Source organism: Astatotilapia calliptera, chromosome 22, assembly GCF_900246225.1.
Source record: "Astatotilapia calliptera chromosome 22, fAstCal1.2, whole genome shotgun sequence".
Classification (NCBI taxonomy): domain Eukaryota; kingdom Metazoa; phylum Chordata; class Actinopteri; order Cichliformes; family Cichlidae; genus Astatotilapia; species Astatotilapia calliptera.
In genome coordinates this window covers 3,154,060-3,275,955 of record NC_039322.1, presented here as the reverse complement: position 1 = coordinate 3,275,955, position 121,896 = coordinate 3,154,060, and the positions used below count along the sequence as shown (strand labels likewise).

The following is a 121,896-nucleotide window of genomic DNA, read 5'->3' as shown; positions in this document are numbered from 1 at the left end:
CTTATTGCATGTTGACATGTTCAGGATGACCTGCTGAGCTCAATCTGAGCAGACGGGGGGAAAAATTTTATTTAAGTGAACTGAAGCTATTTACCAGATTAAAACAGTTTTTTACATTTTCTAAAACATGTATTAAATCAAGAGGATTTATGAAGAAAACCAGTTTTAAATGATTAAAAACAGCCTGGGCAGCAATACATGTGACTAAACAGACTCAATCAACTTGTCAACCAACACATGTATTTGATCAGATATGACATCGGTCAGCACAGACCCAGAAAGCAGAGCGATTTCCTGTGATGATAACGGAGCCAGCTCTGTTGTGAACTCGTGATAGAGCCAACAGTGAAAACGTTTGTGTCTGACATGATGAGTTAAAAAAGAAGAACAAAAACGCAATATGACCCTTTAAAAAAACCTTTTATGAAGTACTAGTTTCAAGGATTCTATACTAATCAAATATTATTCTAAAAAAATATAAATGCAAAGGAAAAATGCTTTAACTTGTTTTAACTGCTCATAAGTCACATTTAGGTTTCTTTAAAAGCATTTGAAAAGGACAGTAAACCACAAAATAAAATACACTTTTTCCACATTTATTTATTTTGTCTTTTTACTTCTTGCATCATTTATTTCCCTGATTTCTTCAGTCAGTGTTAAACCACAACTCCTCACAGCTCAGTACCTGCAGACATCTTTGTTTTATCATTTCAAGTAAATTCTGTCTGAAACTTTATTTGTTAAAGACCTAAAGTATCAGTTAGTGCAGTTAGGTGAGACACATAAAGTCAAACACATGAAGCAGCCTGGGCTGACCGATCCCCTGATTCTCTAAGTTCACCTCAGTTTAGCAGCAAATAAAGAATTTAAAAGGAAACTTTACATGGATCACATGCCTCAGTGGATTTCCAGTTTTTAATCTTAATTATCTAAAGTTTCCTTATTTATTGAAGTCAGGAAAATAAAGAATGGAGTGAAAAACATCTTTTCTTAAAGGTATTTAGTAGTTTAAATATTCAACATGTGGTTTGTTTTATGAATGCAAACCTCCTCTGGTTTAACTGGATCAGTCAGCCCAGTTTGCAGAAACAAGGTGATACACGGTGCAGATCTAAAGGGCAGGGTGTTTTCCATCGATCCTGCTGTAGTAGTTGTGCATTTGTTATGCACGTGCGTTGATGATGTCGACAAACTCTGGCTTCAGAGAGGCCCCGCCCACCAGGAAGCCATCCACATCGCCCTGAGACGCCAGCTCTCTGCAGTTTGCTCCTGTGACCGAACCTGGAGAGAGTGGCAAAATTAAACCGACCTGTGACGTCTGCAGAGGTTGTACATGTTAATAACACCATTATTTCATGTATATGAAATTGTTGCACCATCATTGAACCTAACACAATCCTACTGTAAAGTTTGCTTTAGTTATGCTCACTGACCTCCGTAGATGATGCGTACAGAGTCGGCCACATCATCGGAGACATTTGCTCTGAGCCACGCCCTCAGCTTCTCGTGGACCTCCTGAGCCTGCATGCATTGATTAAAATGAGACCTATGCATAAATGAATGCTCCAAACCTCAATGAATTGAAGCGATGCACAATAACATGAGAGACTGATGAAGTCATACAGAAAATACTTCATACCCTGTGTAAACTCTCTTTTTCACATGTGACTGCAAAACTAAAAAGACTAGAAAAAAATGAGTTTGTGTTCATGAACAGAATCATTAAACAGTCACATCTTCAAAATCAACTCCCAGGATTCATTTCCACGGAGCACAGACTTAAATCATATAACAATTATGTTACGTGTGCAGCCGATTTGCCCGTGTGTGCAGTTATGTAAAACTAGATATTAAAACATGACAAAGATAAAAATTGGAAATAGGGCTAAACATCCCACTGGACTGGATGTAATGTGAGAAGTTATGATTATTTATGTGCTCACTTATGGGCCTTGTAGTTATGTGGCTGCGGTATTACCTGCTCAGGTGTAGCTGTCTTTCCTGTGCCGATGGCCCAAACAGGTTCATATGCCAGCACGACATTCCCCCAGTCTTTTACATTCTCTGCAACCAAACATCATTCAGGCATAAACATCGATAAGTAACGGTGTGATCGCAGACCCGCATCTACAATCCATTCTCAAGGTGCTTTATCAGCTGCCACCTGCAGCCAGTCATTTGGGCTGCAGCAATATCATGTTAAAGACCTGCAAAGTCTGTATAAAGAATATGGAAGGATAATGGTGGAAAAGACAACAGTTTATCAGCCGAGAGGCCACATTTCACATACATCACGATGCCATAAAACAGGATTATGCCTGACCTCTACCTTAATAATTAACATGGTTATCATTTCTTCAAAAACAAATCTGTCTGGTGTGTTTCTTCTTTAAAAGGTTTTCCTACCTTTCAGAAAGAATAAGCAAACCTTAGTATGCAAACTCAAAAGGTCCTTTCTGATCAGGCAACATCCTAAAAGCAGACCACGGCTGCAAGCTGCCATCAGTTCTCCACCTTTGTTGGCTTTAAAGCTGCAAAGCCTGCTTTAACAGAGGCAGCTGTGTCTGTTGAAGGCAGAGACCACTGACCTATTTACATTTTAAATCAGTACGTGGCCTACTTTCAGTACAGAAGCAGAATACAGGAGGCCAAGATGGAACCAGGGAAAAGATCATCAATCAGGTCTTGTAAAGCCTCAGTGCAGACAGAACAAATCCAGAAGCAAAAGGAACTCGTTTTTCTATCTTTATGCACAGAATAAAAACAGAGTAGAATCCAGCAGTTCACTTTTATGTTTCTGTAACAGTTTTTTTGTCATTATTCATAATCAGAGAAACATTTGAACCATTAAATAACCAAACTTTTGATCTAAAGAACATAATAGTACAAAAAAGGTGTAAATACATCCGATTTATTTCAAACTGCTCGTTTTCCTTCAAAATATTATGTAATGAATCTCGTTATTAGTTATTACAACTTTGTTTAAATGAAATATTTGAGTAAATAACTAATTATTTTAATTTTACATATATATGTAGAAAAAGTACAAACATAATAGCGCAACAATAATCATGAATAATAATAATAATAATAAAGTAATAAAACATTAGAATAAGAAACTTGAGAAATGAATGACTTATTTTTTTTCCTGTAAAGGTAAAAACAAAGTTTTAGCCATAAAAAAAGATGCAAAAATAATATAAAGCAGAAAAGCTAAAATAAAACTAAAAAAAAAAAAAAACAGATCATGAAAGCCTACAATAAAAAAAACAAAACAAAGAAAAAATGTTAATATTTCTCTTGTATTTACCTGCAATGACCTGCGTCTGAGCATAGACGACTTCTTCGGTGGTTCCTGCCTCTCGCTCCTCCAGCTTCTCACCAATGCAGGCGATCACACCCAGATCGTTCTCCAGAGCATGAGCCACCTGAAACGGCAACAAAGTCAGAGTCTACCTGCACGAACAAGCTGCCATCACTGTGGTGGCATCAGATGAACATATGAACCTGTTTTATGCTGATACAAAATTCTGTTGTGCAAACTCTTACAAAGAAATGTGCCCTTGAAATCCAGATAATTGGAAAGTTCTGTGATTCTCACCTTCTGGCCAATCAGCTCGTCACTTTCCCCAAACACATGACGGCGCTCCGAGTGTCCCAGGATCACCCAGTCTGCCCCGCAGTCCCTGATCATGGCTGGGCTGGAGGGAGAGGAAACATGTAGGACAGCCCATGTCAACTCTACGTATATTGACGTGAAAAAATTTAATGCAATTTGGCTCTTGAAGTTCCTTTTTTGTTAGGGATGGTTTGTTTTTTGTTGAGTACAATGTTAAAATAAGTTCTTTAAAGAGCAAAAAATGATTTAATATGAAGGCAATGTGAGCAGAGAGTCCAAACATGTTGAAGGATTAGCTGTGTTAGTTCAGTGAAAGAGTTAACACTAGCAGTCAAAAATAAAGAACAAATTATTTCCTTTCATATGTGCAAAATGTGCACAAACTTGCTGACGTCAACAATTTAATTTGTTTTCCAGTGAGTGTCTCATAGAGCAACTAGTTTAAATTATGCTCAGCAAGCAAAACAAAAAGGTGGAGGAAGGAGAAAAATCAGGAGCAAGAACAGGACTTTGTATGTGAGAGAGAGACTTTAAAAGCTGCTCCACTGGAACTGATTGTTGAATAAGAAACTCTATTAATGAGTGTGTTTGTTATGCAGTGATCCATCCCGTCAGTTTGTGAGGACCTGTGGCTGATGGGATTCTCTCTTTTGCCCCATGTTTATGGACATTACAGCTGTCTTTCTTGATGTTATGAGTCTATAGCACAAGCTTAAATAATAACCTCTGGATGTGGTCGCTGTCCGTGGTGCTGATCAAAAACTGTAATGGTTCTATTGATATTATCTTTACACAAATTTTGTGTGTGTGTGTTTGTGTATGTGTAAGAGAGACAGCAAATGGGAGATGCTGTGTTTGCACCTGTACAACATAACAGAAATAATATCCGCCCCAAGGCCGATCACAGAGTGGGTATGCCTGTGAGCACAGCATTATATATAAAGTATTTGAGTTAGGAGAGATACCTGATCTCTCCAGTAAATGCTCCCTTGGCCACCTTGTAGCAGTTCTGTGCTGCGACGGAGATCCTGGGATCCAGATTGGATCGGGCAAAGTCCAGGTAGATGGAGGGAGCGGCACAAACCACCTCTGAAATCAGACAGAATGACTGGTGTTTGCTGTGATGATTGTCTGAGTTTTACTTTTATTCATTAGTTAAACCAGTGTAAAAGCTCTAAGAGCATTATTGTTGATGTAAATGCTTCTTTGCTCTGATCGTTTTCAACTGTTATACCTGAATAAATGAAGGGAAAACCTGAATTCTGCATTTACAAACACCTACTGCATTTGAAACAATCCGGAGACCCTGAGAGGCAGTTAAATGAACATAGAGCTAAACTGTGATTCTGGCTGGAGACTGAAATGATTTCATCTAACTGAAGATTACGATTGCTTTCATCACCAACCGCCTCCAGCAGCCTGCCTCATTTTAAAGACATTAAGAAACAGTCATGAAGACACTGTAAGAGAAAATAAATTAATGCAGAGCTGCTTAAATATAGCAAAGAGAATCGGTTACTTTGGTCAATAATTATTTAACACAGAGAAACTGTGTGTTTTAATCATCGTTTCATGCATATGTATCTGTTCTGTTCTGGACTGCGTGAAAGCAAAAGAAAAGAATTCATTTTTAAAAAGTGCTTTATCTCAATTGTCTGGTTTTAAAAACTCCTTGAATAAAATTTGAGTAGTTGCACACTCCTATGTACAAGCCCTTATCATAAGCATATGTTGTTGTTCAGTGATGCAGCAGGCTTGTTCTTCAGTAATTGAGCCTACATGAGCATGAATGAGTGTGTGAAGACAGGCTAAAGACTTTGTTTTTGCAACAAAAAAACAACAACAACAAAAAACATCAGTGTGTAAAAAGTAAATAAACTGCTGGATCACACAGTTTTATGTCAGAGTACAGCATATTAGTACAAAAAAATCCTTGATTCAAAGATTTGGTGTTCAGTATTTGGTTCTTTGTCTACTTTAAGTCAGGCGCTCTAAAACGACCAAACTGAAAACACAAATGAGCCTCAAAAATGTCTGACTGGTGGAGGGAACCCAAGCTGTGAACTGTGTGAAGACACAGGGACTGTTCACAGACTCAGTGGACTAACATCAGCTGTCAAGCACAGCAATAAAAACCATGATTTAGGTTCCATTTGATGGGGAAAAGTACGAAGAGGCAGAAAATTAATTCCTCAAAGTGAAGTGAGAGAATGAGGCCTTCATGTGACGCCTCCTGATCACGTGACTTTCAATGTCACTGTGTCACCTGTGAAGCATCAGCAGCATCCCCCCCCTCCTCCTCTGTCAGCCCCTCCCACGTCACCAATCACAATCGCTTTTATTGATCCCCTCTAACCGCCACACACAGTCAGTCAGCGGTCCCGGCAATAATCTGGGGCTGTTACCGGTCTCGTCGTGCAGGCTGGCGGTGTTCAGGGTGCTGATGAGCTCTCCAAGACTCTCTTTGTTCCCGTTCATCTTCCAGTTTCCACCCACGAAGAACTTGCGAAGCGCCATGGCCGGCGAATATTAGCTGGTAGCCGGTGAGGAGAGGAGCTGGAGGTCGATCTGGAGTCCGGCCGGTGTGCAGGTCAGGTGATGCCAGAAATATCAGCTCCAAACACCGGCAAAACGTCCTTCTTCTTCTGCGTGGGATTATGAAGGCAGTCGCAGAGCTTCACGGGACGTTACCTCCACCTGCTGTACAGAAGTTGTCCTTCCCACCATGGATGCAAAAGTATAAAGTACACGTACATTCACGGGGTATTCTCATGGAAACCGCTCAGAAATGTTAAGATTTTGCATTAAGCTTCTCGTGGCATTTTTTGTTCGTTGTTTCTGTTCTCTGGTTGTCTCTACTTTCAGTTTTATTTTTTCCAATAAAAAGAGACAAAAGACACAAAGTCAAACATGAGTGTTGACAATATAACAATTTTATTGTTATTTATATTTTCAGTAATATTGTTATTGTGAATCACTTTGGGCATGATGATCATGTAAAATAAACCGTTTACACAGGATTTAAATGGATGGAACTTGGAATAATCAGACCTCCTTTAAAGTTATCAATATTTTACTTTGGTCAGTAATATTTAATTGATTCAGTTCACAGTAATTATAATACCTTGAAAATATATTTTCCAAATTTACAATCATAATATGTAAAAATTGGATGTTTTTATTGTGAAAATCATGCCAAAAATACCATAAAATCACAAGCAAGTCATTACTGTAACATTATATTCTGTCTAAATTATACATTTTGCTAAATTGTACCTTTATGTACCAAACTTTTGACTATTCAGAAAACTCGTACCTTACATGACGTTTATGTTTGTTAAATAACTTAAATCCATCCATTCTCTTCTGCTTGTCCAATTCAGGGAGAGGCGGGATACACCCCGGACAGGTCGCCAGTCTGTGGCAGGGCTAACACATAGAGACAGACAACCATTCACACTCACATTCCCACCTATGGGCAATTTAGAATGACCAGTTAGCCTAATCCCACTAATAGTCTTTGATCTATGGGAGGAAGTCAGAGTACTCAGAGAGTTCCCACACAAACTTCACACTGAAAGACCCTGGCCTGATGGCGAGTTGAACTCAGGACCTTCTTAGTAATGTGAGCAGTGGTCTTTTTGTGAGCTTTTTAAACTTTTTGAATGATATATATATTTTTTAATTTAGCTTCTCTTCATTGATTTTCTGAAAGAGAATGGAGGTTTTCTGGAACAACTTCAATGACGCCCAAAGTGCATAGAGAAGAACAAGGGTCTGAAGCTCCAGCAACACTTATAGTATAAAGAACAGCTTTATTATTTGACCAAGGCTGTTTCGGCCTGTGGCCTTCATCATGGTCATCCATCCATCAGGTCGTTGTCTTCATTGGTTGACTGTACATTTTAGAATTTACTTTAAAGTTTTAGTTTTTCCTTTTAGGGTCCTTGTTAGGTTTATATTGTTGATTGTCATTTATGCTTAGAAATATTTAACCATATATGCTTAGAGGTGTATAATCGATTGTGTAGTGATAGGATGTGTGATCCTTAATAGTCTGCAAAGGCTTTGTGTGCATTCCAGAGTGTTCTGGCATTCACACCCACATCCTGGGAGCATGGGAGAGGTCGTACCTTCTCTTATTGTTTTATGGTAGGATAAACGTATATGTCAGTTTTAGTCTAAGTGCCTTTTGTTTAGATGAACTGCTGGACTTCCAGACCAGCAGGTTTAGGGAAGTCTTTATGGGGTCACACACTGACCCCCCCCCCCCACACACACACACACACTTACACAACGCACAGGCAAGGTACTCTTTGTGTGTATGTATACATCGTATGCTAATGCACCTATGCATATTCATGTAACCTCAATAAAAGAGCAGTGTTACGGGGGAGCAGATGAGAGCAACTGGGGTCAAGCGAAGGGACGGCGTTTGTTCACTTCTCTCCCGTGCATGAGAAACATAAAGAACTTTGCCTACTCGTGTCTTGCTTTGCTGTGTAATTAAATTGTCCTTAACGTTCCAGCGAATAGGTTTATGCTACAAACCTATCAGTCCTACATGGTCAAACTCCCTCGGTATGTCTGTCACCGTGAGGAACCTCATTGAGCTTACAGGTCATCAGGTCAAAAGTCGCCGTTGGCTTCACTGTCAAAGTTGAGAAATTGTCTTTGTGCTGTAGAGACTCCACTGACTCTTTTACAAGCTTGTAATTAATTTGATGTTTTATGTTATGAATCTACTTGTGTTTTTCTTGTGTTTTTGTGAAGCACTTTGCAGTTTTTATCAGTGAAAAGTTCTGTTTAAATCAGTGTTACATACTTTAACTTATTTTCTGATTCCAGTACATGTGATGCAGAACATCAGCACTTTGTCTGGAGACAATTCAAACCTCCTCGTTCACTGTAGAGCTTCATTTCTGCACCAGCATCTCTGTGTCTACCCTGCTGCTGTTTGCAGGTATGACTCACATTACTGAGGTGTGCTGACCTCTAATGAGATTCCGCTCCAGGCATTTTTGCCCTCTGATGATGAGAGCAACAGCTGCAGGGACCAGTCTAGATTCTGGAGGACTGTATGTGCATGTTAATGTAAGAAATTAAAACTAACCCTCATAACTAAAGGTCAGATCTTGTCATTGAAACACAAAGACTCTGACATAGTCTTAATGCAGAATTCTATGTTTATTAGAAAGATTTCCAACAGAAATCTTGTATTTTTTTGTACAGAGGAACTGCTCAAGTTTAAAAGTACAATAAAATGCAGCTGAAGCCAGAGGAGTAAAGAAAGCTTACAGGAGTGTTTTACAGCCACTCTCACAGCCAGGTTCCACCTTCAAACCATCATCCACGAGCCCATCAGTGTTTTTTTTACCTGTGAAGTGGGGAAAGCAGCCATCTTGGATCAAAGTCAGCTGGTGGTAATATGGGACCCGAGAAAGCAGCTCAACCATACAAATACACACTCAGAATATGTGCAGCCAAAAAAGCAAACAGATCAGATACAACAAAGAGACTCTGTACATAGACATTTCTAATGTGTTAATCTATAAAATATAAATAAATATACATGTCAGTCTTTTTCTTCTAGATGATTGCAGTGCTCTTTTAAAAGGTCAAAGACCTCGAAGACAATAAAAATAAATCTGTAGCTCTATCTTCATGTTTTCATTATTTACTGTTCTTTATTCAGTTATTTTCAGAAAATCTAGAGATTTTTATCATTTTCAATAAGAGCTTATTTTCCGCTCCGTTTTGATTAATAATCTATTTTTTTTAAGATTTACTTTTTTCAGCAAATAAATCCACAGTAAAGCTTTCTTGTACATGCAGTGGGATGCATTGTGCATTGTTTAACTGATGCCATTTGCACAATATGACTCATTCGCAACCTTTTAAAATTTGCATACATGTATGAGGAAGAAGCAGAGCGGGAAAAAGAAAGAGAGGAAGGTCAAATATCTGCACCAAATCTCCAGCCTCACTTCTCTGCCACTATTTTCCTCTCCTCTCATCCTGCTCCGTTTCTTCTTCGTCTCCTGGCGTTATTCTCTGCAGGGACGCCTCAGTTCCACAGTTTGAGGAAGCTGTCCCAGGATCCTGTGCAGACGCCCATACCGTCATCAGGGACGCCGGTGCAGCTCACCCTGTTGTCATGACCGGAGAGCACGCCTGGTGTTGTACAACAAGATAAAAGACATGAAAGAGTGCAGAAGGAGTGAAGGAAAAGTAAGAGGTCATGGTTGTAAGCAATGGAGATGAGTGAATAAAAGTAATTATGACAGAGAAATTAAAAGGAGAGTAAAGAAAAGGAAAAAAGATGCTCAGAAGGCACAAGATGAGTCAATGAAAAACAAAAAGAGTGGAAAGTACAAACAGAGGAGAAAGTGTGGAACAAAAATAAGACATCACAAGAACAAAGTATATGAGGAAAGCAAAGAAGAGCAAATGGCCAAAAAACATCAGGGAGGGGAAAAAATCATATGAAAGTGACGAAAGAAAAAGAAGAAATTCAAGGAGAGGACATGGAAAAGAAAAGAGTGGGAAGCAGACAAGAAAAGAGGGGAAGTAAAGGAAAAAGATGAGCGAGTGAAGCACATAAAGGAAGGAGAATTAAAGACGAGAAGAAAGAACATTGGGGAAAAAAGGGAATAACATGAAGTGACTGTAGAAAGTAGAGTGGAGTGTAAGCAAACAGCAAAATGGAACAACATGTCAGAACAACACCAAAAATAGAAAAATAGAAAAAGAATGGCAGAGAAGAAAGGGAACAAGGAGAAAGAGCAAAGGGAAAATGGTGGAAATGATTAATTAAAGGAAAGGAAAAGAAAAAAGAGGGGAAAACAGCATCGGGAAGAGAGGAAGCAAGGGAAGGAAAAAAATGACGGCAAGGAAAGAGAGTAAATGAAAACATTTAGGAGACGAATTGGAAACAGCAAAGGAAATAAATGTATTTTCTTTTTTAAGAAATAAAATATTCATTTTTGAAAAAAAATTAATGAACTGTTCCGTTGGAAGCAAAGAGATCATAAAAATAGTGCATCAGCACCATCTACAGGTGACATGTGGAAGAGCACCAACGTTAATGAAAACGTCACTCCCTATGCTCCCTTTTAAAAGTCTATAAATTAAGATATCCATCCATCCACAAGATATACATATTTAAATTTAAGTAATTTTGAATAAACTCTGCTCACCGACTTTCTCTCCCTTCAGTGAGTCCCAGATGTGGCAGTTGAAGTCATCGTAACCTGCAAAGATAAGGCGGCCTGAGCTGGAGAGAGCCAGAGATGTGACCCCGGCGTTCAGGCTGGTGTCCTGGTAGCAAATCACCTCCTGGTCGGCGCGCAGGTCGTACATCTTGCATTGGCAGTCATCGGAGCCTGTGATGATGGCATTACCACTTTGGAAGAACTACAAGTGGGACGAGAAGAAGCATTTGAGTTTTAAACCAAGAGGAAATAGTTTTGCTAAGGCAGCCTTCAGACCACAACTGTCCCCCTATAGACTAGAAATAGTGTGATTTGTGTGTGTGTGTCGTGAGTTTCTGGGATATCCTCACAGAAATGGCGTTAATGTCGCTGGTGTGTCCGGAGAAAGTCTGCTTGCAGGCGCCTTCCCTCAGATCCCACAGCTTGGCCAGAGAGTCACAGGCTCCAGAGATGAAGGTGTTCATGTCGGGGGAGAGAGCCAGCGACATGCAGTCCCCAATGTGGTTGGTGAAGTTGACCTTCTGCTTGCCGGTCTCCAGGTCCCACAGACAGCTGAAGATGAGAGGAAGAAGACAGAGACACAAATCAGAGGTTTTTAGACCAGACGGCGTTCTGATTAACTGTCTCAGGTCTTTTTAGCTTACCTCAAATCTAATTTCTTGATGACAGCTCTAAGTTCGTTTGTATCTTTGTTAATATGAATGAACAAATAACATTAATTTATTTGTTAATTCATATTTTCAAGCAATGATCTGAGATTAATGTTATCTCCATCTTAACTGTTTAGAGACATCTGCCTGATAAAATACACGGCATGCACACAGGTAGCTACGGTGGCCGAGCCCTGTAGGACACCGTGTGCACATGTCCATTTTTCTCTGAACCATACAACATGTTCTAGTCAATAAACACACTGCGAGAGTTTCATGGGATCATAATGAAGTGACAACTACAGTCGTTTTCTTATAGACTTTTATAAAATATGACTTATTTTTAATTTAATTTAACTTAATTTAATTTATATAGCACCAAATCACAACAGTCACCTCGAGGTGCTTTGTAGCGTAAGGCAAAGACCCTACAATAATGCAGAGAAAGCCCCAACAATTAGACGACACCCTATGTACAAACACTTGGCAACAGTGGGAAGGAAAAACAGGACAAAACCAGGCTACGTGAGGGCCAGCAATTTGCAGCGACTGGCTCCGCCCCCCACTGGTCATTAGAAAGAGTGCAGGTTTAAGGCACTTCCCCTTTACATTTTAGAAATATTGCCTATAGTATGTGGTAATATGAAGACACCATAGAGCACATGATTGGTGAACAAGTGTCATGGTTTTTTTTAATACCTTCAGGCTAATGGGAGAATGCACAGCCTTGATACTGATTTAAAAGCTGCTCTTTTTCCCTTGTTCACTACTTTAGGTGGGTTGATAGAAATGACTGACATCAAACACTAAGAAACACAAACTTTAAACTCACCAGGTGGTGTCACCGGAGGCTGTCAAGATCTCACTATCGCTAAGGAAACGGCAGCAAGACAGGTAACCTGGGCGAGAGAGAGTTTTGCGAGCGTCTCAGGTTGGCTGTGCATGCATTCATTGGTTTTGATGCTGTGAAGTAAGTTGAAGGCATTTAAAGGAAGCTCCCTCCTCACCTGTGTGTGCGTCCAGCTCTCTGAGGGTTTTGGGGCTGGCCGCCTTGATGTTGTAAACTGTGCAGATGTTGTCCAGACCACCGCTGGCCACCAGGTTACCAGAAGGGGCGAAGGCGACACTCATCACCCAAGCAGACTTCAGTGGAACAGCAACCAACTGGGAAGAGGGAATTCAGTTTAAACAACCAGGAGGTTGCAGCTCTGCGGTTTAACAAGCATGGACAGCGTTTGAAGGCTGGAGAGACGATGTTCCTGTTGGCTGTCTGTGCTTCCACTCAGGTCTAAAGGCCTGCGAGGAACCACTGCAACAGCAACAACAAGCTTATCGTGACACTATTAATCTTTGTTTACTGCTTTAGAAATAGGTTCACTGAGTCACCGCAGGAAAGCAGATGAACAGTCAAAGTAGAGTCAAAACACACAAAATGCTAAATGTAAATGAAGAGATTTTCACAAATGTTTGTGAAGATTCATCACAACAGACCAGTTGTTTCTGGACTCCTGTAAAGCACTGACCCTCAAACAGGGGTGCTTTGAAGGGTGCTCAGAAATGAATTTAAACTGTGAAGCTTGCTCATCCATTGGCTAATTAGCTCACTGCTGAAATCTGCTCACTGGGTAATCTAATTATGTTGGGATGTACTAAATAAATACTGAGCTCCAAGCTCAGATTGAACATTTTCTCCTTGTTCTTCTCTTCTTTTGTTTTTAACACTTGTTCTCAGTTTCTGTTATTATCCATTTGTGTTAGTCATTGTTGATATATCTAAAAGAACATGAACTAAAAACTACTAACTTACTAAATGAAATTAGCAGTTGATGACTGATTGTTTCATTGAGTAAATATGCAGTTTTTGTCTTATTTTGCAGGTTGTGTGTGGTTCGTTTTACTTGGTCTATTATATATTGCACTCCACAAATAACATGCCTGCACATTCAGATTAATTATGACATATCCCATGCAGTCCTACCTTGTTCCCTGTGAAACAGTCCCAGATGAGCAGCTTTCCATCCTGTGATGCACTGACCATCTGCCTGTGAGAGAAAGGAAGTGTCACTGTGTTTGAAGAGCACTTCAATCTTCATTAAATTAAAGATTTAAAAAACATCTCAGTGAGATAATGTCTCACTAATGATGAATATTTCTGTGGCTGTTAGAAAAGAGATGTCGTGTAGCAGTAACTATTGTGCCTTTTAAATTCACATGGATTGACTGTATGCTGGAGTTTATCTCGTTTCTGCATCTAAAGTTTGTTCACATGCGAAATAGTTTGGCTGTTATCACAACTAATGTTTGCATCCTGCAAATTCTGATGTCAAAGTCACAAACATATTAAAAACACACACACATTAATATGGATAAAAATCAGCAGTTTATAATCTTCAAGACACACATTCATTTTCATTACAGCACATACAAATAAATCAGGTAATTTCAGTATTTCTTTAATATTACAAGTGTTTTCTTCAAACTGTCAAACAGGCGATGTTATATTTACATATTACGTTTTTTAAGCATTAAATAGAGGTTTTTAAAAAGTAAAGGGATGAAACGAGTATTCATATACAACCTATTGTTGAATTTGATTACAGAGCTGCTCTTTTCTTACACAAACGTGCCACCCTTTCATCCTCACCTGGAGTCAGCTGACCAGTGCATGGCATAGATTTTAGCCAGGTGACCCTTGAGTGTCTTCCTGAGCTTTAGCTGGACCCGACCCACTGAGGCCACCCCTGATGCTGCTGCAGACATGCTGCCGTCATTCACAGCTTTGCGGGCCGCCTATTGGTCACACAGAGAATTACAGGTTTGGAAAAAGAAAAACTGTGTAGTCGGTGTTTTTCCTCACTCCTTTCCTCTGTGATGGCATCACAGCAATTCTAGCATTAGGAAAAAGGAAGGAGGTCCACTAAGTCCTCCACTAAGGCGAATTAACCTCCACAAATTATAAAGGAAAAACTAAGAGTAAGTAAGATCTGCAATCAAAAGAAACCTCTTCACAAGGGTAATATAAGCACCATGGGTCCATCCTCTATAATTATTAGTTTTTACCTGTCTAGTGAAACATGTTTAAATAAATATGATTATTAAGGCCATCCTGAACATTTTCCTGTTGTTTTGAACTTACAGTGACTCAGACAGACAGATATGTATGTATATACACATGTGTCTATGTGTTAACAGACCTCTCTGCATTGAATCATATCTGTTATTAACCTCTGTCTCTCTTCCACAGCATGTCTTTATCCTGTCTTCCTTCTCTCATCCCAATCAGTCGTAGCAGATGGCCCCGCCCCTCCCTGAGCTGAGTTTCTTCCTGTTAAAAGGAAGTTTTTCCTTCCCACTGTTGCCAAAGTGCTGCTCATAGGGGGTCAAATGGTTGTTGGGTTTTTCTCTGTATCTACTGTACAATATAAAGCGCCTCGAGGCGACTGCTGTTGTGATTTGGCGCTATATAAATAAAACTGAATTGAATTGAATATCAAAAGATTACATGCATATCTGTCACGTGACGGATGGAGAAAGACTGATTACTTGAGGTTAGTGTTAAATAAATACAATAACATTAATATACACGCTAGATAATATGAAAAATATGGTGTCACGGGGGTGAAATCAGGATTGTTTTTATGGTGTTGAAGATAAAAACAACTGGAACTTCCTCCCACAAGAAACGCTCACCTCAATCTGTGCACGGAGGCCATCACACTCCTTTTTCAGTGCATCCATTTCAGCCTTCTCAGCTGCCATGGCGAGAGTTGTTTGTTGATGTTACTGATGAAAAACCAAGCGACACTGAGAGGAATAGGAAATGGGGAAAAACACAAAAAAAATATAATTATTTACTTGGAAAATGTTCTGAAGTCCACGTGTGGACTAGACATATTTGCACAGACAGCAATGTTTGGATGTTTGTTGCAGCTCATTGTGAAAGATGTTAATGCTGTTAGTGGAATGACTCCCAGCCAAACGTATCCTCACGTTTGACCCTGCTGTGAAATAAAGTAGGTACCACTCAGTGACCCTGATTCCTGAACTGGAACGCTTCGATTCTTGTTGCACCACCAAGTCTACAGAAACAATTAGACACTCAGGTGTCAGCTGTCCCTGAACAAAGAGAGGAAGGGAACCGTTTAGAAGTATTAAAGAAGACGGCACAGAATCAACAATGGGTAAAAGAGGACAAGAGGAATGAAGGATAGATGTGTAGGACTTAGGAAAGAAGGAAGCAATTACATTACTCTAAAGGTCTAAAGGGCACTTAGTACATTTATTTTTGCGTGATTTAGAGGATAAAATACACGTCTTTAGTTTTTACTGACTCCTTTTATTCTTTATGGTTTTAAAGAGTTGGATCAGTGTTGAATCTTCCTTGTAAGGAATTTATGGTTGCCTTAACTTCAGTGTCCATTTTGACCTCACCAACACCCTTCCAGTGTAAAACTTTAAACCCTCAGGTTACATCATGTTACATCACCAACATCAAGGTCAAACAGCTAAAAGTTAACGGTCAGAAGCTGAAAAAACAAACAACAATAAAAGAAAAGCTGTTATTTCCAATCAGTGTCATCGTTTTTCTTGGTTTGTTCTTTTACTTTGAAACTTAGTGTTTACAATAAGTGTTCGGCTAATACTCTGTAACAGGATGCTGATGACTGACTAACTGAACACCGATTAACTGTGTGCACGTTTCTGCACATCATCAAACTATCGAGCTAAAAGCCTGAACCCCCATGAGTGAGGTAAAAATTACTGCTAATGCAAAACACAGAGATTCCAGTGAGGAATATTAAAACTTCCAGAGTTGTGCTACAGTTTTAACCTTGCCTGACTTGTTAGTCACAAACCATAAGTAGAGCTTGCACAGTAGTCACACAGGAACATGCAGGAGCTTTTACAGAAGACGGAGACATGATTAAGAATAAACGTCCACTGATTAGTACAAGTGATCGGTTGCATCAGTCTATGTGCAGGTAGCAGCTGCACATAGACTATGGAAGGTCGAGGATATGGTGGGGGCAGAGGTTAGGGGAGTTTGGGATGGGTTTCTACAGGACTTTAAATCCCTGCAGGAGAGCTTAAGAGAAGCTTTAGCGGTCAAATCTCCTGTCATCTGATTGCTGACTGCTCTTTACCCTGAGATCAGAGTGAGAGGGAGGGACTGCGGCGTGGACAATAGAAGAAATGGAGCTTCTGTTAGAGTCAAGACCAAAAACTGCTCCTCCTCTACTGTCCTGTTTATTCATTTGAGGTGCACTTATTGTTCAACATGTGAATGAAACACATGCGGCCATTTTCCAGAGCTTAAAGCCAGTGAAAATCTGAAACCTTATTACACCACTCTCCACCACTATAAGGACAACTTAACACCCCAACCTCCTGTCAGTGTGTTATTCTTGCACGCACACTTTAATGTGCAGACTGGAGGAGTCATGAGTTGACTCATTACACTCATGGATTGAGCCATCTGATTAGCAGACCACCTGCTACCACCAAAGATTTCCACAAACAAAGTGAGCTGGATGAGGTTTAGCTCTTTGTGACCGACCAGGCTGCAGCTTACTGCTGCTCCACCTGAAGCTCCAATCCTCTTTGGCAGAGTTGCTACAATCCAAAGATCACCTTCAGAGGGTTTAAGGATGCAGTGACAAGTTATTCTGTTGTTTGAAAGAAATTGATGACTTAACTCAAGTTGCATTGGTCAAATATCCTGAATTTGATCAAATCATGTGTCAGAAAATACAGAAAATCCCCAAAGTTGCTGATCACTTTTTGCTTTGGTAGCACAGCACTGCAAAAGTTCACTTCCTGTTCTTCCAAATAATAAAAAGCAGAACTCCACTTTTCTTCTTCAAACGGTGACAAAGAAAGATGATGAGTCCCCACAGCTGACTCAAAGCAGCTCCAACTGTTCCCCAGCAGCATTCCTTAACTTTAAACTGTCACAAAGAAGCACCAGAAATGCTGAAACTCACCTTTTCTCTTTTTCTGCACCTGTGCAGATCCCGATCGCAGACACCTGTGTTCCCCCTTTGAGCCGTTTCAGCTTCCACAGCTCTACAGGGTGCACAACCTGCTCGCTGGCTCCTCTGATGCTCTCCCACCGGCTGACTGCTAGTGGCTGTACTAGTGAAAAAGTCTGAGCCTTCCTCCACGGTGACGAACAGATGAGGATTGGAGGGGATGAAGGAGATAAGTGATGAAGGGATAAGGCTCAATGATGGAAATAGGGAAGGAGAGAGAGAGGAAAAAGGAAAGGGAGCGTGGCGAGAGGAGGTAGGTAAAGCAATTGAAGGGAGAAAATCAGGTTATGAGGTCAAAAGATGAGAAGAGGTGAAGAAATCCAAGAACAAGACAAGAAGAGGAAGGGAACAGATGTCATAGCACAAGAGTAAACTAAAGGAAAGAAAGACAAACACAGAGATTTGTCTAAAGCAGGAAGATGGGAACTCTTCAGAGCACAAAGTTGGTTCCACGAACAGAGCAGTGGTTTCTTCTTGTGTTTAATTTATCCTATTAAAGGTTCAACAAAATATAAGGCAACGCCAGTTAAAAATGTTCATTTTAATTTCCACAGCTGTTTGTTCTTTTTTAACCCATCCACAAAGTAGTTTTATTAATTGGTGCATTGGTACATATGCTTTGAATGCCCTGTGGTTGCAGAGAGGTGACATTGGTGCCTTGATTCCTGACATTGCACTGCATGTTTTTGGATGCGGGCGCAGGAATGGAGAGATGGACTGAGGCGGAGGTTTACAGGAGGGGTGAATTGGTTTGTCGGAGCTAATGAGCTGAGCCCAGTTAATCAGGGTCTAATAGGATATCCGGGGACGGGCAATCTCATTAGGGAATTAGAGCAGGTCAGGCTGAACGCGCGTCACACCTGACACACAGCAAAGGCACGGACGGAAAGTGGATCAAGAGTCAAAGGTTTTGTCTCAAAATTTAAAACTTTGATGCTGCATTTTTATTTCAAGACTGGAAGAGATTCAAGTTCCTTATAAAGATTCAATTCTTCAAATCAAGCAGTCTTTCTCCTTTACTATATGGGAAAAAATAAAATAAAATCAGCAGTAGACAGACGTGCAGGAGAGCAGGACATTAGATCTGTTTGGATGCAGACACTGAGAGAGAACATGGGAGAGGTTTTGGGTCGTGTCCTGCAGAGCAGGTACTCGTCTTCCACGTGAGCTGATCTTGGCTCCGCCCTCTTAGCATCTTTTAATTAGACTTGCAGCTTCAGGGCAAAGTTCCATGATTTTTATCCAAGAAAACTGGGGATAGAAAACTTCCTTTAGATCAGTCCCCTCATTCAATCCAGAAGAAGGTCAGAGGTCAGAGTGAGCACACGGGCTGTGCCCACGTTGGGATGCTAACATAGTCAACTAGTGCATCACCTGTAAACTGTATGAATGCAGTGCACAGATGCAGACAGCTGTGACACTGACACATGCAAATATAAAACAAGAACTAATCTCTTACTTCTTGTCCAGTTACAGCACAACGAGCCACATTATTTGTCAGATAATTAAAAACCCTCCAACAGCACTGATGCCACAAATGAGTGATTTGCTCTGCAAACAGCCAGGGTTAAAACTATCCTCAACAATTAAAATGTATAACTTTGTCTACAGACACCAAAACGTTTTGTTTATTTCTGCTACGGGGAGGCGTTGTATTCTGTAGTTTGTTTTTATGGTTTGTCTTGACTTGAAATAAGCCACTAAACTACTTATTTACCACATATGTTTTATTATCACGGGGCTTGATGTTCTGCAAATGAGTACTTCAATTATTCACTTTCCAAACTGACTTTTCCCTTGAAGTGATTTCATGTGAAATATTTTAAGCTTACGCCTGTTTTTATAAAACATTTAACAAGCATGTGTGTTGACAGACGGTCATTTGCACAGCAAACAGTGACTGAAGTTTGATCCTGTCATGACACTTTTAAGCTCAGCTGTTTCTTACTGACAGCGTTCCAGTGTCTGCTGAACATGTTTAAACACTTGGAAACTGTTTACAACTCTGCTCTGCAAATGTAGTCCAGTTACTTCACTCCAAGTTGCAACTCACATCCTATTGGTTAAATATCCAGGTAATCCATCCTCTATGGTCATAGGTGCGTGCTGAAATCAACAATGACGTTCGACGGCCTCCTCTAATGAGGACTTCTAGCTTAAGCTTCACCTCGGGCGGTGTCCTGTTTTAAGCAGTTGATGCAACAGGTTTAGGATCTGGTCTGATGATGTCACACAGCAACATCAGTGTTATGCAGCAGTGCTTGTTTTTTCTTAACAAGTCAAACAAAGTTTTAATGGCCTTTGTGAACCAACTATCAACACTAGGTGTCCTTAAGAAAGACAGGAAAGCCTTTCAGGAACAATATAATCAAGTATATTATATGCAATATGAAGAATACACTCGGCACTTAAGAAAATGTTTTTGTAAACTTTTTCAGATCTCTTTTAAATCCATTTAGACGTGACGCCTGAGACAAATCTACAGGGATGTGCTCACAGCTGGAGGTGAATTTGTAAATTGATTTGTAAATCTCCTTTTGTTCTTTCTCTGCCTGTGTAGAAAATAAAGTGTCAGTGTCTGATTTTTAATTCTCAGTTCTGAAGCCTGAATGTCATCACACTGACCATCTTATTTTGAGTCAAAACTACAAAATAATGCAGGGCTCAGTTATCAGATGACATCAACATAGACGGTGCAGGTGCATTGCACAGAAACCTGCTAATTAGTGCAACATAACATAAAAATAACATTAAAATGAAATCTACAAATACAATAATCCATAAAAAATCCATAATATCTGTGAGCTCCTGAAGGCACCAACACCAGGGGTCCAGTCTAGTGAGTGGAAATAGGCCACACCCCCTAATAATGCAAACTTCCACACTCAATGAGTGAGTTATTAAAGAGGTAAATATAAAAAGTACAGTTGTTATGAATGGTGTGAGTAGTCATAGAGATGAAACAGACTGTAAATATGTTGATTCATGCCGCTGAGTGTCGTGCAGTGAACTTGTGCTGAAAATGTGTGTGGTGTTTGAAATTATACAACTTGTATATTTTTTTATATTAAATATTATCTAACTGAAATCTGTTCCCTTCATTATAAAGCAAACCACGAGCTAGAATAAAACCCCACCAAAAACACCTCTTGTTAATCTGTCATGTGATCTGTTTATGCTCCAACATACTCGCCACATTGTGACCTCAAAACGAGCTCTCAGCTGTAAAGTGGACGACAGCCATGACGCACCGTTACCTACTTATATAACCTTACTTCCTGAAAAATAAAAAATCTGACTTATACTAACTTATACTAATACGTTCATAAACAGAAAAATTATGACTGTCATAGTGTTCAGTTTGGATGACTGTAGATGCTATTTGAGCTCTTTGTATAATAATTTTCATCAGTGATCTCTTGAAATCTTCCTGGTGTGATTTGCTGGTTGAACATTATTATAACAGTGTCAGTAAGGAGTCAGCGTGTTCCTCCAACCCAAGCTAATGAACCATGACAGAAAAGGGCTAATTGACTTCCTGAAAACTCCATGTGGTAACAAGCTCAGGAGCTGGAGTACAAGCGCAGGGCTCAGCAAACACTCTTCATTCAGGGCCACTTTAACAGGAAGCAGACGAGATGAGGGAATGTGGGTCTTTCAGCTCGGATGGACCCACTGGATGGAATGAGGCGTTTGAGGCTTGTTTTTTGTACATGTAAATAATAATGATAATAATAATAATAATAATAAAAGAGCTGATATAGTGAAGAAGAAGTGAAATAAAAATGAATTAGAATAGATAACTAGATTTCTTTTTCATCATGATCTTATATATCTAAATTATATTTATACTCATTTTGTTGACCAGATAGAAAATAATAAATCACAATGAATTACTTTTCCCTCAGGGAACAACTCTAAAACTGATTTAATCTAAAAACACAATTTAAAACATTCAAACTGTTTTTAATTTCAGCAACTTTACAGGAAATTATTTCCTAGCAGGAAGAAATTACACACATAAGTTATTTTAAGTGACTTATTTTAATTTATTGTAATTTTAGTCCACAGACCCTTCTGTTGTTAACATCTTGACAGGCTGATTGTGGTAGCAGCGCCACCTGCAGGGCAACAACAGCAGTGCAGGGAGGAGACGTTACAAACAAGCCATCATGTTTCATGAAGAGAACAGATAGATTCATCGTTAACAGACTGCTCATGTCTGCTGCTGGATAGGTGCACATTTTGTATTCACATGGCAGATATGAGTGACAGCAACAGCTTACACCCATGGAGAAAATACAGTCGTTATTTACGCCACGGGACAACAAACATTTTTAGTTCTCAAAGCACATCTTCAAAGAGGGGAATGTTACACATGTGGCTACATCACGTATAGATCAAACATGACGTGTATTTTATGTACAGTATATACACACAGACATCTGACACATAACATATCTGATTCCAAATATAAAACAGACATTTAAAAGCATTTATCTTGATTCAACTTGAATCCCTGATTTAAGTCTGAAAGTGAATCATATAAAAATATATAAAAATATTTCTGCAGTTTAAGGCACAGAAACACTGAATAGAAGCCAGCGACAGGTCCAGAGGAGGGCGGCTGTTATTCCTGTTAATGCCACTGAGCACAGAGAGCCCAGTGTACGCTACTCCACTATGCTTTGAATAAAACACATTTTTTTAACTTCATACAGTTTCTTTAGTTTTTGTTATTATTTACTGCAGATGTTAAAATAAAAGTCCAGGGATTTTTAATGCTGTGATGTTATAAAGCTTACATTTAGAGTGAGATACATGCAACTAATCAATAATCAGCAATTTTTTTATGTATATAGTTCTACATAATGATTGTTTTAATTTAAGTATAAATGAATGCTGAAGGTTTTGTATTATTACCAAAGTAGAGTTATAATGTTTTAGTTTCTCGCACCACTTTTCAAAACCTAAACCAAAACCAAAACTATTTCATACATGATTAAGCTTTTGCAGAGACCCAGTTTCCTTGTGTTACCGTCTGTATGAGGGCACAGAGATACGCACGAGTCTGAAAGATCAGGGCCTCATCTGGACATGAACCTGGTTGTCAGTCCCTACTGCAGTCCTGACTGCTACACGGTACTTCACGGTACTTGACAGCACTGTAAATGTATTTTGACACTCCATCTCTGTTGCGTTCATGCTTGTGGACAGAGCAAACTATCCACACACACGTCACAAATAATGAGCAGTGAGCACAAATGGCACATGTTAATTAAATGCAAAAAGGTAAATAAGTGTTGATGACCTGACTACACTGTGACAGATAACCCAAGCAGCCAGTACAAAATACTAACTGGTTTTCTTAGTGTGGTATGGCAGTACTCGCGCCGGGGCCCATCTCTTTCTCACAGATGAAGGGTAAGTACATGCTGCAGGGGGCGTCGTACCAGCTCCGGATCGCCACGCGCTCCATCACACGTGTTTTCACGATGTAGCCGCAGTCTTCATCGATGTGGTTGTTGGGCTCACCCTCCTCCCAGAAACTACAGTACGGAGAGAGAAAGGGAGCGAAACACATCGACATGTATAAAAACCTTTAACATACATTCATGTTCACCCTGGATCTGACGGTTCACGTTAAACATGTCAAGAAGAAGAGCTAGGGCAGTTTTATTCCTATAGTGCAGTGTACTTTACAAAACCACCACTTCTAACGATAATCCTAAGATTATTTTTCAAACTGGACAGTTTGCTTTCAGCATCCACTGACAGCTTCTGCTCATCTCTTAGATTTGAGCAACTTTGGTCTAAATTCATGTTTAGTCTATTTTTATGGCTGGTTACATTTTCCTCCCTCCTATTTTTGTTTCCCTGAACATGATCATCACACACGTGGAATTAAAATGCCACATTTTGAAGCTGGAGGTATCATCGTGCTGCTTACCCCAGAGATTATAGTTTGAGTCCTTCAGGAAACTTTTTTTTCTTCATGGGCTCATAATTGTAATATTGTTAATTAAAAAGAAAGAAAGACTTGTTGGACCCTTTGTCCTGGTGTAGCAGAGCAGCTGTGTTGAATCAAGGACACATCTAAGACCTGCAGGACACCGGCCCCTGAGACCTGGAGTTGGACACCTCTGCTTTAGACAATTTTAAGTATAATGGTTGAATCTAACAATTGTTACTTCATCAGCTTAAATGCCTCCATCTAGATGAAATTCCACAGACACAGCAATCATATTTAAACATATCTAAGCTCTTATAGTTTTTTAACTAAAATTAACTTTCATTTTCAAGGTCAGCGGCAAATAAAAGTCTATGTACAAAATATCCTGTCAAATCGAATGAAAACCACCTACAAGTTTGCTTTGCACTCAAATAGACTGGAAGTTATATTTCTAGCAGTGGCTTCCTCTTATGATGTCTCTGGTGGTACCCAAGGGTATAACAGTGTGCAACATAGTTTATCGCTAGAATTGAACCACAATACTGCAGACTACACAGTTTAAGTTGCAACATTTATCGAAATAATGTATTTTATATTTTTGTCCATCTCAGAGAGTGATGTCATGATACTGAATGATGATATATCATTTATCATGAGCTGTTAGAATTTTAAACTCCCTGCTGCTCCTGTTATGCTCACTCAGCATAATCTGAGCTAGATGTCGAAATACCACAAAGAAAACTTTGACGACATCGTAACCATGAACGGATGAAACTGACAAAAGGATACGTGCAAGCAGGAATCGTGTGGTGACTTAAACGTGGCATCAGCTAAAAGGACCACCAAACCGCAGCACATGAAAATTGACTGCATTCTACATTAAACTGGCTATTAGGTTTAATTAATCCTCAACTGAAGATGCTGAAAGACTGTTCCAGATCTTTACTGTTCACATTAATCACTGGGTTTAGTAAAAACAATTAAAGATCACGTCCGTATGCAAACATAACTGCTTCTGCTTTTTTATAACCCTGTTTTCTTGGGTGCAAAGAATGCGAGTACCTGCTGAAGATAGTTACGCTTCAAAGTTGTGCTTCCTGTAACTACATTTAGCGCTATCTCTAGCAATTAAAAGGCGTGCTCTTTTGAGATCAGCTGACTGACTTGGCCATTGTAGAACGTCCCATTTCTTAGCCTCGAGAAGCTCTTGGGTCACTTTTGGCACATGCTTTGGGTCCTTTGTCTGAACCTGAGCAGAGACTGCAGCCCTGTACACTTTCATCCTACTATCAGCAGTCACGCCTCAATAATTACTAGAATTTGGTTCCAGTGGCAGCCATCTGTGGTCATGCAATAATGCTACTTCCACCATGTTTGACAGATGATGTGACATCATGAGTCGTTTCTCTTCTTATCCATACTGTTGTCCTTAAATCTTTCTGGTGCAAGCTCATCTTGGTTTCATCTGTCCAAAGATGTTTGTCCTTCTTCGCTTGCATGTCTGCACTTTAATTTAATTCAAAAAAATTTTATTCATACACCACCAAATCTCAATAACAGTTGTCTCGATGTGCTAATTGTTCAATCAATTGTTTTATTTTTAAACACTGTGGTAGTGTATAGTCATACTATACTACTAAAAGTGTGTCTTTGTGCAACAGAGTGTGGACCTAACTGCAGATTATTTTTCTTTGCATCTGTACTGAAATACAGTCTGGACAGTTTAAGGCAGAAACAATAAAACAAAACGTCAAATTATACAAAAATATCTTACATGAGTCAAAACGTCTACAGAAATAAAACCTAAAAAAATTTACCCTAAAGAGGAAGAAAAGGACAAAACAGGAATGTCAACAGATTTGTCATCTACAAATAGAGGAAGAGAAATCAGGTGGCTCTTAGAAAATCTGTTGAGTTTGCACAAGTTGGGAAAATGTTACAGTGAGTCTGTGATGTGAAGCAGAAGTAACATCCAGAGCAAATGAAGCAACTCAGAGATATAATGAAACATTTTGCAATAACCAGGAGATGAAGAAAACCACACTTTGCATTTTCATGAAAAACAACCTTTGCTGCAAATCGGGCAGCCCTGACCTGCTCTCCCTCCAGCTGTTATCTGACATGTGGCGCTGCAGCACAACATTTAACTCTTTAGTGAGTCTGTCGCGCTTTTTGTTTCTCTATTGAACATCTTTACTTTCAATAAGCCAAAGGAACTCAGTCTAGAAAAGGGTCATGTCTAGTGACTTTGAGCACGAAGGCAAGACGAGGACAGCAGCAGTGCGTCACAGTGTGTCCAGTGTTCAGTGCATGCAGCGTTAGACTTGACCACTGGGATGTTGCTGGTCAGACTGGTAACCTCTGTCATATCAATGATAGAAATGATTCTGTCATTGTGCCCTTTAGTTTTCTTCTGTGGTCTTTCTGTGTTGCTGAGCCGACCACTACATTCATTCTTTTTAAGAATGTACCAGATTGTTGATTTGGCCACTCAGTCGTCAAATTAATCTTCAGTCTCTGAAATGTTAATGCTTTCGTTAAACCCTTAAAACTGAAACTGAAAGGCTGCATTTCCTGAAGTGTGATAAAACGAATCAAGTGAATATAAATTTGGTAAAAAGCAAAACATGAAGAAAAATCAAAGACAGAAAAGTTCTTAAGATTCCACCTGAATAGGGCCAAATTTTCACACTGATTCATGCAATAGTTTAGGGTTCATAAGACCACAAATTGCTAACTCTGAATATCATTTTGTCCATGTCCCTGTTTTTATCTGCTGCCTGCACCAAATTTCTTCATTTGTCTTTTAGTTTAAATAAGCTTGGGAGCCACCACTGTGCAGAGTAAAAATCATGCGTGTGTTAAAGGTCAGTGTTCAGCTGCATGTTTGTTTTTTAAGTACACACTGTCTATTTACTCTACAAGATAATCAGTCACTCTTTACAAACAAAGAGCTCCAGGTTTTTCTCCTATTGAAGTCGACATACAGAAAACTAGACGCATATTTCAGAGCATCAGTGTCAAATAAATCTGTTGGCCTTGAATGATTGAATACCAGTTGTTCTTAGACTGCGGGGGCAGAGACAATAATAATAATAACAATAATAATAATAATAATAATAATAATAATATATGTAAGTATAACCTTTTGTTAATGATTAATTAGTCACTAATTAATCATAAATCAGCATTCAAAATCAATCAATCACAAGTGAGGTTACAGGTAAAATCATATTTGGATTTAACCTATAATGTGATATTTAGACTCCCCACATCCTAAATGGTGCCAATACAAACAAAGACAGTGAGTTTTAAAGATAAAAGATATAAAAGTTTTATCTGAAGATGAGTTCAGAAGTCCTGATATAAGTAGCCTGATATTCAGAAGCCTTATACGGTGTATCATTGCCTTTAGGAGGTCAGAGGTGTGGCATGATATTTTAAATCTTTATATGGGATTGTGCGTATGTTGGCAATACACACGGCACTTGTAAGAATTATAGTTTCTAAGTTAGAAGACTTCTTTTTAATTTTTGACCGATGGATCATTGAGTTAACCTCTTGAAGACACGCCTGCAAAGTTTTATCAGAATGCATTCAAATCTTTTACACACTGTTGTGTTTATTGTCGCTATAGTTGCGTTATTGTCCAAAGCAGGACCAAAAAAAAGAAACTGAACCAAAGGAAAAATGAATCTGCCGAACTGCTTTGCAATATTGCCCAATAAGTGAAGCAACTCATTTGGCACCAAACTTGTTTTGCATTCACTGTTCTGTTAGGACATTGCATCGTGTTGTAAGGCAATGCTAACATGACCACGTGTTAAGTTTTAGTCCTGAACAGGTTGGGAAGAAGGTAAGCAGAGAAACAAACGACCTACCCTCCGATCAGCGGAGTGCCGTCGACCCATTTCCACTCATCTTCTGTTTTTTCATCAGTTATTCCAAACCAGTAGGAGTTCCAGTGTCCTCTGGGAAGAAGATTCCAAAGAAATGTCTGAAAGGAAACATACAGAGGAAGCATTCACATTCAAGAAAGCATTAATTAGTAATGACTTTATACAGTAAAGGGTGTTTATAGAGTCAGCTCTTTCCTTGCTCTGTTTACAGGAACTTTACATAAGAAAATTCCACAAAAGCCCAAATGAGGCAGAAGTAATGTTTTCTTGTTGTCAAAGAAAAAAAGCCAGAAATCAGTGTATCCCTCCTTGGCACCACATGCATACAGCATGACTGCATCTTTAGTGGAAAACACAATGAAATTTATCAAACTGTACCTGCTCCTCAGGTGTGTGGATGATGGCCAGGTGAGCGCCTTTGCTCTCACAGAATGACTTGCTCTCTGGCCAATCCCGCGAGTTCCTGGAGATTAAGTAACAGCTGTTGTTAAAGAGGTGCCAGTCGTTGGGGCAGACGATAGGAGCCGACGTCACCACAGCAGGAGCTGATGAGACAAGAAAGAAGGAAATTGGTGCAACCAAAGATATTTACTTAACGGCTGGTAAATAGCTGATTCACTATGCTTGTTAGATGGGTTACAAAAAATGTAATCTTAAATTAAATCAGACTAAAGTCTTATTGAAAGGATCCAGGCTGTATTTGACAGCTCATAGAGGAGACGATTCATTCTTGTGGCTTCACAAAGATGCATGAATGAAAACGATAAAGAAAAATGAGGAGTCTACCTTTAGTAGCCATCTTTGCAGCGAACTTGGCCTGCAGCTCGTCCTTCTCTTTCTGCAGCTGTTGTTTCTCCTGCTGCAGCTTGGCGATGGACGCTGTCAGAGCTGACACATTTGCCTCCTGCGTCTGCTTCCCTAAGGATGCCTCACCACCACCCTGAGGTTTGTTTTTATCTGTTAGCAGTATGACAGTAAGTTACATACAGTACTGTATGCTGAAGGATTACAATATACTGCCAAAAGTATTTGCTCATCTTCCTTTACACATGTATGAACTTGAGTGACATACCATTCTTAATCCATAGAGTTTAATATAACATGGGCCCAGAAAGCTTTCCACAAGGTTTAGGAGTGTTTATGGGAATTTTTGACCATTTTTCCAGAAGCACGTTTGTGAACTGAAGTTGGAGGCTTGGCTCCAGTGTCAGTGACTGACCATCCGTAAATGAATTAGAGACCCCGCTCTTACTCGTTGCAAAGTGTTCTATCGTGTTGAGGTCAAGACTCTCTGCAGGCCATTCATGTCTCATTCATGTCTCATTCATGTCTCATTCATGTCTCATTCATGACTTTGTGGACCTTGTTTTGTGTTTAGTGTGCAGTGATGTTGGAACAGGAAGGAGCCATGGCCAAGCTGCTCCCCCAAAGTTGGGAGCATGTAATTGTCCTTAATGTTTTGGTATGCTGAAACATTAAGAGTTCACTTCACTGGAACTAAGGGGCCCGGCCAAATTCCTGAGAAACAACCCCACACCATAATCCCCACTGCTCTCAAATCCCAAACCCGAAATCTGTAGCTTCTGACTCTGCACCTCAGCATCCACTGATCGTGGCTGTAATCCACAATCACTTTCACTTTGTTGTAATAACACTAACAGCTGACTGTGAAATATTTAGTAGTGAATAAATTTCACAGCTGGACTTGTTGGTTCGGATCTGATCACAGTTTTAAGTCAGATTAATTTTCAGATCAGCAAAAAAAGAAAAGAAGACAAGAAAAATTTAACTCGTCATTTATTTATCTATGTATTTTTTTGGCCATTAAAAAACATTCAACTCAAGACTCATAAAAAACAAATTAAGGTGCAATATAGGGCAGTACGGGGCTTTGTATCTACCACTCTGCTGTGATATAATCAGCAGTAATTGTCACATAGCTTTATGTTGCCCTGCAGGTCCACCCATCTGTAGTTGGGCAACAGAAGATGCCTGGGACAGTTCAGCCATAACTTTGGACTTTTCCTACACATACATGCTCGGAACGATGTTGTCACTGAAGTGGACGCACGACAGGATTATGGTAGCGTGGCTCAAGCATGTTCATCATATGTTTAAACCCCTTGTTTTGCACAACGGAATACGTCCTTATGTCTGTAGCTAAACACCCCAAAAGCTTTTCTAATAGCTTTCACGGATCAACAGTGAGTCATTGCACCACTAATGCATCCTATGGTACGATGGAGGAGCTCCTGAGAGCGACCCATTCTTTCACAAATGTTGGCCAAGGAAGTGATCCAAATGATTCAATAGTTTGGATGGCTGAGTGAATACTTATACACCATATAGTGAATTTTCAGCCAACATACTGGAAAAATACCTGTTTGTGAGGCTGTACTACCAGCAATGCTAACATGGTTACAATGACATTATTAGCTTGGCGGTATAACGGATTCCATGTTCACCATGTAGAGTCTCAGCACGCTAGAATGTTGTGATTAGAAATAAAAACTCTTCCTGGAGTTATTTCTTTCACAGGAACTTAACAAAACACAATTTTGACCTGATGATTCCAGTAACTTAAAAATCAGTCGACCAAATCAGCCATGAGTCTGCATTCTTCCCACTGGCCAGCAGGGGATGACTCCTCCAGTTTCCAAAAATAAATTGGATGCATAAAAATCTAGAATAAAAAGCTACGTCTTTTTTGGTCTGTGACTTCAGAGCACAAACTCTACAATTTATGGTTTTAACCACGAGTTTCTACATGTGGTCAGAGGTTTACAAACACTCATCACAGGCATTCATTTTTTCATCGAATTTCTTTGAATGGTTGTTTTTCCAGTGATTGTACAACATACATCTTTAACGACTTAAAAAACAAGAATTGCGTGCAAAGGTTTTTCAGTATAGTTGTGTACTCACATTGTGCAGTGACAGCTATGATGGCGATCACGAGGACGGCGCACAGCGTTGCCAGGCAGATGGTGGCGAGGCGGTACAGCCTGGGACCACTGGGCCTGGGGAACATTTGCATCACAGGATGACCTGCAGGTGATGGGAAGAGAAAGACGGTTTATTAAAACCCTGCTTTAGCACAATTTAGAGAAGTTATTTTCACATATATGGATGATAGTTTCAGTTGATTCTGCAAGATTTAAAATAATCTTTAAACAGGAATTTATAGTAAGAACCTTTAAGAAAAAAAATATTTTTTTGTTCTGCAACACTGACAACAGTGACCTTTTTTTTAACCTGACATATAAAAGTATTCACACTTTTTGATGACTAAGTAGTGCGTGCAGTGGAGCGCTTTGTCCACAGAGGACTCTGCTCAGACTTGTAAATGTCAAACATGCTGGAACGCAATCCCGGCGATGCATTTGACATTTTTAATTATCTAACAAAGCATGATGCAGGTAGGAATTTATTATTTGTTTTTGAGTAAGTGAAAGACTTACAACTAATGTATATTCATCTATCTGAAAATTATAAATGTTAGTAAATAATAGATTTTAAACGTTCTACTTCATTATTTATCAAAGATCACTTTTATATTAAAAATAAAAGCATTATGTCACCAGACAAAAAACACCATGTCCATAATATAAAAACACAAAAGCAAACAAAACCATCACAAAGGGCCTTAATATGCACACAAAAACATGAAAGCAAGCTATTCTAGTAGTTACCAAAAACCAAACTACAAGGAACACGTTACAAGAATAAAAGCTCATCTGAAAAAAGGAAATCCACAAACTGAATTGAAAACAAACAAATAAACATGAGAGCTTTGATTGGGCCCTTTGACACACAGTCTGCTAGTGACTGAGCTTAGCCTGCTGCTGCCATGGCTGCATTTTGAACTCATAATCAGTTTCTGCATGTTATTTTAATTAATTAAATTAATAAATAAAACTATATTTTGACTTCACAGTTTTAGTCTTTTATTCTTATTGCAGACTGACTCCAGTGTGTATAAAAGTTGGATTTAGTATCTAAAAGCTCAGGGCTGGTTCAAAGAAAACCACTAATGTTCCCACGGAAGGAGGAAGGAGGAGGCTCCGAGTATAAAACCCTATACTTGAGTACGTAAACCTTAAAGATTGAATTCACGTTTACACCATCATGTCTGTCTGTTATGTAACACAGAGTTTGGGACTTTGTAAAGCACTTTGATAATATATCTAAAAAATTTTCTGTTGATAAATGTTTTTTTCCTTTATCTTTTTATTATCCTTGTAACATATATGTAAACAATTACCAGTGAAAGCCTGCAGAACTATGAAAATTAAATGACTGATACGAGAAAAACAGCACTTTCATGTGAGAAGCTGCAAAGTGAATCCTGAAGATAAACATGTACAAAAGTTAAGGTAACAAATCTCAGTTTGACATTTTGCTGTCTCCATAGTGATAACACACCGTGTCTACAGGACAAAGTCAGTTATTTTAAAGCAAAGATAAACGAAACCGTCTGCATTCCTCCACAGAGGCACATCTGCAGGGTTAAAGTTTAACTGCTTACCACGGTGTTCCACATCTGGCCTGTGGGGTAAGTCGTCATGACAGGACTCGTCGTCTATTAGTTGGGAGTACATCCCCTCACAGTTCAGGGAGCTCCCGGTGGTCGACATTTCACCGCTGGAAGACAAATAGAAGAAAACTAATGTTCTTGGTGGAGGGTGACGCTCTGAGTCAAAGCTCCACCACAGCTGTGATTATAAACAGCTGGGGTTAAACCAATGACTGTAGAAATGACTGTTTTCTACAATCATCGGGGGTTTCCGGTTATAACTTTCAAAATAAGACTTTTCGGTAACTCGAGTGATTACGTGCTATGAAAATCCTTAAAAAGACGACAAAGAGACATCCAAACCCCCACAAAACAAAAAAATAACAATTATTATAACTACAAAAACCAAAAACCACAGAGGAACTAAAAAAAACCCTGCCCAAATAACCAGCAAACAGACTGATAATAAAGCAACAATATGTACACAAAGGCTACGTTCACACCGCAGGTCTTAATGCTCAATTCCGATCTTTTGATCAAATCCGATTTTTTTGTCTGCTCGTTCACACTACAAATAAAATGCGACAACAAACGCGCTCTAGTGTGAACGCTCAAAGCGGCCCGCATGCGCAAAAGAAGATGTCACACACAACGCGCTTTGTTTAGACCCAGAGCAAACAATATTGTTTGACTGATGGCCCTAAAGACTTCACGTTTCCCAGTTTTTGCTTTAAGTTATTTTGTTATTTACATAATAATGTAGATAACCTAATAATGATCCTTATTGCTGTTTTAGAGAAGAGCGATGCTTCAAGTTTGCGTGGTAATTTTGGGTGTTTTGTGCTGGCTACGTTCACACTGCAGGCGAAAGCGCATCTATGACAGTGTGAACGGCACAAATCCGATATTTTCAAATCCGATCTGGGTCACTTTCGTATGTGGTACTGAATCCGATACATATCCGATGTTTTAGAAAGCGACTGCTGTTTGAACGGTCATGTCGCATTAAATCCGTCTTTTACGTCACTGACACAAGACAGACGCCAATTATCAGCGCCGGGGAAGCGCCTGGCCATCCGGTGAAACTGCTGGGAAGACAACGTTGGAGAAACGTTAACATTTTATTTGTACTGCATAACCTGCAGATTCTGACAGAAATCTGCAATGGCCAGTCAGAGGTTAAACTCGACCTCAAAAACATGTAAACAAACAATTAAGTCCATGAAACAAGAAGTGAAATAACTGAGAAAGACTAAAAAACAAATGTTCTTTAAATGAACCAAATAAACACTCTAAAGTCAAGAATAGAGTCACGACTACATTGCAGGACATTTGAGTGTCACCCACCCGGTTGTTCACCAAACCCTATTATGGTCTTCACACTCTTATTTTATAGCATTAAATTTGCTGACTTTTCTTAAAGTGGCCTAAAATACAGACTCAAAAAGGGCATCTGGTATAAATCCAAACCAAATGTGCTGGAAGCTAAGACGACCTTTCAAAATAGTCTTTTGTCTTCACAATACTGTTTTATAAAAAAAGAAAAAGAAAAAAGGAGCACATCTATATATATTTTCAAACTAAAAGAACCAAAAACATTTTGAATTCAAAGCCTAAACTTCACTTTTTTATTTAAAACGAAACATATTTGTCTTCCCGTGTTCCCATAGTTTACATTTTCTCTGGTGTAAAAATAATATAATTCTAACAATATTTGAGGATTTTTTTTAAGGAACCATTTGCATGGCGGATTTTTACGTGACAGAGGGGGAGAGAAAGAGAGCCAGAGGCAACAATCAGAGACAACATCATCACATTAGAAAGGTATAGTAATCATCCACAACTATTTTCAGTTGCGGATGATAAAGGATTCATAAAGTTTATCCATGTAGTGAATCCTATGTATACAATTCCAAGCAGGAAAACACTCTCCCAAATAATCATCCTAGGCCCATATGACAGAGAATGTGCATCCTCTTTTTGTTTTGCATATTTTAATTTATATTTTATTTTGTTGTGGTTTGCATTGTTTTGTGTTGTTTCACTTTAAATTTCTTTAAAAGGAAAAAGCTGAAAATTCAAATAGTTAAAAGTTGAAATATAAATAGTTGTTTTTATATTTTATAATTTATTTATAACATTTTATGTGGAGTGAATAAATAAAGCATATTCACGTGGCCCCTAAAACACAATAGAAGTGCTCCAGGATCTTAGTGGCTACAAGCCAGGAAGTATAACAGGATTTGGTGTGTGGTAGTAACAGGTAAATGAACATATTTTTAAATTTATTTGAATATATATGAGTGTTTGTGTATAAAAATGCAAACAATACACATATGCTTTCAATTGTGTCATGTAAGTAATCTAGGTAGCTCTGTACGTGCTTTGGAGTTTGTACTTGTTTCGGAGTTTGTATGTGCTTTGTCTCTAGGGGCCACCGTATATATTTTTGTAGAAACATTTATAAATAAAACCACTTTTGTTTACATTAGTAATTCCTTTTGTGCATAATTTTATATTGTTGTTGATAATAAATTAATTAAAGTGACAAAACAACCCGAAGAGCTGGTTGGGAGCTGAAAGAGCTGGTTCTCTTGTGTCAGAAGCATGTGGTGACGCGGGAAGAGTTTGGCTGCAGACGAATGGCAGAGTTTTCTGTTACAAATTTTACCTTTATGATTTATTTCCCTTGGAGATTTTTTTCTTGATCTTTTTCCACAATTTGAATCTATCAACATACATATTTACTCCTTATAGGATGACTGCAACTAAAATACCCTTAATTAAATTCGTTTAGTCTGTAATTTGATGACTTTTCCAAAAAGTGGCCCAAAATACACATGACAAAAATGTTTACAATTTTACATGGGTGCACAGACCTTTGTACACTGAGGCTGTTCCTGGTCTAGTTGGACTTGTATCAATAGAGATGGACTTTAGATCCACTGGTGTGGGTCAGATAAAACAGTGTGGTGATTATAGGGATTCTTGAGACTGTGAACTAACTGGAAACTGTCTGTATATTTTATGGAACAATGTTAATGTTCAAAGCTGACCTTGACACTGTCACAAGAACTGTCACAAGAACAGAGACAGAAACCTGCTGGTCTTTGAAGGATCATGGTGGAATCTCCAAACAATGCGATAGTAAAACAGCACAGGGGTGATCATATCTGATGCACATAAAGGATAGTGACCATGTGAAGATGAAGGAGAGGGTGCCTTGGCACAGACATGAAGCCTGACATGTGGTGGCATGGTGGACTGACAGCATGAAGCTTCCTGGTTCCTTTATAGGTGGAGTTTGCAAATGTACCACGTTACATTTCTCTTGCTTCCTCCCACAGTGCAAAGACATACACGTTAGGTTAATTTAATTCTAGAAAGGATGTGGATGTGAGGTAGATAAAGTGCTTTAGGTGCATAGGGTAAAGTCCTGTATTAATTTATCGCCTGTAAAAAATATAAAGTGTGACTTTGAGTGGTCAGTAAGAATAAAACATAAAAGTGAGTTTATTATATTACAGGTGGCAAAGGCCCAGCTCTAAACAGCACGGACAGATCCAGTCCTTAAATGCAACGCAGTAGTTTTAGAATAGAACAGAATTGAACTTTATTGTCATTGCACATGTCACAAGTACAAGGCAACAAAATGCAGTTTGCATCCATCCAGAAGTGCTTTAGCCATAATATAGATATATTACAAAATATATATTAGCAATAATATAGATATACAGCTATATTACATAACAGTATGTTATGGGTATGTTATAATGTAAACGGTATGAAGGTATGTTATGAATATGCTATAACTATAAGTATGTACAGGCTGTAGTGGGTGTACAAGCTATGTACAGGCTATGAACAGGATATAAGTAGGAAAACTACAGAGAAATATGAACTACACAAGTTATAAACAGTTGTAGAATGGTATATCGTATTGTTTTGCAGAAGCACTTCATTGAAACACAATTCTAATGCACTTTTACTTAAGTATTTGTACATTTTACTGTGTTATGCTTTGTTCTATATACTAATATATGAACCTGTCTCCATAGCCATGACCACACCCAGGTCATGGCTGCGTGTGTCAAAGTCATCTGGTCTTTCAGGTGATAGAGTTAACTGAGAGGAAGACAGCTGAGTATGGGAAGTTTGCAGGGGACCGTCTAAGCAGGAGCAGCTATTGCTACCCCACTGAGGTCCTGCTAAGGTTTTGCCGGGCAGACACTTCACACTTCAAGCTGTTATGATTCAGGGGACTGCACAATAAGAAGTCCCCTAAATCAGGCGCATCAATATTGCAAAGAGGGCATCAAGTCTGCTGTGGATTAAAAGAGGCAACCCATGGATCACATAAGCTACCAAGACATGAGTTAAATATTCATCACTCAGGCTGGGGCATCTATGGCTTTATTTCCCATCAAATTGCAGCCACATTGAAAAAATTCTCTAATCATGTGTGAAGATATTACTGGACCAGAAGATGTCACCATTACACAGTTTACTCAACTTTCAAACCACCAAGTTTCTAATATGAGGCACTGCATGATATCAGGAGCTAGCCCAGATTGTAGCATCAGCACTCTTGGTGGTCAGACGTCATGACCTGCTGTGGTTATTTGAAGGTGATGAGATGACCTGCCACATCTGTTTGAGGTGATGTCACAGCCTGTGGAGCAGAGGTATAATGCCCTGTTTAGTTTTATCTCCATTGTACGGCTAAAAAAGGCAGCAAGTTTAAGCAGGTAACACTTTTTTAAAAATGTATTTTATTTTTGTTTAATTTTCTTTGACTTATTAAAAAGTTTAATAGTATCTTATGTTAGATTTTTCTAATCTAGACATGTACAAAATCATCCATCAATATATTTATGATACCATATGGTCAGTTTTCAAATGTATTAAATTAAAAAAAGCTAATACACACAAAAAAAGTATAAAATAAAGAGGGTCTAACTTGCATCATAGAGCAGAAAACTTATTTATTCATAGATAAAATGGTCAAATCTGAGTAGACAATCACAAATGAATGGGAAAATTACTATGCACAGCTGTAAGCACTGAAAGAATATCAATCAATATGTACCAGCGAGATTAAGTGACAGTCTTTTTAATAAAATGCATTAAAAAATTACACATGCAAAAGTTTCTGGTTTGCAGAAAACAAATAAAAATTACATTTTCAACCACTCTTTGATATGGTGTACTGATTAGCTATTAAATCATTACCTCTAGCATCACTTTTAAACTCTATTAGACAATTTAAAATAAAATCTTGAAATTGGAAATTTCTAAACATCTCCTTCCATAATACATTTGAATAATAAGTGTTCTTGTCATGTTTGTACAACACATGATGGCGCTGTTTACTCACAGAAGAAAGATTTCTGCATTGAAACGAACTGAGTTGTTATAGTGATGGAGACTGTGCCATAAATAAGCAGTAGTTTTGTGCAGTATTTGTCACTATTATTTATATACAACAGTTATCTTTTCTTTACAAGAGGTTAAGAAAATATTAAACAGTAACAAATCAACACACAGTGTAAAGATATCTGACTTTCAGTGTTTGAAACAGTCCAGGCTCAAATATCAATTTCAAAAGACCAAAAAGTGTAATGCTTCATTTTGTTAACAGTTACAAGGTCACTGTTCATTTATTCTTAAATGAAGCTTTCTGAGATTCATTCTCTGATATTTTATAATCATTTAGTGGGAAAATTTCCTGATTCATTTTTTTGCTTCTGTTTGCTTCAAATCCCACGAGAGTCAAACAAAAGCATAAATCAGAGGCCACAATATTCAGATTCTATAGAAAACATGGAAACTGTAGAGTATTTACACTAAACATGTTCATTGGTTCCCTTCAATAAAAATCAATCAGTTCATCAAATAAAATCTGTTGATTGACTCGATTTGATTGACAGGACAGTTGATTAGAGGTGCTGAGTTTTCACCACCATCATTGAGACAGGGACTGAAGTATGGGTGGAGTTTCTGAATGAAGGAGCAGCTAGTAAAGGAGTAGATAAGAGCTGCAGTATCCACATCATAAAAAGAGACCAGACCCTCCTCATAATCCACAAACACCCCCACCTTCTCAGGACCAGACTGAAGACAGAGACGGACTGAAGGGCTAGCAAAAGCTCTGTACTCATTTCTATTCCTCAAGCCTAAACTCCAGAAACCATCCTGAGGAGTCAGCGTGACTTTTCCCTTCCTGTTGACCAACTCGCTGGCCACTCCTAAATCCCAGGCAGTCTTTCCTTTAACCTGAACCTCGAAATAAAATCTGCCTGATGATAAACTCTGCTTTCCTAAAACATTAGGACATGGAGAGAATCTCTGTGGGGTGTCTGGAAGATTCTTCCTCACATCACCACAATGCACCTGTTTTCCATCATCAGATAGGATGAGTCTCGAACTTGCTGTATCAGGATCAAGAGTCACATCCACTGCATACTGCTGGACCCTCTCCAGCTCAGCCTCAAGCAGCTTCTTCTTCATGCATTTCCTGAGTTTCTCCTCCAGCTGAGCCACAGCTCTAACCACAGTTCCCTCATATGAAGGTGGATGAACTCTGATCTCTGTCCAGTCCTTTGTGGGTAGAACAGTTTTCAGGGATGAGAAGCTTTGGAGGACGTGTAGGTGGTCTTCAGAGTGTGAGAGCTGCTCCATCTGAGAGCTTGTCTTCTTCAGCTCAGAGATTTCTTGTTCCAGATCCTTGATGAAACCTTCAGCCTGTTTCTCTGTTGTCTTCTGTTTGCCTTCGATCTCCTTCATGAGCTTCTTCATTCCTCTCTCAGCAGACTCCTGCAGAGCAGTGAACACCTGAAAACCTTCTGCTTTCTCTCTGTCTGCAGAATCTTTACTCATCTTTACTGACTTTTTGATCTCCTGAATCTTCAGTTGTCTCTTCTGGATCATCAGCTGAATTTCAGCCTCTGTCTTCCACAGCTCTGCCTTCTTTCCCTCATATTCTTCTCTCAGAGGAACAAACTCATGAGTCTTGTGTTTGAAAACAGAGCAGAGCGTGCAGACACATGTCTGGTCAGTCTTACAGAACAGCTCCAGAGGTTTATCGTGCTTCATACACATCCTGCCTTCCAGGTTCTCCAAGGGCTCTACCAGATGATGTCTTCTCAGACGTGAAGCTGTCAGATGAGGCTCCAGGTGCGCCTCACAATAGGAGGTCAGACACACCATGCAGGACTTCAGGGCCTTCAGTTTGCTTCCAGTGCAGACGTCACAGGGAACCTCTCCTGGTACGGCGGCTTGTTGCTCTGAGCTGGCAGACAAACTCTGCAGCAGATCATTCCTGCAGATTCTTTCTAAAACCTTCCTGGTCACCTCCACAGCTCCAGGAAGAGTGTAGGTGTGCACCATCAGGTCCACGGTGTCCCGTCTTTTTGCCGTCTGCAGTCCGCTCTTTTTGATAGTTGGTCGACTGGCAAGGACTTCTCCCTGCTGCAGGCGCCACTTAAAGCCTTCAAACTCATCGTCTGTTAAATCTTCCAGGGTGTTTAGGAGCTCCTCTGGTCTCATTATGGCTTTCTGATGAAGTCAGAAGAATATTTTAGCAAATATACATTTGGGAATATCTCCCGTACACGTTAACAACAAGTATACTTTTTTCCTTTTTTCTATGGGTCTTTTACATCGAATGAATTAAATTGTGTAATTTAAACTCTTTACTCAAAATGTGTTTGATGAAAAGCAAGGCAAGAAATGAAACCAAACTTCTTCCTGGTGAGTCACTTTTTCTGGCAGAGACACAAAGGTTGATGATTCAAATCCTGTGTTTTCATGACCTCACTGAGATCAACAAATGCAAATAGCTGCATATCCCCTGATGATGCTTGCAGATATACTTGAGTTTTGATTTGTTCTGTCCCTGTGTCACGGTCCCGGGTTTGGATCCACAGTTTTCAATTACAAACTTTAAATTCTTGTCTTTATTTAACATTCTGGTTCTCAGTCTCATTGTTCATTAATCTTTGAGTATTTGTTTCAGTGTTTGGCTGCTTTCAGCAGGTTCAACTTTTATTTTGTAGTGTCTTGTTGTTTCCTTATTCTTCTGTGTGTCCGGTCTGTCAGTTTTGTATCTTTGAGTCTTTTGTCTCCAATAGTTACTTCCTGTTTTATTTTGATAGTCGTTTGTCACTGTGCTTTATTTTGTGTTCTACTTCTCTTGTCTCATCATCCCTGATTTGTTCCTGCTCCACCTGTTTCCTCTTACCTCTCTACCTTTTGTGTTTATTGTCTCAGTTTCCCATCATTCCTTGTTGGGCATGTGTTTCCTGGTGTTTTCTCTCCCTAAGTTCCAATAGTATTATTCCTTAAACCTCCTGGTTTTGGGTTTTGTTTCTTGTGTTTTTTGGACTGTTTTTTTTTTTTTTTTAAACTAAACAGTAGTCAGCCCTGCGACAGACTGGCGACTTGTCCAGGGTAGCGCTGTACCTTGCACTATTTTATCAACTGATTCACACTATAACCAGGGTTTGCCTCTTATCTGTATTTTAATTTTATTACAGTACAGTACTCAGTTTTTGGTAACCATTGTCCTTCATGTAAATATGTAAAAATTGTGTATGTTTCTGCTCTGTGTCTTGTGTACTGTTCGTTTGTATATGTGTCTTTCTCGCTGCTGTTACACCCAAATTTCCCCTTGTGGGACAATTAAAGGATTATTCTATTCAATTCTACCCTGCCTCCCGCCCTGAGACAGCTGGGATAGGCTCCAGCGCCCCCCCCCCCCAGCCCCCCCCCCCCGAAAAGGATAAGCCTAAGCAAATAGATGGATGGACTAAACAGTATTAAAGACTCGCTTTATGTTCACCTCCATCTCTTGCATTCTGTATTTGCATCAGCAGACTACAAACTTCATTCAACAGACACCTGATCGTGACAACTTTATGTATTTATTGCCACATTTGGCAGATTTTACAGACTCAGCTAGCGAAAAGAAAACGACTTTAGGCTATAAAAACTGTAGTTTGTGACACTGACTTTCGCTACAAATAACAATAAAATGAATAAGCATAAATGAATGAAACTTCCTGTTTGATGAAAGCTGGAAGTTTTCTGTTAATTCTGGTTAAAACACAATAAATATCAGGTGTACTCACCAATAATCAGATTCAGGTCAGATGCTGGGAAATAAAATATGAACTCAGTTGGATTTTCTTCAGAGAGAAGCACAGAGATGTGTCTCGACTGCAGCTCTGTCATCCACAAACTTTAAGGTGAATCTCGTCTGTCTCGTCTCGCTCCGCCTCTTACTGCACCTCTGTTTTCAGGTTTGTTTCCTTCTGCAGGTTCAGACATGATCACAGATACATACATGTGAAACAAGCAGAGTTTAAAATGTTCTCATTTAATGGGATTTTTTTGCAGCATAAAAGAGCCAGTGTTGGTGAAAGCACTTTGGAAGCATGAACCTGTTAAACTGCAAAACTCCTCAAGTAAGAAAATGTAGCGAAAAAGAAACATTTGACATTTTTCTCCATGTACATTTTTATATTTGTGTTCTATATGATCACTTGGGGAGTAACTTTACAGCAACACTGCAGAAATGACTGACCAGAGAAAAAAAACCTGAACAGTCTAACTCTGCATTAGATTCCAGATGTTTTTTGATCTTCAGTTTTTCACTTTGAACACTTAGTGACTGTTAATAAAGTGACTGCTCATTATTGCTAGATTTATTTTTTTCCTTTCTTTTTGCCTGTCCCGTTTGGCTCTTTTGCCATCAGAATTATTGTCTAGAGGCAAAGAAAGATGCCCAACGGATTTACTTTACCAAATTGACCATCCCAGCCTTGCCATAATGGTCCATTTGATTCACCTTTTATTGTTTATTTTATTTTCACTTACTGAATACGGGACAGACTTGACTGGAGGAAAGAAGGGGAGAAAGAAAGAGGGAAAGAGAAACAGCTGAGAAGAGGGACGGGGGAGAAGGGCAAAAACCAAAAACCAACAGAACGGGCAGAGAAAAAAAAAAGCATATATCAATCACCTGGATCACCTGTTGAGAAAGAAAAAAAGAAAACAAGCAGAAGAGAACAAGAGTAATAGAAAAAACAACATCACAATGATATATGGGAATATGACAGTAAATACTAAATATTAAACATTATTGTGCAGCACATAAGATCAACAGCACACAGTGTGCTTTGAGGTAGGAGCCAAAAAGGGTGTAGTTTGTGGGTGTGATCACCCGTGTGTACACCTGTGAGCATGGACGCGCTTGTTTTTTTAAAAGGTTCCTTCATGTAATGATCTGCTAGAGGGTGTGGGGGGGCCACAGCCCCGTCCTCCAGGGCATGAAGCAGGTATGGAGGAGATCAAAACTCCAGACATCCAGAGGCCCCCAGAACACAAGAGACCAAGGAAGACCCACAGAGGGGCAGCCGCGCCACTGTCCCAGAAAGAGCTGAGGAGAGTCCCAGATGAGGGCTCACTCAGCAGCCGCGGAGCAGAAGTCAGGGGGAGTTGCAGTGACGCGCCCGTGAGCTCCGCCGGCAGCCAGCCGTGCCTGAGTGACCGAGCCCCAGGCCGAGAGGCCGAGGGCACCCCACCTCCGAAGTGGTCCGAGCGAGCCCCAGGCTCCAGGCTCCGACAAGCGGCCGCCAAGGAGTGAGCCGGCGTGTACCTGGACGCCCATCCCCAGACACAAAGAACCACCAATGCACCGAAGTCTGAGGGAGTCCGCCACTGGCAGGGGAAGTGGTGGTGGGGGGAGATAGGCCTCCAAACCTTGGAGGGCCTGAGATGTCCCCAGAGAGGTGGCATCTGATACCCAAACTGACATATAGACACAGACTTACAGGCACACACAGACACAAACATCCATTCCCACCCTCATGCTCTCATATGCACTTACTCCACACTCAACCAACGTGGAGACAGACATAAAGAGACGCTGTACACACAATCACACTCCCCAAGCGTACTCTACGAACCGGGTCTAGGTACCCTTGCCCCTGGAGGGGGGAACTGCACCCAGACCCAGGTGGTGTTACCCTTTTCCCTGCGGTGGGGGGAGGCAGACCGCCCCGACTCCGCAGCAGCAGGGGGGCCCCACACTCCAGACCGCAGTCGGACGGCCAACTCCTCCTCCTAGTCCTAGCCCCCCTGCTCCAGCAGGTCGCAGAGAGTGGGGGTGAGAGAAGACTCCAAACCTCCCTCCACCCGCTCATTGTAGTGTTGATGCATGTGTGTTCTAAGGTGCATTTAAAACCCAGGAGGGCTTGGAGCTACCTGCCAGAGAGCAGCAGGTAAGCGCATGGTCCCTCCTGCTAGCCCTCAATGTCTACGTGTATTTAAAATTGAGAGGTGGGCAACGACGCCAGGGGTGGGGTGTACACCCTGATGGTCTTTTGGAGTCCGTGTATCGTGCCCACCCCCAAGATCCTATATGTATGTGTAATGAGAGTGTGAGTAATGTGAATGTCTAAGTTGTGGGATAAAATTGAGGCAGAGGCAGCCAGAAGGGGACAGAGGGGGGGTTAGCCTCCTCTGCATCCTGGTGACATACCCCTACTCCAAGGCCCTGCATGTGTGGGTGGTTGTGGTGGAGCGGGAAGAGGGAGGCAGCTGGAGATGGGGAGGGAAGGAAGGGAGGGGCAAGTGACCCCTCCCTGGGGCCAGCTCCCCCGCTGACCCCAGTAGGCACCCCCACACTCCGCGACCCGCCAGGGAAAGGGGGCCCAGTCCCATCCAGACCGGATTTTGCCAGATTTTCTATCATTAAAATGAACTGAAATCCCAGACTTGAGGGTTGAAATAAAAGAAAATAAGTCACAATGAAACACTGGAAGTGAGGTGACTGATTAAAATCTTTAGCGCTGATTCATTTATTGTAAAGAGATGTGAAATTCTCAGTTTTCCTTCCCTGCTCTGTAACATTGTGAGACCTACACTGATGTTGAAATAGCTGTCGCCTCAGTGTTCAGCACTAACCTGTCATAATCTAAATTGCATTTACGTAGCAGAAGTAGTAACAGTACAACACATTTAACAACAGGAGGCGTCATCGTGACACCAACCTGAGACAACAGCAATAATGGAAAAGACATAATTTTTTGGAGAAGTCAGAGAGTTAATTTTCTGCTAATTTCTCGTGTAATTGTAAGTAAGATTTGACAAAACAAGTGTTTAAGATTACTAAAATTAAAATGCATTGTGGTAATATAAAGAACCAAAATTAGACCAAGGTTGTCCAAATATTTATGGAAGTAACTGTAGTTCCAGCTTTATGTAAATATTTCCACCTGCAAATAACTCCACTCGCAAAGCTTCAATGATTATGTGTTTTTAAAATTGTGTTCTTTAAATTAGTCTTAATGTTGGCCAACAAAATGGACAAACAGTGAATTTGTTTTTAAATTGAGACTGTGTGTTTATTGATTCTGTCTTCAGACTAAAATCTTTGTCTCACTGGAAATAGAAAATGTAGAACTTAAAAAAAGGTTTATATTTGTTACATTTTCATAAAGGTTTTTTTTCTCCAAAGTTTTCAGCCCCCCTCTGTCCCAATGATTCACCTCTGACTCTTAGTCTTGCCCCACGGCCTGGCCTGCCTCCAGATAAACCAGTAGAGTTAACTTTATGGTAATGTTACCCAATTTTTCTGAAAGTTTGTTCGCTTATGGAAGCTAATTAGGCATTATTATCTTACTAATAAGGAGTAATGTAGTTGTTAAAACTATTCCAATATACACGTGACAATGATATTTTCTCAGCAGCATTTAGAAGAAATAAATAGTTAGCATGTTTTAGGTTAATCTTAACTCAGTGAGAGGATAATGAACATCTGAACTGTTAGCAACTGTTAGCACGTAACTAACTCTTTTTGTTGCTGTTGATGGGTTCAATGAACCCCCACCCCAACTTTGCTTTCCTAAAAAAAATTTTTTTGTTAATAGTTTCTTTTTTTAGATAGATCAGCTTAGAAGACCTTTTTAAAAGTTTGTTCTAGTTATATAAGTGTATTTGACAGTTAATCTGGCAGTATCATACAAACAATAAGTCATTTTCCTGAGTTTGTTTGCTTCAGAGTCAGAAAACCGTGTATGTGGAGGGAGGTTTTTGTACGACTGCTTTTCACTGTGTGAATGAATACTGACTGTTAATGTTGTGTCTGCCCTTACAGTAATAAACTGCTGCATCTTCAGCCTGGACTCCACTGATGGTCAGAGTGAAGTCTTTGTCTGATCCACTGCCTGTAAAACGACTTGAAATACTTGATGCTCGCCGGTTTGACCAGTATATGAGTAGTTTAGGAGGTCCCCCTTTGTTTATGTTGGTACCATTCAACAGAGTCAGAATTAATGACAGTATGACTGATTTTACAATCCATGCTCACAGATCCTCCCACAGCAGAGCTCACTGCTCCAGGCTGACTCACTGTGATCTGTCCTCTGGACTCTGAGGACACAGAGACAAAAACATAAAGCAGCTTCATGGTTTTGTGGGCTTCATTTCAGAGGGACAGATGTTGATAGAGGAGAGGAGTTTGATTCTCTGGACTTTACCTGTGAAGCAGCAGCAGAGGAGAGTCCAGATGAGGACGCAGATCAAAGTCATGTTTTTGATGAGGAGGATTTCTGTGGCTTCTGTTGTGATGAAGGACAGCTGTCAGTCATCCAGTGTTCAACTCTCAGGACTATAAACTCTCCCAGAGCACTGGAGCATGGTGCTGCTGATGCAAAGTGCCTCTCTATGGAAATCATCTGACTGACTCCAGCATGACTTGTTTAAAAAATGTTTTTCACAGCATATTTAGCATGTGACACACATGAACCCTGTAGAATTTATAGACAGTTAACAAATGGTCTTTGAGTGCAAAATCTCCAATGGGAGATTGAGAGACCCGTGATGGACATTTAGATCGACTGTAAAATTGACATGCAGTTGTTAGAACTAAAGGAAATTGTTGGGTCTAAACTCAGACCCCGCTGTATCCAGGACTTATTCCCATGAAAGAAAAACAAAGCAACAGTGTTCGATCGATTTCTTGCGCAAGGGAGGCCTTCATCCGTGTCCAGCACGTCGAAATGACCACACTGGTGGCCTCCTCTCGCTGCCTTTTATTGACAAACTTCAAACAATAGTTTACAAAACACCTCCCCTTGCAACCCCCCTTTGGTTACAAAGACAAGGCACTGTATGTAAATGTATACACTGAGTGTGTATGTGTGTGTGTATGTTATGTGAGAATGTGTGTGTGTGTGTGTGTTATGTGAGAATGTGAGAATGTGTGTGTGAGACCTCCTGCTGACCAAAGGGTCATAAACCCAGGAAGCTTACATCAGAAGAAACAGATCTTTCAGATAGGATGTATCTACAATAAAACCTCCCCCAGCACAGAGTGGCTGGAGAGGTGGTCAGGATCAAAGGAATGGCTTTGATCCTACTGCTTAAACTAAGACTGTACAAATTTAAGAAACACAATGGCAACATTCAACAATTAGACTTAACAGAAACCACCATCATTTCATGTGGCTACCATATCGGCGCCAGCTGTGGTCTCAAGGCTGGAGCTGACCAACAAAAAACTCTGTACCTGATTACAGACTGTGTGAATCATTGTACTGCTGTAAGCCACACCATACTCCTTATTATAGAGAGTATAATTAGTATGTAGTTGTAGTTCTAGTTTGCACTATGCTTCTGAATTACAAAAGAATCATTAGAAAATCATTAAATTCATTAGATAGGTTTGTACTATCCTATACTGTTGATTTACTGTGAGTGAGTTACACTGTTTCATGGCATTTCATACTGCTGAGTTAAGAAGAGAATACTGTGTGCAGAGAGCACAGAGCACATTCCACAGGAGCTCACCCCCTTGTTGGAAGAAGATAGGCAGGGAGCCAAGGTCATAACACAGGCTCACTGAGAGTTAGAGGGTAAGTTTGAGCTTTTTACGACTAGGTGGGGTCAACAGAGGCTATAAAAGCTTTGGGTAACGCTCCACCATTTTGAGACTTGCTGTGACCCTCTTCTTGCATGTCTCCCCATCCGGATGGTTTGTGCTCTTAAAGTGTTGAATTGTATGGAATACAGGATTGTTGATTGAGGATTTATACACCGAGTATTGTCCTTCCTTCAGCCCATGCACAGTACTGGAATGTAAGCGTTTCAATGTGGATGCACAACTCTGTGAAAACGACTGAAAACCCTAGTGTGGACGCAGAGCGTTTTCAAATCTATCCGGGCTAGTGTGGACGTAGCCTAAAGATGAATAGCAGCCCTCTTTAAATACAGTCAAGAAGAAGGCATTTCCACAGTTGTTGTTCACACCCTTGAACCCTCAGAGAGAGAGTTTACAACCTTGTCTCCTCTTCCAGTGTCACATAGAGACTGCTCCTTGCCTCTTCTCCCCATCCTCAAAGAATTGATTAACAAAAGACTTCACCACCTGTTGGATCCTCCCCCTCTGGGTGTCACCAACTTTCTCACGAAAGTTAACTCGCCTGACTTTGTGCAATAGAGTTAAAGCTGAACGCTTCTTCACATGTGAACCTTGAAGTGACCCAAAAGTGATATTACTAAAACATGTGACAAATTCATAAAATAAAAGAAATTTCCAGCACATTCCCACTCTTTGGATTACTCTGCTAATCACATCAATAACAGACTTTTCTTTTCTGACATTCTGTATATCACATCAACACCGTTGTACACTCAAATAGGTTTCACTATGTGCATCCTCACTTCACTATTCTCCTCTCCAACCTTTTGTTCATCTCCAATCATCCTCATAGCCTAAACTTCCATATGCAAAAGATAACAATAATGATAAAAAGAAAAAACTTCCAAAAATATCAAATTACACATGGAAACATGATGTCCATTCATGAGAAACTGTGGCTAAGATAACTGGTGTACTAGAGAAACGGTCTAGCTGTCATACAAAATGTGCACAAGTAATTTGTCGGTCATTTTTAATCAGGATCACGACTCCCTGTATTTGTGATGTGTGGAGAATCATGTAAATGCATATCATTTGTAAAATGACTAGAAAAGTCACACCAGTGACCACCAGAACTTAAAAACACACTGAACCTTTCAGGCAAGACCAGCCTGACTGTTTAATCAGGTGTTATCCACATTCCATCGCTGATCCCTCTCTGCACGTTACTCAGTTGGAGCTTGGCACTCTCTCGTTGGAGGAGGGTGCTCTTTCACCCCTCACTCTGTTCCAACGCAGCTTTAGGTTGAAAGGGCAAAGTACATAGACCCTTGTTGTCTTCCTCAACATCAACACAGAAATCCTTTCGACCTTTGGATTATTATTGTGGTTCTGAAAACTTCTTGTGACAACTGCTAGGAACTCAAGTGGCACAACCTTCCACCTTAACCTCTGTCTGGGCTCTCAGCTGTGACTGGAATGGTCCCTGCTTCTCACTGGTTTTTTGAAGACTTCTCATCCAGTCTCAGTCTGGTGTTTCCACCTTGGGATGAGTTTCTGCTGTAACACTATCTGGTGTTAAAGGTCCTTGCCATGCATCAATTTAACTTAATTAGCAGAACAAGAAAAGGGACAAAGCTAAGTGCATCGTCTCTTAAATAATTTCAGGATTTCTCCTCTGGAGGAGCCTCGCTCCGGGCCTGTAAACCTGTGTTAGAAAAGTGAAAAGAAAGAAAATATGTCTGTGAAGGTCATCGTGGTCTAAGGAGCTTGGAAAGAAAAGCGTCTGGACTTCTTTGAGTTGCTTGAAGACGTTTCACCTCAAGAAAGAAAGAAAAGAAAATGAAGTTAGTGTGTTTTTCATGTTGACTCTGTGTAACTCCTGGTTCCTCCACTGCATCCACACTATAGTATAATCAAAGACCACTGATCAATGGCCATGAAAATTTGCATATTAATGATCAAGGAACTGACCTCACAGCCCATTTTTCATTCAGTGGTGCTGGTTTCAGTCATTGTGCAAATGTCCTGTTTATAAGGTTGGGGAAACCTGCAGTCAGCTGAGACTTAAGAAGTCACTTGGATGAGTGACGCTATGACCAGATGAACAGATTCAAATTTTGGGGATAAAGTCAACACAGCTTGATACCTTTTGTTTGTGTATTCAATTGTGTCTGTATTTCAATTATTTCAAGTTATATTATCTCTCATTACAGTGTGTGTGTGTGTGTGTGTGTGTGTGTGTGTGTGTGTGTGTGTGTGTGTGTGTGTGTGTGTGTGTGTGTGTGTGTGTGTGTCCTCAGTGAACTGTATCAGTCTCTGCAGTATCTTCCAGCTGCAGCAGTCACTTCAGTTTCTGTTCAGTCTGACTGAGGGAGGTTTTTGTACGACTGTTTTTCACTGTGTGAACACATACTGATCGTTCAACCAGTGTTCACTCTGACAGTAATAAACTGCTGCATCTTCAGCCTGGACTCCACTGATGGTCAGAGTGAAATCAGAGTCTGATCCACTGCCTGTAAAACGATCTGGAATCCCTGATTGTCGAGTGCTAGCGTAGTAAATGAGCAATTTAGGAACTCCTCCATCTTTCTGTTGGTACCAGGCTAAAAGATGGTTGTTCTTCCAAAAATTAACATTCTCACTGGTCCTACACTTGATGCTCACAGATCCTCCCACAGCAGAGCTCACTGCTCCAGGCTGAGTCACTGTGATCTGTCCTCTGGACTCTGAGGACACAGAGACAAAAACATAAAGCAGCTTCATGGTTTTGTGGGCTTCATTTCAGAGGGACAGATGTTGATAGAGGAGAGGAGTTTGATTCTCTGGACTTTACCTGTGAAGCAGCAGCAGAGGAGAGTCCAGATGAGGACGCAGATCAAAGTCATGTTTTTGATGAGGAGGATTTCTGTGGCTTCTGTTGTGATGAAGGACAGCTGTCAGTCATCCAGTGTTCAACTCTCAGGACTATAAACTCTCCCAGAGCACTGGAGCATGGTGCTGCTGATGCAAAGTGCCTCTCTATGGAAATCATCTGACTGACTCACACAGGGAGTTGGGTGGATCTGATGATGTTGTTTTCCAACATATTTGGAGTTTTAGTGGATCAAAATCTTGTCTCTGGCATTGATACACAGATAACAGATTAAAAAACCTAACCCTAAGATGCAGTATAAGGATCTATTTTTTAGCTGCGGGGAGCTTTATTTCTTCACAGGTTTAGGAGCTGTGGAAATAATAGATTGTTTATTAGGTATTGAGGTTATAGGGAATGCAGTTTATTAGTGGGTGTCGTAGTAGGATTTTGTTGTAGGATGTAGGAATACAAAATAGAAAATAGTCCTGGAAGGGAAACAAAGAACTGGGGTGCAGGGCAGTGGGGCATTTAACCCCCACCCCCAGGACAGTAGCAAGAGTTACTGAGGGTGAGGGGTAATGGTCAATGGACATTACCTTAAAAGGAGATGGGGGTCAGGGTGTCAGCACACCTGGCCACTGTACCAGTGTTTTACAATGCAATACAATACAACTTTATTTGTATAGTACGTTTAAAAGACCAGCGGTACACCAAAGTGCTTTACAATAAAAACAGGAAAATTGAGACAATAAAAAAAGACTATTAACAAAGTACCACATATGTCATCAGGTTAAGGGCACTAATTATACAGCAATAAAAGGGGATATAAGAACAAAGTTACTAAGAACAGATATAGCTAAAAGATAAAGTACATAAATAAGAAATTGAACCAAATATAAAACAGGGATGCTAACGAGATGGAAAAGCTTTGTTGAATAAATGAGTTTTTAAACGGGATTTAAAAGATAAAATGGAGTCTGACGCACGGATAGCGATAGGAAGGTTGTTCCACAGATTCGGTGCAACCAGGGCAAAAGCACGGTCACCCCTAGATTTAAGTCTAGATCTAGGCTGGAGGAGTAATTGGGCTGAAAACCCGAGGGCTCGTCCAGGGACATATAGACTAAGAAGATCGACAAGATAACGAGGGGCTAAATTATTTATAATTTTAAAGGTGAGCAACAATATTTTAAATTCAATGCGATATTTTATGGGTAACCAATGCAACTCAATAAGAACTGGGGTGATAGAGGCATGCTTTCTACTGCCAGTCAGGAGGCGAGCCAGAGCATTCTGGACAAGCTGAAGTCTGTGAAGGAGAGCGGAGTGAAGACCAAAGTAGAGGGAATTACAGTAATCCAATCTAGAAGTCACAAAAGCATGAATGAGCTTTTCAAGATCTTTATGAGGGACATAGTGCTTAGCCTTAGCAATAAGGTGCAGTTGGTAAAAGCTAGATTTGATTACTGAAGACACTTGTTTGTTAAATTTGAAAGAGCTATCCAGCAGGAAACCTAGGTCACTAACTGAGTCAGAGAAAGAAGTGGCAAATAGGGCTGGGTATCGTCACTGATTTCTAGAATCGATTCAATTCCGATTCACAAGGCCCCGAATCGATTCGATCCACGATTCGATTTAATTCGATTCGATTTAAATCTGGGAAATTTTGACAGTCAGAAATATTATAATTCAGATCAGTACATTTACATATTTTTGTATCAATAAAAAGGAAGCCGACACACGCAAGACTTTATCACAGGTGTGAGCATCACAGCAGAGGCCTTTGTGTCAAAGTAGCTGAGGATAAAACACAGAAAAACATGAAGGTGATTTTCCTGGCCTGGGATTTTATAAAAATATTCTGCAGTACATCAAAAACGAAAGAAAACCATTAATCAACATATGAACATCACCTCTGAAGTTACAGCGGTTTTATTACAGACACAGCGTTTTGCATTTTGAATAATTTTAAAAAGTTTAAATTTGTTCAGTATTGAACAGCAGAAATGAGGTTTTCTTTTCGGAAGAATGTAAAAGGGAAAAAACAGCGGCCGACAGCCTGTAAACAACAGTAGACTTGTGCGTAACAAGCAAGCGAATAATGAAGAAAGGGAAACTGTTCTTGAAGTACAGAGAGAGAGCTGTGCATCGCAGTGGAAGCAAAACAGTAAAAGTCTGAGTGAATTCATGACGATGTTTATGTGAAGCGTTTGGATCTTCTTTTGCTGCTGGTTCGGTCAATATTGTTTGGAGAGAGATCAAACTAACAGCTTTAGAATCGGCGCATAAAGGGCGTGCACACAAAGCGCAGACCCGCCGACAGATCAGAGTCAGCGAGCTGTCGGCTTTCAGCCCCGACTGTGAGAAAAGCGACATCTAACTGATTCTGATCCGCGGGTCGCGCTGTGTGTTTAAGTCTTTGTGCAGAATCCGTGTTCCTGCTCTCATTTACTGTCTTAACTGTTTGGTGGTTCTTGAAATTTTGTGAGATTTCACCTGAGATTCTGGCATTTTGGGCAAAATAAATTTATATTAAAAAATCGATTCAGGATTTTAATGAATCGATTTAACGTTATCCAAGCCAGAATCGATTTTAATCGATGAATCGATTATAAGAACCCACCCCTAGTGGCAAAGGAACCAAAGGTATCAGCTAATAGGCCCCTAGGGATATGGTTGCCAAACACCACAATCTCCGTTTTCTTTTCATTCAGGATAAGGGAATTGTCTGACAGCCATTCTCTGACTTCTCTCATGCACTCGAGGAAGCAGTGCAATGAAGGAGCAATGTCGTCGTCATCTAATTGAAAATAAATTTGTATATCATCGGCATAGAGGTGATAAGAAATGTTATATTTTTCAAAGGTTAAGCCTAGGGGGAGCATATATAATCAGAATAACATTTTTCCATTGTGGGGGGGTTTAGTGTAGGAGGAGGAGACCAGAGACTATAGGGCTTTGGAGCGTGATACCATGAGAGGGGCGTGGCCATGATTTTTGTTTGAGGCGCCATGTTTCTGGGCCAAACAAAGCGCTAACGAAAGAAGAGCGAAAGCACTCGGATAACACCAGCTATGGTTTGTACTTGCTGTGAGGTCGTTGTAATGTTAGATCGCACGACCGACAAGGGAATAAGCTTGAAAATGGTTTATCTTTTCATTCTTTCCCCACCTGGAAGCAACATGAGGTAGCTCATGTATCGGATGTTACCAAAAGAAGGCGTCTAGCCTGGATAGCAGCTGTGAGATGAGCTGATATGCAGTTCTCTTCCATCTCCAAATATCCGTAGGTGTGCTCCAGACATTTTCATTCCGGTAAGTTCTAAATATGTTCATATTGTTTTTCTTGTGACATTACCAATTAGTTTGATGTGTCACATGGCCCTCTTCCTATTGAAAAAACAAAAGTTGTATCCAAGATGGCCGACTTCTAAATGGCCACCATGGTCACCACCCATCTTGAGGAGTTTGCCCCCTCACATATACTAATGTGCCACAAACAGGACTTTAATATCACCAACCATTCCCGTGTTATTACGGTGTATCCATATAAATGGCCCACCCTCTACTTCATCATAAATGTAACAAAGTGTTTAGAAAGTTAGCACATACATGTAATTTTTCAGTTTTTAATGCATCCATCTATAGAACGCTGCATGTTATAGTATAAATCTGCCTGTTCTCTTTCAGAAACCTGCCTGCAGAAAATGAACCTAAAGCATGTAATGCAAGGATGTAATCACTTTCAAGATAGAGAAAGCATAAAGTTTGACTTTAAGTGACAATTATGGACACCTAATATGATAAGGAGATTCTGCAGGTCATTAATCAATGTATAAAACTATAATAAAATGTACTTTTAGTGACACAGGACTCAAACACGGAAGCAAGATGTATAATTAGAATTATTTATAATAAATATGAATAAATCATTGGAATTTCTTTAACCATAAAGAATAACCAAATCCTTCAGGACAATGTCACATCAATGCACTGAACTCACTATGTTATCAATCTAACAGCCTCCACATGTTCTCACTTTAATTTCCCCCTCATGAATGAATTTATGCTTGCACTAATTCGAATGTTTGGGGGAAAATCAAACGCATTTTACTCGCAGTAATCGAGCTGACTTACCTTTGAATGACGACATACTCACAAATCTTGTACCCAATCTTTGATGATTTAGATGTGTCCTTCCAGAGATTTATAATTGCGAAACTGGTTCACCTTGTACACGCTGACTCCACAGACAAGATACGAAAATATATCAAGCTACGTCAATAGCGGTTGGTCTTCAGGGTTTCTACTCCACGGCCGTATTTCATACTGGTCCACATTTCCAATGCACGCTATTTTCTGCAAGTACCGTCTCTTTGCATCTGTAAAATACGTAAAAAAGACGTAAAATACGTCCCCACATGACTCTGTTTACGCTGAGCAATTATTGTGAGTGCGCACGCACTGCGACACATATGACTATGAAAGTCGGAAGAGGAAGTAGTTTCTTGCAAGTTAGACATCCAAATGATATAGTTTCTTTTTCCTGTTAATGATAACCTATCAATTTTCCACAAATTACTAAAATATCAATATTTTAATAAGTGAATCTATTCTAGAACATAAATAACCGGTATCAGAGGAATGGATATTTCAATATTGATCCGCACACCAATAGTAAAAATTGCACAGTCTGACCTTTCTTTCAGAACATTTCTGGGAGGTTTGCTCCTGGAAAGTGTTGAATGTTTTCACTCAGAAACACAACTTCTGATATTTTACTTGTTAGATTATGTTAAGAAACACCGCAATGATCCAGATCATCAGACAACCCAAACTTCTGTGTTTATTGAGCTGCTCACACTTGCTGGTGATACAAAATGCATTTGAATAAAAGCATTTGGCAGCTACTTACTTTCTCAATTCCTTTAGAAGCAGTAATTGTATACATAATGTTTAACAAACTGATGCATTTTGGTTTCATTTGTGTTAAGAAATAATGACAAAATGTCACTGTTAGCTTATAGCATTTTTCAGGCTATAAGGCGCACTTAAAATCCTTTAATTTTCTCAAAACTCGACAGTGCGCCTTATAATCCGGTGCACCTTATGTATGAATTCTGGTTGTGCTTATTTACACGGCGCTCAAAAATGTTTTACTACGACTTTGGTAAGCTATGAAGCCACACTGCTTGATGGATTGTCAGAGCCTTACGGCTACTGTAGTCAGGAGCCATGTCGAGTAATCTGGTTACAAACTCTGGTTACAAACGAACACTGCGGCATCAGTGAGAGTTTAAACTGTCTAAATTCTTTCATCTTCAATAAAATGGTCAACATTGCTGCTTTACCAGGTGTAACAACTAATTTTAACATCCAGGCATCCATGAAAACAAGATTTATCAAATTTAACGGAGTTAGAAGTTAGCAGGAAGTTAGCTCGCCGGTTTCCACCTAAACATGATATAGTATGTTCTGACTGAGAGATGTCTGAAAAATTAAAAGGTACAGCTCTGCTATCACTTCCAACATAAATGAAGACAGAAAACTAAACAGCAGTGACGTTTGTAGGGTTACTGAAGTTGGGCTAGCTGCTATATAACGATGCGCTACGTGATCGCTAGCAACACATGTTAGCATAACATAAACACAGTGAAGCTGAAGGATGAACGCTAACTTTTTTCCACTGGATAAAAGTTAACACGAGGGTTCCTGAAGGTTAGGGACAAATACAATTGCATTTCAGGATGCTGTAAATGGACCTAACTTCAGAACAACTGAGATAATCCATCCACAATACGAGGTTAGTCCTTAATATACTGCAGCAACATGGGAATAGAGCAGCTGCGAGAGCATTCAACATTAATGAGTCAATGGTACGGATGTGTAGGAAGCAAGAAGAATGAGGTGAGTAAAGTTTAACTTATCTGACTGTTTTATGTACTGATACATGAAAATTTGCAACTACAAGACATAATACTTTTTTTTGTTGTGACTGTCTGTGTATGAAGTGTGTTGGACAAACAGTGAATTATTTTGTTGAGTTTGTTTGTTTCAGAGTCAGAGAGCCGTGTCTCTCCACAGTCAGAGGTTTTTGTACGGCGCCTCAATGAGTTTGTATCACTGTGGTTCACGTTCGGTGGAGGAACCAGACTGGAATTTGGAGGTAAGTTAAAAATAAAGCTGAATTATTCATTTTTTCTTTTAATTTTTATTCCTTAATTGAAAATGTTGAATGTTAATGTTTAGCTTTGTTATTAATATTTTTCTCCAAAAGTCATATTTGGAAATTTATATGTGAAAGGTTATTACAGTGAATAATTGAGAGTGGGGTAGTTCACAGTATGAATGATGATTTCTAGTTTCCATGTAAAGTTTTATTTTGAGGGCTTGTAGGTTTAGTTCAGTCTAACAGAGTCAGAGAGCCGTGTCTCTCTACAGTCAGAGGTTTTTGTACGGCGCCTCAATGAGTTTGTATCACTATGGTGGACTTTTGGTGGAGGAACCAGACTGGATGTTGGAAGTAAGTTAATTAAACTGCTTTTATTATGAAATTTGAAAAAGGTGGATCTTAAAATTAGTCTTAGAGAGCTTGAAAGATTAATTTTTATTTTTTTATGACAATTTTAATATTTGTTATTCTGCTGTTATATGATGGAAGGTGACTCAGAGCAGATGTTTTTTTTGTCTACATTTCTGTCACAGAGAAAGGAAATTTTTATCTGGAACCAATATTAAACTTCATTATCCATCGATTAGTTTCTAAACTTTCCAAATAATAACTCTTATTTGAAAAGGGGATTAGAAAATGTGTAAAATCCAAAGTGTTATTGTGTCAGATGGGCCTTTGAATCGAAAATGCTTAATGATTGATATCTAATCGTCTATGATTCAGACTTTACATGGTTTTAAAGAAAAACTTGTTTCCACATCTGCTTCTTTTATTTCCAGTGTAGTTTGAACATATTTCAGCTCAAACTGTGTGATGATTCTCTCTGTGCTGATATGCATGAGAGGTTTCTTAAAGGGAAGTGAAACAATGTGTGAGTGAGTGACTGGTGGAGCAGAAAAAACACCTGACAGAAACTTCTTAACGGAGACAAACAACTTGTGGTTCCTGTCCTCTAATCTGATTGGTGTTTCCTAGATGACACCCGTCCCACCCTGACAGTGCTGCCCCCCTCCGTTAAGGAGCTGGAGCAGGGGAAGGCCACATTAACATGTCTGGCCAACAAGGGCTTCCCCTCAGACTGGACTCTGTCCTGGAAGGTGGATGGAAGAAGCAGCAGTGACGGGGAGGAGAGCAGGACTCCTGGAGTGCTGCAGAATGACGCCCTGTATAGTTGGAGCAGCACCCTGAAGCTCTCTACATACCAGTGGATGAAGGTGGGCTCTGTGACCTGTGAGGCCACCCAGGGCTCCCAGACTCTGGTCTCAAAGATACTGAGCAGAGATCAGTGTTCACATTTGTGACCTGACTCACTGAGACTCTGCTGCTGCCCTCAGTCTGTTCTCTCTCTGTCTCTGTTTCACTCTGATTTCAAATCTCATGTTTTACTGCTTGTAGTATTGCTAATGATTTAAAAAAACAAACAATAAAAAAATCTTCAAATGGTGATTTTCATGTGTTTCAATTTAACTGTTGTTCTGTCTGAAAACCATCCTGAGGTTTCAGTAAGGATGTTTCCACAGATCAGCACATCTGTCTCTGACACACATTTACGACACTCACATGTGCTCTTTCACTTTACATCAAATTCTTGTTAATTCGGTTATTTATAAAAAGTGACGAATAACAGAGAACAATGAATTGCATCCACCAGCTTCACCCAGGTATGAGTAGTTTCTTTGTTGTAGTTTCCATCATGTATGACTGTGACGGCTTCATCTGTTGGGTTTAACAGAAACAGTAAAAGAACAGAATGAGTTTCTGTAACCTGTATTTGACTAATGATGACACACTTCCTCGCTTTCTTCAGTCAAATCAAGACTTTGGAAAAGATGAAATAAAACAGGAGATATAAACAGACTCTCACTAACTTACAGAGTCACCAGTGAGTGGCTCTGAAAGGCCTGGACAGCCACTGATCTACACTGGCCTCTTAACAGCTGTGAGCAGAGAGGCAGGACACATATGCAAACACACAGAGTCAGTCAGCTGCAGCTGTTTACAGCTCAGAGCTGAGAACATCACAATATTTACATTATTTACAACTTGATATTTTGATTAGATTAACCAATGAGCTCAAGGATTAAGATGAGAGATAAAGATAAAGTCGACTAATTCATCTAATTGTATTTTTTATGTGATTGACCTTTGACCTTTGAATTTGTGTATTTATTTTAAACAATGTCAAACGTGAAGTCAGTGTTTGTGTTTTTATCTTTAGTACTGAAACCTTCTGTTGCCATGGTTCAGCAGTGATGCCTGTCTGTTGCCATAGTTACTGAGCTCAGAGTGGAAATGAAAGATCAGCAGAGTTGAAACTTCTACTGAAATCCACAGCTGGCAGTCCTTCTCTGAGCAGTGGTTGGAGCTGCAGCAGGTGAAGATCATGCTCGTGTCTGACCAACAAGGTCTTCTCCTCAGACTGGAGTCTGTCCTGGAAGATAGCCGTAGCATCAATGCTAACTTCTAAAGTGTTTCTGTTTGAGTGCAGCTGTTGGTCAGAGTGAAGTCAGTCTCACACTGATGCCCACTGAAATCATCAGAAACTCCAGACTGTTGGTTTGATACATGAAGAGATTAATATATTAATAATAATAAAAAACTACTTCCACTGTAACCTCGTGTGGTCTAAGTCATCACTGAAGAGTAAAGCTAACCCTAACTCTTCATCTTAACCTTAACACTTTTTCAGAATCTGTGACTTTTAGCAGTCAGTGAACAAAAAGAATGAACACAAATGACAAACATTAAAATATAATCCTGAGACCATCAAACATCAACTCACATCTATAAATCATTTATATAAAGGTTATGAACAGAATTGGTGAAAAGGTTCAGCCTATCAGGAATCAGTCTTCAGTAAAGTGAGGAAAACTCTGAACAGCCCATCAACAGGTCTGATAGCTCATACTTCCAGCTTCTTCCCCACAGGACACTCCAGGGGACGCAGTCAAATATCTGCAAGTCCACTGAACTGAACTGCTGGGCAAACTCTCCATTCACATTCGAGTGTCTTCAAAAGTGTAAAGAGCTGATCCTGTGATCCACAAACAGGACTAAGCACCTGTTCTTCCTCATGGATCCAAACTTTGACTAACTTTGTGAGAACCCTGCTGTAGATGTTTTAGAGAGACTGAAGAGTGTGACCACCTTAAAAGATCCTTTGTCTGTATTTATTTGTTTTTATATTTTATTAAAGGAGAAATATGACTGATCCTAAGAAATTCTATTAATGAAGTCAAACTTACTAATGAACAGATGTTAGTAGTTTAATTTAAACCTTGTGTGTGTGTGTGTGTGTGTGTGTGTGTGTGTGTGTGTCCTCAGTGAACTGCATCAGTCTCTGCAGTATCTTCCAGCTGCAGCAGTCACTTCAGTTTCTGTTCAGTCTGACTGAGGGAGGTTTTTGTACGACTGTTTTTCACTGTGTGAACACATGCTGACTGTTAGGAAAGTGAAAACTCTGACAGTAATAAACTGCTGCATCTTCAGCCTGGACTCTACTGATGGTCAGAGTGAAGTCAGAGTTTGATCCACTGCCTGTAAAACGAGCTGGAATCCCTGATTGTCGACTGCTAGCAAAGTAAATGAGCAGTTTAGGAACTCCTCCATCTTTCTGTTGGTACCAGGCTAAAGCGTAAGAGCTATAAACATCCTGACTGGTCGTACACTTGATGCTCACAGATCCTCCCACAGCAGAGCTCACTGCTCCAGGCTGAGTCACTGTGATCTGTCCTCTGGACTCTGAGGACACAGAGACAAAAACATAAAGCAGCTTCATGGTTTTGTGGGCTTCATTTCAGAGGGACAGATGTCGATAGAGGAGAGGAGTTTGATTCTCTGGACTTTACCTGTGAAGCAGCAGCAGAGGAGAGTCCAGATGAGGACGCAGATCAAAGTCATGTTTTTGATGAGGAGGATTTCTGTGGCTTCTGTTGTGATGAAGGACAGCTGTCAGTCATCCAGTGTTCAACTCTCAGGACTATAAACTCTCCCAGAGCACTGGAGCATGGTGCTGCTGATGCAAAGTGCCTCTCTATGGAAATCATCTGACTGACTCCAGCAGAGACTTGGATCAATGTGATGTGTCTAAAAAGAGTTGTCATGGCATATTTGGCATGTGACTCACATGAACCCTTCATGATTTATAGACAGATGAGAAATTTTGTCAAAATTTACTCGTGCAGTGAGGAGATGTGAAGGCTTTTCTCCTGCAGGGGCATTTTGCTGAAATGATTCAAGACCACTTGTCATTGTCCTGGCTCATTCGACAAAGCGGTTTGCGTTTCCTGTGTTTTTGTCATTTTTTTGTATTATGTTCAGTCTACTTGTTTATGTTAAGGATCATTCTTTAATGCCTGCATTGTTCTGTTTAGATTTGGTTATTAGATTTCCCCTTGTGTCGTTGCCCTTTGTGTCTCCCTCTGTGTGTCTGTGTTTATATTGTGGTGTGAGTTCTTGTGCCTTGTTTCTCCTCCGTGTGTTTCATTCCGTCATGTTTATCTATGTTTCCCAGCCCGTCGTGTCTGCTCTCTCCCTCGTCTTCCCTCACTCCCTTTCGTCTGCCTCTTCTCCGCTCCCGCATCATGTTTCCTGTTTTATTGTGAAGGTCTTGTGTTTCCATGGTCGTTTTGTCTCGTTGTGGTTATTCGTGTTAGCTGGGTTCCTCGTGTGTTCTCGTTATCCCTCTGTGTATTTAGGTCAGCGTCTCCCTCAGTCCTGTGTTGCGTCCTCCCTCATGGCTGTGTTTCCCTGTGTGCCTCTTTGTGTTTGTAGTTTATACTTCCCCCAGTCTAGTTTTGTTTTGTATTTCCATTCAGCAAATAAAGCTGGTTTTTGATTTTACGTCCTGTTTCTGGGAGTCTGCATTTGAGTCTTTTCCTGCCTGCCTGCTCAGCCGTTTCATGACACCACTTGTTCTTTGACATAAATCATATAAAGTGTCCTTCAAGTCCTTCAGACTTTAAGACAGTTGAACATCTGTGGGTGAATTTGGATCGATGTGTTAGAGTTAAAAGAGTCCAAATTTGGTAAATATAGCTTGAGAGAAACAACGACACTGTCATATTAGACGATGTCATTATTTATTCACCAAAGACTAATGAACTCACGACTCTTCAGTTTAATTTGAAACACAGCATGGAATCATTTACTTGATAGAAATGTGAAATATTCGACCCATAACAGAGACATTTTATTTTTCCGCGGGCACTCCACTGTGTGCGACTCAGGCAGCTTACCAGTTGTTGTTGTTGTTTGCCAGTTTTTCTTGTGGATGAGTGTTGTGTTATGTCAGGCGGTTTACTGATAATCAGCTTATTTGTGGTCTTTTATCTCCTTTTGCTTTGAACACACTCAAGTCACGACTGACATGTAACATGTTCAAGTGGCTTTATTGTCATTTCAGCCATATACAGTGGTGCAGTACACAGTGAAATGAAACAGCGTTCCTCCAAGACCCTGGTGCTACATATAACAGTAAATCAACATAGGACTATAATAAAGTGCAAGTATACAAGAACTACAAAAACAGAACAGAGTGATACAGACACAAGACAGTGCAACAGAAAAGTGCACAGTTTTCTACAAATTATGCAATTATGATGCCGTTATTATTTCACACTAAAATCTTTTTGAGCATTTTCTTTCAATGAAACTTAAATTTTTAAAACTTTTTTTTAGAAATTTTTCTTCAAAAACAGTTCATTGATGGCACATTTTTGTTTCTATGTTTTAACCTTTTGCCAAAGTATCTGCAAATAATTTGTCATCCATTTCATTTCGCCTTTGATGAAGATTTAAAATTACTATACTGCCATATGGTTACCATTTAACCATACTCTAAAACAGGGGTGGGCAATTCCAGGCCTCGGGCGCCGGTGTCCTGCGGGTTTAAGATCTCACCTTGGGTCAACACACCTGAATCACATAATTAGTTCATTACCAGGCCTCTGGAGAACTTCAGGACATGTTGAGGAGCTAATTTAGCCATTTAAATCAGCTGTGTTGGTTCAAGGACACATCTAAAACCCGCAGGGACACCGGCCCTCGAGGCCTGGAGTTGCCCACCCCGGCTCTAAAAGCATGCTGACCACGTTGGGCTCAGTTTATGAGATTTAATTTGTAATTAAGTTATTTTTATTTTTCCCAAATATACCAAAAATAAGTTTGTTTGTTTTTTTCCATTTTTATATACAAAATTGTTTAATTTTTGAGTTATGATAAAATTCTGACAAATTTATTTTTCTGATTATTTTAATTGTAATTGTAGAACTAAGAAATAGTTCACAGATTACAGACGAGGACATCAGAAGTCAAAGAAACACTTTAATATTTTCATCTTTGGTACTGAAACTCGTCTGTTGCCATGGTACAGCAGTGAAGCCTGTCTGTTACCATGGTTACCAAGCTCAGAGAGGGAAGTGAAACATCTGGAGAAGAGTTTCACCCAAACTCCCAGTTTCTCTAACATCTCTCTCTCTCTCTGCAGTGGGTCGAGTCCCCCCCTCCCTGACCGTGCTGGCGCCCTCTAGTGAGGAGCTGCAGCAGGGGAAGGCTACAGTCATGTGTGTGGCCAACAAGGGCTTCCCCTCAGACTGGAGGCTGTCCTGGAAGGTGGATGGCAGTGGCAGCATCAGCTGGGAGGAGAGCAGGAGCCCCGGGGCGCTGCAGAATGACGGCCACTACAGCTGGAGCAGCACCCTGAGGCTCCCTGCAGACCAGTGGGAGAAGGTGGGCTCTGTGACCTGTGAGGCCACCCAGGGCTCCCACACTCCACTCTCAGAGACTCTGATGACAGACCAGTGTTCCCAGTCCTGAGCTGACTCACTGGGACTCTGATACTGGCTTTAGTCTGCAGCTTCTCTCAGTCTGCTCCCTCTGTGTCTGTATTGCTTTGATAGTTTTCATGTTTTCATGCTTGTGGCACTGTTGATGGTTTTAATACTTCAAATAAAAACTGAGGTCTTCAAATAGTGGTTTTCATGTGTTTCCATTCAGCTGCTCTTCTGTCTGATAATCATCCTTCAGGTTCAGCAGTGATGCTTCCATACACTGAAAATCTCTGCTTCAGTAACTTTGACTGAGAGAATCACATGTGCTGTATCACATCAGAGTGTAAACGTAAAAAAAAATGAAAACAACTAAAAAAAAGAAAAGAAAAAGCAATAAGTTAAAAATAGAATCACAGCCAACAGCTGCTCCCTGTTATAAATAGTTTTAAAGTCTTTTGCAGCTGCATTATTTTCCATCATGTTGGATTTTGTGATGATCTTTGCTGTTGGGTGTAGAAGAAGTAGAAAACATGGTGACAGATTATTGTAACCTGCATGTGACCCATGATGAGACCTGTCCTGGTTTTCTTCAAAGTCAGAATTGATAAAATAACCCAAAGAAAAACTAAACTTTCTTTCTCAACATAGGAGACACTAAAAATGTCTCTTTCAGAACATCAGTGCAGGTTAAAAAGTGTAAATGTCAGAATAATTTATGTCACAAAGATGAAGTTAAAGACTTGATGAACTAAACTTTAAATCTTCAGATCAAATCATGTGAAATATTTCTGTGACCAAGAATGTAGCTGAGCAATCTACATACATACATATATCAGTACTGCAGTTTACTAAAATATTCTCATTTAATAACTACTTCCCAGTTTGAATATTTACAGGAGAGTTTCTTCATCACAGATCTGACTCACAGTATCAACTGTTTTGTGTTTCACATGTTCTTCTGTGCGAGCTCGTCAGGATGGACACAAGTCTGATGATTTGAGTCAAACCCACATTAACATTACTGTGTGTGTGTGTGTGTGTGTGTGTGTGTCCTCAGTGAACTGTATCAGTCTCTGCAGTATCTTCCAGCTGCAGCAGTCACTTCAGTTTCTGTTCAGTCTGACTGAGGGAGGTTTTTGTACGACTGTTTTTCACTGTGTGAACACATACTGACTGTTGATAACATGAAAACTCTGACAGTAATAAACTGCTGCATCTTCAGCCTGGACTCCACTGATGGTCAGAGTGAAGTCAGACTTTGATCCACTGCCTGTAAAACGAGCTGGAATCCCTGATTCTAGAGTGCTAGCAAAGGTAATGAGCAGTTTAGGAAATCCTCCATCTTTCTGTTGGTACCAGTGCAAATAGTGGTTGTTGTTCCAAACATTAACATTCTGACTGGTCGTACACTTGATGCTCACAGTTCCTCCCACAGCAGAGCTCACTGCTCCAGGCTGAGTCACTGTGATCTGTCCTCTGGACTCTGAGGATACAGAGACAAAAACATAAAGCAGCTTCATGGTTTTGTGGGCTTCATTTCAGAGGGACAGATGTTGATAGAGGAGAGGAGTTTGATTCTCTGGACTTTACCTGTGAAGCAGCAGCAGAGGAGAGTCCAGATGAGGACGCAGATCAAAGTCATGTTTTTGATGAGGAGGATTTCTGTGGCTTCTGTTGTGATGAAGGACAGCTGTCAGTCATCCAGTGTTCAACTCTCAGGACTATAAACTCTCCCAGAGCACTGGAGCATGGTGCTGCTGATGCAAAGTGCCTCTCTATGGAAATGATCTGACTGACTTCAACAGGATTACATCGCGAGCAGTCATCACATTGTGAATTCACAGGTGCCATTCCGATCAGTCAACATGGTTTGAGAGTCATTTGCAAAATCATCTAAATGATATGAGTCATACTTATTCAGAAAAGTATATTTTAACATCCCCTGGTCTAGTTTTGTTTTGGTTGCTGTGGCTCTAAGTCAGCACAGACTTGGATCAGTCAAATAATGCTGTTTAGTAATGGATCGATCAAATTAACATTTTACTGAAATTCAAAGTAAGTTCTCTAAATTTGGTCCTGTATTGGAGCAGATAACATGTGGACGTCTTTGCCACAAGGATACTCCTTTTTTTATTTATTTAATTTCAGAGGCTCAAAAATAACTGAGCAATTGTCTTCAAGCCATTTCATCAACAGATAAAGCCTGTCCTGTCATTTTTCTAAGACAAATTAAACAGATGAGTTGATTTCAAATTATCTGATTGCATTTATTGGTTGTTAATTAGATCCCTGCATATGAGGTCAAATGAACTATCAAAATCACCAACCCCCCCTCTGTCCCCTTCCGGCTGCCTCTGCCTCAATTTTATCCCACAACTTAGACATTCACATTACTCACACTCTCATTACACATACATATAGGATCTTTAACTATTTTTAAATCCCGGTAGCTCTGCAACCACGTGAGCTAGCGCAATAATTTTTTTTGCATATGAAACCGGAGGAGTTGTACTTACATCTGATGCCATCAGCTTGTCCTCAGTCACAGTTTCCTTCCACATACAGCTTTGCAAAAACTGCATAAAAAGCGCTTGTAGCAACAAAAACATAATATTACAGAAACAGCTTTGCCGATCCGATCAGCTGTTTGTAACACTTCCTACGTCCATCAGCGCGAACTATCACATGACCGCATGACCTGCCCGAAACCGGAAGTGACGTCATTTTGCGGAAATGTAGTTTTTTTACCATCGTGGCCTCATGAGCTTATACTTGTGTTTTTAAAAGTTATGTTTGACTTCATGACTTTCTGTGTCGTTTCTGGGATGCTGAGGACTCATACTGCACTGCTAGAAATAGTTTATTTTGATGCATATGCTGTTATTTTGCAAATTTGCACTATAATATATTTTTTCGTTTTTCCTGTAGTATATGAAAATTGGTGTATCTCAAAAATAAAACTATGAAAACACTCAAAATAAATTTCCTTTGGTGGGAAACTAGTTTGTGCAACTTTTTTGTATTTACAGTTTTGAGGGATAAGCCTCTTAAATTTCTCTAACTAGAAATATATGTTAAAAAAACAAAAACGATTTTAAATTTTTTTGTAGTTTATTGCACTTTTTTGCAATTTATGTAATTACTATGCACTTAATGCAGACATATTATTAAAATATGGGCTATAATGGTTGTATTGATGTATAGCAACTTGAAATGCTCCAAAAAATGGCTCCACAGCATGTAAAAATATAATATAAGCTCTGGCGGACTTGGTTCTATGGTAGGTCTTAAAGGGTTAATGGCCCACATTTGTTCTTTAGTTAAATATATATTTGAAAGTTGAACACAACATACATGCGATGTAGGACACAAAATTGTGATGAATCACTTCATTTTGTGTGTGTGTGTGTGTGTGTGTGTGTGTGTGTGTGTGTGTGTGTGTGTGTGTGTGTGTGTGTGTCCTCAGTGAACTGTATCAGTCTCTGCAGTATCTTCCAGCTGCAGCAGTCACTTCAGTTTCTGTTCAGTCTGACTGAGGGAGGTTTTTGTACGATTGTTTTTCACTGTGTGAACACATCCTGATTGTTAGGATAGTGAAAACTCTGACAGTAATAAACTGCTGCATCTTCAGCCTGGACTCCACTGATGATCAGACTGAAGTCAGAGTTTGATCCACTGCCTGTAAAACGATCTGGAATCCCTGATATTCGCTCATATCCACGCTTAATGAGCAGTTTGGGAACGTCTCCATCTTTCTGTTGGTACCAGGCTAAAATATGGTTGTTGCTATGAACATAAACATCCTGACTGGTCGTACACTTGATGCTCACAGTTGCTCCCACAGCAGAGCTCACTGCTCCAGGCTGAGTCACTGTGATTTGTCCTCTAGACTCTGAGGACACAGAGACAAAAACATAAAGCAGCTTCATGGTTTTGTGGGCTTCATTTCAGAGGGACAGATGTTGATAGAGGAGAGGAGTTTGATTCTCTGGACTTTACCTGTGAAGCAGCAGCAGAGGAGAGTCCAGATGAGGACGCAGATCAAAGTCATGTTTTTGATGAGGAGGATTTCTGTGGCTTCTGTTGTGATGAAGGACAGCTGTCAGTCATCCAGTGTTCAACTCTCAGGACTATAAACTCTCCCAGAGCACTGGAGCATGGTGCTGCTGATGCAAAGTGCCTCTCTATGGAAATCATGGAAATGCCCTTGTCCATTATAAAAGGTTTACTCTGTGTTCAAGAATCAGTGATTTGGTATTTCTGTCTGCTTTAATTTCATCTTTTTTTCCTCTTTCTCTTTTTAATTAATCCATTGAGTTATTCATAAAATCAACAATTTGTGTTTTGTTGATTATTTTTAAAAGCATTTTTTTAAAGTTTTACATTGTGCATCTTATGCTGAGCAAGCTTTGGTTGTGAGGATTGAGCAGGCTATTCTGTGACGTACTTAAAATCTGGTAATACAGTTGGTAAATATTTGCACGAAGAAAAGTCATCATTTCTTCATCGTGCTCTGTACTACACTATAAAGATTACAGCATAAAAACATAAGCAGCACATCGTCAGAACTTATACTGAATCTTTGCACCAGACCATGTGTGTTACTCATGGCCATTGATCAGTGGCTGTTGATTAATGGTCATGAGAATTTGCATATTAATGATCAAGGAACTGACCTCCCAGCCCATTGTTCCTTCAGTGGGCTGGTTTCAGTCATTATGCAAATGTCCTGTTTCTAAGGTTGGAGAAACCTGCAGTCAGCTGAGACTGAAGAAGTCACCTGGATGAGTGACGAAACGTTTCTCCCCCTGAAAACGCTGCGTCCAGATGAACAGAATCAATCTTGTGGGTTTTACTTACCTGGATGATTGAGCGTGCATCAAGACACCATGTGCATTAGTGCCTAATTATGAATAATATTACTCAGATATTGATCAGTGACAAACACAAAAGGCTACAGTTTCAAATATTTTAGACTCTGACTGGTGAGAGTAAAATGCTGAACATTTGTCTCAATGCTAGATAGAAAGCACTCAGGCATAGGATTTAGTGTTTATACGAATGTCTGTGGATGAGGCATGTTTTATGAAGAGCTTTGTCTATGTTTATATGTCTGGTTGGGTCTTAGACTCCATCTCACCGCCCCCCCACACACACCCATCTGGGGCTCTCCCCAGCTTGTTTCTAGGAGGGAGGTGGCTGTCCCTCCAGTGGTCCTGCTTGGGCTCTTGTGCTCTGGGGGGAATCTGGATGTCTGGGTCCTGGATGTCCTCCGTGCTTGCTCCATGTCCTGGGGGCATTGCTATGGCTCCCCGCAATTACTATTAGATAGTTACATGGAGAAACCTTTTGAAAACAAGCGCACTCACGCACACAGGTGTGCACAGACACTCACCGTCTTCCTTGGATGCTGCCTCTAAGCATATCGTCTGCTGTCGGTCTTTTGTGCTGCTCAGTAGCATTCAGTCTTTATTATTTACTCTTACTTATGCTTATCTAGGTTGTTGCTGTGGTCTCCCTACTGTGTTGTTCTCTTTTTGCTTGTTTTCTTCTTTTTCTTCCAGCAGGTGATCTCATGGGTTTTCATTGTCTTTTCTCACTGTCCCTCTTCCCCTCTGTTTTTCTTTCCCTCTCCTTTTCTTAAACTTCTCTTATCTGTCTTTCTCTTTACGATCCCCCGGTTATATCTGTTCCAATTCTAATCATTTAAAAAAAATAAAAAATAAAAAATAATGAAGATCAATCAAGTGGACCAGTATGGCACTGATTCACTTGAGAAAATAAATCTGTTGAGAATTTTTCTTGGCCTTCAGACAATAATTCTGATTGCTTCAGTGCCGAACGGGACAGGACAAAAAAAATGTGATCGTCCAAAAGCTCATGGATTGAACTGTATTTAAACTAACATTGTATGATGGTATTTGAAGAAGTCACATCAGCTGAGTCATGGCTGCTGTGCAAACAGTGAATGATTTAGTTGAGTTTGTTTGTCTCAGAGTCAGAGAGCCGTGTCTCTCTACAGTCAGAGGTTTTTGTACGGCGCCTCAATGAGTTTGTATCACTGTGGTGGACTTTTGGTGGAGGAACCAGACTGGATGTTGGACGTAAGTTTATTCTGGTTTACTATCAAATACTGTCTTTTTATTAAAGTGCATTTAACAATTTCTCTTCTGATTTTAAGAGAAAAGCACGTAGCTTTACAATAAGTTTGATGCTGGAATTTTTTATCATCCTCTTGTGTCGTGGAGGATAATTCAGATCTGCTCTGTCAAAATATTATGTCTACATTTCAGTCAAATTAAAACTGAAAAAAAAAATCTAACAATAACATAAAGAAGAAAAACTTTCAAGTATTGTTTGAAATTAGTTTGTTTGTGTGAATTTTAAAAATTGTTTTAGATATACATGAAGAGGATTTTGTGTCGCTGAATTCATTAATTTATTCTATTTATTTGTTTCCAGTTAATATTAATGTCAGTCATGTACAATATTGATGATTTTAAACTTGTTTTGTAAATGTTTCCACATCTGCTTCTTTTATTTCCAGTGTAGTTTGAAGATATTTCAGCTCAAACTGTGTGATGATTCTCTCTGTGCTGATATGCATGAGAGGTTTCTTAAAGGGAAGTGAAACAATGTGTGAGTGAATGACTGGTGGAGCAGAAAAAACACCTGACAGAAACTTCTTAACGGAGAAAATCAGCTCTTACAGTAAAGGTGTCCCACTGTCTGTGGTTTGATTGACAGCTGTGTGCTCCCTGTGCTCTAAGCTGATTGGTGTCTCCTAGGTGATGCCCGTCCCGTCCTGACAGTGTTGCCCCCCTCCAGTGAGGAGCTACAGCAGGGGACTGCAACAATCACATGTCTGGCCAACAAGGGCTTCCCCTCAGACTGGAGTCTGTCCTGGAAGGTGGATGGCAGTGGCAGCATCAGCTGGGAGGAGAGCAGGAGCCCCGTGGTGCTGCAGAACGACGGCCTCTACAGCTGGAGCAGCACCCTGAGGCTCCCTGCAGACCGCTGGATGAAGGTGGGCTCTGTGACCTGTGAGGCCACCCAGGGCTGCCAGGCTCTGGTCTCAGAGCCACTGAGGAGAGACCAGTGTTCCCAGTCCTGACCTGACTCAACCTGATACTGGTTTAATGCTCTCATTCTCAACTCTGTAACTGTCTCTCCATCTTTCTTTTTGAAGAACAAATAAAGACTAAAACTGTTATTTTCTTTCTCATAATGACAACATTCATGTTTTAGGTAATAAAGATGTTTTGCAAAGTGAATTTTGGTTGAATCAGACATTTAATTTTATTCAAATCTACAAACCTGCACTTGATGAATATATGTTTCATTTAGAAGAATTCAGACCAACTCTGCACTCCAACATGATGTCTTTATTTTACACTGGTAAAATAAAACACAGGCTGAAAGAACCATTAAGGAGATCTGCATTTTGGCAAAAGCTGAAAAAGGAGTTTTAAAGTTGTACAGTTTATTTTTATGTTTATTTAAATGTGTGTGGTAGGTTGTTGGTGGTGTTGCTCACCTGTACCAGACAAACTGGTTCATGAAGCAATGCTGGGACCTGGTTACCACGGAAACAGTCTCACCAGACTACAAAGCAAGTCTAAAGAAGAAAGAGTCTTTAGTGTCTCTAATGAGCTGTTTGTTCTGAGGAGAACTCACAGACAGGAGAGTCAACGAATGCAAGGAGTGCTTAGAAAGAATCTGAAGAACAAAGTTTTAATTTCACTGACGAACACGGAGAAGATTAAATGAATGATGACATGAACAAACTATGAAAAAACACCTTCGGTTCAATAACAGCTTTTTCACTCATGTTCATGTTTGATGATATGTTTACACTTAAATTCACAGGTGTGTTGTTTTTATTTTGAGCCTCACTGATCAGGAACATTTTCAGCTTTTTGGATTCAGATTATTTTATCTTGATATAGATTCAGTGTTTGCTCTAAGGTCAAAGGTCATGAACAAGACTTATCCTGGTATCTGTTAATGGCCCACGTTTGTTCTTTAGTTAAATATATATTTGAAAGTTGAACACAACATACATGCGATGTAGGACACAAAATTGTGATGAATCACTTCATTTTGTGTGTGTGTGTGTGTGTGTGTGTGTGTGTGTGTGTGTGTGTGTCCTCAGTGAACTGTATCAGTCTCTGCAGTATCTTCCAGCTGCAGCAGTCACTTCAGTTTCTGTTCAGTCTGACTGAGGGAGGTTTTTGTACGACTGTTTTTCACTGTGTGAACACACGCTGACTGTTAGGGTAGTGAAAATTCTGACAGTAATAAACTGCTGCATCTTCAGCCTGGACTCCACTGATGGTCAGAGTGAAGTCAGAGTTTGATCCACTGCCTGTAAAACGAGCTGGAATCCCTGATTGTCGAGTGCTAGCAAAGTAAATGAGCAGTTTGGGAACTCCTCCATTTTTCTGTTGGTACCAGGATAAAAGATGGTAGTTGTTCCAAACATGAACATTCTGACTGGTCGTACACTTGATGCTCACAGTTGCTCCCACAGCAGAGCTCACTGCTCCAGGCTGAGTCACTGTGATCTGTCCTCTGGACTCTGAGGACACAGAGACAAAAACATAAAGCAGCTTCATGGTTTTGTGGGCTTCATTTCAGAGGGACAGATGTTGATAGAGGAGAGGAGTTTGATTCTCTGGACTTTACCTGTGAAGCAGCAGCAGAGGAGAGTCCAGATGAGGACGCAGATCAAAGTCATGTTTTTGATGAGGAGGATTTCTGTGGCTTCTGTTGTGATGAAGGACAGCTGTCAGTCATCCAGTGTTCAACTCTCAGGACTATAAACTCTCCCAGAGCACTGGAGCATGGTGCTGCTGATGCAAAGTGCCTCTCTATGGAAATATTCACAGTGACTCCAGCATGGCTTCATAAGCAGTCATCACATTGTGAATTCACAGGTGTCATGTCAATCGGCCAACATGTTTTGAGGAAGATGTAAAATGCTACAATTTAATATTTTCGGTCTTGGATCTTGGATGCAGTTTCGAAGTTCAAGTATTTTTTTTTTTTGTTTTTAGTCTTTATTTATTCCTTCATTCAGGAACTCTAAGTCTTCTCCCGATCTACAAACTGCTGCAGCAGATTGAAAACTGATTTAAACATCCATTCAGCTACCTCTATAAAAGTCATGAATAACATCTTTAAGGCGATGAAACTTTTGGTGTGTCTTTTCGACTGGACTGACCCCAACACTGACTTGGATCAGTTTCATGATGCTGTTTAGTAATAGATCAATCAAATTAACGTAATCAAGATCTCAAAGTCAGTTTTCTATTGTTCTGATTGTAATTGAACAGATAAGGTGTGCACATTTTTCCCACAATGATTTTTATTTTATTTATTTTTTTACCCGATGCTCAAGAGTAATTGAATGACTCTCTATTACAACCCATTCCATGGACAGACAGGACTTGTTTCCTCATTATTCCAAGATAAATTAAAAAGATAGAGTATTCTGAGTTCATGACGTCTAGAAAATCATCATTCAACTTAAAAACTAAAACAATCATACAACAGAGATTGGAAAATCTTTAGGATTTTAGAATTGAAAGTTAAGAAAAAAACAAAAACTTTACCACAAATTAAACAATACAAATGGATGAGTCTAAAAAACACTGTCTTGGAGGTAGTTGTACTATAGACAAAGTCGACTATTAAGAGACACCTTCATGAAAGAAAACTCTTGCTAATTGCAAACGACTGGTTACACTCAAGGACTTGAAGACTGGATAACACTTTACCAGAAAAAGACAAAGGCACAGTTCCGATGAAGCTTTATCAGTATGATGAAATATGAAATGTGCACAGCTTTACTCTCTGCTCACATTCAACCAAGTGCTGCAACACTCATTAGACTGCACTTCACAGTTCAAATGGATAATGGCCCAAAGAAAACTCTAAAAACCACCAAAGACTTTCTCATGCAAAGAAGTAGAAACTTCTTCAATGGTCAAGTCACCTTATTTCATCTCAACAGAGCATGCTCTCCTGTTATTAAATACTAAACTGAATGCAGACAGACACAAACAAGCAGAAACTGAATTTGGACTCAGTAATCTCCATGTCTTCAAGGCATTAGGTAGTGATGGTCTACAGAGGGTTTCCATCCAAATATTTTTTTTAAATTACTACATTTAAAGTTATTTTGGCTTTTCCAAATAAATGTGGGAATCTGAAAATGGGGGACAATCTCTAAATATGGCTGTGTTTTGTAAATAGCTGATACATAATTGAACCACCACTATATCTTATGCCCTTCAAAGATAAGGAGTTATGTGGGCCTTAAGGGTCACTTCAGTCACAACTATTTTTTTAGTGGAAATGTGTCCATTTAGTCCAGTGCATGGTGTTGTTTGTCATTGATCTTTAATATTTTTTTAATATCTCCTATTTTGCAGAACTTTGAATGTGAACATATAAAGCTTAAAAATTATTATTTAAAATTGTTGTACTTTCTATGCACAGATTTAATTAAGTGTAGGTCAGCAGGGACGAAAAGGAGACGACCACAATAATCATAGAAGATGGCCCTCCCCAGAGGGCGACGTCGCGGAGCGCTCCGAGTCAAGTTACTTATTATTACTTTTCTTTTCCTCACTACTCTATTGTGTTGAGTTAAGACAAACACTGTAAAAGCTTTCTACAATTGGGCATCCTTGCCCAATTTCAAAACTGGGCAAGGACACGTTTGCGACCTCTCTACTCGAGCAAAGCATCCCGTAGACCCTCCAGGGATGCTGCTAGAAGTTCGGTGTTGTACGGCCCAACAGTAACAGACTGTGGAGAACCCCATAGCTGCTGATGGCAGCACAGATAGGTACGTTTCCACCACGCTGACCAGGCAGTTCAATAATGGCACGCTGACCTATGACATTGCGACCTTTTTTTTCCTTTTTGCTAGATTCAACATGTATGTTGTCTTCTGTAATCCACTGCTGTATTTCATGCAGTCGAACTGCATTATTCAGACGGACCATATCCACAATAAGTGTGTCTTTCCTCATTGCCTTGCCAAACAAAAAGAATTCTGACTTTTTTCTCAGAATTCAGGAAGATAAGAAAAAAAAGAAAAGATGTGCCCACTTTTTGTTTTTTTTTCCAGGGTTCAATCTTTAAAAACATGATTTTTTTGTAACGATGCATTAGGAAATTTCCTCTTTTTAGGACATGTCCTCATTTAATTAAAGAAGCATAATTTACATTTTCACTCTATCACAACTCTGCGTGTGTGTGTGTGTGTGTGTGTGTGTGCGTGCGTGTGTGTCCTCAGTGAACTGTATCAGTCTCTGCAGTATCTTCCAGCTGCAGCAGTCACTTCAGTTTCTGTTCAGTCTGACTGAGGGAGGTTTTTGTACGACTGTTTTTCACTGTGTGAACACATGTTGACTGTTGATGTAGTGATAACTCTGACAGTAATAAACTGCTGCATCTTCAGCCTGGACTCCACTGATGGTCAGAGTGAAGTCAGAGTTTGATCCACTGCCTGTAAAACGAGCTGGAATCCCTGATTGTCGAATGCTAGTAGAGTGAATGAGCAGTTTAGGAACTCCTCCATCTTTCTTTTGGTACCAGTGTAAACGGTGATTGTTGTTCCAAACAACAACATCCTGACTGGTCGTACACTTGATGCTCACAGATCCTCCCACAGCAGAGCTCACTGCTCCAGGCTGAGTCACTGTGATCTGTCCTCTGGACTCTGAGGACACAGAGACAAAAACATAAAGCAGCTTCATGGTTTTGTGGGCTTCATTTCAGAGGGACAGATGTTGATAGAGGAGAGGAGTTTGATTCTCTGGACTTTACCTGTGAAGCAGCAGCAGAGGAGAGTCCAGATGAGGACGCAGATCAAAGTCATGTTTTTGATGAGGAGGATTTCTGTGGCTTCTGTTGTGATGAAGGACAGCTGTCAGTCATCCAGTGTTCAACTCTCAGGACTATAAACTCTCCCAGAGCACTGGAGCATGGTGCTGCTGATGCAAAGTGCCTCTATGGAAATGATCTGACTGAATACAACAGCTACTTGGCTCAAATAGTTGATGCTGTTTATCAGTTAATCAGTTTTTCACAATGTTCACTGTAATTTGTTTCAAAAGAACGATTTTTTTGGAAAGGAGATTTCCTCACCCCAGTCCAAGTGTTGGCCAATCAGGACTGTGCAGGGTGCCAGTTTAGCTCAGTGGGTCATTGGAGGGGGCAGCAGCCTGGATCTGAGTCTAACCTGTGGCCCTTTACTGTGTGTCTTTCCCACTTTCCTGTCTGTCTTCACTGTTTTACTATCCAATGATGGGAAAAATGCCAAAAATGTCAAAAAAAAAACCATGCTACCTATAAGACAGTGTTGCCTGAAGATAAAAGCACACACATTTGTCCTTGTAAGACACAATCTGATTTTGTTCACATAAAAAAAAAGAAAAGAAATGCTGTACTTATCTACTCACAAAAACATGAACAGAGTTTCTGAGAATCTTCACCCTGAAAGAAGTTAGAAAATGACCTGTCAACAAATTAAAGTGCTGTTCACGTGTAAAAAATAGGCCAGAATAAACAGAAAAGTCAATGTTTTTCAAACTACACCTGTGCATGTAAACATGGCCTCAAAAGTGAAAGACATTTTAAAAAAAATTAAAGAAAAGGAACAATTTGTAAAAGTTATTTTAGAGTTTTGAAAAACTCACTCAGTACAAAAAACCTTGCAGTGATTCACATTGCTGCACGATGTTGACCACAGGGTGGAAAAGTTAAACATGACCACAGCGCAGATATCACTTGTTAAAATGTTTTGTAGGATAACAGGACAACCTGTGAGACAGGAAAGACTCGACTTTCATGTCCTGAACATGTTATTTTCTGTTTTGTGATGTAGTGTGTAATGCTCAGCAGTATAATCATTTTAACTGGTTCTGTGCATGATGTAAAGCAGTCTTTCTCAAACTGTGGTTCACATACCACAAGTGGTACTTGGGCTCTCTCTGGTGGTACGTGAGAAATCTCCATTTGTTTTTAAAGATTAAATAATATACCATTGTGGAGGTATGCAAAGACGACACGAGCGTTCCCGAGGCTCTTCTGGGAGCCGGAGTCAACCAGAAAACGTCTCCCCGAGCATGAGTCCTCTATGAAGTGCAGCCTTTCCTTATCGCCAGCAGTCACGGCCGCTACAGAGCACAGGCGGGCTCATTTCCCTGGGCCATAAAACTGCAAAGGCGGCACAGCGCTGTCACGCTGATGGTAAAAACACAACCCTTTTCGATGACACCGCGATCCCAGCCACTATCAATGAGTTGGAGGCCCCTGGGAGAATCGGTGGGGGCGCGGGAGTTGCCGTCGGTGAGTCGGGAATTATTGTCTCGATGCCAAAGCTCCTGGTAGCCAGGAGAATGCGATCCACTTCTTCTGCAAGTGACTGGGAATCCTTTGCACCCAGCAGCAGGGAGTTGTCAAGGCCAGCTCAAGGAAGACGTGAGTGAAGAGGAATCCGCCGTCATCCGTTCCTAGCAAGGACAGCGTGCTCTCCATGAGCTCGAGACCGGTACCATCACCCAGGCCAGAGAGAGAGAGAGGAGTTTCTCAGGCTGCTCTGCATCGGAGGGGGAGTAGTGCTGCAGCAGCAGCGCCTTCAGAGCGGTGTATTTCCCTTTGATAGGGGGGGATCTCGGAGGAGGGTCATCACATGGTGGGTGGACAGTAGATCCAGCAAGTATTTTGTGTTGTCGGCCGAAATGCCATGAAGAGTAAACTGAGTTTAGACGTGCACAAACCATGAAGGAGGGTCATGAAGCCAAAACTCTGGCAGCTTAACTGACACAGAAAAATTAAAACATACAGCTTTGCTATCACTTCTGACATAAATGAAGACAGAAAACTAAACAACAGTGGCGTTTGTAGGGTTACTGAAGTTGGGCTAGCTACACAGCTATGGTTAGCATAATATAAACACAGTGAAGCTGGAGGATGAACTTTTTTCACTCGATGAGGGTTCCCGATGGTTAGGAACAAATGTAACTGCATGGCAGGATGCTGTTAACGGACCAGACTGCAATATAAGGTTAGAATAGAATAGAATTCAACTTTATTGTCATTGCACATGCACATGTACAGGGCAACGAAATGCAGTTTGCATCCATCCAGAAGTGCTTTAGCCATGATATAGATATATTACAATATATATACAGTGGGGCAAATAGTATTTAGTCAGCCACCGATTGTGCAAGTTCCCCCACTTAAAATGATGACAGAGGTCAGTAATTTGCACCAGAGGTACACTTCAACTGTGAGAGACAGAATGTGAAAAAAAAATCCATGAATTCACATGGTAGGATTTGTAAAGAATTTATTCGTAAATTAGGGTGGAAAATAAGTATTTGGTCACCTCAAACAAGGAAAATCTCTGGCTCTCACAGACCTGTAACGTCTTCTGTAAGAAGCTTTTCTGTCCCCCACTCGTTACCTGTATGAATGGCACCTGTTTGAACTCATCATCTGTATAAAAGACACCTGTCCACAGCCTCAAACAGTCAGACTCCAAACTCCGCTATGGCCAAGACCAAAGAGCTTTCGAAGGACACCAGGAAAAGTATTGTAGACCTGCACCAGACTGGGAAGAGTGAATCTACAATAGGCAAGCAGCTTGGTGTGAAAAAATCAACTGTGGGAGCAATCATCAGAAAATGGAAGACATACAAGACCACTGATAATCTCCCTCGATCTGGGGCTCCACGCAAGATCTCATCCCGTGGGGTCAAAATGATCATGAGAACGGTGAGCAAAGATCCCAGAACCACACGGGGGGACCTGGTGAGACCTGCAGAGAGCTGGGACCAAAGTAACAAAGGTCACCATCAGTAACACACTACAACGGCAGGGAATCAAATCCCGCAGTGCCAGACGTGTTCCGCTGCTGAAGCCAGTGCATGTCCAGGCCCGTCTGAAGTTTGCCAGAGAGCACATGGATGATACAGCAGAGGATTGGGAGAATGTCATGTGGTCAGATGAAACCAAAGTAGAACTTTGTGGTATAAACTCAACTCGTCGTGTTTGGAGGAAGAAGAATACTGAGTTGCATCCCAAGAACACCATACCTACTGTGAAGCATGGGGGTGGAAACATCATGCTATGGGGCTGTTTTTCTGCCAAGGGGACAGGACGACTGATCCGTGTTAAGGACAGAATGAATGGGGCCATGTATCGTGAGATTTTGAGCCAAAACCTCCTTCCATCAGTGAGAACTTTGAAGATGAAACGAGGCTGGGTCTTCCAACATGACAATGATCCAAAACACACCGCCCGGGCAACAAAGGAGTGGCTCTGTAAGAAGCATTTGAAAGTCCTGGAGTGGCCTAGCCAGTCTCCAGACCTCAACCCCATAGAAAATCTGTGGTGGGAGTTGAAAGTCCGTGTTGCTCGGCGACAGCCCCAAAACATCACTGCTCTCGAGAAGATCTGCATGGAGGAATGGGCCAAAATACCAGCTACTGTGTGTGCAAACCTGGTAAAGACCTATAGTAAACGTTTGACCTCTGTTATTGCCAACAAAGGTTATGTTACAAAGTATTGAGTTGTATTTTTGTTATTGACCAAATACTTATTTTCCACCTTGATTTACGAATAAATTCTTTACAAATCCTACCATGTGGATTCATGGATTTTTTTTTTCACATTCTGTCTCTCACAGTTGAAGTGTACCTCTGGTGCAAATTACTGACCTCTGTCATCATTTTAGGTGGGGGAACTTGCACAATCGGTGGCTGACTAAATACTTTTTTGCCCCACTGTATTAGCAATAATATAGATATGTGAGTATATTACAGAAATGGGTCTATTATGGTATGTTATAATGTACACGGTATGAAGTATGTTGTGAATATTCTATAACTATAAGTATGTACAGGCTATGAACAGGATATAAATATGAAAAACTATACAGAATATGAAATAAATAACTTTACAGAAATAATGGGAACTATGCATTATTATAATATATTACTTATTATAATATAGTGCTGCATGGGCTGGGCTGTAGTTACATTATAAGGTTTAAAAAACTGAGCTTTAAAATGAATTGTGATGATAAAAACCGAAAGAGGCCGACAGTGATCACTGACTTTTTTAGGGGCTTGTTTAGATTAAATGGAACAAAATAAAAAGCGTTAATGTTACGGCCGAGAGGGCCAGGCGGTGTGTGTGGACTCAAACGCAGACACAGAGGTAGGCAAAACAGTGCCTAGTTTAATTACAATGCAGGAACTATAAAGGCTACGAACTGTGAACTATGAAACATGAAACTCAGACAGTGTGCTATGACTTGATGCAAGAGTTTAAGTACAGATCCTGGGGAGGGGGAAAGGGGCAGCGGCCTGGGTGGAGTTACACAGAGTCACTATAATGAGAAGAGACAGCCAGTCAGTGGCAGTCTAGTGAATCACAGCCATTTGATTAAACTATGATGGTTATGGCTTATGTATTGCAGGGGCAGGCGTCGCGCAAGGAGAGTGTCTAGGGGGTCCGGGTGAGGAGTGGTGGGGAGAGAGTCCGGAATATACTTGGAGCAACGGCCCTGGCAGGGAGGCAGATGAAGAGCCACGATGAAGGGAGTGCAACCTGATAGCAGAAACCCAGTGTCCAGACAGAGATGCATCTCTCCTGTTTGTAAAGCGTGACAGCCAGGCAGGTACTAAGACAGGGAGAAAACACTGAGTAGAATTGCAGATGTTAGGGAAACTCTCAAGAGCTTGGCGGCCTAGCACTAACGTGGGTTAGCTGAAGATCTGGCAGAGGTCTGTTGTGAGTGCTGGTCTTAAATGCTGGTGACTTGATTGCAGTCAGGTTTGAAGGCTGATGGGAGTCTCCGCCTGAAGGTGGAGCCCAGCAGAGTGGAAAAACCCCGCACTCACCTGGACCATGACAGTTAAAACGTAAGATAAGATAAGATAAGATAAGATACCTTTATTAGTCCCACAAGGTGAAATTTCATGTTAAGGCTGCCGACCTATTGCACGCAATGGCAGCGCCATCTTACCCTCCGACCATACATACATTACCCAAAAACATCACATGGGGAAGACAGGTCAGAGAGGTATAACATGGAAAAAGTACAACATGAGGAAAGATAAGGAGAAAAAAATAACTCCCCCCAGACTGAGCTCCAACAGGGAGATCAGTTTGAGAACAGAAAAAAACACCTCTGCACATGAAAAAACTCTTAATACACCAAAGAAACACATGACAAGCAACAGGGGAGGGTAAAGGGTGAGAGACAGCCAGTGTAGACAGTACATCCGGGCCTGTGTGCGCTGGTCTCCTTGATCCACCGTCAGCATCAGAGGGGAATAAACGTCAAAGGCGTTTGGAGGGGGGATGAGTGTACATCTGCATGTGTATATATGTCTGTGTCTGTATGTGTGTGCGTGTCCAGAGTTCAGCTGAGACAGTGTCCTTCGCCCTGCCAGGCTAAGTAAACAGTCTTCCAGCCAACCCAGGTGGCCTTGCATGGAATGGGAAGAACAGACTCAACACAGTCGTTATCAGAGTGTTGTTGTTCAGCTCCAGGCTTGAGACCACAGCTGGTGCCAAAGGGGTATCCGCATGAAGTGATGGTGGTTTTTACTTTAGTGCGAACAACTCATATGAATTTCAAAGCTGTTCTAACAGTCCGACACTGGTCTCTCAATCTCCCGTTGGAGAGCTGCGAGCTTCTCCATTATGTTATCAAACTTACTCTCTGTGATGTTGTCATTCTTGTGCTCAAAGAGCAGATTCTGAGAACTCACGACTGCAGTGAGCTTCTCCAAGATGTGATCCAGTTTGTGCTCAGAGGTCTTATTCTGAGTATTCACAGCAGCCGTAAGCTTCTCCAAGATCTTATCCGTGCTGCACTCAATGAGCCCATTTTGAGAAACTCACGCCTCGTCCCATCGTTTCAATCCCAGCGGGCAGCCTTGTGGGGGGTTTGAACAGCCGGTTCCGCTTTCTTAATTCTTCGATAAGTCAGGGCCAAGCCAGCTCCGATCAGCAAGAACCCTGTTATCATGGTTCTGAATACGTAGATATCTTCAGCACTCAGGCTCACCCGAGCCCAGACTTCTCGTTGAGAAAAGGGTGTCAATTGCATTCAGGGACCAGATTGATCAAATCCATAATTCCTCCTTTAGATTTTAGAGAACAGACATGTTAAAAACACAACAGCCTTAAAAAATGCAGAATAGTTTGGATCCAGAAGCAGGGTTCATACATCATCACTTAAAGATTGGATATCCCACCTGCTGTGAATGTTTTAATGCAGTACAGTTGTTATTATTATCATTTGTCACATCCTGTTTGTGACAGTTAAAATAAATAACATTCATATAAGAAATAAAATTGTCTCGTGTAAACTGTGTGGTGTTACAGTGGCTTTTCCACATTTTGTCACATTACAGCCACAAACATGAATCAATTTCACTGGAATTCCAGGTGAAAGACCAACACAAAGTGGTGCACACATGAGAAGTGGAATGAAAATCATACATGATTCCAAACATTTCTTACAAATAAATAACTGCAAAGTGGGGTGTGCGTAATTATTCATCCCCCTTTGGTCTGAGTGCAGTCAGTTGCACATAGACGTTGCCTGATGAGTGCTAATGACTAAATAGAGTGCACCTGTGTGCATCTAATGTCAGTACAAATACAGCTGCTCTGTGACGGCCTCAGAGGTTGTCTAAGAGAATATTGGGAGCAACAACACCATAAAGTCCAAAGAACACACCAGACAGGTCAGGGATAAAGTTACTGAGACATTTAAAGCAGGCTTAGGCTACAAAAAGATTTCCCAAGCCTTGAACATCCCACGGAGCACTGTTCAAGCGATCATTCAGAAATGGAAGGAGTATGGCACAACTGTAAACCTACCAAGACAAGGCCGTCCACCTAAACTCACAGGCCGAACAAGGAGAGCGCTGATCAGAAATGCAGCCAAGAGGCCCATGGTGACTCTGGATGAGCTGCAGAGATCTACAGCTCAGGTGGGGGAATCTGTCCATAGGACAACTATTAGTGGTGCACTGCACAAAGTTGGCCTTTATGGAAGAGTGGCAAGAAGAAAGCCATTGTTAACAGAAAACCATAAGAAGTCCCGTTTGCAGTTTGCCACAAGCCATGTGGGGGACACAGCAAACATGTGGAAGAAGCTGCTCTGGTCAGATGAGACCAAAATGGAACTTTTTGGCCAAAATGCAAAACGCTATGTGTGGAAAACTAACACTGCACATCACTCTGAACGCACCATCCCCACTGTCAAATATGGTGGTGGCAGCATCAGGCTCTGGGGAGGCTTCTCTTCAGCAGGGACAGGGAAGCTGGTCAGAGTTGATGGAGAGATGGATGGAGCCAAATACAGGGCAGTCTTGGAAGAAAACCTCTTGGAGTCTGCAAAAGACTTGAGACTGGGGCGGAGGTTCACCTTCCAGCAGGACAACCACCCTAAACATAAAGCCAGGGCAACAATGGGATGGTTTAAAACAAAACATATACATTTGTTAGACTGGCCCAGTCAAAGTCCAGATCTAAATCCAATCGAGAATCTGTGGCAAGATCTGAAAACTGCTGTTCACAAACACTGTCCATCTGATCTGACTGAGCTGGAGCTGTTTTACAAAGAAGAATAGGCAAAGGTTTCAGTCTGTAGATGTGCAAAGCTGGTAGAGACAGACCCTAAAAGACTGGCAGCTGGAACTGCAGCAAAAGGTGGTTCTACAAAGTATTGACTCAGGGCGCTGAATAATTACGCACACCCCACTTTGCAGTTATTTATTCGTAAAAAATGTTTGGATTCATGTATGATTTTCGTTCCACTTCTCACGTGTGCACCACTTTGTGTTGGTCTTTCACCTGGAATTCCAATAAAATTGATTCATGTTTGTGGCTGAAATGTGACAAAATGTGGAAAAGTTCGAATACTTTTGCAAGCCACTGTAAATAGGCCTATAACTGTACTTTAATGTCGGTCATAAGGGTGATACTTCAAGAGACATATGTTATGAGGTGGTCCTCACTGTGAAAAGTTTGAGAACCACTGATCTAAAGACACTGAGTGTTTGTGAGAACACGTAAAACTGTTTTGATGTATTTGTGCAGTTTGAGGTTTTGTGAATGTAGATTGAAAATTCAATTTAATGTTTAGAGTTTTGAGGAAGAAGGTGGAAGTGTCGTGGTCCGGAGTCTGTGGACTCCATGTTTATGTATTAGGTTAATTAATATTCTGTGGTTTTGTTTATTTTGGGTTATTTGTGATTGTTCAGAGTTTAATGTTCTCTGTTCCTCGATTGTGTTTTGCTTAGTATTTTTGGTTCTATGGTAATGTTTTCAGGTTACATCCTCCCAGTCTCGTCTAAATGGAATCAACTGTGTCTTTCTCCTGTCTGTCATTTCCTTGTTTCCTTGTGTGTGTATATTAGTGTGTGTTTGCCTCTTTGCTCTTTGTTGGAGCATCTGCGTCTCACTGGTGTTTCATCCGCATCTCGTTTCCTGCTGGCCATCCCCTGTGTTGTCTCAGTCTCCTCACGTTTCAGGTTTGTCTTACTTTTGTGGTGATGTCAATATTAAACTCTAAATAATGATTTCCAGGATTCTTATTGGAAACCAGTGTGCTATCTGTAGAAAGTCAAAATGAGTCAGTAGAATTAAGTCACTTTGAATACATGAAGTAAAGCAAAAGTTTATGTTAAAGAATAAGTGCGAAGGGGAATTGATAAGAACTTAGAGATTATGCTTTTATTACTGAGAATATTGAGCGACACCGCCGTTATTCATGCAGAGTCATTGCATGCTGTTTAATGAATGTTTCAGCATGTTTTAGCTTGTTATATAAAGCAATTTGAGTTCTCAGGTGGAGTAGAAAAGCACAATATAAGAATGAGTCAAATGATCAGTGTTGAGGTATCTTAAAGTATTCTATTAGGTTTTGTATTGTTGATTGTCATTTATGCTTAGAAATATTTACTCATATATGCTTAGAAGTATATAATCATTTGTAGATTGAAAGAATGTCTCATCCTAGGAGGTCTGTAACAACTCTGTGTAGCATGAAGAGGGGAGTGCGTTCACTCCTCTACAGAGTGTTCTGGCATAGATCACACACCTCCTAGGAGAGGTCGTATCTTCTCTTGCTGATATATGGTTTAGCAAACACACGTATATTTCTTTAAGTATAAGAGCCTTTTGTTCAGATGGAGCCCTAGACTCCTGGCACCAGCTTTGGGGAGTCTTCACAGGGTCACATCTTGACCACACACACACACACACAAAGCCAAGGTACTCTTTGTGTGTATGTAGACGTCATATGTTAATGAACCTATGCATATTCATGTAACCTCAATAAAAGAGCAGTGTTACGGGAGAACGGACGAGAGAAACTGGGGTCAAGCGAAGGAACGGCGTTTGTCCGGTTCTCTCCTGTGCACGAGAAACATGAAGAACTTTGCCTACTTGTGTCTTGCTTGCTGTGTAATTATATTGTCTTCAACGTTCCAGCGAATAGGTTAAAGCTACAAACCTATCAATTCTATTATGCAGAGTACTTTTTTAAAGTAATGCAGTACATTATTTTGGTGTTTTTCTGTAAAATCACCTGAAACACACCATCTCATAACTATCATTTAACAATAAGAACTTATAGGCTACAGTCCCTCACGCCAATATAAATCCCTATCCTAATGAGGCCACACATACAGTGGCTTGCAAAAGTATTCGGCCCCCTTGAACTTTCCCACATTTTGTCACATTACAGCCACAAACATGAATCAATTTTATTGGAATTGCCAGACAAAGTTATCAGACTAGTATTGAACAGCAAAAAAGAAAAAAATCTACAAACCTGAGAAAATTGGACTTAAAGTTTCTATTGGAAGTATTTTTATAAGTTATGCAGACAATTGTGACTCACTGATTTTGGTGATTTATTGTGTTTTTTTTCTCTTTCTTTAAGAAATGTTTTCATAATGAACAATATTCAGGAATTGGTTCACATGTATTTGAGCTGCTCTGAAGCAGAGGTCAAAGGTCAAAATTTGATTGACTAAGATACAGATAGATTTCCAACTTCTTTTTTGTTTAGCAACAATAACATTTTCACTGTGTGTGTGTGTGTGTGTGTGTGTGTGTGTGTGTGTGTGTGTGTGTCCTCAGTGAACTGTATCAGTCTCTGCAGTATCTTCCAGCTGCAGCACTCAGTTCAGTTTCTGTTCAGTCTGACTGAGGGAGGTTTTTGTACGACTGTTTTTCACTGTGTGAACACATCCTGACTGTTTAGATAGTGAAGACTCTGACAGTAATAAACTGCTGCATCTTCAGCCTGGACTCCACTGATGGTCAGAGTGAAGTCAGAGTTTGATCCACTGCCTGTAAAACGAGCTGGAATCCCTGATTGTCGAGTGCTAGCGTAGTAAATGAGACGTTTAGGAACTCCTCCATCTTTCTGTTGGTACCAGGCTAAACAGTGAGAGCTGCCAGAAACAAAAACATCCTGACTGGTCGTACACTTGATGCTCACAGATCCTCCCACAGCAGAGCTCACTGCTCCAGGCTGAGTCACTGTGATCTGTCCTCTGGACTCTGAGGACACAGAGACAAAAACATAAAGCAGCTTCATGGTTTTGTGGGCTTCATTTCAGAGGGACAGATGTTGATAGAGGAGAGGAGTTTGATTCTCTGGACTTTACCTGTGAAGCAGCAGCAGAGGAGAGTCCAGATGAGGACGCAGATCAAAGTCATGTTTTTGATGAGGAGGATTTCTGTGGCTTCTGTTGTGATGAAGGACAGCTGTCAGTCATCCAGTGTTCAACTCTCAGGACTATAAACTCTCCCAGAGCACTGGAGCATGGTGCTGCTGATGCAAAGTGCCTCTCTATGGAAATGAACTGACTCCAGCAGGACTGCATAATTAGTCTTTGCAATGTGAATTCACAGGTTTCCAACATGTTTTGAGATGTAATTGGGTTGGTAGCTTTTTATTATTCTATTTATTACTTTATCCAGGACCTTTAAGCCTTCTCCTGATACACAATCTGGTAATGTGGATTAAAAGCAGAATTAAACATTCATTCAGCTACTGCTATAAAAGTGATCAATGACACCATTGAGGCAATGAACCTTTTGGTGTGACTTTTTTCCTAGACTGACTCCAACACAGACTTGGACCAGTCTCATAATGCTGTTTAATAATGGATCAATCAAATTAACATACCACTGAATAAAGGTCTCAAAGTCAGTTTTCTAAAATCTGGAATGTGTTTGAACAGACTGCCACAAGGATACGTCTTTGTTTTTTAAAGCCAGTTCATGGACAGATAAGACCTGTTAATTAAACAGATCATTGATTGATTTTAAGTAAAATAATTGCATGTATTGTTAATTAATTACTATCCATATGAGGTCCAAAGAGATCATCACCACAGGAAATAACAAAATAAACATAAGAGCAGAAACTTTAGGACCGTCCGAATCAACCACCTGGTTCATTCGTAAAAGGAATAAATGCATTGGACAGCACGATACTAAAAAGGCCTGAAAAACCACAGAAGAAAACTAAAACTGATAACGACAGCAGAGATGGGCAGTAACGCGTTACTTGTAACGCGTTACTGTAATCTGATTACTTTTTTCAAGTAACGAGTAAAGTAAGGGATTACTATTGCAAAATCGGTAATTAGATTACCGTTACTTTCCCGTAGGAACGCTGCGTTACTGCGTTACTAAAACCGTGATTTTTTTTGCGAGAATGTCTCATGACAGTGACGTAAGCAAGTGCGACGTTGGTGACAGCAGCTGTGTGCAGATCAACAATGGATCATATATGGAGTGCAGAGAGAGTATGAGCGTGCAGCGTTTAAAGCGTGGAAGTACTGACCTTACTTTGAGTTTGATTCCATAAAAAGTGACAAAAACATTAGCGTCCATCGTGCGTGGGAAGAAAACTTCTTTTTACAGCGAAAAAAACCCCTAAACTTCCGAGCAAGCACCGAGTAGCTACGACGTAATGGGAAACTCACAGAGACACTCGCGCGGATTCTTCAACTGACCGCAGCACACCTGCACCAGGGTAACCCTCCGCCTACCCTGCTCCTGCTTTACAGGTGAAAATAGAGCAAAAGGACCGCTAGTCTTTGACTTTATTTATTTTCTGCTGTGTTTTACTTGCATCTGTTTGAAAGAGTGAGTGAAAACACAAAAAATATTTTATTTTATGTGCTGGAATGTGTAGAAAATAGGTTTAAATGTTAAACTAATTTATTCAAGTCAGAGAATGTTGCATATAATTAAATGTTTTGCTTGATGCATAAAGTTAAAAGATTAAAACTGATAAAACAAGTTTTAAAAAGAGACTTTTCCATTTGATTACATTTTGTATGATGGATTATGTAGAAAAAGTAGAATTGGGCTGAAAGATCTATCACTTTATCACCTCTTCAGGTTGTAAATCGTGTTTTTAAAAAGTAACTAAGTAACTAAGTAACTAAGTAATTAATTACTTTTGAAAATAAGTAATCAGTAAAGTAACGGGATTACTTTTTTGGGGGAGTAATCAGTAATTAGTTACTGATTACTTTTTTCAAGTAACTTGACCAACACTGAACGACAGAATGCTTAGTTAAGAAAAAAAAACATTCCCTTGGAAAACTTGGATGCAGTTCGCCTTGGTCGCTCAGCACTCAGTGACGCTGACACTGCTTTGCACCTAACAGCTTCAAGGCCAGGGTCCTCAGTTCCCCCTTGGGACCTGGACCTTGTCCTTGGGGCCCTCCATTTGAGCCCCTGGAAAGTGCTGAGTTGAAGTGGCTATCGCTTAAGACTGCCTTCTTTCTGGCCCTAACTTCCACCAGATGAATTAGTGAGCTGGAGGCGCTGTCGGTCCACAGTGACTGTTGTAGGTGGCTGCCAGATGGGAAGGGGGTGGTCCTCCGGCCCAACCCTGCCTTCTTGAAGAAAGCCCTCTCGGACTTCCACCTCTCTCATTCAGTTGAGCTGCACTCAGCTCCCACTGAAGGTTTGGACTAAGAGGCTGCTGGCTCTGTGGCCCGTCCGAGCTGCGGCACTGTATGTTGCATGTACCCACTCGATTCGGACAACGGACCAGCTGTTAGTTTCATTCCATCCCGGGATTCTGGGAAGCCCCCAGTCCAAGTCATCAGCTGTGTCAGCCTGACTGTACTGAGAGTAATTAATAGTAATTAATACTGTTGGATTTGAAGGTAAAATCCACAGACTGAACTTGTGGCCTTCACGTTTCTACCCCTCTTATGATCGAAAATCATGTGGGTCATATGTGTGTGTGTTTATTTGGGTGACTCTGTCATGGTCCTGGGTCATGTGACCCAGTATTCTGAGTTTCTTGATGTTTTCTTTTTCCTTTCAGTCTAGTTTCATTTCAGTTTATCGAGTTACATTCAGTCACGCCTGGGTTACAGTTTTAATTCATGATTTTTAAAGCTCCCCATTTGTCTCATCCCTGTGTGAAGTTTTCTGTGTTAAGTCTTCGTGTGTTTATCTGTCATGTTTCATGTCCAAGTTTTCTTTGTTTGTCTAGTTCCAGTCATGTCTGGGTCTCGTTATGTTTCCCGTTTTATTTTGAAGGATCCTTGTGTTTTGTGTTTATTGTATTTAGCTTCACGTCCCCTGTCCTGTCATTATGTTAATTGTTGTCAGCTGTTTTCCCATGTGATTCCGCTTCCCCTGATCATTCCTTATGTGTACTTAATCCGTGTGTTTCTGCTCAGTCGGTGTCAGATGGTCTGTTAACCTCACCACAGTATTCATGGGTTTACCTCATTGTTTCGCTGTGTGTCCTAGTTTACTCAGTGTTCATAGTTTTGTTGTAGTTCTTTCACTGAGTGTCACGGCCTTCTGTTAACACAGTGTTCATCGTCTCCTTAGTTTCCCTAGTTTTATGTTTTTTCTTCTGCAATAAAGGCTCGCTTTATTTTTGAAACTACGTTTTGTCTCCACCGTGTCTGCATCTGGGTCTACCTCATTCTTCACACCGGCGCACCCCGCCGTGACAGACTCTTCCCATCAGAGGATGTATGTGTGGGTGTTTCTCTCTCGTCCCTCACAGGTGCCTGCTGAGTGGTTGGGTTCACTGATTCCTGTTCCCAAACTGTGTACAGAAATCTGTACATTACAGAGAGTGCAAGCATGCACATTTTTTGTTTTCGTCAGCCAAAAAGTTTACTGATCTTTGAGAAAATTATGTAACTTTAATAACTATTTGTTATAACTAGGGACCGAAAGTGCTTAAAATCTCAGAGAAGCGGTGTAGGTGAGGTAGAAAGTCATTAGAATTACATGTTACATATCACACATTGTCTCACTTTGTCTTAGATAAGTGTGTGTGTGTGTGTGTGTGTGTGTGTGTGTGTGTGTGTGTGTGTGTGTCCTCAGTGAACTGTATCAGTCTCTGCAGTATCTTCCAGCTGCAGCAGTCACTTCAGTTTCTGTTCAGTCTGACTGAGGGAGGTTTTTGTACGACTGTTTTTCACTGTGTGAACACATACTGGCTGTTAGGATAGTGATCACTCTGACAGTAATAAACTGCTGCATCTTCAGCCTGGACTCCACTGATGGTCAGAGTGAAGTCAGAGTTTGATCCACTGCCTGTAAAACGAGCTGGAATCCCTGATTGTCGAGTGCTAGACCAGTAAATAAGACGTTTGGGAGTTTCTCCAGCTTTCTGTTGGTACCAGGCTAAACAGTGATTGTTGCTATAAACATAAACATTCTGACTGGTCGTACACTTGATGCTCACAGTTGCTCCCACAGCAGAGCTCACTGCTCCAGGCTGAGTCACTGTGATCTGTCCTCTGGACTCTGAGGACACAGAGACAAAAACATAAAGCAGCTTCATGGTTTTGTGGGCTTCATTTCAGAGGGACAGATGTTGATAGAGGAGAGGAGTTTGATTCTCTGTGAAGCAGCAGCAGAGGAGAGTCCAGATGAGGACGCAGATCAAAGTCATGTTTTTGATGAGGAGGATTTCTGTGGCTTCTGTTGTGATGAAGGACAGCTGTCAGTCATCCAGTGTTCAACTCTCAGGACTATAAACTCTCCCAGAGCACTGGAGCATGGTGCTGCTGATGCAAAGTGCCTCTCTATGGAAATCATGGAAATGCCCTTGTCCATTATAAAAGGTTTACTCTGTGTTCAAGAATCAGTGATTTGGTATTTCTGTCTGCTGTAATTTCATCTTTTTTTCCTCTTTCTCTTTTTAATTAATCCATTGAGTTATTCATAAAATCAGCAATTTGTGTTTTGTTGATTATTTTTAAAAGCATTTTTTTAAAGTTTTACATTGTGCATCTTATGCTGAGCAAGCTTTGGTTGTGAGGATTGGGCAGGCTATTCTGTGACGTACTTAAAATCTGGTAATACAGATGGTAAATATTTGCACGAAGAAAAGTCATCATTTCTTCATCGTGCTCTGTACTACACTATAAAGATTACAGCATAAACACATAAGCAGCACATCGTCAGAACTTATACTGAATCTTTGCACCACACCATGTGTGTTACTCATGGCCATTGATCAGTGGCTGTTGATTAATGGTTATGAGAATTTGCATATTAATGATCAAGGAACTGACCTCCCAGCCCATTGGTCCTTCATTGGGCTGGTTTCAGTTATTATGCAAATGTCCTGTTTCTAAGGTTGGAGAAACCTGCAGTCAGCTGAGACTGAAGAAGTCACCTGGATGAGTGACGAAACGTTTCTCCCCCTGAAAACGCTGCGTCCAGATGAACAGAATCAACCTTGTGGGTTTTACTTACCTGGATGATTGAGCGTGCATCAAGACACCATGTGTGTTAGTGCCTAATTATGAATAATATTACTCAGATATTGATCAGTGACAAACACAAAAGGCTACAGTTTCAAATATTTTAGACTCTGACTGGTGAGAGTAAAATGCTGAACATTTGTCTCAATGCTAGATAGAAAGCACTCAGGCATAGGATTTAGTGTTTATACGAATGTCTGTGGATGAGGCATGTTTTATGAAGAGCTTTGTCTATGTTTATATGTCTGGTTGGGTCTTAGACTCCATCTCACCGCCCCCCCACACACACCCGTCTGGGGCTCTCCCCAGCTTGTTTCTAGGAGGGAGGCGGCTGTCCCTCCAGTGGTCCTGCTTGGGCTCTTGTGCTCTGGGGGGAATCTAGATGTCTGGGTCCTGGATGTCCTCCGTGCTTGCTCCATGTCCTGGGGGGCAGTGCTATGGCTCCCCGCAATTACTATTAGATAGTTACATGGAGAAACCTTTTGAAAACAAGCGCACTCACGCACACAGGTGTGCACAGACACTCACCGTCTTCCTTGGATGCTGCCTCTAAGCATATCGTCTGCTGTCGGTCTTTTGTGCTGCTCAGTAGCATTCAGTCTTTATTATTTACTCTTACTTATGCTTATCTAGGTTGTTGCTGTGGTCTCCCTACTGTGTTGTTCTCTTTTTGCTTGTTTTCTTCTTTTTCTTCCAGCAGGTGATCTTATGGGTTTTCATTGTCTTTTCTCACTGTCCCTCTTCCCCTCTGTTTTTCTTTCCCTCTCCTTTTCTTAAACTTCTCTTATCTGTCTTTCTCTTTACGATCCCCCGGTTATATATGTTCCAATTGTAATCATTTAAAAAAATAAAAAAATAATGAAGATCAATCAACTTGAGAAAATAAATCTGTGGAGAATTTTTCTTGGCCTTCAGACAATAATTCTGATTGCTTCAGTGCCGAACGGGACAGGACAAAAAAAATGTGATCGTCCAAAAGCTCATGGATTGAACTGTATTTAAACTAACATTGTATGATGGTATTTGAAGAAGTCACATCAGCTGAGTCGTGGCTGCTGTGCAAACAGTGAATTATTTAGTTGAGTTTGTTTGTCTCAGAGTCAGAGAGCCGTGTCTCTCTACAGTCAGAGGTTTTTGTACGGCGCCTCAATGAGTTTGTATCACTGTGGTGGACTTTTGGTGGAGGAACCAGACTGGATGTTGGACGTAAGTTTATTCTGGTTTACTATCAAATACTGTCTTTTTATTAAAGTGCATTTAACAATTTCTCTTCTGATTTTAAGAGAAAAGCACGTAGCTTTACAATAAGTTTGATCCTGGAATTTTTTATCATCCTCTTGTGTTGTGGAGGATAATTCAGATCTGCTCTGTCAAAATATTATGTCTACATTTCAGTCAAATTAAACTGAAAAAAAATCTAACAATAATATAAAGAAGAAAAACTTTCAAGTATTGTTTGAAATTACTTTGAGTTTGTGTGAATTTTAAAAATTGTTTTAGATATACATGAAGAGCATTTCGTTTCGCTGAATTCATTAATTTATTCTATTTATTTGTTTCCAGTTAATATTAATGTCAGTCATGTACAATATTGATGATTTTAAACTTGTTTTGTAAATGTTTCCACATCTGCTTCTTTTATTTCCAGTGTAGTTTGAACATATTTCAGCTCAAACTGTGTGATGATTCTCTCTGTGCTGATATGCATGAGAGGTTTCTTAAAGGGAAGTGAAACAATGTGTGAGTGAATGACTGGTGGAGCAGAAAAAACACCTGACAGAAACTTCTTAACGGAGAAAATCAGCTCTTACAGTAAAGGTGTCCCACTGTCTGTGGTTTGATTGACAGCTGTGTGCTCCCTGTGCTCTAAGCTGATTGGTGTCTCCTAGGTGATACCCGTCCCGTCCTGACAGTGTTGCCCCCCTCCAGTGAGGAGCTACAGCAGGGGACTGCAACACTCACATGTCTGGCCAACAAGGGCTTCCCCTCAGACTGGAGTCTGTCCTGGAAGGTGGATGGCAGTGGCAGCATCAGCTGGGAGGAGAGCAGGAGCCCCGTGGTGCTGCAGAACGACGGCCTCTACAGCTGGAGCAGCACCCTGAGGCTCCCTGCAGACCGCTGGATGAAGGTGGGCTCTGTGACCTGTGAGGCCACCCAGGGCTGCCAGGCTCTGGTCTCAGAGCCACTGAGGAGAGACCAGTGTTCCCAGTCCTGACCTGACTCAACCAGATACTGGTTTAATGCTCTCATTCTCAACTCTGTAACTGTCTCTCCATCTTTCTTTTTGAAGAACAAATAAAGACTAAAACTGTTATTTTCTTTCTCATAATGACAACATTCATGTTTTAGGTAATAAAGATGTTTTGCAAAGTGAATTTTGGTTGAATCAGACATTTAATTTTATTCAAATCTACAAACCTGCACTTGATGAATATATGTTTCATTTAGAAGAATTCAGACCAACTCTGCACTCCAACATGATGTCTTTATTTTACACTGGTAAAATAAAACACAGGCTGAAAGAACCATTAAGGAGATCTGCATTTTGGCAAAAAGGAGTTTTAAAGTTGTTCAGGTTATTTTTATGTTTATTTAAATGTGTGTGGTAGGTTGTTGGTGGTGTTGCTCACCTGTACCAGACAGACTGGTTCATGAAGCAATGCTGGGACCTGGTTGCCACGGAAACAGTCTCACCAGACTACAAAGCAAGTCTAAAGAAGAAAGAGTCTTTAGTGTCTCTAATGAGCTGTTTGTTCTGAGGAGAACTCACAGACAGGAGAGTCAACGAATGCAAGGAGTGCTTAGAAAGAATCTGAAGAACAAAGTTTTAATTTCATTGACGAACAAGGAGAAGATTAAATGAATGATGACATGAACAAACTATGAAAAAACACCTTCGGTTCAATAACAGCTTTTTCACTCATGTTCATGTTTGATGATATGTTTACAGTAAATCTTACATTCACAGGTGTGTTGTTTTTATTTTGAGCCTCACTGATCAGGAACAGTTCCACATTTCTGTCGTCTTTATGGTTTAATATAAATCTAGTGTCTTTTTTTCCACTTCTTTTTTTTTTTTTTTTTTTTTTTTTATGACATCAGAAACAGCAGTATGCGACATTACGTGATGGCAGAGCTTCAGTTCATCCTTTGTCATTTTTTTTTTTTTTTTTTTTTTTAATAAATAGGACAGGGGGAATGAATGAGAGAAAGAGGGGGAGAGAAAGAAAGAAAACCAAAGGGGAGAAGAGACGGTGAGAAGGGGGGGGGAAGAGAGAGAAAAAAAAAAAAAAAGAACTCCTGGGTCACCTGTATGGAGAAAAAAAAAAAACAAACAAAAAAAAACAAACAGAGGAGACAGCAAACAACAAAGAGCAACATAATAATAGAGAAAACAAAGCACCATCACAATAAACTAGCTAGTCATAGATATCAATATTTACTAAGTAATAAACGATATTGTGCAGCATGCAAGATAGACAGCGCACAGTGTGCTTTGAGGCAGCAGCCAAGAAAGCTTTAGTCCGCGTCTGTGAATACCCATGTGTGCATACCTGTGTGGATCAGCATGCTTGTATTCCAAAGGTTTCTCCATGTAACGATCTGCTAGGGAGTGTGGGGGGGCCACAGCCCCGTCCTCCAGGGTGTGAAGCGGGTATGAAGGAGATCAAAACTCCAGACATCCAGAGGCCCCCAGAACACAAGAGACCATGGAAGACCAACAGAGGGGCAGCCGCGCCACTGTTCCAGTAAGAGCTGAGGAGAGTCCCAGATGAGGGCTCGCCCAGCAGCCGCGGAGCAGAAGTCAGGGGGAGTTGCAGTGACGCGCCCGTGAGCTCCGCCGGCCCCCAGCTGCGCCTGAGTGACCGAGCCCCAGGCCGAGAGGCCGGGGGCACCCCACCTCCAAAGGGGCCCGAGCGAGCCCCAGGCCCCAGGCCCCGACAAGCGGCCGCCAAGGAGTGAGCCGGTGTGTACCAAGACGCCCACCCCCAGACACAAAGAACCACCAACACACCGACACCTGAGGGAGTCCGCCACCGGCAGGGGAAGTGGTGGTGGGTGGAGATAGGCCTCCAAACCTTGGAGGGCCTGAGGTGTCCCCAGAGAGGTGGCGTCTGATACCCAACCTGACATATAGACACAGACATACAGGCACACACAGACACAAACATCCATTCCCACCCTCATGCTCTCATATGCACTCACTCCACACTCAACCAACGTGGAGGCAGACATAAAGAGACGCTGTACACACAATCACACTCCCCAAGCGTACTCTACAAACCGGGTCTAGGTACCCTTGCCCCTGGAGGGGGGAATTGCACCCAGACCCAGGTGGTGTTACCCTTTTCCCTGCGGTGGGGAGAGGCAGACCACCCCGACTCCGCAGCAGCAGGGAGGCCCCACACCCCAGACCGCAGTCGGATGGCCAACTCCTCCTACTAGCCCTCCCGCTCCAGCAGGCCGCAGAGAATGGGGGTGGGAGAAGACTCCAAACCTCCCTCCACCCGCTCATTGTAGTGTTGATGCATATGTGTTCTAAGGTGCAATTAAAACCCAGGAGGGCATGGAGCTACCTGCCAAGGAGCAGCAGGTAAGCGCATAGTCCCTCCTGCTAGCCCTCAATGACTAAGTGTATTTAAAATTGAGAGGTGGGCAACGATGTCAGGGGTGAGGTGTACACCCTGATGGTAATTTGGACTCCGTGATTGTGCCCACCCCCAAGATCCTATATGTATGTGTAATGAGAGTGTGAATAATGTGAATGTCTAAGTTGTGGGATAAAATTGAGGCAGAGGCAGCCAGAAGGGGACGGGGACGGGGACGGGGACGGGGACGGGGACGGGGGGGGGGGGGTAGCCTCCTCTGCACCCTGGTGACATACCCCCACTTTTTTTCCACTTCTAAGGTCAAAGGTCATTAATAAGATTGATCTTGGTTTCTGTTACTGGCCCACGTTTTTTCTTTAGTTAGTTAAGCACATATTTCTGCTGAATGTCGCTGAGAGAAAATCTGTGTGTGTGTGTGTCCTCAGTGAGCTGTATCAGTCTCTGCAGTATCTTCCTGTCACGGTCTGACGACTCAGTGTTTTGTGTTTCCTCATATTTTTCTACGTGCTTGTTTATTCTGTTTTATCCTTTGTTAAGGGTTGCCATTTGTTAGGTGTTGGGTCTGTGTTTCCACGAGCCCCGCTGGTTTAGAGACTTATTCATCATGAAGAAAACAAGACAGTCAGCGATCGATCGATTTACTTGCAAGGGAGGCCTCGTCGGTGTCTACCACAAAATGACCCCAACGACGGCTTCCTCCGCTTGCTGCCTTTTATTGGGAAAACAGTTCACACAATACACATCACAGCAAAGCAACGCCCACCATAAAACCCCCCAAATGGTTCTAAGACAAGGCACTATGTGTGTGTATGTGTAGACATCTGTATGCATGTGAGAATGTGGATAACACAGTGAAGCCATACAAAGGGCAGGAAGCTTACCAAACATCAAACAGAATCTTCACAAGGGATGTGTAATAATCCTCCAGAGCACAGAGTGGCTGGAGAGGTGGTCAGGGACAAGTCAGGATAGATTGAACTAAGACCGTACAAATTTAAGAAGCATAATGACAACATTCAACAATTAGACTTAACATTAGGGTTTTGTTCTGTGCCTGCCTTCTCCCACGTCTCTGTGTTCCCTCTGTCTGTCTATGGTGTCACACGGTCTGCTCGTGAATCTGTCTGTTTAGCTCAGTGTCTTGTCTAGTTCTCTGTCTGTGAGTTTCCTGTTTTATTCTGAAAATCTCTGTGTCATGTGAGTGTGTTCACTTTACGTTTCCCCTGTCCCGTCAGCTCTGATTTCTTCCAGGTGTGTTGCCCTCCTGTCTCTCAATCCCTTGATTACTGCTGTGTGTATTTAAGCCCTGTGTGTTCTCCTGCCTGTTGCTGATTCGTCTGCTTTCATGTCCGCTGGCATCCTGAATGATTTCCCCGCATCTGTCTGCGGCTCTCTGTTCCTCTCCACGTTCGGTTATCATTTCCGGTTTGCTTTTTAGTTTTCCCAGTTTAGGTTACTCTGTTCTGTTTCTCGCCTCCCTTGCCTTGTGTATTTGATCCACCTCCTTTAAATAAAGCCTCCTCACTTCAGAAGTGCCTGCATTTTGGGTCCTTAAATAATTCCACACGACTGCTGCCCCAGCCGTGACAGTACGAACCGATCACTATGGACCCAGCGGCATTCGACCCGTCTGAGGAGCTCCAGGAGGATACAATTCACTTTGTGGACAGATTAATTAACTTATGGCTGGAACACGAGGGGAAGGAATTTCGCCAAGCTCTCACTAATCGACTACAGCCATTGGTCTCCAGACTTCCCTGGCTGTTCAGGTCACTTCACCCGCTCGTTCAGAACGAAAAGCTTCATCTTCACCCCCCGGCTGCTGCCACCCACCCAGCAACTGATGCTTTGCTGCCTGGCCCGACGGAGAGTGATCTGCCCGCTAATGCGAGTAGCCTACTGAACTTCGTAGTTACTAACCTGGTCCAGGTTGGCATTTTTAAGACTGCTGCGAAAACAAAGGGCGGTGTTTTTTTGCTTCTTCTCAGCCTGGATTAACTCTCTCTGAACTCATTAACCTTGTATCAGTTATCCCAGTAGCCCAGTCACCAACTCCACCACCACTTTCAACTCAACTTCAGTCGCCCTCAGCTCAGTTTTCAGCCCCGCTATCCATGGCTCAGTCAATGGCTCAGTTAATTGCTCAGTCACAGTCTTCACTTGCCCCTCTTCAGGAGTCTTTGCCTACACCGCCCATTTTGGACTGTTTTTCTGGCGCTCGCTCTGAGCAGAGAGACAAACTGATTAGTAGTGAAAGATTTCCTCATGAACTGGCTAGTTTTGAGACTGTTACTTGCTCCTGGGCCTCCCCAGAGGCTGAATTACAGCCCTCAGCTGACTCTGGACCCCCGGAGGCTAAGAAGCCAGATAAGGACTGCATCCGGCTGTCGCTGCCTGAGCAGGGTCAGTGCTCCGTGCAGCTGCAGTCTGTTCTGTGTTTGCCAGAGGCCTCTGTTGGGTCTGTGTTTCCACGAGCCCCGCTGGTTTAGAGACTTATTCATCATGAAGAAAACAAGACAGTCAGCGATCAATCGATTTACTTGCAAGGGAGGCCTCGTCGGTATCTCAGAAACGCACTTTGAATCTCCTTACGAGTGACCCCGACGACGGCCTCCTCTCGCTGCCTTTTATTGAAAACGTTCACAATAAAAAATAGTACCTCCCCTCGTAACCCCCCTTGGTTACAAAGACAAGGCTGTGTGTGTGTGTGTGTGTGTGTGTGTGTGTGTGTGTGCGTGTGTGTGCGTGCGTGCGTGCGTGCGTGCGTGCGTCCTCAGTGAACTGTATCAGTCTCTGCAGTATCTTCCAGCTGCAGCAGTCACTTCAGTTTCTGTTCAGTCTGACTGTTGTGATATTTTGATACCACGGTTAGCATTTACAGGATATTGTTTTATACAGGAAAACTGTTACTCAATAAGGCCCATCTACTAGTTGTTTTTCTCTTTCTCTGTGACCCAAGAATTAATGTGTAAGACTCACAGGCTGGTACCCCAAGGTCGAAAATACCACAGAGACGAGACCACTTCCTTACTCCCATCCTCCCTTTTTCTTTATCTCTTAGAAAAAGGCTCGTTAAAGGCCAGGTGGTTTGTTTCAGAATTCACTAATGAAAGAACTCTGTATTCTATGTCTAGGAGTGTATTTTGCTGGGATGATCATAAATTGTAGCTGAACTGATAAACTACACAAAGGATACTTCTTTGCTCACAAGGCAGGAAGACGTTTCCTTATTTGGTCTGTACCGGTTTGAACTGGGAAAGCTGACACACGAACCTTTTTTTTCTCTATATAAGCTGTTGTATACTTAATAAACCTTTGAGTCGATTTGGGAAGACAACCTGAAGCAGTCTGTTTCCTTGTTCTCCCAAGCTGCTCCCGACGTCGTAACTAACCCAGCTGAATGGCATACCTGAGTGTTACTTTAAATAATTAGGAATCTTAGAAGGAAAGGACAGAACTCTGCTTATCGCTCGTGCCTTGGAGGGAAAACCGGGATGGACATTTTTTTCCTTCACTGACTGAGGGAGGTTTTTGTACGACTGTTTTTCACTGTGTGAACACCCACTGACTGTTAGGATAGTGAAGACTCTGACAGTAATAAACTGCTGCATCTTCAGCCTGGACTCCACTGATGGTCAGAGTGAAGTCAGAGTTTGATCCACTGCCTGTAAAACGAGCTGGAATCCCTGATACTCGAGTGCTAGCAACATAAATGAGCAGTTTAGGAACTCCTCCATCTTTCTGTTGGTACCAGGCTAAACGGTTGGAGCTATAAACATTCTGACTGGTCGTACACTTGATCCTCACAGTTGCTCCCACAGCAGAGCTCACTGCTCCAGGCTGACTCACTGTGATCTGTCCTCTGGACTCTGAGGACACAGAGACAAAAACATAAAGCAGCTTCATGGTTTTGTGGGCTTCATTTCAGAGGGACAGATGTTGATAGAGGAGAGGAGTTTGATTCTCTGGACTTTACCTGTGAAGCAGCAGCAGAGGAGAGTCCAGATGAGGACGCAGATCAAAGTCATGTTTTTGATGAGGAGGATTTCTGTGGCTTCTGTTGTGATGAAGGACAGCTGTCAGTCATCCAGTGTTCAACTCTCAGGACTATAAACTCTCCCAGAGCACTGGAGCATGGTGCTGCTGATGCAAAGTGCCTCTCTATGGAAATCATCTGACCAAGTTTAGAGGCACAATGTGAAAAAGTAAAGGTCTGGACTTCATTACATGTTTTTACAACATTCTGTACGACACGCAGATCCTGATGCGTTTGAAGAACTACTAATTGATTATATTTAAAATAAGTTCAATGTCAATTTTAAAATATTGCTGTAGGACACCATTCAGATGGCTGTGATCCAAAATTAAATATGGTTCAAACATCATGATACAACATGATTTCCTCCAGTACCATCCACCTCCAACAAATGTTACAGTTTCTCTCAGTCGCTTTGGCGCTTCTTTAATTTCATTTAATATGAAAGGTTGGGAAACTTTTTGTGTAACTGATTACATATTTTATTCATAAATTTTGTCCTAAGAAACAAAGTCAGCTTTGGAAATGATTATTCAGACACTCAGGACAATTTCCAATGAAAAAAGTTAAACTGCACAGAGTGAAGATAAAGATCTCTGGTGTTCTTATTGTATCATATCATTTAAAACAATGTAAGCAATAAAAAAAACACATGAGGTAAGTAGTGGTATTGAGTTTCTTATCCAGAACAAGCTGTTTATTATGAAGAACTGATGATGTTGAAGCTTAACATCTTTTAAAAGTGTTGACACATCTTTGTTTTGTTTTGTTTTTTTATTTCCAGTGTAGTTTGAACATATTTCAGCTCAAACTGTGTGATGATTCTCTCTGTGCTGATATGCATGAGAGGTTTCTTAAAGGGAAGTGAAACAATGTGTGAGTGAATGACTGGTGGAGCAGAAAAAACACCTGACAGAAACTTCTTAACGGAGAAAATCAAATTGTGGTTCTTGTCCCCGCCCCGCCCTGAAGGTGCTGGGTCCCTCCAGTGAGGAGCTGAAACAGGGGAAGGCTACAGTCATGTGTCTGGCCAACAAGGGCTTCCCCTCAGACTGGAGTCTGTCCTGGAAGGTGGATGGCAGTGGCAGCATCAGCTGGGAGGAGAGCAGGAGCCCCGTGGTGCAGGAGAACGACGGCCTCTACAGCTGGAGCAGCACCCTGAGGCTCCCTGCAGACCACTGGATGAAGGTGGGCTCTGTGACCTGTGAGGCCACCCAGGGCTCCCACACTCTGGTCTCAGAGCCACTGATGAGAGACCAGTGTCCCCAGTCCTGACCTGACTAACTGTGACTTTCATGCTGGTCTTACTTTCAGTCTGCACTCTGTAGCTTTAAAAAAAAAAAATCGAATTTCTTCTCTCATTTCTCATTGCTTTGTTTAAAGTTTAAAGTTTGTTTAAAGTTTTAAAGAATAAAAAAATATCTATATTAAATAAGAATTGAGTGTTTGTCTTACTTTTGTGGTGATGTCAATTTTAAACTCTAAATAATGATTTCCAGGGTTCTAATTGGAAGCCAGTGTGCTATCTGTAGTCAATATGAGTCGGTAGAATTAAGCCACTTTCAATACATGAAGTAAAGCAAAGTTTATGTTAAAGAGTAAGTGCGAAGGGGAATTGAGAGACACTGCCATTACTAAGCAGGATATTAAAGACATTACATATATGCAAATTCATTGCATGCTGTGTAATGAAATGTTTCAGCATGTTGCAGTTTGTTGTATGAAACACTGAGCAGGTGGAGCAGAAAAGCGCTGTATAAGAATGAGTCTATTCTCGTGATCAGTGTTGGGGCAGGTATTTTAAGAAGTCATTTAATATACAGAGTTTTTTTGTTAAAAGTATTCAGTACGTTATTTTGCTGTTTTTTTTTTCTGTAAAATCACCTGAAACACAACATGTCATAACTGTCATTGAACAATATGAACTTGTAGGCTACAGTCTCTCACACCAACATAAATCCCTATCCTAATGACGACACACATATTTTCTTTCTCTTGGCATTTAGGTATATGAATACCTGTCAAGGGTCCTTGACATACAGGTCTCCGACTCGGAGGACAAAAATTAATGTCCTGTGTCTTAGGAGGGCAGGATTGCTTTGCTTTTTCATTATACGATGCGTCGCAATATTAGTTTTGCCTAACAACCTGTTTTTGACTCCTAAATTGTCATTAATGCAACCGCTCTACATAACAGTCAGTGTAACTGATTATAAATCTTTTATTCATGAACCTACACATTACGGTTTATTTACTAGTTGTATGTATTTTAACAGAGCAAGAGGTGGACCACACGTTTGAAGAGCTGCTGGTCTTTATAACTGGGGCTGACTTACTTCCACCACTGGGGTCCTGCAACATAGACTTTTATGATCAGGAGTCAGGGATGCGGTGCATCCCATACGCATCGATGTGCAGCTTATCCCTGTATCTTCCGAGACGTGTTGCATACGAGGATCAATTTAAAGATCTTATGAACACTGCATTAAAAGCATTCCTGGGATTTGGAAAGCTGTAGCTGCATTTACATGAACTGATGCTGGAAAGCTGTGGTTGAAACCTATGGCCTTTTGGGATGAAGTTGTGTTATTCTAAGTGTTCTGAAATGGGATTGCTCCTGGGCTTCTTCAAAATTGTACATTTTAAAAGTGTTTAGTATAAAAGTTTTTTGTTCTTACAAATGTGACTGTATATAGTTGTATTTATAGTCCCATTAAGACAGGTGGGGTATGCATGCAACAAGCCATGCACCAAAAAGTGATGCTCAGAAAATGCTTCAAGTATTGGAAGGAAAATAACAATTCATCTAGAAATGTTCTTTTGAAAGGTTGTTGTGCAGTCATGTTTAAGTATTCGGTTATAATATACTGCATAGTTTCTTGATGCTGTGTTGTGTTTGTGTTGTTGTTTTTTTATTTTTGTTTTGTTTTAAATGTGCAATAGCTGCCTAACAAACTTTGAACTGAAAGACGCTGACTTCCATCCATCCATCTTCATCCGTTTTATCCGAGGCCGGGTCGCGGGGGCAGCAGCCTAAGCAAAGAGGTCCAGACCTCCCTCTCCCCAGCCACCTCCTCCAGCTTATCCGGGGGAATACCAAGGCGTTCCCAGGCCAGCCGAGAGATATAATCTCTCCAGCGTGTCCTGGGTCTGCCCCGGGGCCTCCTCCCGGTGGGACATGCCTGGAACACCTCACCCAGGAGGCGCCCAGCGGGCATCCTTGTCAGATGCCCGAACCACCTCAGCTGGCTCCTTTCGATGTGGAGCAGCAGCTGCTCTACTCTGAGCCCCTCCCGGATGGCCGAACTTCTCACCCTATCTCTAAGGGAGAGGCCAGCCACCCTTCGGAGGAAGCTCATTTCTGCCGCTTGTATCCGCGATCTCGTTCTTTCGGTCACTACCCACAGCTCGTGGCCATAGGTGAGGGTAGGGACGTAGATCGACCGGTAAATTGAGAGCTTCGCTTTTACACTCAGCTCCCTCTTCACCACGACGGACCGGTGCAGCGTCCGCATTACTGCAGCTGCAGCCCCAATCCGTCTGTCGATCTCCGGCTCCCTTCTCCCATCACTCGCGAACAAGACCCCGAGATACTTGAACTCCTCCACTTGGGGCAGGAACTCATCCCGGACCCGGAGTGGGCACTCCACCCTTTTCCGGCTGAGAACCATGGCCTCAGATTTGGAGGTGCTGATCCTCATTCCCGCTGCTTCACACTCGGCTGCGAACCGTTCCAGTGCGAGCTGGAGGCCCTCACCCGATGAAGCCAACAGAACCACATCATCCGCAAAAATCAGAGATGAGATTCTGAGGCCACCAAAGCGAAAGCCCTCCGCCACTTGGCTGCGCCTAGAAATCCTGTCCATAAAAATTATGAACAGAACCGGAGACAAAGGGCAGCCCTGGCGGAGCCCATCACCCACCGGGAACGAGTCCGACTTATTGCCGGCAATGCGAACCAACCTCTTGCAACGGTTGTATAGGGATCAAATGGCCCGTAGCAATGGGCCAGACACCCCATACTCCCGCAACACCTCCCACAGGACACCCCGAGGGACACGGTCGAATGCCTTCTCCAAGTCCACAAAACACATGTAGACTGGTTGGGCAAACTCCCATGCACCCTCAAGTATCCTCGAGAGGATAAAGAGCTGGTCCAGTGTTCCGCGACCAGGACGAAAACCGCATTGTTCCTCCTGTATCCGAGGTTCGACTAGCGGACGAACTCTCCTTTCCAGCACCCTGGCATAGACTTTCCCAGGGAGGCTGAGGAGTGTGATCCCCCTGTAGTTGGAACACACCCTCCGGTCCCCCTTCTTAAAGATGGGGACCACCACCCCGGTCTGCCAGTCCACAGGTACTGCCCCTGATCTCCACGCAACATTGCAGAGGCGTGTCAACCAGGACAGCCCTACAACGTCCAGAGCCTTCAGGAACTCGGGGCGGACCTAATCAACACCAGGGGCTCTGCCACCAAGGAGTTGTTTAACTGCCTCAGTGACCTCGCCCCCGGAAATTGGCGGGTCATTCCCCTCATCCCCAGACTCTGCTTCCTCCTCGGAAGACGTGTCAGTGAGATTAAGGAGGTCCTCGAAGTATTCCTTCCACCGCCTGACAATTTTCTCAGTCGACGTCAGCAGCGCTCCGCCAGCACTATACACAGTGCAGGTAGAGCACCGCTTTCCCCTCCTGAGACGCCTGACGGTTTGCCAGAATCTCTTCGAGGCAGTCCGAAAGTCTTTTTCCATGGCCTCTCCAAACTCCTCCCACACCCGAGTTTTTGCTTCAGCCACTGCCCGAGCCACATTCCGCTTGGCCTGTCGATACCTGTCGGCTGCCTCCGGAGTCCCACAGGCTAACCAAGCCCAATAGGACTCCTTCTTCAGCCTGGTGGCTCCCTTCACCTCTGGTGTCCACCATTTGGTTCGGGGATTACCACCACGGCAGGCACCAACCACCTTGCGGCCGCAGCTCGATGTAGCAGCTTCGGTAATGGAGACGCTGAACATGGTCCATTCGGACTCAATGTCCCCAGTCTCCCTCGGAATGCTGTTGAAGCTCTGCTGGAGGTGTGCGTTGAAGATCTCGCGGACTGGGGCCTCTGCTAGACGTTCCCAGCACACCCTCACTACGCGTTTAGGTGCACCAGGTCTGTCCAGCGTCCTCCCCCGCCACCTGATCCAACTCACCACCAGGTGGTGATCAGTTGACAGCTCAGCCCCTCTCTTTACCCGAGTGTCCAGAACATATGGTCGCAGGTCTGGTGATACGATTACAAAATCGATCATCGACCTACGGCCTAGAGCGTCCTGGTGCCACGTGCACTTATGGACACTCTTATGTTCGAACAGGGTGTTCGTTATGGCCAAACTGTGATTAGCACAGAAGTCCAATAACAAAGCACCGCTCGGGTTCAGATCAGGGAAGCCGTTCCTCCCAATCACGCCCCTTCAGGTCTCGCTGTCGTTACGCACGTGAGCATTGAAGTCTCCCAGCAGGACAACAGAGTCTCCAGGTGGAGCACATTCCAGCACCCCCCCCCCCCCCCCAGGGACTCTAAGAAGGCTGGGTACTCTGAACTGCCACTCGGCGCATAAGCGCAGATGACAGTCAGGACCCGTTCCCCGACCCTAAGGCGCAGGGAACAAACCCTCTCGTCCACCGGGAAAAACCCCAACGTACCGGCAGCAAGCCGAGGGGATATTAGAATACCCACCCCAGCCCGCCGCCTCTCACCAGGGGCAACTCCAGACTGAGACAGAGTCCAGCCCCTCTCCAGGAGACTGGTTCCAGAGCCCAAGCCATGCGTAGAGGTGAGCCCGACTATATCTAGCCGGTACCTCTCAACCTCACGCACTAACTCAGGCTCCTTCCCCACCAGAGAGGTGACATTCCATGTCCCTATTGCCAGTCTTGGCAGCCGGGGGTCAGTCCGCCAGGGCCTCCGCTCCTGGCCGCCACCCGGCACACAATGCACCCGACCCCTATGGGTCGCTGACATTTGTAAAATAAAAGTATTGTAATGTCAGTTCTCATGGTGTCTTGTCTCTTTACCAATTAAAGTTGAGGCTCACCTGTAATCTTGACTTCCGGCGCCCCCCGTGTGCGGCAGCCTGTTACAGCAGCTCTGCTCATTCTGAGTTTCTTTCTTTCTTATCTTTTCTTCTCGTAATTTTTTATAACTAACGTATCAGTAATTAGACTCTGCAACCATGTTCTACCGTTTTGTGCTAGTTCTGGTCGTTTTTCTTAGTTTATTTCTACTTTTTTCACGCGTGTCTGGGGACCCAGAGCAGGGATCCTTTGTTTACAGTAAGGATCAGCTGTTAGCGCTGCGCCCCACAGCGGTACTGCCGGCGGACAGACCCGACATTCCCAGCGAGCTGAGGAGGAAAAGACGGGGGTGTCGTGCTGGGAAGGAGCGCCGTCGCCCGAGAAGGAGACGTTATCGACCATCTCTTCCTTCTGTAATCATTGGAAACGTAAGATCTTTGCCCAATAAGATGGATGAGCTCACGTCGCTAACCTGGTCACAGAGGGAGTACCGGCAATGTAGCATCATGATGCTAACGGAGTCGTGGCTAACACCGCTAACTCCGGACACAAGCGTGACACTACCGGGATTTCAGATGCTGCAAGCGGACAGGACGAGAGAGAGCGGTAAGAGGAAAGGAGGGGGACTGGCAGTTTTTGTGAACGACAGATGGTGTAACCCTGGGCACATCACTGTGAAAGAACAACTCTGCAGCAGAGACATTGAGCTGTTAGCCGTTAGCATGCGTCCGTACTATCTGCCCCGGGAATTCTCGCATGTTATCGCAATAACAGCGTATGTCCCCCCCTCGGCCAACGCGGATGCAGCCTGTGACACTCTCCACTCAGTGGTCAGCAGACTGCAAACACAATCTCCGAGAGCCCTTCTCATAATATCAGGGGACTTCAATCATGCCTCTTTGGACTCCACACTGCCCACCTTCACCCAGTATGTGACCTGCTCAACCAGAGACAATAAAACACTGGACTTACTGTATGCCAATGCTGAAGAGGCATACAGTTCATCACCTCTCCCTCCACTGGGCAAATCTGACCACAACCTGGTGCACCTTGTCCCTGTGTATGAGCCCTTAGTGCGCAGGGTGCCACCAGCCATCCGCACAGTGCAGAGATGGTCAGAGGAGAGCGAGGAGGCTCTTAAGGACTGTTTTGAGTCGACTGTGTGGGAGGTGATCTGTGACGACCATGGAGAGGACATCGACAGCCTTACTACATGCATTACTGACTATATTAATTTCTGTGTGGATAACACCGTACCTACCAGGACTGTACGGTGTTTCTCCAACAACAAACCTTGGATTACCCCAGAAATTAAAGCTGTCCTCAAGCAGAAGAGGAGGGCCTTCAAATCCAAAGACAAAGAGGAGTTGAAAAGGGTGCAGAGAGAGTTGAGGGGACTGATAAGGAATGGGAAGGACAGCTACAGGCAGAAGATGGAGAACCAGCTTCAGCAAAACAACGTTGGTGAAGTCTGGAGAGGCCTCAGAACCATCTCAGGCCACAAACAGCAGAACTCTCTGCCTGGGAGGGATGTGAGATGGGCAAATGAACTGAATCATTTCTTCAACAGATTTGATTCAACCATGAGACAGTCTACAACATCGGCTGCAGACTCACCCACCCCCACTGCTGCTGTTCCACCTCTGACACCTCAGACACTTCACACCTCCTCTATTCACCCTGCTCACTCCTCCCCACCCCCAACAACAGCATCCAATACACACTCAACACAAGGCTCCAGCCTGTCTCTCGCAACCACCCAGGTTAGGAGGGAACTGAGGAGGATTAATGGCAAGAAGGCAGCGGGCCCAGATGGCATCAGCTCGAGGGTCGTCAGGTCCTGCGCGGACCAACTGTGTGGGGTGATGGAGCACCTCTTCAACCTGAGCCTGAGGTTGGGAAGAGTCCCACAGCTCTGGAAAACCTCCTGTGTTGTACCAGTGCCAAAGACTTCACGCCCCAAGGACCTCAACAGCTACAGGCCGGTGGCTCTGACATCCCACCTGATGAAGACCCTGGAGCGGTTGGTCCTGGCTCAGCTTCGGCGCCTAACAAGCTCATCACTGGACCCACTTCAGTTTGCCTACCAGCCTGGCATTGGAGCGGATGATGCCGTCATTCACCTCCTACATCGTTCCCTCGCTCACCTGGAGACCGCTGGAAGCACTGTGAGAATCATGTTCTTTGCTTTCTCCAGTGCCTTCAACACTATTCTTCCCTCGGTTCTGAAGGACAAGCTGGAGAACTCTGGAGTGGACCATCACCTCACTACCTGGATTTTGGACTACCTCACCGACCGACCACAGTATGTGAGGACTCAGGGCTGTGTGTCGGACAGGGTCGTCTGCAGTACGGGGGCCCCACAGGGAACGGTTCTGGCTCCGTTCCTCTTCACCATCTACACTGCAGACTTCTCCCACAATTCCACCCAGTGCTTCCTGCAGAAGTTCTCTGATGACTCTGCAATAGTCGGCCTCATCACTGATGGGGACGACAAGGAGTACAGAGGACTGACTCAAGACTTTGTGGACTGGTGCCAGCTGAACTACCTCCAGATCAACGCCAGTAAAACCAAGGAGCTGGTGGTAGACTTCCGCAGGCACAAGCATTCTCCACTGGAACCACTGAACATCCAGGGTATGGACATTGAGGCTGTGGACAGCTACAGGTACCTTGGTGTTCATCTGAACAACAGACTGGACTGGACTCATAACTCAGACGCCCTCTACAGGAAAGGGCAGAGCAGGCTGTACCTGCTGCGGAGACTCAGGTCGTTTGGGGTGGAGGGCCCACTCCTGAAGACCTTCTATGACTCTGTGGTGGCTTCTGCTATCTTTTATGGTGTGGTCTGCTGGGGCGGCAGCATCTCTGCTGGGGACAGGAAGAGACTGAACAGGGTGATCCGAAGGGCCAGCTCTGTTCTAGGATGCCCTCTGGACCCAGTGGAGGTGGTGAGTGACAGGAGAATGGCGGCTAAGCTGTCATCCCTGTTGGACAACGTCTCCCACCCCATGCAGCAGACTGTGACAGCACTGAGCAGCTCCTTCAGTGGGAGACTGCGGCACCCACGGTGTGGGACGGAGAGATTTCGCAGGTCTTTCCTCCCCACTGCTGTCAGACTCCACAACAAAGACTTTAACTGAACAAACACACACATCCACACATGTGCAATAACACTAAGTGCAATAATCTTTTCTGGCATCGTTGTATTTTTACTCAGTTGTATATAGCATTCGTATTCTATTTTTATCTTATTGTATATTTTTATTCTATTTTATTCTACTGTATATAGTATATTATTTTATTCTATTCTGTACAGCTGTGTACTGTATTTATTCTTATTGTATTCTAATTTTTGCGTCATAACTTTTGCACTGTCCACTTCCTGCTGTGACAAAACAAATTTCCCACGTGTGGGACTAATAAAGGTTATCTATTCTTATCTTACAGTCAAATACTGGTATTGGGATCCACTGACGAGGACTGTTCAGTACACAGGTATGTGCTTAAGTCGAGGTAAACAGTTCAATAAATTTACCTTCATTTGTTCTCAAACTGAGAGCTCAAGATTCCATCTCAACTCAATTTGTTCAACTGCTTTCAGGAACAAAGCAGTTTTAACTCCTAAGTTTAAAGTCAGAGTTGGTTAACTCTGAGATTGGCAGCTGACCTTTGACTATAACCTGTTTAAATATTAATAACTCAATTTGAGGAATGTGAACATGTGTCAGTGCTATTATTAGAACACATACTAATATACACAGAGGGTAACGAGGGAATACACCACAGAAGGCAGACACAGCTGAACCTCATCAGACATGACGAATACACTCACACAGAATGCAGAATCCAAATACAACAGGGAACCAGAGAATAGCTCTGAGACACGGGTTGACAGAACATAAGGAACAGAGGGACGAAGAGATGCGACTGGAAAACAGAAAATAAATGAAACGAATCATATTAATAATCAAAAACATGAATAGGAAGTCAACAGGTCTTTGGACCATGGCAGTGCTGAACAGCAAAAAAGAGAAAATCTAAAAACCTGAGAAAGAAAAGATGGAAATTTGATCATTTGACTGATTTGGACTTAAAGTTTCTATTTGAAGTATTTGCTAAATTGTGCAGATAATTATGACTCACCGACTTTTGCTGAGTTCATTTAGTGTTAGATTTTTTTTCTTACAGAAATATGATTTTTGATAATGATCGATATTTAGAAATTGAGATTTATTTGAGCTGGTATGAAGCAGAAGTCAAAGGTCATAAATGATTTGTTAAAAATAAATGATATATTTCCAACTTTTTTTTCCTTTAGCAACAATGACATTTTCACTGTGTGTGTGTGTGTGTGTGTGTGTGTGTGTGTGTGTGTGTGTCCTCAGTGAACTGTATCAGTCTCTGCAGTATCTTCCAGCTGCAGCAGTCACTTCAGTTTCTGTTCAGTCTGGCTGAGGGAGGTTTTTGTACGACTGTTTTTCACTGTGTGAACACACGCTGACTGTTAGGATAGTGAAAACTCTGACAGTAATAAACTGCTGCATCTTCAGCCTGGACTCCACTGATGGTCAGAGTGAAGTCAGAGTTTGATCCACTGCCTGTAAAACGATCTGGAATCCCTGATTCTCGAGTGCTAATATGGTAAATGAGCAGTTTAGGAACTCCTCCATCTTTCTGTTGGTACCAGGCTAAATAGTGATAGATGCTCCAAACATGAACATCCTGACTGGTCCTACACTTGATGCTCACAGATCCTCCCACAGCAGAGCTCACTGCTCCAGGCTGAGTCACTGTGATCTGTCCTCTGGACTCTGAGGACACAGAGACAAAAACATAAAGCAGCTTCATGGTTTTGTGGGCTTCATTTCAGAGGGACAGATGTTGATAGAGGAGAGGAGTTTGATTCTCTGGACTTTACCTGTGAAGCAGCAGCAGAGGAGAGTCCAGATGAGGACGCAGATCAAAGTCATGTTTTTGATGAGGAGGATTTCTGTGGCTTCTGTTGTGATGAAGGACAGCTGTCAGTCATCCAGTGTTCAACTCTCAGGACTATAAACTCTCCCAGAGCACTGGAGCATGGTGCTGCTGATGCAAAGTGCCTCTCTATGGAAATGATCTGACTGAATACAACAGCTACTTGGCTCAAATAGTTGATGCTGTTTATCAGTTATTCACAATGTCCACTGCAATTTATTTCAAAACAACGATTTTTTTGGAAAGGAGATTTGCTCACCCCAATCCAAGTGTTGGCCAATCAGGACTGTGCAGGGTGCCAGTTTAGCTCAGTGGGTGAGCAGGTGACCACATGCCACATGTGAGGGGGCAGCAGCCTGGATTTGAGTCTAACCTGTGGCCCTTTACTGTGTGTCTTTCCCACTTTCCTGTCTGTCTTCACTGTTTTACTATCCAATGATGGGAAAAATGCCGAAAATTCCAAAAAAAAAAAACCATGCTAACTATAGACAGTGTTGTCTGAAGATAAAAGCACACACATTTGTCCTTGTACGACACAATCTGAGTTTGGTCACATAAAAAAAGAAAAGAAAAGAAATACTGTACTTATCTACTCACAAACACATGAACAGAGTTTCTGAGAATCTTCACCCTGAAAGAAGTTAGAAAATGACCTGTCAACAAATTAAAGTGCTGTTCACGTGTAAAAAATAGGCCAGAATAAATATAAAAGTCAATGTTTTTCAAACTACACCTGTGCATGCAAACATGGCCTCAAAAGTGAAAGACATTTCAAACAAATTTAAAAAAAAAAAGGAACAATTTGTAAAAGTTATTTTAGAGTTTTGAGAAACTCACTCAGTACAAAAAACCTTGCAGTGATTCACATTGATGCACGATGTTGACCACAGGGTGGAAAAGTTAAACATGACCACAGCGCAGATATCACTTGTTAAAATGTTTTGTAGGATAACAGGACAACCTGTGAGACAGGAAAGACTCGACTTTCATGTCCTGAACATGTTATTTTCTGTTTTGTGATGTAGTGTGTAATGCTCAGCAGTATTATTATTTTAACTGGTTCTGTGCATGATCTAAAGCAGTCTTTCTCAAACTGTGGTTCACATACCACAAGTGGTACTTGGCCTCTCTCTGGTGGTACGCAAGAAATCTCCATATTTTTTTTTAAGATTAAATAATATACCATTGTGGAGGTATGCAAAGACGACACGAGCATTCCCGAGGCTCTTCTGGGAGCCGGAGTCAACCAGAAAACGTCTCCCCGAGTATGAGTCCTCCATGAAGTGCAGCCTTTCCTTATCGCCAGCGGTCACAGCCGCTACAGGTGGCCCAGGGAAATGGCTCATTTCTGCGGCACAGCGCTGTCACGCTGATGGTAAAAACACAACCCTTTTCCATGACACCGCGATCCCAGCCACTATCGATGAGTTGGAGGCCCCCGGGAGAATCGGTGGGGGCGTGGGAGATGCTGTCGGTGAGTCGGGAATTATCGTCTGGATGCCAAAGCTCCTGGTAGCCAGGCGAATGCGATCCACTTCTGTCTGCAAGTGACTGGGAATCCTTCGCACCCAGCAGCGGGGAGTTGTCAAGGCCAGCTCAAGGAAGACGTGAGTGAAGAGGAATCCGCCGTCATCCGTTCCTAGCAAGGACAGCGTGCTCTCCATGAGCTCGAGAGCGGTACCATCACCCAGGCCAGAGAGAGAGAGGAGTTTCTCAGCCCGCTCTGCATCGGAGGGGGAGTAGCGCCGCAGCAGCAGCACCTTCAGAGCGGTGCATTTCCCTTTGATAGGGGGGGGATCTCGGAGGAGGGTCATCACAAAACAGTAGGCAAAACTGACGTGAATACAGTGTTTTATTTACAGTGCCTAGTTTAATTACAATGCAGGAACTATAAAGGCTACGAACTGTGAACTATGAAACGTGAAACTCAGACAGTGTGCTATGACTAGATGCAAGAGTTTAAGTACAGATCCTGGGGAGGGAAAAAGGGGCGGCGGCCTGGATGGAGTTACACAGAGTCACTATAATGAGAAGAGACAGCCAGTCAATGGCAGTCTAGTGAATCACAGCCATTTGATTAAACTATGATGGTTATGGCTTATGCATTGCAGAGGCAGGCGTCGCGCAAGGAGGGTGTCTAGGGGGTCCGGGTGAGGCGGAATATACTTGGAGCAACGGCCTTGGCAGGGAGGCAGATGAAGGGCCACGATGAAGGGAGTGCAACCTGATAGCAGAAACCCAGTGTCCAGACAGAGATGCATCTCTCCTGTTTGTAAAGCGTGACAGCCAGGCAGGTACTAAGACAGGGAGAAAACACTGAGTAGAAATGCCGATGTGATTGATTGCAGTCAGGTTTGAAGGCTGATGGGAGTCTCCGCCTGAAGGTGGAGCCCAGCTGTTACGTCCCCTCTTAAATGCTAGGCGATGAGGGTGGGGTACAGTAACAGTTAGATCCAGGTGGAATGAAAAGAACGCCAGGCAGAGGTATTTAATATAAAATAGATCTTTATTGTAAGAAAACACCTCAATAATTATAAATGGCAACAACAAAAGGAGACAGCACCGCTGCTTTAACGAGAAATCAGGGAGGTCAACCCAAAGTGGTAATGACCACTCAACAAAGAAAGCAACAATAAGGCTTCAACAGAAAGAGACAGCAACGCTGCTAACAAACAATATCCAGGCAGGCCACACAAACTAATGAAGGCTGCCGTCACTCATGGGCAATCACTGCTCAGTTAAGCACTACTCACACACCAGAGCCACACACCAGAAGGCTGGTCACACGCAGCAGGCTGTTCCACACCTAAGTCAGTAGCACACGCTGACCAGCACAGAGGAAAACCACCAGAAACCTCTCCCTCCTCTTCCACACTGCTCTTCTCCAGCTTATATCACCCCTGAGGGTAATTGGTTGTAACGAGAGCAGATGAGCAGCAGGTGTGACCTAAAGGAGAGGGCAGGGGCAGAGAGAGACAAGGGGAGGGGCCAGAACGAAGGAGGAGGAGAGGGAGAAGACAACACCACGCCCACACACTCCCACAGCCTCCCAGGATGTAACATTCCCCCCACCCTAAATCCACACTATACAAAACACAGAAGAAACTCATCACTATGCACTACGTGAGAGTGCATCAGCCACCAGATTTTCAGTCCCTTTCTTGTGCTGGATAACCAGATCATAATCCTGCACCAGCAAAGCCTAGCGCATTAGCCGTTGGTTGTGGTTGTACATGCGCTGGAGGAAAGTGAGGGGGTTGTGATCTGTATACACCGTTACCGGAAAGGAGCTAGAGCCCACATACACAGTGAAGTGCTGCAAGGCCATCAGCATCGCTAGAGCCTCTTTCTCTATGGCGGAATAGTTTAGCTGATGGCGCTTGTACTTTACAGAGTAGTAGCAGACTGGGTGACACACACCCTCTGTGTCGTCTTGTAACAGCACCGCACCAGCTCCGGTGGCACTGGCGTCGACTTCCAGCTTGAAAGGCTGAGAGAAGTTAGGGGCAGCCAGAACTGGGGCGCTGCAAAGGAGGGATTTTGCAGACTCGAATGCGTGCTGGCATTCCCCTGACCACTCAAAAGGGACTTTGGGGCTACATAGCCTTGTCAAAGGGGCCACAACTACCGCAAAGTTCTTGCAAAAACAGCGGTAGTATCCAGTCATGCCCAGGAACCGTTTTAACTCCCGCCTAGTGGCTGGGGCCGGGTAGCTGAGGATAGCCTCGACTTTTGCCTCCACTGGGCGTACCCGCCCGAAACCCACCTGTTTCCCCAGGTACATGACTGTCGCTTTGGCGAACTCGCACTTAGCGAGATTTAGAGTCAACGAGGCGTCAGCCAGTCGCTGAAATACCGATCGTAGGATGGCCACATGCTCTTCCCACGTGGCTGTGTATATCACCACATCATCCAAGTACACATTACATTGAGGCACGTCTCCTACAACCAGCTGCATCAACCGCTGAAATGTGGCCGGAGCGTTTTTCATGCCAAACGCCATCACGGTGTACTGCATGAAATGGTCGGGTGTGACAAATGCAGAAATGTCAGAGGCTCTGGGGGTCAAAGGCACCTGCCAATATCCTTTAAGAAGGTCCAGTTTGGAAATAAATGTGGCAGGACCTATGTTGTCAATGCAGTCCTCCATACGAGGAAGTGGAAAAGAATCGGCGACAGTCACTGCATTTACCCTACGGTAGTCGGTGCAGAAACGTGGGGTGCCATCAGACTTGGGCGTAAGTAAACATGGAGAGCTCCAAGGGCGGTGACTCGGTTTCACCAAACCATTCTCCGCTAGATAACTGACCTCCTTCCTCATCACCTCGCGCTTTCCCATAGGGCAGCGGTACGCGTGCTGTTTGATTGGGGTTGCGTCCCCAACATCGATATCATGTTCACAAACATTTGTACGCGAGGGCACATCACCAAAGAGAGAGGGGTAGGAGTGCAGTAGATTAAGCACATCTTCGCATTGTGAAGGGGACAGATGAGACAAGTGGGCCGTTACTTCGGCTAAGTAAGCTGAATTCGCCAACCGTCCACACTGTTGTCCCTCCGAAAGTATATGCAGATCGTCATCGGCACTGGCCTCTACACTCAGTACGGTGGCAGAGACAGAGCTGGAGGTTGCCGCACTGGCAACAGTTTCATGGGTTTCCCTATCATGGTAGGGTTTTAACATGTTGATGTGGCATAGGCGTGTTTTCCTCCTGCGCTCTGGGGTACTGAGAACGTAATCTGTCTCAGACACCTTCCTCACTATGACGTGCGGTCCCGAAAAACGGGCCGTAAGAGCAGAACCAGGCACCGGTAGCAACACTAGAACCTTGTCCCCAGCCTGAAAATGCCTTTTCACAGCCTTTCTGTCATGCCACGTCTTCATGCACGCCTGGGCAATACACAGGGCCTCTCTTGCTAATGAGGTAGCACGTTGCCAACGATCCTTACATGTCTTCACAAAATCTGCCACGTTAGTTTTTGGAACACCCCCACCAAGGAACCTCTCTTTCAACATCTTTAGTGGGCCCCGCACCTCGCGGCCAAACACAAGTGTAGCTGGGCTGAACCCTAAGGACTCCTGCTTAACATTGCGTATTGCGAACAGTACAAAGGGGACACCCTCATCCCAACTTCTGCCCGTGTCCTGGCAGTACTTTTTTAGCATGGCCTTAAGTGTTTGGTGCCAACGCTCAAGTGCACCCTGCGACTCTGGGTGATAAGCACTAGACACAGAATGAGAGACGCCAGGGAAGCTAAAGTCTGTTTGAATGCTCGAGATAAGAAGTTAGTTCCCTGGTCTGTTTGCACTGTTTTTGGAAGACCAAAGGTGGTGAAAAATTTGATTAGCGCCTTAGTAACGTTTGCAGTGGTGACCCTCCGCAGAGGAATTGCTTCGGGGAACCGCGTGGACAAGCACATTATGGTCAACAAAAACTGATTGCCTGCTCGTGTTCTTGGCAACGGACCAACACAATCGACCAAAACATGCTCGAATGGCTCACCAACAGCAGGTATTGGACATAGTGGGGCGGGGGGCACAGTTTGGTTTGGTTTGCCCACCAGTTGACACGTATGACAAGTATTACAATGCCTCGCAACATCTGTCTTCATTGCCGGCCAGAAGAAGTGCTACAGAATACGGTCATATGTTTTAGTTATCCCCAAATGTCCTGACCATGAATGGTCATGGGCTAACTGTAGCACGTGCTGACGTAAACTAGCCGGGACCACTATCTGTTGGACTACACTCCAGTCCTCCCCTGGCTTTGAAGTCCACCTGCGCATTAGCAATCCATCACAAACAACAAACGTCTGCTTCCTGTCTCCTGTCGGATGATCACTCTCATCTACGGCAGCAAAACATTTGGTTAACGACGGGTCTTCTTTCTGAGCGATAATAAGGGCCTCCTGTGTGAGGAGAGGGGGGGCTGCGGGTTCAGGAGCAGGCTCAGCCACTTCTTGAGCCAGTTCCTTGGCATCAGGACCCACCTCCTCCTCCGAGGGCATCACATCCATCTACAGCATAGAGCCGACCACTGACCCTGACAAGTCAACCACTTCTCCCCGCCAATGGGCCTGTGACCGGGTAAGAACACCTACGGGAAATACATCCGGGTGCTGCCGATTTAAAACATCTGGCAAGGGGCTTGGGTCAGGGGTCACCAGAGCGGCCTTCAGCTCGGCTTTGCGTAGACCAGTGGAGACACTGATCCCGTAATGTGTAGCCAGCTCATGCAGGTCTCTCTTCCTACAAACATCCAGCAGGGCAAGCGACGGCTCTGCCGTAAACCCAGCAATATCAAAAGTGGCCATGAAAACCCAAAACGGCCTGCCAAAACACAAGCAAACCACTAAAAGGCCCCACACACACACACACACACACACACTACAGAACTACACACAAGCAAAAGAGAAATGTGTTGTGTCCAAAGTCAACCATTAATTGAAAAGCCCACACTCACCCCAGTCCTGCCTGCTCAGAATCTAGCCTGTCCTAGCTTCTGGAGCGTACCAGGCTCGAGGTCACTTTAAAGGCGAATCATCAAGCGCCAAAGGCACCGACAAGCCTACCCCCAACAAAGAATTAATCCCCACCCGGGTTTGCTACGAAAATAAAAAAGGCAAAACAAAAAAACGAGTGTCCGAAGGAAGAGCAAATGCTCAGCTAGACACTCCCCTGTGCTAGCCGGGGAGAGCAGCAATTGCCAAATGACCTTCACACAACACACAAACACCTGTACGCACTTGTAATCAACCCAATTCCTTTCATTCCGATCCCGGACGAGCCCACACTTTGTTAGGTCCCCTCTTAAATGCTAGGCGATGAGGGTGGGGGACAGTAACAGTTAGATCCAGGTGGAATGAAAAGAACGCCAGGCAGAGGTATTTAATATAAAATAGATCTTTATTGTAAGAAAACACCTCAATAATTATAAATGGCAACAACAAAAGGAGACAGCACCGCTGCTTTAACGAGAAATCAGGGAGGTCAACCCAAAGTGGTAATGACCACTCAACAAAGAAAGCAACAATAAGGCTTCAACAGAAAGAGACAGCAACGCTGCTAACAAACAATATCCAGGCAGGCCACACAAACTAATGAAGGCTGCCGTCACTCATGGGCAATCACTGCTCAGTTAAGCACTACTCACACACCAGAAGGCTGGTCACACGCAGCAGGCTGTTCCACACCTAAGTCAGTAGCACACGCTGACCAGCACAGAGGAAAACCACCAGAAACCTCTCCCTCCTCTTCCACACTGCTCTTCTCCAGCTTATATCACCCCTGAGGGTAATTGGTTGTAACGAGAGCAGATGAGCAGCAGGTGTGACCTAAAGGAGAGGGCAGGGGCAGAGAGAGACAAGGGGAGGGGCCAGAACGAAGGAGGAGGAGAGGGAGAAGACAACACCACGCCCACACACTCCCACAGCCTCCCAGGATGTAACACCAGCAGAGTGGAAAAACCCCGCACTCACCCGGACCATGACAGTTAAAACGTAAGATAAGATACCTTATTAGTCCCACAAGGGGAAATTTCATGTTAAGGCTGCCGACCTATTGCACGCAATGGCGGCGCCATCTTACCCTCCAACCATACATACATTACCCAAAAACATCACATGGGGAAGACAGGTCAGAGAGGTATAACGTGGAAAATGCACCACATGAGGAAAGATAAGGAGAAAAAAATAACTCCCCCCAGACTGAGCTCCAACAGGGAGATCAGTTTGAGAACAGAAAAAAACACCTCTGCACATGAAAAAACTCTTAATACACCAAAGAAACACATGACAAGCAACAGGGGAGGGTAAAGGGTGAGAGACAGCTGATGTAGACAGTGCATCCGGGCCTGCAGCATAAACGCTGGTCTCCTTGATCCACCGTCAGCATCAGAAGGGAATAAGCGTTGAAGGCGTTTGGAGGGGGAGGGGGGATGAGTGTACATCTGCATGTGTATATATGTCTGTGTCTGTATGTGTGTGTGTGTCCAGAGTTCAGCTGAGACAGTGTCCTTCGCCCTGCCAGGCTAAGTAAACAGTCTTCCAGCCAACCCAGGTGGCCTTGCATGGAATGGGAAGAACAGACTAAACACAGTCGTTATCAGGGTGTTGTTGTTCAGCTCCAGCCTTGAGACCGCAGCTGGCGCCGAAGGGGTATCCGCATGAAGTGATGGTGCTTTTTACTTTACTGCGAACAACTCATATGAATTTCAAAGCAGTTCTAACAGTCTGACACTGGTCTCTCAATCTCCCGTTGGAGAGCCGTGAGCTTCTCCATGATGTTATTCTGCACAGACAGCATGCTAATGCTAAACTAATCAAGAATCCAGGGTGATGTTAAGCTAAGTGAATGGAGAATGACAACAACATGGAACTTGCGCTCCGTGTTGTTGTCATTCTTGTGCTCAAAGAGCCGATTCTGAGAACTCACGACCGCAGTGAGCTGCTCCAAGATGTGATCCAGTTTGTGCTCAGAGGTCTTATTCTTTTTTTTTTTTTTGCCTGTCCCATTTGGTTCTTTAGTCATCAGAATTGTTGTCTGAAGACCAACAAGGATACCCAATGGATTTACTTTGCCAAATGGATCATCGCGGCATTGCCGTATTGGTCCATTTGGTCGATCTTTGTTTTTATTATTTATTATATTTTATTTTCAGATGTTACAGACGGGACAGACATGAGTGAGGGATAGGAAAGGGAGAAAGAAAGAGGAAGGAAAGGAAAAACAGAAGGGGAGAGGGACAGTGAGAAAGGGGGGGAGAAAAAAAAATCTCCTGGATCACCTGTTGAGAGAAGAATAGAAAACAAGCAAAAAAACCAAAAAAAACAAAGCAACATACTAAACACAACACCATCGCATTAATCTAGCTAAGTGTAAACAGCAGTAAATACTAAATATTCAATGTTGTTGTGCAGCACACAGGACAGATGTGCTTCGAAGTAGCAGCCAAGAAAGGTGTAATTTAAGTCTACGAGCAGTGAACACCCGTGTGCATACCTGTGTGGATCAGCGTGCTTGTATTCCAAAGGTTTCTCCATGTAACGATCTGCTAGGGAGTGTGGGGGGGCCACAGCCCCGTCCTCCAGGGTATGAAGCAGGTATGGAGGAGATCAAAACTCCAGACATCCAGAGGCCCCCAGAACACAAGAGACCATGGAAGACCAACAGAGGGGCAGCCGCGCCACTGTCCCAGAAAGAGCTGAGGAGAGTCCCAGATGAGGGTTCACTCAGCAGCCGCGGAGCAGAAGCCAGGGGGAGTTGCAGTGACGCGCCCATGAGCTCCGCCGGCAGCCAGCTGTGCCTGAGTGACCGAGCCCCAGGCCGAGAGGCCGGGGGCACCCCACCTCCGAAGTGGTCCGAGCGAGCCCCAGGTTCCAGGCCCCGATAAGCGGCCGCCAAGGAGTGAGCCGGTGTGTACCTGGACGCCCACCCCCAGACACAAAGAACCACCAATGCACCGACACCTGAGGGAGTCCGCCACTGGCAGGGGAAGTGGTGGTGGGTGGAGATAGGCCTCCAAACCTTGGAGAGCCTGAGGTGTCCCCAGAGAGGTGGTGTCTGATACCCAACCTGACATATAGACACAGACATACATTGTCTCGTGTAAACTGTGTGGTGTTACAGTGGCTTTCCCACATTTTGTCACATTACAGCCACAAACATGAATCAATTTCATTGGAATTCCACGTGAAAAACCAACACAAAGTGGTGCACACGTGAGAAGTGCAACGAAAATCATACATGATTCCAAACATTTTTTACAAATAAATAACTGCAAAGTGGGGTGTGCGTAATTATTCAGCCCCCTTTGGTCTGAGTGCAGTCAGTTGCACATAGACGTTGCCTGATGAGTGCTAATGACTAAATAGAGTGCACCTGTGTGTAATCTAATGTCAGTACAAATACAGCTGCTCTGTGACGGCCTCAGAGGTTGTCTAAGAGAATATTGGGAGCAACAACACCATGAAGTCCAAAGAACACACCAGACAGGTCAGGGATAAAGTTATTGAGAAATTTAAAGCATGCTTAGGCTACAAAAAGATTTCCCAAGCCTTGAACATCCCACGGAGCACTGTTCAAGCCATCATTCAGAAATGGAAGGAGTATGGCACAACTGTAAACCTACCAAGACAAGGCCGTCCACCTAAACTCACAGGCCGAACAAGGAGAGCGCTGATCAGAAATGCAGCCAAGAGGCCCATGGTGACTCTGGACGAGCTGCAGAGATCTACAGCTCAGGTGGGGGAATCTGTCCATATTCGTGCACTGCACAAAGTTGGCCTTTATGGAAGAGTGGCAAGAAGAAAGCCATTGTTAACAGAAAACCATAAGAAGTCCCGTTTGCAGTTTGCCACAAGCCATGTGGGGACACAGCAAACATGTGGAAGAAGCTGCTCTGGTCAGATGAGACCAAAATGGAACTTTTTGGCCAAAATGCAAAACGCTATGTGTGGCGGAAAACTAACACTGCACATCACTCTGAACACACCATCCCCACTGTCAGATATGGTGGTGGCAGCATCATGCTCTGGGGAGGCTTCTCTTCAGCAGGGACAGGGAAGCTGGTCAGAGTTGATGGGAAGATAGATGGAGCCAAATACAGGGCAATCTTGGAAGAAAACCTCTTGGAGTCTGCAAAAGACTTGAGACTGGGGCGGAGGTTCACCTTCCAGCAGGACAACCACCCTAAACATAAAGCCAGGGCAACAATGGGATGGTTTAAAACAAAACATGTCCATGTGTTAGAATGGCCCAGTCAAAGTCCAGATCTAAATCCAATCGAGAATCTGTGGCAAGATCTGAAAACTGCTGTTCACAAACGCTGTCCATCTGATCTGACTGAGCTGGAGCTGTTTTGCAAAGAAGAATAGGCAAAGATTTCAGTCTGTAGATGTGCAAAGCTGGTAGAGACAGAACCTAAAAGACTGGCAGCTGGAACTGCAGCAAAAGGTGGTTCTACAAAGTATTGACTCAGGGGGCTGAATAATTACGCACACCCCACTTTGCAGTTATTTATTTGTAAGAAATGTTTGGAATCATGTATGATTTTCGTTCCACTTCTCACGTGTGCACCACTTTGTGTTGGTCTTTCACGTGGAATTCCAATAAAATTGATTCATGTTTGTGGCTGTAATGTGACAAAATGTGGAAAAGTTCGAATACTTTTGCAAGCCACTGTAAATAGGCCTATAACTGTACTTTAATGTTGGTCATAAGGGTGGTACTTCAAGAGACATATGTTATGAGGTGGTCCTCACTGTGAGTTTGAGAACCACTGATCTAAAGACACTGAGTGTTTGTGAGAACACGTAAAACTGTTTTGATGTATTTGTGCAGTTTGAGGTTTTGTGAATGTAGATTGAAAATTCAATTTAATGTTTAGAGTTTTGAGAAAGAAGGTGGAAGTGTCGTGGTCCGGAGTCTGTGGACTCCATGTTTATGTTTTAGGTTAATTAATATTCTGTGGTTTTGTTTATTTTGGGTTATTTGTGATTGTTCAGAGTTTAATGTTCTCTGTTCCTCGATTGTGTTTTGCTTAGTATTTTTGGTTCTATGGTAATGTTTTCAGGTTACATCCTCCCAGTCTCGTCTAATTAGAATCAACTCTTCCTCCTCTCTGCCATTTCCTTGTTTCCTTGTGTGTGTATATTAGTGTGTGTTTGCCTCTTTGCTCTTTGTTGGAGCATCTGCGTCTCACTGGTGTTTCATCCGCATCTCGTTTCCTGCTGGCCATCCCCTGTGTTGTCTCAGTCTCCTCACGTTTCA

The 121,896-nt window shown here is 42.2% G+C and overlaps 6 protein-coding genes and 5 gene segments (V, D, J or C); 5 read left to right on the top strand and 6 right to left on the bottom strand.

Annotated features, from left to right (window-relative positions):
- Positions 1-1,099: 1,099 nt before the first annotated feature.
- On the bottom strand, positions 1,100-6,294 carry tpi1a (triosephosphate isomerase 1a). The gene is made up of 7 exons (XM_026156124.1): positions 6,025-6,294; positions 4,585-4,708; positions 3,602-3,701; positions 3,311-3,428; positions 1,979-2,064; positions 1,434-1,521; positions 1,100-1,281 (listed from the first exon to the last, which is right to left on the bottom strand). The coding sequence occupies exons 1-7, from the start codon at positions 6,134-6,136 to the stop codon at positions 1,163-1,165; spliced, it is 747 nt and encodes a 248-aa protein (XP_026011909.1). The 5' UTR covers positions 6,137-6,294; the 3' UTR covers positions 1,100-1,162.
- Positions 6,295-8,782: 2,488 nt separating this feature from the next.
- Positions 8,783-17,720, bottom strand: gnb3b (guanine nucleotide binding protein (G protein), beta polypeptide 3b). Its single transcript, XM_026156972.1, has 9 exons — positions 17,468-17,720; positions 15,174-15,287; positions 14,128-14,273; positions 13,462-13,525; positions 12,491-12,647; positions 12,316-12,382; positions 11,184-11,385; positions 10,819-11,035; positions 8,783-9,793 (listed from the first exon to the last, which is right to left on the bottom strand). The coding sequence occupies exons 2-9, from the start codon at positions 15,240-15,242 to the stop codon at positions 9,687-9,689; spliced, it is 1,029 nt and encodes a 342-aa protein (XP_026012757.1). The 5' UTR covers positions 15,243-15,287; positions 17,468-17,720; the 3' UTR covers positions 8,783-9,686.
- A 3,820-nt stretch (positions 17,721-21,540) lies between these two features.
- On the bottom strand, positions 21,541-32,241 carry LOC113014834 (CD209 antigen-like protein E). The gene is made up of 6 exons (XM_026156588.1): positions 31,896-32,241; positions 30,293-30,415; positions 28,154-28,324; positions 27,746-27,912; positions 27,350-27,465; positions 21,541-23,064 (listed from the first exon to the last, which is right to left on the bottom strand). The coding sequence occupies exons 1-6, from the start codon at positions 32,002-32,004 to the stop codon at positions 22,884-22,886; spliced, it is 867 nt and encodes a 288-aa protein (XP_026012373.1). The 5' UTR covers positions 32,005-32,241; the 3' UTR covers positions 21,541-22,883.
- A 4,838-nt stretch (positions 32,242-37,079) lies between these two features.
- LOC113014741 (E3 ubiquitin-protein ligase TRIM21-like) lies at positions 37,080-45,067 on the bottom strand. Its single transcript, XM_026156456.1, has 3 exons — positions 45,044-45,067; positions 41,015-41,197; positions 37,080-39,440 (listed from the first exon to the last, which is right to left on the bottom strand). Exon 3 carries the CDS (start codon positions 39,429-39,431, stop codon positions 37,767-37,769), a length of 1,665 nt encoding a protein of 554 aa, XP_026012241.1. The 5' UTR covers positions 39,432-39,440; positions 41,015-41,197; positions 45,044-45,067; the 3' UTR covers positions 37,080-37,766.
- Positions 45,068-50,920: 5,853 nt separating this feature from the next.
- Positions 50,921-57,283, top strand: LOC113015229 (immunoglobulin lambda-like polypeptide 1). The gene is made up of 3 exons (XM_026157175.1): positions 50,921-51,112; positions 56,068-56,188; positions 56,813-57,283. Exons 1-3 carry the CDS (start codon positions 50,921-50,923, stop codon positions 57,136-57,138), a joined length of 639 nt encoding a protein of 212 aa, XP_026012960.1. The 3' UTR covers positions 57,139-57,283.
- Positions 57,284-57,470: 187 nt separating this feature from the next.
- LOC113015227 (Ig kappa-b4 chain C region-like) lies at positions 57,471-62,806 on the top strand. The segment is given in 2 exon segments: positions 57,471-57,498; positions 62,295-62,806. Coding segments are annotated over 2 exon segments (387 nt in total).
- Positions 62,807-68,339: 5,533 nt separating this feature from the next.
- On the top strand, positions 68,340-69,881 carry LOC113015226 (Ig kappa-b4 chain C region-like). The segment is given in 3 exon segments: positions 68,340-68,354; positions 68,585-68,711; positions 69,396-69,881. Coding segments are annotated over 3 exon segments (468 nt in total).
- Positions 69,882-74,012: 4,131 nt separating this feature from the next.
- LOC113015220 (Ig kappa chain V region 3381-like) lies at positions 74,013-74,503 on the bottom strand. The segment is given in 2 exon segments: positions 74,013-74,344; positions 74,452-74,503. Coding segments are annotated over 2 exon segments (384 nt in total).
- A 1,421-nt stretch (positions 74,504-75,924) lies between these two features.
- Positions 75,925-92,824, top strand: LOC113015214 (uncharacterized). The gene is made up of 4 exons (XM_026157167.1): positions 75,925-75,975; positions 82,991-83,192; positions 91,548-91,655; positions 92,339-92,824. Exons 1-4 carry the CDS (start codon positions 75,925-75,927, stop codon positions 92,662-92,664), a joined length of 687 nt encoding a protein of 228 aa, XP_026012952.1. The 3' UTR covers positions 92,665-92,824.
- A 5,781-nt stretch (positions 92,825-98,605) lies between these two features.
- On the bottom strand, positions 98,606-99,120 carry LOC113015205 (Ig kappa chain V region 3381-like). The segment is given in 2 exon segments: positions 98,606-98,928; positions 99,036-99,120. Coding segments are annotated over 2 exon segments (375 nt in total).
- Positions 99,121-100,033: 913 nt separating this feature from the next.
- LOC113015072 (Ig kappa-b4 chain C region-like) lies at positions 100,034-100,460 on the top strand. The segment is given in 1 exon segment: positions 100,034-100,460. A coding segment is annotated over 1 exon segment (255 nt).
- The last annotated feature ends 21,436 nt before the right edge of the window (positions 100,461-121,896 follow it).

Bases quoted from the DNA above. Each gene is read 5' to 3' on its own strand.
- tpi1a (XM_026156124.1), bottom strand. From the start codon at position 6,136: ATGGCGCTTCGCAAGTTCTTCGTGGGTGGAAACTGGAAGATGAACGGG. The intron at 3,429-3,601 runs GTGAGAATCACA...TTGCCGTTTCAG, and splicing joins ACGAGCTGATTGGCCAGAAG to GTGGCTCATGCTCTGGAGAA. The intron at 1,522-1,978 runs GTAATACCGCAG...CAATGCATGCAG, and splicing joins AGACAGCTACACCTGAGCAG to GCTCAGGAGGTCCACGAGAA.
- gnb3b (XM_026156972.1), bottom strand. From the start codon at position 15,242: ATGGCAGCTGAGAAGGCTGAAATGGATGCACTGAAAAAGGAGTGTGAT. The intron at 13,526-14,127 runs GTGAGGATGAAA...TTTCTCTCACAG, and splicing joins CACTGGTCAGCTGACTCCAG to GCAGATGGTCAGTGCATCAC. The intron at 11,036-11,183 runs GTGAGGATATCC...TCCCACTTGTAG, and splicing joins GCGACATTAACGCCATTTCT to TTCTTCCAAAGTGGTAATGC.
- LOC113014834 (XM_026156588.1), bottom strand. From the start codon at position 32,004: ATGTCGACCACCGGGAGCTCCCTGAACTGTGAGGGGATGTACTCCCAA. The intron at 30,416-31,895 runs GTAAGCAGTTAA...CATCACCTGCAG, and splicing joins GCCAGATGTGGAACACCGTG to GTCATCCTGTGATGCAAATG. The intron at 23,065-27,349 runs GTAGGTCGTTTG...TCCGTACTGTAG, and splicing joins GGCACTCCGCTGATCGGAGG to TTTCTGGGAGGAGGGTGAGC.
- LOC113014741 (XM_026156456.1), bottom strand. From the start codon at position 39,431: ATGAGACCAGAGGAGCTCCTAAACACCCTGGAAGATTTAACAGACGAT.
- LOC113015229 (XM_026157175.1), top strand. From the start codon at position 50,921: ATGCTTTCTACTGCCAGTCAGGAGGCGAGCCAGAGCATTCTGGACAAG. The intron at 51,113-56,067 runs GTAAAAGCTAGA...TTGTAGGTTTAG, and splicing joins TTAGCAATAAGGTGCAGTTG to TTCAGTCTAACAGAGTCAGA. The intron at 56,189-56,812 runs GTAAGTTAATTA...GGTGTTTCCTAG, and splicing joins AACCAGACTGGATGTTGGAA to ATGACACCCGTCCCACCCTG.
- LOC113015214 (XM_026157167.1), top strand. From the start codon at position 75,925: ATGAGTTGGAGGCCCCTGGGAGAATCGGTGGGGGCGCGGGAGTTGCCG. The intron at 83,193-91,547 runs GTTTGTCTTACT...TGTTTGTCTCAG, and splicing joins TCAGTCTCCTCACGTTTCAG to AGTCAGAGAGCCGTGTCTCT. The intron at 91,656-92,338 runs GTAAGTTTATTC...GGTGTCTCCTAG, and splicing joins AACCAGACTGGATGTTGGAC to GTGATACCCGTCCCGTCCTG.